The 144,179-nt window shown below is 46.2% G+C and overlaps 3 protein-coding genes and 1 long non-coding RNA gene across 4 annotated transcripts in view; 2 read left to right on the top strand and 2 right to left on the bottom strand.

Annotated features, from left to right (window-relative positions):
- The window catches only part of CABIN1 (calcineurin binding protein 1), a 356,172-nt gene extending 340,805 nt beyond the window's left edge, over window positions 1-15,367 (bottom strand). Inside the window, exon 1 of the mRNA XM_075321598.1 lies at window positions 15,312-15,367. The gene's annotated coding sequence lies outside the window, so the exon portion shown is untranslated. The remainder of the gene's footprint in view (window positions 1-15,311) is intronic.
- An 11,922-nt stretch (window positions 15,368-27,289) lies between these two features.
- On the bottom strand, window positions 27,290-35,510 carry LOC142298994 (D-dopachrome decarboxylase-A-like). The gene is made up of 3 exons (XM_075341803.1): window positions 35,330-35,510; window positions 28,463-28,638; window positions 27,290-27,582 (listed from the first exon to the last, which is right to left on the bottom strand). The coding sequence occupies exons 1-3, from the start codon at window positions 35,429-35,431 to the stop codon at window positions 27,510-27,512; spliced, it is 351 nt and encodes a 116-aa protein (XP_075197918.1). The 5' UTR covers window positions 35,432-35,510; the 3' UTR covers window positions 27,290-27,509.
- Window positions 35,511-39,482: 3,972 nt separating this feature from the next.
- LOC142298978 (glutathione S-transferase theta-3-like) lies at window positions 39,483-121,757 on the top strand. Its single transcript, XM_075341802.1, has 5 exons — window positions 39,483-39,597; window positions 54,607-54,694; window positions 86,939-87,089; window positions 103,973-104,149; window positions 121,549-121,757. The coding sequence occupies exons 1-5, from the start codon at window positions 39,483-39,485 to the stop codon at window positions 121,738-121,740; spliced, it is 723 nt and encodes a 240-aa protein (XP_075197917.1). The 3' UTR covers window positions 121,741-121,757.
- A 5,247-nt stretch (window positions 121,758-127,004) lies between these two features.
- Window positions 127,005-127,534, top strand: LOC142298967 (uncharacterized). The gene is made up of 3 exons (XR_012752645.1): window positions 127,005-127,082; window positions 127,204-127,345; window positions 127,446-127,534. It is a non-coding gene; the product is annotated as an uncharacterized LOC142298967 (long non-coding RNA).
- Window positions 127,535-144,179: the final 16,645 nt, after the last annotated feature.

Here is a 144,179-nt window from a genome sequence, read left to right as displayed (position 1 = left end):
TGAAACCGTTTTAAGATACGGTCCTGGCGTTTGCTGGTCCTTCTTGGGCGCCCTGGAGCCTTTTTGGCAACAATGGAAGCTCTCTCCTTGAAGTTCTTGATGATGCGATAGATTGTTGACTGAGGTGCAATCTTTGTAGCTGCGATACTTTTCCCTGTTAGGCCATTTTTGTGCAGAGCAATGATGGCTGCACGTGTTTCTTTAGAGATAACCATGGTTAACTGAAGAGAAACAATGATACCAAGCACCAGCCTCCTTTTAAAGTGTCCAGTGGTGTCATTCTTACTTAAGCTGGTGTCACACACAGCGACAACGACAACGACGTCGCTGCTACGTCACCATTTTCTGTGACGTTGCAGCGACGTCCCGTCGCTGTCGCTGTGTGTTACATCCAGCAACGACCTGGCCCCTGCTGTGAGGTCGCCGGTCGTTGCTGAATGTCCAGCTTCATTTTTTGGTCGTCACTCTCCCGCTGTGACACACACATCACTGTGTGTGACAACGAGAGAGCGACGAAATGAAGCGAGCAGGAGCCGGCACTGGCAGCTGCGGTAAGCTGTAACCAGCGTAAACATCGGGTAACCAAGGGAAGACCTTTCCCTGGTTACCCGATATTTACCTTCGTTACCAGCCTCCGCTCTTGCTGCCAGTGCCGGCTCCTGCTCTGTGCACATGTGGCTGCAGTACACATCGGGTAATTAACCTGATGTATACTGTAGCTAGGAGAGCAAGGAGCCAGCCCTAAGCAGTGTGCGCGGCTCCCTGCTCTCTGCACTGACATGTAGCTGCAGCACACATCGGGTTAATTAACCCGATGTATACTGTAGCAAGGAGAGCAAGGAGCCAGCGCTAAGCGCGGCTCCCTGCTCTCTGCACATGTAGCGACGTTATGATCGCTGCTGCGTCGCTGTGTTTGACAGCTAAGCAGCGATCATAACAGCGACTTACAAGATCGCTGTTACGCCACCGAAAATGGTGACGTAACAGCGACGTCGTTGTCGCTGTCGCTTAGTGTGAACCCAGCTTTAATCATGACTGACTGATCGCCAGCCCTGTCCTCATCAACACCCACACCTGTGTTAATGGACCAATCACTAAAACAATGTTAGCTGCTCCTTTTAAGGCAGGAATGCAATGATGTTGAAATGTGTTTTGGCGGTTAAAGTTCATTTTCTTAGCCAATATTGACTTTGCAAGTAATTGCTGTTAAGCTGATCACTCTTTATAACATTCTGGAGTATATGCAAATTGCCATTAGAAAAACTTAAGCAGTAGACTTTGTAAAAATTAATATTTGTAGCATTCTCAAAACTTTTGGCCATGACTGTAGAGATTGACCGACATTGTGAGACCTCACTCATTTCCAGTGTTTTGAGAAACATGCGATTAATGTCAGTCGGTCTCTCCCTCTCGGTCTCTATTCTCTCTCTGTCGGTCGGTCTGTCGGTCGGTCTCTTTGTCGGTCGGTCTCTCCCTCTCGGTCTCTCTCTCTGTCGGTCTCTCTCTCTCTCTGTCCATGTCGCACTATCCCTCTCCCCCCCTCTCTCATACTCACCGATCCCCGATCTTCAGCGAGGCGCTGCACGGCGTTCACACTGCTCCGGCGGCATCTCCTCTTTTGAAAAAGCCGGCCGCTCATTATTCAATCTCGTGTTCCCTGCTTTCCCCGCCCACCGGCGCCTATGATTGGTTGCAGTCAGACACGCCCCCACGATGAGTGACAGCTGTCTCACTGCAACCAATCAGCTGCCGGTGGGCGGGTCTATATAATGCAGTTAAAAAAATAAATAATTAAAAAAAACGGCGTGCGGTTCCCCCCAATTTGAATACCAGCCAGGGTAAAGCCACACGGCTGCAGGCTGGTATTCTCAGGATGGGCAGCCCCACATTATAGGGAGCCCCCCACCCTAACAATAACAGCCAGCAGCCGTCCAGAATTGCCGCATCCATTAGATGCGACAGTTCTGGGACTGTACCCAGCTCTTCCCGATTTGCCCTGATGCGTTGGCAAACGGGGTAATAAGGAGTTAATGGCAGCAGCCCATTGCTGCTACTAAGTCCTGGATTAATCATTGCAGGCGTCTATGAGACACCCCCAATGATTAACCGGTAATTTAAAGTGAATAAACACACACAGTGAAAAAATCCTTTATTTGCAATAATAAACACGAACAAATACCCTCGTTCACCACTTTATTAACCCCCAAAAAGCCATCCATGTCCGGCGTAATCCACGGAGGTCCCGCGTCGCTTCCAGCTCTGCTACATGAAGGTGCCGGATTCTTTACATTTACTGGACTTATTTTTTCCGAGCACCTTCAGCTTCTCTTTCTTAGTGAGCCAGGCATCTCTATTATATTGGACTATATTTTGTCCTGGGCTCCTACCCATCATTTTTGTATCAATGTCATTCACTACATTCTCGTATAATACAGAGGAAGTCACGAATATTCTATCTAAGGTTAATATACCTAATACATTCCTATCTGTACCATCTGAGGAGATAAGATCACGTGACTACGAGAAAGAACTCAGAAAACAAAAAGCATTAAGCTTACACTGCACAACACTCGCAGAGTATCACAGAGTCCAAAGAATTCCCAGAGGACTGAGAGTACAATTGCGACCTACCCTGTTTGCAGACAATCAAGAATACTGCCAGAAATATGAAAGCATTCTTAATAAATGCTCCATGGATGTTATCGTGCTGACTATAGAATATCTACATAAAGAAATAGAGGATACCAATCTCAAAATTGTGTCTATAGAAGAACAACTTACTAACACGCTCCCAAGCACAGAGTGGGACAAGATTAGGACCAAAACAAAAGAAATCATTGAGGAGTTTCAAAAAACTCTTCAAACAAGAAAAAGAATAAAATTTATCAGAGATCAAGAGGATTATAACAACAAGCGTGTGTATAGATGGCGCTCTACAGAGGACTCACCCAGATACCATGCCAGAACGAATCGTTTTTCCACTTCATCTGGTTCAGACACAGACCAATATCCGGCCCGCTCGGGTCATTTTTTAGGACCCAGACAAGGCCCAAAAGGAAGACGAGGCGCAGCAAGAGGAGGTACCACGGGGACATCAACACCCTATCAGGTTCAAACACGGTCTCAGGTACGATGAGTCTGGTTTATAACATATCGTCTTGTAATTTGTCACCATTGGAAATTGATGTGTTACAAAAAGGTTTGTCATTTTGCCCAACACCTAGGTTTCATACATTCTCACTAGACCAAGAGTTACAACGGTTTTTTAGGACCTTGCGACTCAAGGCACATTTTCTGAATAAGGAGAATATACCATCCTCCCAAACCACCACCATACAGGGTTTCTCTTTACAGGGTCTGAATTTGAGAATTCCAAGCTCTTTCAACCCACCAAAACTGTATCATCCCATCGAAACATACATCTCCCTTGTTTCCAATGATGTACAAAAAACACTGAAATCCGTAGAACAGGGCGACCTTAGGGTTAAAAATAACATGTCAACAGAAGAAAATAGGGCCTTACAAAATTTTAAAAATAATACAAATATCGTGATTAAACCGGCCGATAAAGGTGGGGCAGTCGTTGTGATGGATAAAACATACTATATGTCTGAGATCCACAGACAATTGGATGATTCATCCACGTACCAACCAATCCCAAGAGACCCCACATCTCGTATTATGTCCCTAATCAGAGAAACAGTTGATTTCCATTCTAAAAAGCAAACAATTGATAGCAAGTTAGCAGAATTCCTGATTAAAACGCATCCCATTATTCCGGTTTTTTACATATTACCAAAAATTCATAAAAATTTAAACACACCTCCTGGCCGCCCAATTGTTGCCTCGACTGACTCGATTCTATCTCCACTTGCTATCACTGTAGAAAAAATCTTGACGCCCCTTATTCCACAGATTCCAGCCTACATTAAGGACACATCCGACTTCTTGACCCACTTACGTGTTTTAGGCACAGTTCCACCCGACACACTTTTGGCAACAATGGATGTGAATAGTCTATACACAAGTATAGAACACCATGATGGACTTTTGGCAACTAATTGGTTACTTGACAAACATAGCTCGTATTCCTCAGCGCAGAAATCTTTATGTATTGACTTACTACGATTGGTGTTGGAGAACAATTTTTTCATGTTCCAAGATGAGTTTTTTCTTCAAAAACGGGGCACAGCTATGGGGTCTAATTTAGCACCACCTTATGCTAACGCATACATGGCTCATTTTGAAGAGTCACACGTGTTCTGTCATCCATTATGGGTTGCTAATATCATTACATGGAAAAGATACATAGATGACGTTTTTATTCTTTGGGGAGGGGATCTAGAGTCCTTTAATCAGTTTTTTAACGATCTTAACACTATCAGACCTGGGTTGACCTTCACAATGCATCACAGTACAGAAAATATCAACTTTCTGGACACGATGGTGTCTGTGTCCTCTGATGGTTATATCAGTACGGACCTATATGTCAAACCTACGGACAGAAATAATCTCCTACATTTCTCAAGCTGTCATCCTCCGCATACCAAAAGGTCGTTACCAATTTCACAACACACACGGGTACATAGAATCGGATCGGATCCTAAACAACGTGAAAAAAGACAACATGACATGGGCCAGAAATTCATTGCCAGGGGATACCCAAGTGATATAGCAAACAATCGCATGGCTCATAAATCAGATAGCAATCAGGACCTTATTCCCAGGGTGACCTGTGTGAACACCTACCATCCGTATTCGCCTCTGATTAGAAATACCATCCTTAAACACTGGCCCCTATTAGAAAAAGCCTACCCTTCTATTCAGGAATTTTCCACACCACCTTTGTTCTGTAATAAAAGGCCAAAAAATTTAAGGGATAACTTGGCACGGGCAGATATGGGATCAGAGAAGATCCTCCCTCGTCAAACTTTCCTTGCAACCCCCAAAAAAGGCAATTTCCCTTGCCTCAGATGCCTACAATGTAATAATTTGACACGTGGTGACTCTTTTACCCACCCCCTTTCTGGAAAGATCTTCCCCATTCATGATTTTTTCACATGCGACTCATCCTTCGTGGTATATCTGATTAAGTGCCCTTGCGGTCTCGGATATGTTGGAGAGACCACCCAGCATGTCCGAGACCGCATCAGCAAACACAAATCGACTATTCGTTGTAAACAAACCCTACTCCCTGTTCCTTACCACTTTGTCACGCACCACCATTCTGTAGCACAGCTCCGATATCAAATCATAGAGCATGTACCCCCCTTAAGACGTGGGGGCAACAGGATACAAAGGCTTAAACATAGGGAATCATATTGGATACATACCTTACAGACCCTTGAACCCAGGGGTCTGAATAGGGAATACGAGACCTTTCATTGAGATACAATTCATTTTTCATCCATGTTTTATCGCGGTTTACTGCTGTCCTCATTTAACCTGTTCCATTTTACAGATATATGACTTCATCCTTTAAACAGATGCTTCTCATGATCAGTAAATATTCTATCATCTGAATTTCTTATGTTATGTAAAGCTGATATATTGCCAAATGCATATCATTTCCATAAGAGCAATATTACGTTTTCTAATTTTGTCTTCTCCTTCCCTCCTCCTCTAGGCCCATCCTACCTGATTTCACCTCTTCACGCTATGAATCACAAGCACCTGGGCATCCCTGTTCCTGATGTCTCACTAGCTGGCTGCACAAGCTCTTATAATGTCTTTTTATAAAGTTCCTTATGCATGTAATGATGGTTTACTTTTGCGCATGCGCTGCCAAGTAATTGGCGACGCATGCATGAGACTTATTCCATCCACCGTTCTACTTCTCTCCCACTCCACGGTTGAGCTGCCTTCTGCGCACGCGCTGCCTGACCACCAGGCTGGGCCTGCGCATGATGCACTCATCCTCCGCTCTATGCTTCCTATCGCACACGCCGTGTGGGGTGCCTGCTGCGCATGCGCGGCCCGACGCAGGCGGCGCGTGCGCGGTATGCGCTCCACGGGGCACACACCTTTCCCCACTGTGACGCTTGGTCCTGGCTCCCGCGCATGCGCCCTCCGGATATCCCGGGAGGCGCCTGCGCGTCATGCGCTCCAAGCCTCACTCCTGCTCCTAACAGGAAATGCACAGGTAACACACAGGCGGCTTCATTAATTTTAGCCCATATAATCCACACGCGGCAGGTCACCGGCCACTTCCAGGCACTCCTAGGCACGGCGTTCACCAGACCAGACCAGGACAGACACAAGGTATGACTTTGACCAGGCCTCCTTAGCATCACGTGTATTTTTATACACTAAACCCAAACTTTATTGTCTTGTATAACAGGCCCCACCTTCATACCCAGGACTTTTCCCATTTATTTCACACTGTGGGTAAGCACCATACCACCTCCGCTTTTTGATATATTGACTAGTTCATGTCATAACAACGAATTTTATCTATATTTAGGTGCCTTACTGTACCTACCATATTGAACCTTTCTCAGGCTCTATTAGGTGCCATATAGACAAGCCATTTACAGGTGATCATGTCAAACTCTTTTATCTCTGCTATTCATGCAGACATCTTTATCACATTGATGTGTTTTTTGGTAATATGACAGCTACTTACTCTGTAATCTCTCTTTATATACGTTCTAGATCATGAGCTACAGAGGTGTTAACCTATGGATTTAATCCAATCTAGTTGCTGTTTTTACTCACGATTGCATTTTTTTGCACATATTATAAAGACGTGAGGAACATTGCTTTCTCCCGTCTTGGATGGTTAGATGACCATGTACGTACATTTCTGAATTTCATATGACAACATTCAGTTTATTACCTATGTTGCTTATAAATACATATACCCTATACCTAACATCCATGTCATTGGTTACACAGCTTCTTAAGCAAATCTAATCTAATAAGAGGACGTTAGTCATTCCACCATCTATGTGAGGATATTAAGGTAATTACACTTATCCCCTATAGTAATATTGTCCTTTGATGACTCACATGACTTCATCTTCGTCTGTACATTTAACTATACTCATGCGATTACTGACTTATCCCTCTTTTGGTCTTAGGCTATAAGAGTGATAGATATAAAAATCCATGCGAGTGAATATCCCATGTGATATGCATCATACCATAACCCTTTGAGGTTTGTGTTATTCAGCAACTTCCTCTGTTATCTTTCTTTTGTTTTTCTTTTCATTGAGAATATGATGTATGAGTACTATTGCAATGAAATATTGTACTTATCTTCACTAAAATTGTGAGTTCTTGTGGAGAATCTTATTGTAATCCCTGTTTTCCCTTTCCCCATTTGGTCATTTATTTATTTATTTTTATTTTTTTCCTTCTACTAATTTGAAATAGTGCCTAATGTAACTGTATGTTTTTATTTTACCTTATGTGATTGCCTTCTTTGACATATTGTTTTTGTCTCACAGTCCTTGAAACAGACCATAAGTTTTGGTCGAAACGTTGGACTTGTACACATATGATTTTTTTGATATCCTCACAAGAACAATAAAATATATTCAAACGAAATATCATCTTTGGAAATCATTTTATTTAGTGTGCCGGATTCTTTACATTTACTGCTACATGAAGGTGACAGGAGCTGCAGAAGAACACCGCCGCTCCTGACAGCTCCACGCAGCAACTGAGGTGAGAAGCGTGATCAGCTGAGCTGTCACTGAGATTACTCGCGGCCACCGCTGGATCCTCCACCTGTGACAGAAAGTCGCCAGAGTGACAGCGATGAAGTCACAGGTGAGTTGCAGTCTCGGGTGGAGGATCCAGCTAGCCACGGGTAGCCTGAGTGATGGCAGCACTAATCGCGCTGCTCACTTCAGTCACTCAGGGGATTAGCGGTCATCGGTGAGTCCTTCACAGGTGACCGCTAATCAGGACGCGACACCCAGACAGAGCCGCGGCATGACAATGAAGTCGAGTGAAGTACATCCGACTTCATTATGATCGTGCGGCTCTATCTGTGTCTGCTGTCTTCAGCTCTCCTGAATGGCAGATGACATACAAAAAAGGGATCCCATACGCATCAAACACGCATTACACACGCTCTGCTAGTCATTAAATAATTAAAAAAAAAGCATCGCACTTGCTTTGCACACTGACCTAACGTGAACTAAAATCGGCCGAGTTTTTTTCTTGCAAGTCGGACCGATTTTACACGCATAGGTGTGTTTCCAAGCTAACTCATTCCTCTTGTAATTGGGGCTGGCATGATAGTTCCACTTCGGCAGTGTGCACACCCTGTGTTTTTTTTGCGGGCTTTTTTTGCGTTTTTAATTTTTTTTTGTGTTTTTTTTCTTCCAGATTTTCATCAATCTGTAAGGGAAAATGCATCCCAGCAAAGTCTATGAGAATCCTGAAGAGCTGTGCCCACGATGCACATTTATTCCTTGCAGATATTGGTGCAGAAAAAATCTGCACCAAACAATTGACATGGCAACTGTTTCTGCATTTTTCCTATCACAATGTATAAAAAAGCTAATCAAAAAAATGCAAATCCTCTGCAAAAAACATGTGTTTTTACTGCCAAGAGATGCAGGTTTTAGTGCAGAAAAACTGGACCCAATCCGTGATGTGTGAACATACCCTTACAGGGCCTCCTCTTTGCTCTGCAAAGCTGAATTGGGTCCACTAAGAACCAGAAGTAGAGTTGCTGTGAATAGATGCTCAGGACCCAGTATATCAGCCATGTCCGTAATCTGTGACTAATAGACGGGAGCACTGAGAACCCCCTCTTACAGAATCCCGGCTCCGATTTTGATAAACAGGCCTGGCACTACATCGTCTTTGTGGCGTAATGTACATGTGATGTCAGTCCAGCTATTTAAAAAAAAAGGTAAGGGGCGGTTTTCAGAAATGAGCCAGAGCATAAGTTGGTATACATGCACTATGTAAAAGACATGTTCACACTGTGGTCATTCAACAGACGAAACCTAACATAAAAACATGTTACCAAGTACCCTATGGACTGCAGGGACCGTGATACACCAGCCCTTTATTTTTGTGGGCTGACTTAAACATCCAACCTTATTAAATAAAAACACTTAAAACCTTTATGGATTCAGTGCGTTGGCCACAGATTTATTAAACTAAATGTCCTCTCGCCTCCTGTACCAGTCGGTGCCTTGTATTGTTCATGATTATAGTATTTGTTTTTATGTATACCCTTTTCACTTGTAAAGTGCCATGGAATAAATGGCGCTATAATAATAATGTGACATACATAACTCCATCTATGTCCATTTCTCTTTACTTACCATCATGCTCTTATTTAAAAACCCCAAAGGCCAACTGCTGCTGTATAGCAGACCTTGCAAATAACCTAATTGGGCATGGGAGAGAACTGCCACTAAGGAAGACGGTGTATACCTATATTGTATTCCAACCAACACCAGCCAAAATATTCAAAGCTTCCTCAAGACCATCCTGTAACCCTGAAAGGAAAATATCAGTCCCAATTTTATTCAGATGCAGTAAGGGCCGTTTCACACATCCGGCACACTCCAGTACAGTGTAATACTGTATAATGGCATCGCCGCAAACTCCAATCACAGCATATGACCGGAGGTTGCCGCGATGCTTTTGTACTGTATTGCACTTTACTGCAGTGTGCCGGATCACGGCTTGTATGTGTTTGCGTACCCGAACATCCAGCAACCATCTTGCTCTTTCTACCTCTGACAAGCTCCTCACGTCACTCCAATTTTTTCTAGGTACAATTTCAAACCAAACCATAGTTTCTTTACCAAAAATTTGCCAAACCTTGATATGTCTTGTTTTATTAACAACAAATTGCCCACCTTCACTTAAAGATTATTTCTACCTGCATGTATCAGCCCTACATTACCTGGGTATTATTTGCTACACTGAACAATCGTCAGGAGAACTTGTGTCCAATGCATGTCTCTCAAGCCCTTCCATATAACAAAAACTTGCTGCTTGCCCAAACTACAAGTGCATCTCAATAAATTACAATATCATCAAAAAGTTAATTTATTTCTGTAAATTAATACAAAAAAGGGGAAACACATATTATGTGGAATCATTACACACAGAGTGAAAAACTGGACTGTTGCTCAGTGATCCAAGTGTCGTTTTCAGATGAAAGTAAATTTTGCATTTCATTTGGAAATGGAGGTCCCAGAGTCTGGAGGAAGAGTGGAGAGGCCACAATCCAAGCTGCTTGAGGTCTAGTGTGAAGTTTACACAATCAGTGATGGTTTGGGTAGACATGTCATCTGCTGGTGTAGGTCCACTGTGTTTTATCAAGACCAAAGTCAGCGCAGCCGTCTACCGGGAATTTTAGAGCACTTCATGCTTCCCTCTGCTGACAAGATTTCTGGAGATGGAAATTTAATTTCCAGCAGGACTTGGCACCTGTCCACACTGCCAACAGTGCCAATACCTGGTTTAATAACCACAGTAGCATTGTGCTTGATTGGCCAGCAAACTCGCCTGATCTAAACCCCATAGAAAATCTAGGGGGCATTGTCAAGAGCAGGGGTGGGCAATTAATTTTCCCATGGGGCCGCATGAGAAATTGGGATTGGTTTAGAGGGCCGGACTAATATAATTACCTCAGTTCTACCCAATATACTACATTACTACACCCCCTCCATATACTACACCTGTAATAAACTACATCACTACACCCCTATATACTACACCTGTATTATACTACACTCCCTCCATATACCTGTAATATACTACACCCCCATATACACCTGTATTATACTGCACCACTATATAATACACCTCCGATATACTACATCATTACACCCCTATATACTACACCTGTAATATACTACATCACTACACCCCATATACTACACCTGTAATATACACCTCCATATAGTACACCTGTAATATACTACACCTCCATATAGCACACCTGTAATATACTACACCTCCATATAGTACACCTGTAATATACTACATCACTACACCCCATATACTACACCTGTAATATAGTATACCCCCATATAGTACACCTGTAATATACTACACCTCCATATAGCACACCTGTAATATACTACAACTCCATATAGTACACCTGTAATATACTACACCTCCATATAGTACACCTGTAATATACTACACCCCTATATATACCTGTAATATACTACATCACTACACCCCATATACTACACCTGTAATATAGTACACCCCCATATAGTACACCTGTAATATACTACACCTCCATATAGCACACCTGTAATATACTACATCACTACACCCCATATACTACACCTGTAATAAAGTACACCCCCATATAGTACACCTGTAATATACTACATCACTACACCCCTATATAGCACACCTGTAATATACACCTCCATATAGCACACCTGTAATATACTACATCACAATACCCCCCATATACTACACCACTATATACACCTCCATATAGCACACCTGTAATATACTACACCCCCATATGTCACACACCCTGCTCCCCATACGGCCTGCACCCCCATATCACACACACTACACCCCATACAGCCTGCACCCCCATATCACACACACTACACCCCCATATGTCACACACCCTGCTCCCCTTACAACCTGCACCCCCATATCACACACACCCTGCTCCCCATACAGCCTGCACCCCCCAGATCACACACACTACACCACGATATGTCACACACCCTGCCCACATATCTCACCCTGCCTGTACACCAACTTACCCCTCTCAAACACTGCCACTCACCCTGCAACTCCATCTTCCCTCATATGCCACTCACCCTGCAACTCCATCTTCCCTCATATGCCACTCACCCTGCAACTCCATCTTCCCTCATATGCCACTCACCCTGCAACTCCATCTTCCCTCATATGCCACTCACCCTGCAACTCCATCTTCCCACATATGCACTCACCCTGCAACTCCATCTTCCCACATATGCCACTCACCCTGCAACTCCATCTTCCCTCATATGCCACTCACCCTGCAACTCCATCTTCCCTCATATGCCACTCACCCTGCAACTCCATCTTCCAACATATGCCACTCACCCTGCAACTCCATCTTCCCACATATGCCACTCACCCTGCAACTCCATCTTCCCTCATATGCCACTCACCCTGCAACTCCATCTTCCCTCATATGCCACTCACCCTGCAACTCCATCTTCCCTCATATGCCACTCACCCTGCAGCTCCATCTTCCCACATATGCCACTCACCCTGCAACTCCATCTTCCCACATATGCCACTCACCCTGCAACTCTATCTTCCCTCATATGCCACTCACCCTGCAACTCCATCTTCCCTCATATGCCACTCACCCTGCAACTCCATCTTCCCACATATGCCACTCACCCTGCAACTCCATCTTCCCTCATATGCCACTCACCCTGCAACTCCATCTTCCCACATATGCCACTCACCCTGCAACTCCATCTTCCCTCATATGCCACTCACCCTGCAGCTCCATCTTCCCACATATGCCACTCACCCTGCAACTCCATCTTCCCACATATGCCACTCACCCTGCAACTCCATCTTCCCTCATATGCCACTCACCCTGCAACTCCATCTTCCAACATATGCCACTCACCCTGCAACTCCATCTTCCCACATATGCCACTCACCCTGCAACTCCATCTTCCCTCATATGCCACTCACCCTGCAACTCCATCTTCCCTCATATGCCACTCACCCTGCAACTCCATCTTCCCTCATATGCCACTCACCCTGCAGCTCCATCTTCCCACATATGCCACTCACCCTGCAACTCCATCTTCCCACATATGCCACTCACCCTGCAACTCTATCTTCCCTCATATGCCACTCACCCTGCAACTCCATCTTCCCTCATATGCCACTCACCCTGCAACTCCATCTTCCCACATATGCCACTCACCCTGCAACTCCATCTTCCCTCATATGCCACTCACCCTGCAACTCCATCTTCCCACATATGCCACTCACCCTGCAACTCCATCTTCCCACATATGCCACTCACCCTGCAACTCCATCTTCCCTCATATGCCACTCACCCTGCAACTCCATCTTCCCACATATGCCACTCACCCTGCAACTCCATCTTCCCACATATGCCACTCACCCTGCAACTCCATCTTCCCACATATGCCACTCACCCTGCAACTCCATCTTCCCTCATATGCTACTCACCCTGCAACTCCATCTTCCCTCATATGCCACTCACCCTGCAACTCCATCTTCCCTCATATGCCACTCACCCTGCAGCTCCATCTTCCCACATATGCCACTCACCCTGCAACTCCATCTTCCCACATATGCCACTCACCCTGCAACTCCATCTTCCCTCATATGCCACTCACCCTGCAACTCCATCTTCCCTCATATGCCACTCACCCTGCAACTCCATCTTCCCACATATGCCACTCACCCTGCAACTCCATCTTCCCTCATATGCCACTCACCCTGCAACTCCATCTTCCCACATATGCCACTCACCCTGCAACTCCATCTTCCCACATATGCCACTCACCCTGAAACTCCATCTTCCCTCATATACAGTTAGGTCCAGAAATATTTGGACAGTGACACAAGTTTTGTTATTTTAGCTGTTTACAAAAACATGTTCAGAAATACAATTATATATATAATATGGGCTGAAAGTGCACACTCCCAGCTGCAATATGAGAGTTTTCACATCCAAATTGGAGAAAGGGTTTAGGAACCATAGCTCTGTAATGCATAGCCTCCTCTTTTTAAAGGGACCAAAAGTAATTGGACAAGGGACTCTAAGGGCTGCAATTAACTCTGAAGGCATCTCCCTCGTTAACCTGTAATCAATGAAGTAGTTAAAAGGTCTGGGGTTGATTACAGGTGTGTGGTTTTGCATTTGGAAGCTATTGCTGTGACCAGACAACATGCGATCTAAGGAACTCTCAATTGAGGTGAAGCAGAACATCCTGAGGCTGAAAAAAAAGAAAAAATCCATCAGAGAGATAGCAGACATGCTTGGAGTAGCAAAATCAAAAGTCGGGTACATTCTGAGAAAAAAGGAATTGACTGGTGAGCTTGGGAACTCAAAAAGGCCTGGGCGTCCACGGATGACAACAGTGGTGGATGATCGCCGCATACTTTCTTTGGTGAAGAAGAACCCGTTCACAACATCAACTGAAGTCCAGAACACTCTCAGTGAAGTAGGTGTATCTGTCTCTCAGTCAACAGTAAAGAGAAGACTCCATGAAAGTAAATACAAAGGGTTCACATCTAGATGCAAACCATTCATCAATTCCAAAAATAGACAGGCCAGAGTTAAATTTGCTGAAAAACACCTCATGAAGCCAGCTCAGTTGTGGAAAAGTATTCTATGGACAGATGAGACAAAGATCAACCTGTACCAGAATGATGGGAAGAAAAATGTTTGGAGAAGAAAGGGAACGGCACATGATCCAAGGCACACCACATCCTCTGTAAAACATGGTGGAGGCAACATGATGGCATGGGCATGCATGGCTTTCAATGGCACTGGGTCACTTGTGTTTATTGATGACATAACAGCAGACAAGAGTAGCCGGATGAATTCTGAAGTGTACCGGGATATACTTTCAGCCCAGATTCAGCCAAATGCCGCAAAGTTGATCGGACGGCGCTTCATAGTACAGATGGACAATGACCCCAAGCATACAGCCAAAGCTACCCAGGAGTTCATGAGTGCAAAAAAGTGGAACCTTCTGCAATGGCCAAGTCAATCACCAGATCTTAACCCAATTGAGCATGCATTTCACTTGCTCAAATACAGACTTAAGACGGAAAGACCCACAAACAAGCAAGACCTGAAGGCTGCGGCTGTAAAGGCCTGGCAAAGCATTAAGAAGGAGGAAACCCAGCGTTTGGTGATGTCCATGGGTTCCAGACTTAAGGCAGTGATTGCCTCCAAAGGATTCGCAACAAAATATTGAAAATAAAAATATTTTGTTTGGGTTTGGTTTATTTGTCCAATTACTTTTGACCTTCTAAAATGTGAAGTGTTTGTAAAGAAATGTGTACAATTCCTAAAATTTCTATCAGATATTTTTGTTCAAACCTTAAAATTAAACGTTACAATCTGCACTTGAATTCTGTTGTAGAGGTTTCATTTCAAATCCAATGTGGTGGCATGCAGAGCCCAACTCGTGAAAATTGTGTCACTGTCCAAATATTTCTGGACCTAACTGTACACTCACCCTGCAGCTCCATCTTCCCTCATATGCACTCACCCTGCAACTCCATCTTCCCACATATGCACTCACCCTGCAGCCCCCTCCCTCTCATGTCCCCTCTTTTCTCATTACCAGTTATCATGTGTCCACATCTCCTTCAGGATTCAGTATCTTTGCTTTCTGCCCGGCATCCCGTGTCTCCTCCCACACAGTCACATGGGCGTGACGTCATCGCAGGTCCTGCAGCATGAATTATTCCATCTGCTGTGCTGCTTCTTCTCCTGCAGGGCGGGCGGGAACTTTTGAAATGACACACGCAGCGCAGTACTGACAACGTCAGAGCGCGCGCGTGTGTCACTGACAATTAGTGCCGGCAGGGAACAGAGGAAAGGAAAGTCCCACGGGACTCTGCATCTGCGGATTTTTCTGCATCAAAATCCGCAGCTTTCCCCCGGAATCCGCACCTTTTCATAGGTGCGGATTTGACTCGGATTTGACGCGGATTTTGTTGCGGATTTTGCGATTTTTTTAAATTCAATTGAATAGGCAAAATCCGCACGAAAATCCGCAACAATAATTGACATGCTGCAGATTTTTCCGCACAAAAATCCGCACGATTTCAGCTGCGGAAAAATCCGCAGCGTGGGCACAGCATTTCCTAAATGCCATAGAAATGGCTGGGGAGTAGCTGTGCTGCAGATTTCTGGAAAATCTGCGGCTTTTCCGCGAGAAATCCGCAGCAAAATCCGCGCATTTTCCGCAGCGTGGGCAAAAGACTCACCATTCTACCTAAAGCAACTTCCTTTAATAGTTTCTCCCTGTCTGTTAGAATCTGATCTCTAGTCGATTTTTACTTTGTAAAAAATACTGAAACTGGAGAAAAAATAAACTGTATAAAGAATCATTTGCTCTATCCCTCCTGAAGCATCTTGAACCTGAAGACCACATATAATTACTAGTGGAACCAAAGGATCAAATATCATCACCAGAGAAACCCGAAGATTGAATACCGAACACTGGCACCAGAAGAGGATCAATCTACGTGTTCAAGCACCAAAGGTTGGACATTGAGAACCAGAGACTGAGAAACTGACATTTCTTCCAGAGCAGCATCCAAGTGAGCCGGACGTTAAGGGGGCTTTACACGCTACAATATCGCTAAAGCGATCTCATTCAGGGTCACGGAATTTGTGACGCACATCCGGCCGCGTTAGCGATGTTGTTGGGTGTGACACCTATTAGCGATTTTGAATCGTTGCAAAAACGTGCAAAATCGCTAATCGGTGACATCCCCCCCTAATCTCAATTATCGTTGCTGCTGCAGTAACGATGTTGTTCCTCGTTTCTGCGGCAGCACTCATCGCTACGTGTGACACCGCAGGAACGAGGAACCTCTCCTTACCTGCATCCCGCCACCAATGAGGAAGGAAGGAGGTGGACGGCATGTTCCGGCCGCTCATCTCCGCCCCTTCACTTTGATTGGACGGCCGCTTAGTGACGTTGCGGTGACGCCGAACGCACCTCCCCTTTGAGGGAGGGATTTTTCGGCAGTCACAGCAACATCGCAGAGCAGGTATGTGAGTGTGACGCTGCCGTAGCGATACTGTTCGCCTTACCTGATTCTTCCAGAGCTGTCTGGGGTGCTGAATGACAGTGTCCGGCGCAGGCCACGCCCCGCTGACGCTGCTTCCGGCCTCCAGTGAAGAAGATGCATTGTTCAAATTCACTGGCGGTCGGATGCAGGTGACAGCAGCGGCAGAGACTGCAAGGCTGGTGGAGGTATGTGTTTTTTTTTTATTTTTACAATGACACGTGTGTTTCTCCGGCGCGTGTCACGTTGGACCGCATCCACACTAAATCCATGTGGTACGGGTGCGGGCCACGTGACACCCGTGCTGCCAGAGAAAAACGGACATGCCGCCATATGGAGAACACGGGCTCATGTCTGCTCCACACGGAGGCACGGGCCAATGGCTGAACACGTGCGTGAACATAAACCCATTGATTTGAATGGGTATACGTGTGCCCGTGTCTCCTATACATGCGGGAAAGGACCTAGCACGTACCGGAGGCAAGTGCGTGTGAAGGGGGAAAAACCACACACATTTTTCACGCACGTGTCAGAGGTCTGTTTTGCCCTCCGTGACCCGTGTTTATGGGCTACGTGTGTTCTCCGTGTGTTATCCATGATAACACACGTAGAACGGGAACTTTCTACTCACCTGTCTCTGGCGTTGCTGTCTGTGGTGCTGATCTGCGGTCTCCGTTCCTGCAGACTCCCCGCTGCTGTCGCTTCCGGCCGCAGTGAAGTGAATATTCAATGAGCATAATGAGCGGTGGTCGGCAGCAAGTGACAGCAGCGGCAGAGACTGCAGGGCTGGAGAAGGTGACTAAAGGTTTGGGTTTTTTTCATGCAGACACATGTCTTTTCTCCGGTGCGTTTGTGTTACGTGTGACACGTTTGCGTTCCTTGTGACACCCGTGGTGCAGGAGAGAAAACGGACATGTCGGCGTGTGGAACACACGGACACACGTAAGCACGGGACGGACACACGTTCCGTGCCAAAATACTTACGTGTGTCCGAAACCATAGGAATACCTTCGTCTACTTGTGTACGTGTCTCCGGTACGTGAGAAAACTGTCAAACACGTACCGGAGGCACGTGCGTGTGAAGGGGGCCCAAGGCTGAGTTTACAAGTTTTTCGAGATTTTATTTCAGCAAAAACTCTTCAAATCCTGTTCCATATCTCAAAAAACTTATAATTTCCAATCAATTTATGTTCTGAAAAAGCTATATGCCACCAGGAAATTATTGGCGCAGCACTGGATCTCTGAACGACCTCCAGGAATGTCAGAATACGTAGATAAATTAATGGGCAATTAATATGGAGAAAAAAATCTATATCAAACAAAATTGTGTCAGTAAAATTTGACAAAATCTAGGCGTTATGGATCGACCACTCCGGACTAGCATCTAGAGAACTTGCCAGATTTAGGCTGGGTCTGTTGTAGAGTCTCTCTCCGGTAGAATGGGATTATTTCTGGAGAACAGATGAGAGCTGAGTGCCTTCATGAATGACTTGCACTCCTGAAAGGTGTTTAATCCAGAATATTTTATTACAAAAAAAAAAAAAAAGAAAAGTCTGGGAAAAAAAAGTGTAGATGAGATTTGTGGACATTTTATGTATAATCTTTCTTTATTGAATAATTCACAACAAAAAGACAAAGAACAGAAAGAGAAAAAGATCATCAGTATCATCAACATGACATCTAGTTACAGACTTGCATTGATTTTCATCCTGTATTCCTCATATTATTGTCACAATTATGCCATATATTAACAAACAACTTATTGTAGCTAAAACTACTATATATTCTTACATTTGAAACCGAAGGAATACTTATACATCAGTTGTTGTAAATCAGTTTTTCACATCATGTGGGGAATCTCTTCTGTGTCCACACCTTGAAAAAATTCTAATACCCCACTGAGGTTATATGCACTTCCAAACTTTAATTTTTTGATCAAAAGAAAAAAGTAAGAATGAGGTAAGAAAGAGTAAGCACTGAAGAAAAGAAGGGTAGTATTAGAAGGGTGCACAAGAAGAGCCAAGGGGAAGGGAAGGAGAGCTAGGAGTGACGGGTGTCAAACAGGGTTCAATAATCATTAGTATCCTTATATAATATCCATGGCGTCCATATTTTCAGGAACCTTTTTGTATTGCCCTCCGCTTCTGCTGACAGATCCTCCATATGATGGATATATGCAAATTCCTGCTGCCACTCCCCCAAGGACGGAACCTCCATTGATCGCCAATGTCTGGGTATCACTGCCCTTGCTGCCGTTAGACAAAACCGTAATAGGCCCCCCCCTTCTGGGCTCTGAAGGACCCAGGAAGCATGAATAATAATGCTATTTGAGGGGACTGTGGCACCACCTCTCCAGTTATTTTCGTGTATGTCTGAAAAACTGCCTCCCAAAATGGTTTGATTTTAGAACAGTCCCACCACACATGTAAAATTGTACCACGTTCAGTTTCACAGCGCCAACACATCTCAGAAACCGATGGAAAAATCCTGTGGAACTTCACCGGGTATTGATACCACCTTGTCAAAATCTTATAGTTTTTCTCCTTTGCGTGTCCAGCAGTAGACATTTTGTGAGTAAATATATATGCTTTCTGTTTTTGTTCGTCTGTGAAGGTCGTCCCCATCTCCTCCTTCCAGTTGGTCATAAAATTAGGATCTGAGTCCGCAGAGGGAACAGCCCGCCCCAACAACTTATATATAATTGATATCAGATGGGGGGGGGGGCAACGATTCCTGCATGAACAATTTCTCAAAGTGTGGACATTTTATGCACTTACCCGGTATTATATTACACTGCAGATTTTATTCATGGAGAATATGCAGCAAATCTGCAAAGTGTGCATTTACTCTTAAGGGGGCTTTACACGCTACGACATCGCTAATGCGAACTCGTTGGGGTCACGGAATTGGTGACGCACATCCGGCCGCATTAGCGATGCCGTTGCGTGTGACACCTATGAGCGATTTTGCATCATTGCAAAATCGCTCATCGGTGACATGGGGATCCATTCTCAAAAATCGTTACTGCAGCAGTAACGAGGTTGTTCCTCGTTCCTGCGGCAGCACACATCGCTCCGTGTGACACCGCAGGAACGAGGAAGCTCTCCTTACCGCTATGCGGAAGGAAGGAGGTGGGCGGGATGTTACGTTCCGCTCATCTCCGCCCCTCCGCTTCTATTGGGCGGCGGTTCAGTGACGCAGCTGTGACGCTGAACGAACCGCCCCCTTAGAAAGGAGGCGGATCGCCGGTCACAGCGACGTCGCCGGGCAGGTAAGTAGTGTGACGGGTCTGGGCGATGTTGTGCGGCACGGGCAGCGATTTGCCCGTGTCGCACAACAGATGGGGGCGGGTACCCACGCTAGCGATATCGGTACTGATATCGCAGCGTGTAAAGCGGCCTTTAGGCTATGTGCCCACGGGACTCTGTACCCACGGAATTTGCCGCAGAAAACCTGTGGATTTTCTAGATAAATCCGCAGGTTTTAGCAAGTACAGACACTCCCCATGTTATCCTATGGGACATGGGGAGTGCTGTGTCCAAGCAGCGGTATGTGCGACTGCTAAAAATGCTGTAGATGTCCCACAGCCCCACATAACTGCATGTCAATTATTCCTGCAGAAATCCCGACTCTCCACTATGGAGATAGAGGCCGGGACTTCCGCAGGTAAGTCGCATGAATGTCCACAGGTTTTCCGCAGATATTTCGCTAGAATCCCGCAGCTATGGATAGCTGCGGATTCCGGAGAGAAGCTGCGGGAAACCTGCGGACGTACCTGCGGATATATCCACGGGTACATAGCCTTAGGGTATGTGCTCACGGGACTATGTGCTCACGGTCCACACAAGCTGCATTCTGGACACAGCATGTCTTCTCCTGCGGACATGCGAGTGTTCTGTGTAGGAGAACGCAGTGTCTGTCCACCGACGGACAGAGAGAGGAACAAACAGAGAGAGAGACCGACGAACAGAGAGAGATAGAGACAGAGCGACCAACTGACAAAGAGACCGACCGATAGACAGAGGGAGAGTGACCGACATCCACAGAGAGACCGAAGACCTGCATTTTGCTTGTCAAAAAAGCATGCGGAAGGCAAGAAAAATGCAGTCCAAGTGCATTTTGGTTGCGTTTTGACCCACATCATTGATTTCAGTGGGTGGAGAACGCAGCTACAACACGCTGCGATTAAAAAAGCAGCGTGCGCATTTAATTTTTTGGACTTCTCATAGACTTTGCTGGAGAAGCAGAACGCATGCAATTTGGCACTGAAACGCTGCAGTTCAAAACGCAGCGTTAATGCAGAAAAAAAATGCAACGTGCGCACATAGCCTTAGTCATTCTCTGATATTTCCTATCCCTTTTGACTCCGCTCCTAACTGCGCCATTCTTTAAATTTTTCCTTCCGATGCCTACAAATAAAGGGAATTTTGTTTACTTACCGTAAATTCCTTTTCTTCTAGCTACTATTGGGAGACCCAGACAATTGGGTGTATAGCTTCTGCCTCCGGAGGCCACACAAAGTATTACACTTTTAAAAAAGTGTAACCCCTCCCCTCTGCCTATACACCCTCCCGTGGATCACGGGCTCCTCAGTTTGGTGCAAAAGCAGGAAGGAGAAAACTTATAAATTGGTCTAGGGTAAATTCAATCCGAAGGATGTTCGGAGAACTGAAGACCATGAACCCAAAGAACAAATCAACATCAACAACATGTGTACACAAAAGAACAACCAGCCCGAAGGGCACAGGGGCGGGTGCTGGGTCTCCCAATAGGAGCTAGAAGAAAAGGAATTTTACGGTAAGTAAACAAAATTCCCTTTTTCTTTGTCGCTCCATTGGGAGACCCAGACAATTGGGACGTCCAAGAGCAGTCCCTGGGTGGGTAAAGCAATACCTCAATAAAAAGAGCCGAAAACGGCCCCCTCTTACAGGTGGGCAACCGCCGCCTGGAGGACTCGCCTACCTAGACTGGCGTCTGCCGAAGCATAGGTATGCACTTGATAGTGCTTCGTGAAAGTGTGCAGACTAGACCACGTAGCTGCCTGACACACCTGCTGAGCCGTCGCCCGGTGCCGCAATGCCCAGGACGCACCTACGGCTCTGGTAGAATGGGCTTTCAACCCTGAAGGGAGCGGAAGCCCAGAAGTACGGTAGGCCTCGAGAATCGGTTCCTTGATCCACCGAGCCAAGGTTGACTTGGAGGCCTGAGATCCCTTACGCTGGCCAGCGACAAGGACAAAGAGCGCGTCTGAACGGCGCAGGGGCGCCGTGCGAGACACGTAGACCCGGAGTGCTCTCACTAGATCCAAAGAGTACAAATCCTTTTCACACTGGTGAATTGGATTAGGGCAAAAGGAAGGCAAGGAGATATCCTGATTTAGATGAAAAGGGGATACCACCTTAGGGAGAAATTCCGGGACAGGACGCAGAACCACCTTATCCTGGTGGAAAACCAGGAAGGGAGCTTTGCATGACAGCGCTGCAAGCTCAGACACTCTGCGAAGTGATGTGACTGCCACCAGGAAGGCCACCTTCTGAGAAAGACGGGAGAGAGAGACATCCCGCAGCGGCTCAAAAGGCGGCTTTTGAAGAGCCGTCAGGACCCTGTTAAGATCCCAAGGTTCCAACGGACGTTTGTAAGGTGGAACCATGTGGCAAACCCCCTGCAGGAACGTGCGGACCTGCGGAAGCCTGGCTAGACGCGTTTGAAAAAACACGGAGAGCGTCGACACTTGGCCCTTGAGAGAGCCGAGGGACAAACCCTTGTCCATTCCAGATTGTAGGAATGAAAGAAATGTGGGTAATGTAAACTGCCATGGAGGAAAACCGTTATCAGAGCACCAGGATAAGAAGATTTGCCAAGTCCTGTGATAGATCTTGGCGGACGTTGGTTTCCTGGCTTGTCTCATGGTGGCAATGACATCCTGAGATAACCCTGAAGACGCTAGGAGCCAGGACTCAATGGCCACGCAGTCAGGTTGAGGGCCACAGAATTCAGATGGAAAAACGGGCCTTGTGACAGCAAGTCTGGGCGGTCTGGAAGTGCCCACGGTTGACCCACCGTGAGATGCCACAGATCCGGATACCACGACGGCCTCGGCCAGTCTGGAGCGACGAGAATGGCGGACCGGATCTTGCGTAGTACCCTGGGCAGCATCGCCAGAGGGGGAAACACGTATGGCAGACGAAACTGCGACCAATCCTGGACCAAAGCGTCCGCTGCCAGAGCTCTGTGATCCTGAGACCGTGCCATGAAGGCCGGGACCTTGTTGTTGTGTCGTGACGCCATGAGATCGACGTCCGGCGTTCCCCAGTGGCGACAGATCTCTCGAAACACGTCTGGGTGAAGAGACCATTCCCCCGCGTCCATGCCCTGACGACTGAGAAAATCTGCTTCCCAGTTTTCTACGCCCGGGATGTGAACTGCGGAGATGGTGGAGTCTGTGTCTTCCACCCACTGCAGAATCCGCCGGACTTCCTGGAAGGCTTGACGACTGCGAGTGCCACCTTGGTGGTTGATGTAGGCGACGGCAGTGGCGTTGTCCGACTGGATTCGGATCTGCCTGCCGTCCAGCCACCGATGGAAAGCCAATAGGGCTAGATATACTGCCCTTATCTCCAGGATATTGATCTGAAGGGACGATTCTATTGGAGTCCAGGTTCCTTGAGCCCTGTGGTGGAGAAAAACCGCTCCCCAACCTGACAGGCTCGCGTCCGTGGTGACAACGGCCCAGGTTGGGGGTAGGAAGGATTTTCCCCGGGCCAGAGATGTGGGTAGGAGCCACCACTGAAGTGCTGTTTTGGTTGCGAGGGAAAGAGAGATGTTCTTGTCGAGGGAAGCAGCACTCTTGTCCCATTTGCGAAGAATATCCCATTGGAGTGGCCGTAGATGGAATTGCGCAAACGGCACTGCCTCCATAGCTGCAACCATCTTCCCCAGGAAGTGCATGAGGCGCCTTAAGGGGTGTGACTGACTCCGAAGAAGTGACTGCACCCCCGCCTGCAGAGAAAGCTGTTTGTCCCGCGGTAGCATGACTAACGCTGGCTGGGTATGAAATTCCATCCCGAGGTAAGTCAGTAATTGGGTCGGCGTCAACTTGGATTTCGGGAAATTGATGATCCACCCGAACTGCTGGAGAGTCGCCAGAGTGACGGTAAGACTTTGTTGACACTCCACCAGAGAAGGGGCCCTGACTAGGAGATCGTCCAAGTAAGGGATTACCGAGTGGCCCTGAGAGTGCAGGACCGCCACGACGGATGCCATGACTTTGGTGAAAACCCGTGGGGCTGTCGCCAAGCCGAAAGGCAGTGCCACGAACTGGAGGTGTTCGTCCCCGATGGCAAAACGCAGGTAACGTTGATGTTCGGGTGCGATCGGCACATGGAGATAAGCATCTTTGATGTCGATCGATGCTAGGAAGTCTCCTTGTGACATCGAGGCGATGACCGAGCGGAGAGATTCCATCCGAAACCGTCTGGTTCTCACATGTCTGTTGAGCAGCTTGAGGTCCAGAACGGGACGGAATGACCCGTCATTTTTTGGCACCACGAACAAGTTGGAGTAAAATCCGCGACCACGTTCCTGAAGGGGAACGGGAATCACAACTCCCTCTATCTTTAGAGCGTCCACTGCCTGAAAAAGTAGGTCGGCCTGTGCGGGGGGTGGGGAGGTTCGGAAGAAACGAGCCGCAGGACGAGAGTTGAACTCTATCCTGTAACCATGAGACAGAATGTCTCTAACCCATCGGTCTTGAACGTGTGGCCACCAGGCGTCGCCAAAGCGGGAGAGCCTGCCACCGACCGAGGATGTGGTTAGATGAGGCCGGGAGTCATGTGGAGGCCGTCTTGGAGGCAGTGCCTCCCACGGCCTTTTGGGGGCGTGACTTGGACCGCCACGCATAGGAGTTCCTCTGGCCTTTCTCCGGCTGGTTGGAAGACGAGGATTGGGTCTTGGCGGAGGGACGAAAGGACCGAAACCTCGATTGGATTTTTCTCTGCTGAGGTCTCTTAGGTTTGGACTGGGGTAAGGAGGAGTCCTTTCCCGAGGATTCCTTAATAATCTCATCCAACCGTTCGCCAAACAAACGGTCGCCAGAAAAAGGCAAACCAGTTAAGAACCTTTTGGAAGCAGAGTCTGCTTTCCATTCGCGCAGCCACATGGCCATGCGGACTGGCACGGAGTTAGCGGATGCCACAGCCGTACGGCTAGCGGAGTCCAGGATGGCGTTCATGGCGTAGGACAAAAATGCTGATGCCTGAGAGGTCAAGGAAGAAATCTGCGGAGCAGAATTCCGCGTGACGGCATTAATCTGAGTCAGACATGCCGAGATTGCTTGGAGAGCCCACACGGCCGCAAAGGCCGGGGCGAAAGACGCGCCCGTGGCCTCAAATAGACTTCACCAAGAGCTCTATTTGTCTGTCAGTGGCATCCTTCAGGGATGCGCCATCGGCAACAGACACAACGGACCTAGCAGCCAATCTAGAGACTGGAGGGTCCACCTTGGGAGAGTGTGCCCAGCCCTTAACGACTTCAGGTGAAAAGGGGTAACGCGTGTCAGTGTGCCGTTTAGCAAAGCGCTTGTCCGGGACCGCTCTGGGCTTCTGGACAGCGTCCCTGAAGTTAGAGTGATCAAAAAACGTATTGCGCATACGTTTGGGGAATCGAAATTGGTGTTTCTCCTGCTGAGAAGCCGGCTCCTCTGCAGGAGGAGGTGGGGGTGAGCGATCCAGCACCTGGTTGATGGACGAGATAAGATCATTTACCAAGACGTCCCCCTCAGGGGCATCAAGGTTAAGGGTGAAGTCAGGGTCAGAGCCCTGAGTTCCCACGTCCGCCTCGTCTTCCTGAGAGTCATCAAGCTGGGATCCAGAGCAGCATGAGGAGGCCGGGGAAGAGTCCCAGCAAGGCCGCTTAGCCGGCCTGGGGCTGCGATCCGGGCAGGAGTCCTCCGCCTGGGACCTAGAGGCTATCCTGGGAGCGCGCTGCGACGCGGACCGAGAGGGGCCTGGAGGAGACAAACTAACAGGGGCCGGGGCCTGTGAAGGGCCCGGTCTGGACTGCAAAGCCTCAAGGAGCTTAGATGACCATTTGTCCATAGACTGTGCAATGGATTGAGAAAGTGACTGGGAGAGTGTCGCAGCGAAAGAGGCCAACGACGGTGACTCTGTCCCTGCAGACTGCTCAGGGGGAGCCGGGGGATCTACATGAGCTGAGGGGCCCACAGGTGCCCGAGGCTCCGGCTGAGCAAACGTGGCAGGAGTCGAGCATTGATCACAGTGGGGGTAGGTGGATCCCGCAGGCAACATAGCCCCACAAGAGGTACAGGCCGCGAAAAAAGTCTGTGCCTTAGTAGCTTTGCTCCTTGTGGACGACATGCGGTTGTCTCCTAGGAGAGTGACCACTGAGGGTATATGGGAAAAGGGTATACAGCCTTTCCGAACAGAGATATATATATATATATATATATATCGGCACCCTATGGGGACCAACACCGGGTGACCGGTGTGGCTTACCAACCACTAACGAGCGGAGTGTGTCCTCCAGATTCCTTGTCGTGGGTCCCCCAGAGCTGCAGAGCTTTGCCGCTGAGTAGCATCCACCGGCAGAATGCTAAAAATGGCTGCCGGAGCTCTCAGGGGGGGTGTGGAGCCGAGGGCGGCGCCAGCAAAGAGCGGGAATCTGGAGTCCCCAAGTGGTCAATGAGGGTGGGGGGAGACATGCAAAGATGCTCCAGCCCTCAGAGCCGACGTCACGTCGGTAATCCCGCCCTAAGCCCTGACAGGCAGGCCCGGGGGCGGGATTTTGCTCGACTAGGCCGCGGCGAAGCCGGGGACTAAATTTAAGGCCGTGCCCGACAAGCAGGCACGGTCGGCGCGGAAGTCCGCCGAAAAAAAACTGCGGACGGAACTACCGCGGCTTCCGGGGAGAAGGAGCGACCTCCCTCCCTGTACAGTCCACACATGGGGACACAGAGTACCTTCAAGTTGCAGGGCCCGGTCCCTGGGGGTGAAGAAGCTCCGGACCAGCAGGTTCCATTAGGGGCTGCAGATGGAGCACGGTCCCAGCACGTGGATGACCGCTTAGGATCCCACTTCTCCCAGAGCCGCATAAGGGATGGTGAAGGAGACGGCATGTGGCTCCAGCCTCTGTACCCGCAATGGGTACCTCAACCTTAACAACACCGCCGACATAGTGGGGTGAGAAGGGAACATGCCGGGGACCCCATCGGGGTCCTCTTTTCTTCCATCCGTCATAACTATGTATGAGAATGCATGAGTGGATGTGTGCCTCCTTCCACACAAAGCATAAAACTGGGGAGCCCGTGATCCACGGGAGGGTGTATAGGCAGAGGGGAGGGGTTACACTTTTTTAAAAGTGTAATACTTTGTGTGGCCTCCAGAGGCAGAAGCTATACACCCAATTGTCTGGGTCTCCCAATGGAGCGACAAATTCATTAATTCCCTCAACTAATAAACTCATGATTTTATATGGGTTGAGCAGATGAAATCCCAACACACTGTATAGTTTGTTTTTTTATTGGACTATTATACAGTCACCAAATCCTTCCAACAACCAGTATTATGATGTATTATTAATTAACAGAATTGCATTTCTTTGAAGTATTCTATGTTGACACGTTTTCTTAGATGACTTCATAGTGATCATTAGATATATTCTTGGACTGATTAACAGGAGGCAGGAATGTGTCTACGAGATGATTCCATTATGGTCTACTGGCATCACAAAAAGGTCATAACTGTTCCATTTTTTCCTATTTGCCAAGGCTCCAGAGGGTGAAAGCGTAGTAAAACCCTGGAGAAAAAGAACATTAAGAATTTAATAAAGCATTATACAGTGAATTGAAATATAAATTCATACCTCGTAAACGTTTACACTGATTACACTCAGATCTACCTCTCTGGCCAAGACATTACCTCTCTGCTATCCAGAATCCCTGAGTGTCTATCAGCCATATATTCCTTTGTCTCATCACGCTTCCTAAAGCTCAATGTAGCAAAATCCAAACTCATCATCTTTAGTCCATCCCCTCCACCTCCCCTACCTTATCTATCCCAATAAATGACATCACGCTTGCAGTGTACCAGAAATCCGCTGCCTTAGAATACTCTTCATGCCTTGTCCTTCAAACCGCACATCCAAGCTCTCGCCACGTCCAACTCAAAAATATTTCCAGAATCTGTCCCTTCCTCAACCCTGAACCTACTAAAGTATTACCGTGCCTTGTATTGTTTATGATTATTGTACTTGTCCCTATTTTGTATACCCCTTTAACATGTAAAGCGCCATGGGATAAATGGCGCTATAATAATAAATAATATTAATAATCCCTACTCGAGTATTCCCTGGACCATGTACTGCCATGTAGGCTACATTGTTCTCCTTCTGAACTAAAGGGTCTTCCCTAAAATGATTGTGCATACATGTCCAATGGAGCATAAAACTTTTTCCCTCAGATACATCCGATTATGAAAATAGGTTTTTATAAGTTATACAGAGGTATAATAGTGGGATTCTGCACTTCCATATCAGCCCTATTGTTGCTCTTGAAAAACAAGTGCCATAAGACTGTTGAATAGGTGAGGCCGAAAGGTCAATATTTGGTTGAATGATTTCTATAGAATATTTTATGACAATTTTCAAAAATTGTAGCTTTCCCACAAACGAACTGTACCTATCTTTTCCCAAGTTTAGTTCTGTTGTTAAAAAGTCAAAGAATTTAGCACTGTGCTCCTTGTTCTGCTCCGCAGTGCCCACAACTCCGATGGAAGAGATTACCAGCTGAGCACAAGGGGCTGATGAGCCACCGATCACCATTGACAAGCCGCTTCTCACAGTTGCATTTACTCTCTGTGGAGACATATAACGGGTTATTTGATAGCACATGCTCTCTGTTACATTAAGTTACAATGTCTATTTCCAGTGCAGCTTTTCATATTTGTTAACTTACATTCTTACAGTGACTTGAAAAAAAATATTCATAGGGTGAACTTCTTCCAATATTTTTTTGTTACAATCACAAATTTAAAATGTGTTTTATTGGGATTTTATGTAATATACCAACATTAATTAGCAACTATTTGTGAAGTGTAAAGGAAATTAAATACTGTTTTCTAAATGCTTGAAAAATATAAATCTGAAAATTGTGACATTCATTTGTATTCAGTCCCCTGGAGTCTGATATCCCTAAATAAATTCCTGAGTGACCAATTGGATCCAGAAGTTATTTAATTAGTAAATTGAGCCCACCTGTCTGTAATTTATTCTCAGTATGACTACAGCTGTTTTGTGAAAGACTCAGAGGTTTCTTTGAGAACATTACAAATCAAACAATAATATGAAAACCAAGGAACACACCAGACAGGTCAGGGAAAAAGTTGTGAAGAAGAGCAGGGTTAGGGTATAAAAAAAATAAAACCCTAACCAGGGTTAGGTTATAACAAAAAAAAACTAAGCTCTGAACTGCTCACGGAGAACTGTTGAATAATCTATTTCACAATCCACAAACACTTCGTACTATATTGCATGAAATACATTTAAGTTTGTGGGTGTAACATGAGCAAAAAAATGTGGGACGTTGTACAGGGTATAAAATACTTTTCCAAGGTACTAGTGTGTGCATATATATACAGTGCCTAAAAGTAGTATTCAACCCCCTGCAGATTTAGCAGGTATACGCATTCGGAATTAACTTGGCATTGTGACATTTGGACTGTAGATCAGCCTGGAAGTGTGAAATGCACTGCAGCAAAAAAGAATGTTATTTCTTTTTTTATTTTTGTTTTAAATTGTGAAAAGTTTATTCAGAGGGTCATTTATTATTCAACCCCTCAATCCACCAGAGATCTGTTTGGTTCCCCTAAAGTATTGAGAAATATTTCAGGCACAAAGAACAATGAGCTTCACTTGTTTGGATTAATTATCTCTTTTTCCAGTCTTTTCTGACTAATTAAGACCCTCCCCAAACTTGTGAACAGCACTCATACTTGGTCAACATGGGAAAGACAAAGGAGCATTCCAAGGCCATCAGAGACAAGATCGTGGAGGGTCACAAGGCTGGCAAGGGGTACAAAACCCTTTCCAAGGAGTTGGGCCTACCTGTCTCCACTGTTGGGAGCATCATCTGGAAGTGGAAGGCTTATGGAACTACTGTTAGCCTTCCACGGCCTGGACAGCCTTTGAAAGTTTCCACCCGTGCCGAGGACAGGCTTGTCCGAAGAGTCAAGGCTAACCCAAGGACAACAAGGAAGGAGCTCCGGGAAGATCTCATGGCAGTGGGGACATTGGTTTCAGTCAATACCATAAGTAACATACTCCACCGCAATGGTCTCCGTTCCAGATGAACCCGTAAGGTACCTTTACTTTCAAAGCGTCATGTCAAGGCTCGTCTACAGTTTGCTTATGATCACTTGGAGGACTCTGAGACAGACTGGTTCAAGGTTCTCTGGTCTGATGAGACCAAGATTGAGATCTTTGGTGCCAACCACACACGTGACGTTTGGAGACTGGATGGCACTGCATACGACCCCAAGAATACCATCCCTACAGTCAAGCATGGTGGTGGCAGCATCATGCTGTGGGGCTGTTTCTCAGCCAAGGGGCCTGGCCATCTGGTCCGCATCCATGGGAAGATGGATAGCACGGCCTACCTGGAGATTTTGGCCAAGAACCTCCGCTCCTCCATCAAGGATCTTAAGATGGGTCGTCATTTCATCTTCCAACAAGACAACGACCCAAAGCACACAGCCAAGAAAACCAAGGCCGGGTTCAAGAGGGAAAAAATCAAGGTGTTGCAGTGGCCTAGTCAGTCTCCTGACCTTAACCCAATTGAAAACTTATGGAAGGAGCTCAAGATTAAAGTCCACATGAGACACCCAAAGAACCTAGATAACTTGGAGAAGATCTGCATGGAGGAGTGGGCCAAGATAACTCCAGAGACCTGTACCGGCCTGATCAGGTCTTATAAAAGACGATTATTAGCTGTAATTGCAAACAAGGGTTATTCCACAAAATATTAAACCTAGGGGTTGAATAATAATTGACCCACACTGTCATGTTGAAAATTTATTAAAATTTAACTGAGCAACATAACTTGTTGGTTTGTAAGATTTATGCATCTGTTAATAAATCCTGCTCTTGTTTGAAGTTTGCAGGCTCTAACTTATTTGCATCTTATCAAACCTGCTAAATCTGCAAGGGGTTGAATACTACTTGTAGGCACTGTATATATTTTAGATATATGCACGCGCACACGCGCAGATATATGAACTTTTCCACATTTTTTCATTGTACAGGTCGTCTTAATAGCGTTAGTTGCAGTAAGTTGTATCCCCTAATAAAAGTTGTTACATAAATCTGTCACACAAGGGAGAGATATCAGTGCACTTCTGGAGATAAAACTTACATGAGAATTCTTATTACGAGACATTCAAAAATGTTCATGCAAGTTTGATCTCCAGGAGTGTTCTATTAATACAAGGCTTCACAAACTTTTTTTCTACTGGGTCCCAACCAGGCAGACCAAAATCATATGTACCTCAGCATAAGGGTGGCTTTACATGCTGCGATATCCGGCCCGATATCTCTAGCATGACACCCGCCCCCATCGTTTGTGCGCGACGGGCATATCGCTGCCTGTCGCGCACGAAATCACGCACCCCCGTCACACATACTTACCTGTCCTTCGACGTCGCTGTGACCGGCAAACTGCCTCCTTTCTAAGGGGGCGGTCCGTTTGGCGTCACAGTGACATCACTAAGCGGCCGCCCAATGTAAGCGGAGGGGCGGAGATGAGCGGGACGTAACATCCTGCCCATCTCCTTCCTTCCGCATTGTGGCCGGAGGCAGGTAAAGAGATGATCCTCGTTCCTGCGGCGTCACACGTAGCGATGTGTGCTGCCGCAGGGACGAGGATCAACTTCGCCCCAGCGACAGCAGCGATAACTGGCAGCAGACCCCCATGTCAACGAGGAGTGATTTTGGACGTTTTTGCAACGATCCAAAATCGCTCCTAGGAGTCACACGCTACGACATCGCTACAGCGGCTGGATGTGCGTCACAAAATCCGTGACCCCAACGAGATCGCTGTAGCGAAATCGTAGCGTGTAAAGCCTGCTTAACTCTCCCAAACTTGCTGTATCAGTATATACAAGTACAGAATGAGTCAATTATGCTGCTGAAGGCTAGGGAAACACGAGCGTATGGCATTGAATGCAATATGGGAATGACCCCCGGCTCCCGTTCTGCTGCGAGTGTGATGCAACTGTGATGCGATCCTGCGATCAGATCACAGCTGCAGAGGAGAGGGAAGGATTAATCTCCCCATCTCCTCCATTATCAGCTGATGCATATATCGCACTGCACTCCGGTGTCATCTGAGTGCAGTGCAATATTTCACTCGCACCCATAGACTTGAATGGGTGCAAGTGACTACAGATCGGATTACACCTGCAGCATGCTGCGTTGGTTTTCTCCTTCCTGACCGGGTCATTTTTTTCAATTATGACCAGTGTTAGTTTATGAAGTAATAACTCTGAAACGCTTCAACGGATCCCAGTGATTCTGACAGTTCTTTTTGTGACACATTGTACTTCATGATAGTGGTAAATTTAGGCTGATATTTTTTACTTTTATTTGTAAAAATATTTTGCAATTTTCATACTTTGACTTTATATACCCTTAAACCAGAGAGTTACTGTATGTCACACAAAACAGTTAATAAATAACATTTCTCACATGTTTACTTTACATCAGCAGAATTTTTTAAATCTCTTTTTTTGTGTTAAGAAGTTAGAAGAGTTCAAAGGTCAATAGCAATTTCTCATTTGTCCAGCAAAATTTACAAAAACATTTTAATTTATTTTTTTCACATTTGAAGTGAATTTGAGAGACCTAAGTGACAGAAAATACCCAAAGGTGACACCATTCTAAAAACTGCACTCTCACACTGCTCAATACCACATCCAAGAAATTAAAGCAATGTGGAGGAAAAAAATTAAAATTGTACTTTTTCCCACAAAAATTATAATTTAGCATTTTCACAAGGGTAATAAGGAAAAAACATACAATTTGTTGTGCAATTTCTCCCCATGTGTAGTGGAAACCTACAGTTTGGGGCACGGCAGGGCTCAGAAGGGAAGGAGCGTTATTTGAATTTTAGAGCGCAACATTAGCTGGAATAGATAGCTGATGCCATGTTGCATTTGGAGACCCCCTGAGGTGCCTAAATAGTGGAGCTCCCCCACAAGTGACCCCATTTTAGAAACTAGACACCTTAAGGAATTTATCTAGATGCTTAGTGAGCATTTTGCGCCCCCAGGTGCTTCATAAAATGTTATAACGTTGAGCCATGAAAATAAAAAAAAAATACATTTTTACCACACTAATGTTACTTTACTAAAATGTTGTTATAGGCATGAAGAGTTGGAGGTTTTATTGGTACCATTTTGGGCCACATTTTTTATTTTGCTTTCTATGAGGCAAAAATCAAGAAGAAACAGCAATTCAGGAATTAAATGTGTTTGCTTTTTTACGCTGTTTGCCAGGTCATAACAATTATAAGACCGCGTTATTCTTCGGGTAAGTGTAATTACAGCGGTACCACATTTCTATAGGCTTTTTTTTGTTTTACCACTTTTACACCGTAAGAACAATTTTCTAGAAAAACAAAGTAGTTTTTGCATTGCTGTATTGTGAGAGCTATAGCTTTTTTATTTTTTTGCTGATGGAGCTGTATGGGGGCTTGTTTTTTTGCGGGATGAGGTGACGCTTTCAGTGGTACCATGTTTATCTACATGTTACCTTTTTGATTGCGATTCATTCCACTTTTTTGTCAGCTGTATGATGAAAATACATAGTTTTGGCAAGTTTGTTGTTTTTCATTATGGTATTCACTGCAGGGGTTAATCCTATCATATCCTTGATCTCTGTACGGGTCCAGAGGGCTAAACTATTCAGTGATCTTCCCTGTATGACGGTGTATGGAGCGATCATCACTGACTAGGGCCGCCCCCTGGACTCATGGATACATCATGGATTTTAACAAATAGAATAGAATCAAATGGCCCCATAGACTAATGTTAGCCGCATTGGCTGATATTGGACATGTCCACTTTCAGACTGTGGAGATGAGTGGCCGGCAGTGATACCTGGGGACAGCTTTCTTACTCTCCTATGTATGGGAGAATCAGCTAAGTTAGCCTCTTTGGCCATCAGCCATATAATGTATATGTGCCGCCCCTGCAGCGGTCCAAACCGCTTGGATCCGGGGGCGATTATTCGTGACTCGAGGGACTCCGGACCCGGGGGCTAGGGGCCACACTCGAATGAAGAAGGGGGGGGGTATTTACAGGGGAGAGAGAGTTTGTGACGCCACCCATGGTGTACGGTAATTGGCAGTACCGCCGCGGCCGTTGGGAGTACCCAGGATGATTGAGTGGGGAAGCAAGGTATCGTGGCCCTCCACGGGTAGAAAATCTCAGGGCTCACGCTTGGGATTTTCTGGACCGTTTTGGTTGGAAGGCCCTATCCCCCTTCGTTGTGCTAATGCCCCGATTCTGGAGCCGGTGGAAACAGATCATAAAGGCTCCGTTCTCCTCAGGTGAATTGTAGGGTTGCCTGAAGCTTGTCCCCAACCTAGGGTCCGTTTACCCGCCGTGTCTTCAGTCCCGGACCGGTGACAGTGCAAGGCTGCTGACCGTCCTCCTTGACAGGTCCAGGCACCTAGCTGCAATCCCCTGCGACCGGGGGTCTCACTCCTCTAGACCCAGATCACCGTCTGCAACCTAGACAGCTTCTCTTGGGAGCCACCACTCCCGACCTCCTCTGAGCTCCTCACAGCTTGATGGCTACTTCCCAACTCTCCACTCACTGACTGACTACACTCCTCACCTCCCCTCCCTGACTCCCCAGGTGGGCGACTCTATTCCACTCAAGCCGTCCACTGGTGTGTCTGATGGGTGTATCTAGGATTTGATTTGCTGTTGGAGGCAACACCATTAGATAGGGACCCAGAACCAAGAGGGAGGGGGATATTGCATGGAAGGGCAGTTTGTGCAGTACCGTGACGACCTGATAGTCCAGCAGGGGCGTCACATATAGATATAATGCCACTGTATATGTCATCCTGCTCAGCGTCTCGCCTATACCATAGTGTGCACAGACCAGACTGCATATACAGTGCCAGGTTCCCTATAGTGAACTATTGCTACATAGACAGGCCTATATAAAACATGATATCCGGAAGCTGGATTTTTCTTTCTTCTACTGGACCCTTGCACTGCCAGAGTGTTATCCCTGCATGCCGGACTTTGCCCCAGTTGAGCTGGATCACTTGTTTTTGCTGTCCCATACAGCCTCACAGTGTGACAAGTATATAAAGCATTATAGGAAACAAAATAAATGGCTAACACGGTACCACAATATTACCCTGTATTGCACATTGTAGGAAATAAAATACTAACAAACAAGGCCTAAATCAGCGTTTTCCAATCAAAGCACAGAGAGCCATAAGAAGCATGGTCTACAATAGCCCAGCGCTCACCTCCTTGGGTTTGCCCAGGATTGCTGCCGCTGCCGCACACAGCTTGTCAGTAAACTCCCCGGGTATACTGGGCAGGTTAGTGTCAAAATCCAAGAAAGGCATGATAGAGTCTGCAGAGAGAAGACGCCGCTGACCCAGGCTGCAGCAAGGACGGAGTGCAGGCACCTGATTAGTCCAGCCCTGATACGCCTCCCAGTGACTGCAGGCTTCCCCTTAAAGGCACAGGCACAGTACAAGGGACAGAAATATACAACACAACATATAGGCGCTAGGTCCGCTCACACTCACTTCATAGAACGCTCCCGGCCTCGCACATCCCACAGCCCCTATACACCCGACAGAGGCCAGACCGTCCGTTTTGTGTCAATATGTAGGGAGGTTTTCTAATGTATGGTATAGCGCCGACTGGTGCATCATTCTATACAGCGGCATATGATAAAAACATGCTAGAAAATCCTACTGACATATACGTCTGAAAGACAGCTGTAATATGCTGTAATAGCAGCCGCTTCTTCTGATACAGTGTAAATGAATGTATTTAGGATCTGTTCAGACTGGAACAACACACAGCGCTTTTATCTAAGACTAGAAGGTGGCCCGATTCTAAAGCATCGGGTATTCTAGAATTTATTGTGTAGTTAATGTATAATTTTTGTTATATATATTAGATGTTGTTGTGTGTAGTTACCAAGTGTTTGTGTAAGCGCTGTACATGTTCTGGGTGTTGTCTGGGTGTGACGGGGGGTGAGAGCGGTGTTGTATGTGTGTTGCGTGTGTTGCGTTGTTTGTGGAGCGTTGTGTGTGTGTTGCGCGGTTTGTGTGTGTGTGGTGTGTTTTGGGGTGAGGTATGTTTTGTGCAATGTGTGTGTTGTGCGGTATGTGCGTATATTTATGTATGCCGCGGTGTTTGTGTGTTGAGTGTTGTGTGTGTGGGGCGTTGTCTGTGTGTGTGGGTGTCTGTGTAGGGCGGTGTTTGTGGTTCCCAGTGTGTGTGTGTGTGTGTGTGTGTGTGTGTGTGTTGGGGGGAGGTGTGCACCTCCCATCGTGCTCCATCCCCCATGCTGCGCACCCCCCATCGTGCTCCATCCCCATGCTGCGCACTCCCCATCGTGCTCCATCCCCCATGCTGCGCACCCCCCATCGTGCTCCATCCCCATGCTGCGCATTCCCCATCGTGCTCCATCTCCCATGCTGCGCACTCCCAAACGTGCTCCATCCGCCATGCTGCGCACCCCCCATCGTGCTCCATCCGCCATGCTGCAAACTCCCAAACGTGCTCCATCCCCTATGCTGCGCACCCCCCATCGTGCTCCATCCGCCATGCTGCGCACTCCCAAACGTGCTCCATCCGCCATACTGCGCACTCCCCATCGTGCTGCATCCCCCATGCTGCGCACTCCGAAACGTGCTCCATCCGCCATGCTGCGCACTCCTAAACGTGCTCCATCCGCCATGCTGCGCACTCCCAAACGTGCTCCATCCGCCATGCTGCGCACTTCCAAACATGGTCCATCCGCCATGCTGCGCACTCCCAAACGTGCTCCATCCGCCATGCTGCGCACTCCCAAACGTGCTCCATCCGCCATGCTGCGCACTCCCAAACGTGCTCCATCCGCCATGCTGCGCACTCCCAAACGTGCTCCATCCGCCAGCTGCGCACTCCCAAACGTGCTCCATCTGCCATGCTGCGCACTCCCAAACGTGCTCCATCCGCCATGCTGCGCACTCCCAAACGTACTCCATCCGCCATGCTGCGCACTCCCAAACGTGGTCCATCCGCTATGCTGCGCACTCCCAAACGTGCTCCATCTGCCATGCTGCGCACTCCCAAACGTGCTCCATCCGCCATGCTGCGCACTCCCAAACGTGCTCCATCCGCCATGCTGCGCACTCCCAAACGTGCTCCATCCGCCAGCTGCGCACTCCCAAACGTGCTCCATCTGCCATGCTGCGCACTCCCAAACGTGCTCCATCCGCCATGCTGCGCACTCCCAAACGTACTCCATCCGCCATGCTGCGCACTCCCAAACGTGGTCCATCCGCTATGCTGCGCACTCCCAAACGTGCTCCAGCCGCCATGCTGCGCACTCCCAAACGTGGTCCATCCGCCATGCTGCGCACTCCCAAACGTACTCCATCCGCCATGCTGCGCACTCCCAAACGTGGTTCATCCGCCATGCTGCGCACTCCCAAATGTGCTCCATCCCCCATGCTGCGCACTCCCAAACGTGGTCCATCTGCCATGCTGCGCAGTCCCAAATGTGCTCCATGCCCCATGCTGCGCACTCCCAAACGTGCTCCATCCCCCATGCTGCGCACTCCCCATCGTGCTCCATCCCCCATGCTGCGCACCCCCCATCGTGCTCCATCCCCCATGCTGTGCACCCCCCATCGTGCTCCATCCCCCATGCTGTGCACCCATCGTGCTCCATCCCCCATGCTGCGTACCCCCCATCGTGCTCCATCACCCATGCTGCACCAGCATCAGCCTCTCTGCCCGCAGCATCAGCCTCTCTCCTCCCAGCATCAGCCTCTCTCCTCCCAGCATCAGCCTCTCTCCTCCCAGCATCAGCCTCTCTCCTCCCAGCATCAGCCTTTTCTGTCCCCAGCATCAGCCTCTCTCCTTCCAGCCTACCCCAGCCTCAGCCTCCCCCAGCCTCTCTTCTCTCAGCCTCCCCCTCCCAGCCTTCCCCAGTATCAGCCTAGCCTACCCCAGCATCAGCCTCTCTTCTCTCAGCCTCCCCCCTCCCCCTCCCAGCCTTCCCCAGGATCAGCCTCTCTCCTCCCAGCATCAGCCTTTTCTGTCCCCAGCATCAGCCTCTCTCCTTTCAGCCTACCCCAGCCTCAGCCTCCCCCAGCCTCTCTTCTCTCATCCTCCCCCCTCCCAGCCTTCCCCAGGATCAGCCTAGCCTACCCCAGCCTCAGCCTCCCCCAGCATCAGCCTCTCTTCTCTCAAACTCCCCCCTCCCCATCCCAGCCTTCCCCAGGATCAGCCTCTCTCCTCCCAGTCTCCTCCAGCACGCCGTGCTCCTCTGCCGACACTCACAGATCCGATCGCATACACTCACACACACACCCGATCGCATACACTCACACACACCCGATCGCATACACACCCGATCGCATACACTCACACACACCCGATCGCATACACGCACACACACGATCGCATACACTCACGCACACACACATTGACGATATTGCACATACGCGCTCACACTCACAACATCCGGAGATACCACATGCTTCTGGCCATGTGATCCTCCGGCAGGTCCTGGAAGCTCACAGCACAGTATCGGCGCCGAGAAGCAAGCGATATCCCAGGATGTTGTGAGTGTGTGGATGCGATGTGATGTATGTGTGAGGTGTGTGTGAGAGTGAGTGTGATCTGATGTGTGTGTATGTGTGTGTGCTGTTATGTGTGTGCGTGTGTGTATGTTCCGCTGCTGCAGGACCTTGATGCGCTGGTAACTATGCTACCATGGTTACCAGCGTATCCCGTCCCCCGCTCGCACGGGAGCCCACACCAGCATACGCCGGCCAGCCCCAGCAATGCGAGGGTATGTGTCGGCTGGGTTTGCGGCGTACGCTGATGTGGGCTCCCGGGGGTACAGTACTCACCTGTGAGTCGTGGCCCCGTGACGTGTCGCTTCGGGGAATGCGTGGGGGGGCGGGGCCAGAGCTAGCGTGCATTGCGTGAGGGGGGCGGGGCGTGGCGTGGCCGAGTTGCCAATGCCTGCAGGGTGCCGGGGCGAGAGGCCAATCTGTGGGGGGGCGGAGCCTGGGCGAGCGGCCGCCAATCTGTGTGGGGGCGCAGCCTGGGCGAGCGGCCAATCCGTGGGGGGGGCGGGGCCATGGCGAGCCCAGCGGCCAATCAGCTTTGTGTCACCGTAAGGACACAATTTTGGAGCAAGACAGACAGACAGACAGAATAAGGCAATTATATATATAGATTATATTAACGCCCCCGAAACCCCGCCCTCCTGCCGCTAAACCCCGCCCACTCACAATGGGCCCATTATATTGTTGAGTAGGCGGGGTTTCGTTCAGGTAGGCGGGATTTTGCCCACTAGACATCGGACTTTTCCGCCCAGCGGCTCTCCCTGCGGTGTCGGCTCCGGTCAGTCACAGCGGGGAGGTGGAGCTGTGTGTCATGTCGGACCTGACGCTGTACCTGGACCTGGCCTCCCAGCCCTGCCGCTCTGTGTATATCTTCGCCAAGGCTAATAACATCCCCTTTAAATATGAGGAGGTGCTGCTGTCTAGAGGTCAGTCTGGTGCTGGCTGCACTTGCAGGAAACTTGGAAACTTGCAGCTTTCTGCAACCAAATGTGAATCCTGCCTTCCTCACAATTTTATTACATTTATTTTTTTCCTGTTCAGTTTTAAATGCGGTTTTTGGCTGAGGTCAGTCTGTTCTGCACTTGTGCTGTGATCGGGGGGGCATGACCCCGGCCCCAGTGTAGGCTGCTCCTGGAAGTGCTCGGATCTGCAGAGTGGCCGCCATTGGGAGCTGCACATCTGCCTCCATCTGCATCAGTAATGCGCGGATGTGCAGCCCATGGCCACTATATACTGTACAGAGCCGTGCAGCTTCCAACCGAGCACTTCAGGTGCCTCCAGGACCCAGAAACAGCTGATCACTGGGGTGTCCGGTGTTGCAGCCCCACTATAGATCAGGGGTGGGAAACCTCCGTTCCATGGGTCGTTTGTGGCTCACAATGACCTTTTCTCCAGCCCTTGGGCAAGTTTTTTGGAACTGTAGTATTCGGGCCAGCGGTCGTGTTTTGAGGGCCATCAGCACATTAATTCCTTCTTGCAGCATATGCATTAAAGCATTCTGTTCTGATGCTGCAAGAGTCTGACTATTTTGTGGGTGGAGTTAGCTCGTGATGCGCTCTGTCCCACAAATGAAGACCACATGGACTGCCCCGGCGTCTCCTGTGGGATGTGTGCGCCGCGGCGTCTCCTGTGTGAAGTGTGCGCCGCGGCGTCTCCTGTGTGAAGTGTGCGCCGCGGCGTCTCCTGTGTAAAGTGTGCGCCGCGGCGTCTCCTGTGTGAAGTGTGCGCCGCGGCGTCTCCTGTGTGAAGTGTGCGCCGCGGCGTCTCCTGTGTGAAGTGTGCGCCGCGGCGTCTCCTGTGTGAAGTGTGCGCCCCGGCGTCTCCTGTGTGAAGTGTGCGCCCCGGCGTCTCCTGTGTGAAGTGTGCGCCCCGGCGTCTCCTGTGTGAAGTGTGCGCCCCGGCGTCTCCTGTGTGAAGTGTGCGCCCCGGCGTCTCCTGTGTGAAGTGTGCGCCCCGGCGTCTCCTGTGTGAAGTGTGCGCCGCGGCGTCTCCTGTGTGAAGTGTGCGCCGCGGCGTCTCCTGTGTGAAGTGTGCGCCGCGGCGTCTCCTGTGTGAAGTGTGCGCCGCGGCGTCTCCTGTGTGAAGTGTGCGCCCCGGCGTCTCCTGTGTGAAGTGTGCGCCCCGGCGTCTCCTGTGTGAAGTGTGCGCCCCGGCGTCTCCTGTGTGATGTGTGCGCCCCGTAGATCTGTGTCCAGACTGAGGCGTACCTGGAAGAGCAGCAGCACAATCAATATCACCTGACATCACAGCCTCACAAAGTAGAGGATTCTCCAGCCATCACATTAGGGGTGAATTAATTGTTTGAACAAATATATCAGGATAACTTTTAAGTTGACAATTTTGTGCGATCCCCAAATGATGGCATAAATATCCAAATGACCCTTCTCAGAAAAAAAGTCCCCCCCCCCCTTGGTTTAGATATTGATGACCTATACTAGGGATAAGTGTGGCGCCCCTGAGGCTTCAGTCGCCACAGGGTATTGCATCTGACTAAGGGTACTTTCACACTTGCGTTCAGCGCAGTCCATCACTATGGAGAATAGGTCAGTCCATTAACGCACTGCGCTATTCTCCATAGACTTGTATGGACAACGCAATGTAACGCAAGTGTCAGCGTTGCATCCGCTGGACGACGCAGCGTCATTATTTTGACGCTGCGTCGGGCGGAGGGAACGCAGCATGTAACTTTTTTTGAGCAGCAGAAACCTTTTATTTTTCACTGCGCATGCTCATATTATTTATTTATTTTTTTTAAATCACAGAAACTTTTGTTTCTCGGTGGCCGAACGTTCAGCTGAGCGCCCGGCCGCCGGCTTGTGAGAGCGCTCAGCTGATCGCTCGGCCGCTGGGTGATCAGCTGATCGTTCACAATAGTCTGCTGCTGGTAAAACTGTAAAGAAGAAGAAGAAAAAAAAAAAAAGCTATCCGTTGTGCCATTATATGCAACGCATCCATTGCATCCGTCACACAATGCAATGGATGCTGTTCAACGCAAGTGTAAAACTAGCCTTAAGGTGCAATGCTCATCCTGGGTAAGGAAAAGGTTAACCACTGGTTTTCGCTTTCACAACACACACACAGCTTAGCAGCTCCTGCTGAAACTGGGCTAAAGGTGTTTACCATAACAATGGATTTTTCCCAGCCACCAGTGAATCATCAGGAAGGTGGGGGCAGCACAGGGAAGTGAAAGAGCACACAATTTTTACATCAGAATAGTCTGAGACTCAGAAGAACTTGGACACTATAGAGAGTGCTTCAGAGCCTCTATAGTTAGGACCGGGCTGACTGGTAGGAGCAGGAGACTACAGTGGAGGAACTGGCTGACCGGTAGCTCCTGCGGGACGAAGGAGAAACACGGTTGCCAAGGGGAGAGCTTCATTGCTCCCTTGGAACCAGCGCTAATCAGGGTGAAGAGCCCTAGGGTGGAACATACTTCACGTTGGATCACCAGAATCTGCAGGACAGGGGGATTGCATATCCCTCTAGCCACCACAGTTCCCGGAGCACAGTGCTACATAGAGTCAGGGTTCATGATCTAAGTCAGGCCCCACCAACGACCCGTGGCACCTGCAGACGGGACAGGAACTTTAACACTACATCGGGGTCCCCAAGAACTTCACGTCACGGGGATCCACACTAAAAATCACAAGGAGGAAGAGCCCACAGACTACCACACCAGTTCTGACCTTTGACTTAGCCTGGATCAGCTGGAGCTTGACTTAGGAAAGTCTGACTGACGGCTCTATCTTGCCGTACTGACCCAAACCAGTTATCCACCTTTTACCGCTTCTTAACCAAAATAAGACACAGACTGCGTGACATTGGATGTAAAAGGCCATAGCAGCCTCGTTTATTATCATCAAAATAATCAATAACATTTTATTCATAAATATAATCACTCCATAAAACATAATCACCAGCAAAGGAGGTGGGGTAAGTGAAGAGTCCCGTTGTACATGATTGCAACACCAGCTCCACCATGTGCCCTCAGCCGCACCACACCGGCTCGAGGACACCCAGCCGAGTGTTGCTCCACCATGTGCCCTCAGCCGCACCACACCGGCTCGAGGACACCCAGCACATTAACATGCCCTGCTGTGACCCAGCACAGCAGGGTCCCACGTTAACATGTCCCGCTGTGACCGAGCACAGCAGGAACCCACCAACCATACCATTGCACCACCAGGGGTAACCCGTTCCTGCACTGGGTTCGCCCCCGCTCTTTGTGCAATCCACCGACTTCAAATACCCCCCTCCTTTACGCCACAGCGAGCACGTATGACACCTTGTACGTGCGAGCCCCACCACCAAAACCAACCAGAGCCACCTCAAAGGCTTTAGTTACCAACGCTCTGACATCGATACCAATCAAGCGAAAACAAACCCCCATTAGCCTCGCAGCTCACCTGCACCAAAACCACCTTCACCACACAGCCAGCAGCACATAAAAGCTGTACCTAGCCGACTCCACCTTCCGATCCAATGCACCGCCTGCGCGACTAGTCCCCAACGAGCCGCCTGAATTGCCGCCCCCCGAAGGGATGGCATGCGACTCGTTAGGACCGCAACACTGCAGGCGCCTCCGAAAATTATACCAACTGTTAATTCAACAAATCAACCATTCTAATTGTAAGCAAAGACCTGCACCGGCTCCCCTAACCTGTGACACTTACCTGCAAACGTGCCCTGACGATCTAGTTATGCCTCCAAAACACCGGAGCCCCTATAACCGATCGCACGACACACATCAGGGCACCACTCGAGCACCACAACTGGGCAGAAAGACAAGGGCCCAAAGCATCCAGGCCAGATGTCACGGATCAAGCCTCTGGATGCCCCAGCGACCACGCCTTCTCCACCCGTGTGCAGTACCAAAACCTCTGGTGGTCCCGTCATCTTGCATAATAGCACCAATCTTCATCAGACCCAAACTAAGATTTTACCACATCCCAACGACACCAAACTACAATCATCAAGCTGACCACTGGCCTGCAGACCAAAACCGCACCATTCAAAATGTATCAAAATGTATCAAAATGTGTTCCAGCCACCCCGCCAAAGGCAGTCCCAACCATCCAGGTAGGAGTACACCCCTCGAACCGCATCCTAACCCGTGGCCCATATAAGGGTTGAACTCACCGTAGTAAGTGGCCAAACGAGCACCATTAACAGTGCCCCTCTCCCGTGCACAACCCAGAATCAACCACCACTGTTTATGTGACACACTTAACAAAATGCACTCCCCACACAATCCGCTGAAATGGGTCCACCAAACACTCAGACTGAAATAGAGGCAATGCCCCCCCCCATCCCAAAGTCTAGAAAGAACTCAGACACACAGTGTTGGCGCCATGACCCAGCCTACTGTCAAAACTGCACACCACTTAGGTGCCCATTGCCCACTACATGTCTACCCCTCGGCCTGAAAACACCACCAGCAACATAAGACCCTATTAACCTAAAATGTTGCCTGCCGTGTTATAACCCCGAGATCAGCCTGGGCCACTGCCACAATCTTAGAGGTCCGCTACTGGATGGAGGAGGGGCCACGGCCGATGCTACCTTGGGCATATACCAATATCAAGCAGTCCCCACACGACAAAATAACTCTTCCGACACCCCAAAACGGGGCCCAACCCCACGTCAATTACCGTGTGCCTAAGCACCACTCAGCCAACAAACTTTCAGCGCACAGCGCCTAAAGTCCAGTTCCATGGCATACCACCCGCCACCTGTCGGATTCTCATGCGCCACTGCAAATTGTTCCTCTACCATTCTGCGCCGTGAACAGTTATGTTCACGCAATCCCGGGCAGGACTCACAGATACGTGGGAACAGTTGGCCCTCAAGGCTCTATGGTGCCACAGGGGCTACCACCAAGTAAGACCGAAACACGCGTACAACTAGACAAACGACACCCCCACACTCTAAATAACAGTCCCAACAAATGGAACTTGCCTTAAAATCCACATTGGTCAGTCAGGCAAAACCATACACCAACAGCAGCGGCCACCCGATCCCAATTGTCAACACAAAAGGCCGCTTGCCCCAAACTGTCCCCCCATTCCTTAACCAACACATACCTCGGGCCCGGGTAGTCTAGGAGGCCAAAAGAGGAAATCCAGCTAACCAAACCTACCGAGATAACCAAGGCCAATAAAACCTCTTGGGAAGCAGAACAAGCTGACCCCCCCCCCTAAAACCCTCTGTCCGTCGTGACCGCAAAACCACCTCCACACTGTACCAACCCCCTGCAGGGCCCAGGACCAACTGCCAGGGATGAATACCACCCAATACAGTCCTCCGATTGCACTGACTGCAACCATACTAAATGCTGTGGGGAGAACATACCCATCCCCGCGTGCAAACCATTGAAAATAGCGTGGTATAGGTACTCCCCGCAGCCTCTAGAACCCCCCCCCCAAAGTAACTACCCATCCAACAGCTTGATTTAGCAAATGCCCCAAGCAACATATGACCCCAGACCGATCAATCAACTGGATCACTAAAACACCCGTCTGATATAATGCTGAAATCAAACATTCACCCTTGACCGTACCCAGACATCGAGCCCCCCAGATCAATAAGGGCCGTCGGACTGTCAGAACACACGCGGGCCAACAAAACACGCTGGACATTAAGAAAACCTCTTAGCACCCTTCGCTGGCCCATGTACTGGAAACTAAGCATGAGACCCCTCCCGGTACCGAACTGTCGATCGCTTCCTAATAGTACCTCAAACGGCCGCCCCGACGGCCACAAACAGCCAACCAAAAACCACCCCGTCAATGGAGCTACTACAAAGTGCCCAGCCCCGCAGGCTGCATATGCGCACACCCGACAACCTGTCATTAAAATGTAATCTTCCGCTACGAAAAGAATGGCCCTCAATCTCCAACAAAGGGACTACCGTACCACCTTGAAAACCACCAACAACATCCCTCTCAAGAAAACCGACCTGGACCCCAAATCCGGTAAATGTCTTAATCCAAGGCCCAAAGGGAGGTATCCTCTCACTGCAATGCAGGAAGGAGCCCACAAAAACCTGCTGTCCAAAGCAGCTTGACCTCGTCTGACCTCATCAAACCACGCCGTACCTGCCAAGCGGACCTGAAATACCCATGACTCTTGCAGCCCCCTTTTTGGAAGCTCCTGTCATGGACATAAGCATAAAATCCGCACCCTCATAAAACGACAGCAACAATCACGATGAAGCTGACCAAATGCACCCCCCAGAACCGATCTTCATGTCACTGAACTACCATCGAAATCCTTATCCAATCCAAGGAAGCAGTGGAAACCCCCCACCGACAGCCCCCAGTACCACCAAAACAAACCCCAAAACTCCGTCTTCACGGCTATCCTCCGCCGCGTCGCCTATGTCCCTCACCCCGCCTCAGGCTCCACCTCCACCGCTAACGTCCACATGAGCGACTCGCGAAACGCCGTTAACACTACCACCAAGTATGCATAATCCTCTAAAGAGCCTGAGGAACATTACGCTGACCAAAACAACTCGTTCCCCTTATAAACATGCGCAACAGTATGAAAAACGAAACACCCATGAAACGCATATCGCGCAAAACAATAGTACCTGCAATCCTGTCTGGACTCCCTGCCAGCTGCCCAAAATGCCGCTAAATTCAAATGTCCGCCACAGGGCCACCACCCTCCTGACCAGCCAGCTGCCGGTCCCAGATCCCCTGACAAGACACACCACCACCTTAGCGCACCCAAAAGCCATCCATAATAACACCCCTACCAACCCCTTATAACCAAAGCATTACATGAGGTATAAGTGAACCTTTATCTTACCAGGCTGACTCCGAGGTATCCCACGGAACAGCCGTCACGTGTCCTCCGCGACGAGCACTGCCATCTTCTTCGTGGACGACCCAAGCTGCAGTCCTTCTGAGCCATAGAGTAGTCACCCCAGACCCGCTGGTGAGCCTGGGACACTGCCCGCGATGATCACTGACCCGGAGCCACCACTGGGGGGGAAGCACTCCGGTCGCACAGCCGCCAACAGGAATCCTCACATAGCGCCAAGGGCACGTAACGCAGCGCCGGACCGCGTGACCGCGCCACGGGTCACGTGGCCGCACCACTTGTGTCGTCACGCCAAACCCACGCGCCGCTATCCAACCGAGGCAGGGATGATTCACGTCGCCGCTGATGCCCAACCGTTGCCTAGGCCCTGCGGCTGCGCAGGCCGCACTGTCTGGCAGATGTAGCCGCTCACCTCGTGTGACCGTGACTGCAATGCCGGACCCCATAACCTGCGCCTCCAGCCACAGGGCCGCGCCGCCCACGTTGTTACACTGACCCCCGCGCCGCACTGGATGGAAGGGGCGGAGATGTCACTCACCCCTGACCACGGTGCTGAACGACTGCTGCGATCCCAGTCCGTTGCCCAGGCCCTACATGGATATGCCGGCCGCTCCTCCTGGTCACTGCAGGAAGGTCACGTGACCGCGATGCCGGACCATGCGACCGCGCACCAGGTCACATGGCCGTGCCGTCCTCACCCCTATCCGGTAATGTCCGCCGCTACCCGGGATCCCGTACAGGCCCTGCACGGCTGCACAGGCCGCACTTCCGGATTCAACGCCCGGTCACATGACCGCACCGCAGGGCCATGTGACCATGACGTCAGGACGCCGGGGCCATGTGACCGCGACGCCGGACCACGTGACCGCGCCCCGGGTCACGTGATCGCGCCACCCACATCACTATGCCGACCCCGCGCCGCAACACCATAGAAGAAGGAGGCCGGTGACGTCACTCACCGCCCCGCTGCTGCTGAATCTCCGTCGCTTCCCCCGATGTCCTACGATGCTGCTGCCAGCGACGAAGGGGTCCCGGGGCCCATCTGGATCCAACTCCTGCGAGGGCCTTGACCCCCTCCCAGAGGCACCGGGAGCTCGGCCACCTCTGCCGCCTGATTATTCACCGTCCACTGCCGCTACGTCCCCTGGAGCCAGCGCTACCCACGCTGCTCCGCCATAGACGACCTCTTTTGGGACAGGAACTTCTTCTCCGGACCGTCCTGGGCACAACGACAATTCCGCACGTCTTGCAGGTAGTGAATGAGTCTCCCACCTCATAATTAGGCCCTATATATACTCCCCTATAACTGACCTCACCCTGACCAATTACATGGCCCTACAGCCCTCATAACTCCACCTTCCACTTTTCCCGCACAAAATGCCCTACACCTTAACCCCTTGCTAACCCTCAGGCCTAGCATCCCTCCTCAGTCATGTTGCCCTCCTTTGAGCCCCTTCAGGGCAGGCGTCCGGGCTTTTCTTTATCACAGCGGAGACCGCTGCCTCCAGGCAATCTGCGAACTTTGAGTAAAAGACCTGGATCTGCAATTGCCGTGTCACTCCTTTATTGCCGGTGCCATGCGCTTTGGCGCCAACGGTCACAGTCTTCCTTATCACCTCCCCGATGCCCGTTCCACCAGTGGGGAGCAGAACCACCCTTGCTGCGACACCTTCAGCCCTGGAGGATATCACCCATAGCAGCGGCTAATCCCTGGCCGCGTACCACAGGTGGCAACACGAGAAAAACTTTCATCCCATCACTATCTTCCCCCCCCCTCCATTTTATTGTACACCTTGGGGCCACGAAGCTGGGCAGGGCCACCCGTGACATCCCCAGACCCGACATCACTGGCTCAGCGACAAGTAAGGTTAACTCCTTGCCCTGTGGGTGTTACATAAGCCATTAATGTAAAAATCCTGGACAACTCCTTTTAAAGGGAACCTGTCACCGTTTTTTTGGCATATAAGCTGCGGCCAACACCACTGAGCTCTTATATACAGCATGTTAGAATGCTGTATATAAGAGCCCAGGCCGCTGTGTAGAACATAAAAAACACTTTATAATACTTGCCTATACGGTCACTGCGGTGGATTTGAGTCAGATGGGCGTCTCCGTTGTCCGAAGCTGGCGCCACCTCTTTCGGCCATCTTTGTTCTCCTTCTTTTGTAGCCGGGGTGCATAACGCGTCTACGTCATCCACACTTGCCAGCATTGAGGTCCTGCGCAGGCGCACTTTGATCTGCCCTGAGCAGAGCAGATCAAAGTATTGTAGTGCGCCTGGGCAGGATCGGTGAGTGTGTGTGATGTAGGATGCGTCATTCACATAGGCTTCAGAAGGAGGATGAAGATGGCCGAAACAGGAGGCACCGGACAACGGAGGCGCCCATATGGCTTAACTCCACTATAGCGCCACCGTTAGGTGAGTGTTTTTTATGTTCTACACAGCAGCTTGGGCTCTTATATACAGCATTCTAACATGCTGTATATAAAAGCCCACTGATGGTGGCCGCAGCTTATATGCCGAAAAACCGGTGATAGGCTCCCTTTAAGGGTATTCTACAACAGTCACATATTGAATTGGAGCAGAGGTACATAGGCTTGACTTCCAGTTTATGGGGTTGATGTTAGGGCTCTGTGCATTCAGTCATGTTTTTCCTCACCAACTGCTCCTAATTGTGCCTTTATGGACCTTACTTGGTGCACTGGCACAGTCATGCTGGAACACTACATTGCCAACCCTTGGAAAATAACATTATCCCTCATCCACTAAACTTTACAATTGGTGCAGTGCCATAGAGAGAAGTGGAATTTGTCACTCCACAAAATGTTTCCACTGCTCCAGAGTCCAGTGTTTGCTTCATGTACCTCATCTTGCCATTGTGCTTGGTAATCTGAGGCTTCCATGCAGCGGCTCAGACCAGGACATCCATGTGAGTCAGCAGAGTTTGTAGTGGAGTTAGGGTGTCATACATTAAAGGGAACCTGTCACCACTTTTTCGGCCTATAAGCTGTGGCCACCACCACTGGGCTCTTATATACAGCATTCTAACATGCTGTATATAAGAGCCCAGGCCGCTGTGTAGAACGTAAAAAACACTTTATAATACTCACCTAGAAGGTCGCTTCGGTGCACAACAGTCGGATGGGTGGTGCCGTTCTCCGGGACCGGCGCCTCCCCTTTCGGCCATCTTGGTCTTCCTTATTCTGAAGCCGCGGTGGCATGACGAGTCTACGTGGAAAAATCTTATCTATTATGTCATGGAAAGCAATAAAAATCAGATGGCGAGAGTACAGGCAAACAGCAGTCGCCTTTCATGTCTACTGACGCCTCTACAGGCCTATTTACACAGTGGAAACAGCACACTCTTTAACCTCTTCACCACTGAGCCTGTTTACATCTTCCTGACCAGGGCAAAACTTATAATTCTGACCAGTGTCAGTGACAGAGGCAATGTTTCATTTCTGACCAGTGTCACTTTGACAGGTTATAATTCTGGAACGCTTCAACGGATCCCAGTGATTTTGACATATTTTTCGTGACTCATTGTAGTTCATGATAGGGGTAAATTTAAGATCACATTTTTTAAATTTCTTTGTTAAAATTATTGCAAATTTCGCAAAAAATGATTAAAATTTTGCAATTTTTAAACTTTGAATTTTTCTGCCTTTCAACCATGAAGTTACTGTATGTCGCACAACATAGTTAGTAAATAACATTTCCCACATGTCTACTTTACATCAGCACAATTTATGAAATAATAATGCAGTAGTTACAGTAAAGGTATTTGGGTATAAGCAGTAAGTCAGTGCTGCAGCAAAAACCCTCAGTGACCCTGTATTTACCCTACAATCACACCCTACATTACAGCAGAGGGTTTGACACCCTTATAATGAAAATTGCGCCCGTTGCCAGCATCGTCTAACCGTATTTCCACCCTAACAACATCCCTTTATGAAGCACAAGTGTTGTGATTCAGTGACCGAGGAGGATCAGAAAAAAGGACAAAAACTGGGAATCCCAGAGTGTCACCAGAGTGGTTGGAATCTTAGCAGACTGCAGACCTCACACTGACACACAACTAGAAGTAGCCGTGGGACGTGCGTACGATGACCTGGTCGCCTCGACACAGCCAGAAAATGAATTATTCCTACAGAGAGAAATACAAGAAAAGCTAATCTGCCTCGGAGCAGTCCCCCAAAGATATAGATAGCCACCCACATATAAAGATTACAGTGCTGTAGGAAAACACAATACACAAGAAGAAAACAGATTCAGCAAAGATGAGGTCCAAACTATCTGTATAGGAAAGAGCAATGTCTGCAGCCGTGTAAAACACTAGAAAATACCAACACGCCTGATATTGAAAAATACTGAGTCCACATGGACTCTGCCCCCACTATATCAGTACTCTGGTGTTACTGGGATCCAAGCAAAACACTAATGTAGAGGGGGGACTGAAATCTATGGAATGTTATATCTATAGTAAATCCGGTAACCAGTGTTTGATTTAGCCATTCTTTCATATTCATGAATTTAACATTTTGGCCAGTAATTTCCCTTGAAAAATCACTATACTTTGTACCAATATAGTCGGTGATGAAAAGTGTATCTACACGTGCGGTGTATAATCGACTGCTTACTGACGTTTTGCACTGATATATGAATAGAATATTGACATTGTGGTATCGAATTTTGGTTGGGCATGATAACTATACGGCGTGATACAGCATTATACATAGATTGTATCATTGGAGCAAACTATTTGGCTTAATGTACCGCCATATGGGTCACTTGCTTAAAAGGCCCCATTTTTCCTGTATTCGTGTATTTTACCACTGAATGATTAATTTTAAAAAATCCTTCTGTTTTTTAATGCACTTGACACTTTAATAAAGTTTTTTTGTATGCCCTTTGCTTAAAAAACATTTGGTGAAATTAGTCATTTTTTTCTGAGCAAAAATGCCTTTGGTCGAGTCTAGCCGGTTTTGTAAAACATTAGTCTGGAGTTCTTTAATAAAGACTGTGGCCATAAGCTTTCTGTGCTGGGTATCACAATTTGAGGGGACCCTACCACAATTTTTTTTTCATGTATTCTTACTGTACGATATAGACCCACGGACTGGGTTTGTGATTGGACACGTCAGACACTGTCACTCAGCGTGGGGGAGCGTCTGACTGAAACCAATCGGACGCTGCAGGTAATACAGTGCATATGCAGTAAAGGTAATGAGCGGCCGCTGGAGCAATTACAGCCACACCGGAGCCTTGGTCAGTATAGCGCACTTGCTTTATTTTTATTTTTTTTTCCTTTTATTTGTATTACCAGAGTGCCGGAGCCCGATCATAAGCAGGCATTCCCTGAGAATTACGGGCCTGGGTCTGGCAGTCGGGTACATTTGAAACCGCGGGGATCTGGACTTCTAGAATCCAGGTACGCCCACTAGTTCGTCCACTAGTCATCATGTCTTCCTAGATCTGCTAGTTTAGTATATTTAAAAGGCAGCACAAAGGAGCTAAGAACACACTTGTAGCATGAGCTGCCTCTGAAGACTCCCATGGGTGTGAATATATTTTTAGAACAGCTGCTACATTTAATAGAACCTATCTGTAAATTTTCTGCCATTGGGCATTAATTTAAAGAAAATCTGTCTGCAGGATTTCCCCCCCTCAAACTATTTATATAGTGTAGCTTTCCCAGACAAGTCTATCAATACCTTTACATGACCAGTCTGTTCCTCCGTTATTGCGAAATCTGCATTTTAATTGATACACAAATAACGCTGTACACACGTAGTCAAAATTGTTGGTACCCCGCATTTCATGAAAGAAAAACCCACAATGGTCACATAAATGACTTTAATCTGACAAAAGTAATAATAAATAAGCTATGAAAATGAACAAATGAAAATCTGACATTGCTTTTCAACCATGTTTCCATAAATTTTTATTAAAAAATAAAACTCTTGAAACAGGCCTGGACAGAAATGATGGTAGCCCTGAAAATAATGTGACAAAAGGGACATGTTAAATCAAGGTGTGTCCACTAATTAGCATCACAGATGTCTACAATATTGTAATCAGTCAGTGGACTTGTATATAGGGCTACAGATACTCACTGTGTTGTTTGGTGACCATGTGTACCACACTCAACATGGACCAGAGGAAGCGAAGGAAAGAGTTGTCTCAGGAGATTAGAAAGAAAATTTATAGACAAGCATGTTAAAGGCAAAGGTTATAAGATCTTCTTCAAGCAGCTTGATGTTCCTGTGACTACAGTTGCATATATTATTCAGAAATTTAAGATCCATGGGACTGTAGCCAACCTCCCTGGACATGGCCGCTGAAGGAAAAATTGATGACAAATCAAAGAGACGGATAATACAAATGGTAACAAAAGAGCCCAGAAAATCTTCTAAAGAGATTAAAGGTGAACTTCAAGCTCAAAGAACATTAGTGTCAGATCGCACCATCCGTCGTTGTTTGAGCCAAAGTGGAGTTCATGGGAGATGACCAAGGAGGACACCAATGTTGAAAAAAAAATCTGAAAAAAGCCAGACTGGGATTTCCAAACTACATGTTGACAAGCCACAAAGCTTCTGGGAGAATGTCCTATGGACAGATGAAACAAAAATGGAACTTTATGGCAAGGCACATCAGCTCTATATTCAGACAGAAAAATGAAGCATATCAAGAAAAGAACACTGTCCCTACTGTGAAACATGGAGGAGGCTCTCTTATGTTGTGGGGCTGCTTTGCTGCATCTGGCACAGGGTGTCTTAATTCTGTGCAAGGTATAATGAAATCTGGATTCTAGAGACAAATTTGCTGCCCAGTGTCAGAAAGCTTGGTCTCAGTCGCAGGTCAAGGGTCTTGTAACAGGATAATGACCCAAAACACACAGCTAAAAAATACCCAAGAATGGCTAAGATATTCTGAAGTGGCCTTCTATGAACCCTGACCTAAATCCTATTGAGCATCTTTGGAAAGAGCTGAAACATGCCGTCTAGAAAAGCCTACCTTCAAGCACAAGACAACTAGAGCAGTTTGCTCTTGAGGAGTGGACCAAAATACCTGTCAAGAGGTGCAGAAGTCTCATTGACAGTTACAGGAATTGTTTGATTGCAGTGATTGCCTCAAAAGGTTGTGCAACAAAATATTAAGTTAAAGGACCATCATTTCTGTCCAGGTCTATTTCATGAGTTTTATTTTTTATTTATTTTTTTTTAAATTTGTGTGGAAGCATGGTTGAAAAGCTATCATTTGTTCATTTTCTTAGCTTATTTATTACTTTTGGCAGATTAAAGTTATTTCTGTGGCCATTGTGGGTTTTTCTTTCATTAAACGAAGGGTGCCAACAATTTAGATCTGAAACCTCTGTCACTCCAGCTCTATTTTTTACCCAACCCCTCTTCCTGCTTGACGGACAGTTTCCATGATGTGTAACTTTAGGCAACGCAAAGGAGGTATAAGTCCAGAGGAGACGATTGCGCTGTGCTGAGAAGAGAGCTGGAATCTATAAATGATTCCTCAGACTCCCTTGCATAACAATTGAAACGCTGATTTCTTAGAAATGGAGGAACAGACTGGCCATGTAAAGGTATGGTTGGACTTGAGCTACATGTACATATACAGCATGTATAGTTTGGGGTGGGAAATCCAGCTGACCGATTCCCTATGTTTGCTGGTTTGGTGCTACAAGTTACCTCCTTGTATCTTCTATATCAACTGCGTAGTTGATCATTATTGCTAGATTTAATTGTCTTTTTGTCAGGGCACTGAATTGTTTTTGTTTCTGGCCCATTGTGACATTGATCATGGAGAGAAGCTGCTGCACTTTGAACTGGAGGGTTTTTTTTCGGTTACAATCTGTTTCGAAAAAAAAAAGTGCCTATGGCATTAGACGTATTGTATCTAGGTTAGAATATCTTCATAATGCTATTAATATAATTAATATTATTATTATTATTATTATTATTATTATTAATATAATGCTATCCGTGCCCAGATTGTGAAAATGATCAGGTCTAGTGACAAATCAGGGTGGTATACTGCTAGTAATGTTCTGATCTGGATACAGACTACAATATTTGGATCCTTTCTTTAGGAGATCAGATGACTGAAGACTTCGGCAAGGTGAATCCACTTCGTAAAGTGCCGGCTCTCAAGGATGGAGACTTCACAATGGCTGAGAGGTAAAGAATCCTATTTGCTATGTTAGAATAAATTTATATTCTTCATTTTTTTTTCATTGTAAAGATTTATTTATTTTTTTTAAATATAATTGTATTTTTTTTTCTTTGTCAAAAATTGATGCAATAAGGTGTGTAAAAGCTGACTTGTGAACCAAAAATGGGTCCAGGTCACTCAACAAAAATACAAACCATTTTAATTCATGAGTAGAGATGAGTGGACTTGAACCGTAAAGTTCGGGGTTCGTACTGAATAGAAATGAGCGGATTTGCAGATAACTGTGACTGGCGGATCCCTGCTAAAAAATGTAAAAATACGGGTCCGGTCCGGAATCCAGTAGCCAAATAGGTCTAAGGGGCCAAAATTCCGCAATTAAAAATGGTGTTGGAAGGGGAAAATAGGCATGCACCTGGTTTACTCACCGAAGCTCCGACATGGCTGTATATACTCCTCCCAGGTCACGCATTTACTTCCGGGCCGATAATTGAATATGCACTGCTTTCCTCACCCACCGGCGCCTGTGATTTGGTTGCAGTCAGACACGCCCCACACTGAGTGATTGCGTGTCTGACGCTTCCACTCACAGGCGCTGTGTGAATCTATAGTGTACAGTAAAAATAAATAAAACCAGCAACTGGCATATTACGGATATGGAATGATACAAAATTTTCCTCCTCACTCAGAAGTCATTGGTAAATACTCTATCACAGGAGGGGTGCTATAAGATAGTCTCCAGGTGGTACAGCTGCCCCTCCAAGATTCACGCTATGTTGCCCACTGCCCCGACTTGCTGGAGGTGTGAGCAGGGAACTGGGTCATACCTACCTATTTGGTGGGAGTGTCCGGTGCTGAGAGCTTCTGGGACGCTGCATTTCAAATGAGAAACAAACTTTCCTCTTAGGAAATCTGCCCCACACTGGAGCTGGTGCTACTTTCACTTGGGGGGCGGGGGGGGGCTTTATCTTGGGATATAAAAAAGGTATGGCACGGCACGTTCTAACAGCGACGGGAAGCCTAATCCTCAGGTACTGAAAACGGAAGGCGATCCCCTCGCGAGCAAAACTTGTATCGGAACTCAACATGATATTTAGAATGGAGGAGTGTTTTGGGGGTTAATAAAGTGGTGAAAGAGAGTGGGTATTTTTTTAATTTTATTCCAAGTAAAGGATTTTTCTTGGTGTTTGTGTTAATTTCTTTTTAATTATAGGATTAGTGGTGGGGGGGTCTGATAGACCCCTTCCCCTCATTAATTTTGGTCTTGATGACAGTTGTGCGCTGTTACTAGCCCCTCATTAGCCCAATTGCCACCGCACCAGGTAGCTACAGGTTGCTATTTTTAGGTTGGGGGCAGGGCCGGCGTCAGCACCCGGCAAACCCGGGCAAATGCCGGGGCCCTGGAGAGCCGGGGGGGCCCACTCGGCCTCGTCAGTTCTCCTGTCCCTTGGCCGGGGCCCACTCGCCTTTACAGTTCTGCGGTCCCCGGCCGAGTTCCGGGGACCGCAGTCCTCGGCAGCAATCTGCGGCGCCGTCACTTTAAGGCGCGCAGACATCCTCGTTTGAATTTCATCTGTGGGCGGAGCTACCGCCTTCTCAGTCCCACAGATGAAGGAGGCGAGCTTCTGTCCGGCGCTGTGTGGGCCCCCTCTCCACCGTGACCTAATCGGGTAAGTGCCCTCCCCGCCTCCCCATTATAGGCCCCGGTGAACTGCTTCTACCCCCTGGATGTATGCCCTGGCCCCTGCCAATGCCCCCACCCGCCGATTCCGCGGGTGTGGGCCCCGCCGAGCCGCGGGTGCTGGCCCCGCCGAGCCGCGGGTGTGGGCCCTGCCGAGCCGCGGGTGTGGGCCCTGCCGAGCCGCGGGTGCTGCCAGTGCCGCGGGTGCTGGCCCCGCCGAGCCGCGGGTGTGGGCCCTGCCGAGCCGCGGGTGCTGCCAGTGCCGCTGGTGCTGTCCCCGCCAAGTCGCGGGTGTGGGCCCCACAGAGCAGCAGAGTTGTGTGCATTTGTCTGAATGTAGCAGAGTTGTATGTGTTTGTCTGTATGTAGCAGAGTTGTATGTGTTTGTCTGTATGTAGCAGAGTTGTGTGTGTTTGTCTGTATGTAGCAGAGTTGTATGTGTTTGTATGTAGCAGAGTTGTGTGTGTTTGTCTGTATGTAGCAGAGTTGTATGTGTTTGTCTGTATGTAGCAGAGTTGTATGTGTTTGTCTGTATGTAGCAGAGTTGTATGTGTTTGTCTGTATGTAGCAGAGTTGTGTGTTTGTCTGTATGTAGCAGAGTTGTATGTGTTTGTCTGTATGTAGCAGAGTTGTATGTGTTTGTCTGTATGTAGCAGAGTTGTATGTGTTTGTCTGTATGTAGCAGAGTTGTATGTGTTTGTCTGTATGTAGCAGAGTTGTATGTGTTTGTCTGTATGTAGCAGAGTTGTATGTGTTTGTCTGTATGTAGCAGAGTTTGTGTGTGTGTTTGTCTGTATGTAGCAGAGTTGTGTGTGTGTCTGTCTGTATGCAGCAGACTTGTGTGTGTGTGTGTGTGTCTGTAAGTGTATATGACTGTATATATTTGTCTGTTTATATGTATTTTTGTGAGTTTGTCTTTAAATATGTATATGTTCGTATCGGTGTCTGTGTGTGGATGGGGCCCACTGGGACTCTTCCGCCCGGGGCCCACAAAAACCTGGAGCCGGCCCTGGTTGGGGGGCCTAATAACCATAGTGCTAACCAGTCCGAAAATACCAGACCCCCAGCTGTCTGGCTTTATCACGCAGTTTGTTTGTTTTTTCTTAATTTATGTTAATGGTTAAAAAAAGCCGCATGCGGTTCCTCTTACTTTCATACACTGTCTAGATAAGTGCAGGACTGGGAACTGCACCCTGTAACCATATGCTTTATCTGTGCTGGGTATCATAATATGGGGGGGGACCCTATGCCAATTGTTTTGTTTATTTTTATACCATGATACTGACCCGCAGTGAGCACCTGCTGTGAGTGGTTGCAGGCAGACGCTGTCACACAGGCTGGGGGCGTGTCTGACTGCAACCAATCACAGACACCAGGACGGCCGGTGGCGGTGAAAGCAGTGCATGTGGATGAGCAATGATGAGCGGCCCAGGAAGTGGAGAGGCCGCGAGAGCAGTGTACTGCCACGACGGGGCCTCAGTAAGTATGAAGTGCTCGCTTCATTCTTATTTTTCTTTCCTTTTTTTTTTAACTTCCTCCAGTGTCAGATCCGGATGAAACACCTGGAATCCCAGGCCTTGGTCCGGCACCCAGGTATCTTTGAAACCATGTGGATCTGGACATTTACAGTCCGGGTCCACTCATCACTAGTACGGAACACAGCATGTACGAAAAAAAAAATCAGTGCTTTACGTATGCTGACCGCTCGGGTACAGGTCAAGTCGGGGTCCGAACAGAACTTTATCTATAGTCCGGTTGAGCTAAAACTTCCACTGGTTTGCTCATCTCTATTCATGGGGGGAGGGAAGGATGCAAGAACTACCCTAATAGCAGCTACACAGACCATAGGAAGCAATAGACTTGAGATGTTCATTAACTTCTATGGGAGAGTTTTCTGGGCATGTCCTATAATCTGTGCTGCAGTAACTATGAAGAAAGAGAGAGGAGGTGGTCATTGAATATATGTAGAGGTGTATATATATTATAATGTTGCAATCTTTAACTTCTTTCAGTTAGGAGAGCTTTTTTGCTATTTATTTTTTTTTCCTAGGGCCGCTGTCAGGGCATTCCAACCAATCTGGTGTATGGGGCTGGTGAAGAGGGGGTCCCAGGGTAATTACTTAGCTTTATTGAGCCCCGGCCAGACACCCTTTTTCACCGAGCCCCAGTCGGAGCCGCTGCACACGGGCCTGGCCGTATCTCTTCAGCCACTGCACACACGGCTAAATTGCATGCAAACTAGCTATGTGGCCAGAAGCAAGGTCAGTGGAGCAGACCAGGGTGCGGAGCGTCACCCCGCGGTCAAGCATGCAGCAGCGTGATGAGATCATCCCTCCGCGACCTCATGACACTGCTGATGCTACAGGCAACGCGGAGGTGGCGATGACAAGGCATCCAGCGAGGAAAGGTAAGCGCTCCACTATATGAAGACCGCCGAGGGTGGTGAGGTAGTCCACCGTGCCCAGTCCCTGCCTTGCTTTAGCTGAATGTGCTTCGGAGGGCGTACATCCAGCTGAAATGCATCGCAGCTCATAGAGGATGCCGCGAGACGGGGGAGCCGAGCAGAGTGAGTACATTTTTTTTTTTATTTTTGCGACTGACAAATATGCGAGTAAACACCCAGGAAGGGGACATATACAAAAAAGGGAACATATATACCAGGAAGTGGACAAAAACTGGCAAGGGGACAGTATACCACAGTGTGCTCAGGAGAGGGATATATACACCAGGAGGGCCTCTGGAAGGGGACATATATACAAGAATGAGGACATATATATCTGGAAGGGGACAAAAGCAGGATGGAGACATTATACCAGAATGTGCCCAGGAGAAGGATATATATACACCAGGAGTGGCCCTAGAAGGGCACATAAATACAAAAAGGAAGAATATATATATCAGGAAGGGGAAAAAAACCAGGATGGGGACATATACAGTCATATGAAAACGTTTGGGCACCCATATTAATGTTAACCTTTTTTTTCTTCATTACAATTTGGGTTTTTACAACAGCTATTTCAGTTTCATATATCTAATAACTGATGGAATTAGTAATATTTCTGGATTGAAATGAGGTTTATTGTACTAACAGAAAATGTGCAATCCGCATTTAAACAAAATTTGACCGGTGTAAAAGTATGGGCACCTCAACATAAAAGTGACATTAATATTTTGTAGATCCTCCTTTTGCAAAAATCACAGCCTCTAGTCACTTCCTGTAGCTTTTAATGAGTTCCTGGATCCTGGATGAAGGCATATTTGACCATTCCTGTTTACAAAACAATTCCAGTTCAGTTAAGTTTGATGGTCGCCGAGCATGGACAGCCCGCTTCAAATCATCCCACAGATGTTCAATGATATTCAGGTCTGGGGACTGGGATGGCCATTCCAGAACATTGTAATTGTTCCTCTGCATGAATGCCTGAGTAGATTTGGAGCGGTGTTTTGGATCATTGTCTTGCTGAAATATCCATCCCCTGCGTAACTTCAACTTCGTCACTGATTCTTGCACATTATTGTCAAGAATCTGCTGATACTGAGTTGAATCCATGCGACCCTTAACTTTGACAAGATTCCCGGTGGCGGCATTGGCCACACAGCCCCAAAGCATGATGGAACCTCCACCAAATTTTACTGTGGGTAGCAAGTGCTTTTCTTGGAATGTCTTGTTTTTTTGCCTCCATGCATAACGCCTTTATGTATGACCAAACAACTCAATCTTTGTTTCATCAGTCCACAGGACCTTCTTCCAAAATGTAACTGGCTTGTCCAAATGTGCTTTTGCATGCCTCAGGCGACTGTTTGTGGCGTGCTTGCAGAAACGCCTTCTTTCGCATCACTCTCCCATACAGCTTCTCCTTGTGCAAAGTGCGCTGTATTGTTGACCGATGCACATTGACACCATCTGCAGCAAGATGATGCTGCAGGTCTTTGGAGGTGGTCTGTGGATTGTCCTTGACTGTTCTCACCATTCTTCTTCTCTGCCTTTCTGATATTTTTCTTGGCCTACCACTTCTGGGCATAACAAGAACTGTACCTGTGTTCTTCCATTTCCTTACCATGTTCCTCTCAGTGGAAACTGACAGTTTAAATCTCTGAGACAACTTTTTGTATCCTTCCCCTGAACAACTATGTTGAGTACTCTGTTTTCAGATCATTTTAGAGTTGCTTTGAGGAGCCCATGATGCCACACTTCATAGGAGATTCAAATAGGAGAACAACTTGCAAGTGGCCACCTAAAATACCTTTTCTCATGATTGGATACACCTGCCTATGAAGTTCAAAGCTCAATGAGGTTACAAAACCAATTTAGTGCTTTTGTAAGTCAGTAAAAAGTAGTTAGGAGTGTTCAAATCAAGAAATTGATAAGGGTGCCCATACTTTTGCACCAATCAAATTTTGTTTAAATGCTGATTGCACATTTTCTGTTAGTACAATAAACCTCATTTCAATCCAGAAATATTACTGAGTCCATCAGTTATTAGATATATGAAACTGAAATAGCTGTTACAAAAACCCAAATTGTTATAAAGAAAAAAGGTTAACACATTAATAGGGGTGCCCAAACTTTTTCATTTGACTGTATAAAGAGTGTGACCAGGAGGGGAATATATATATATAATATAAATATACCATGAGGGGCTCAGGATGGGTTATGTATACCAGGATGGGTACATATATACCAGGAGGGTCCCAAAAATAAGGAAATACACTACAGTTCAAAAGTTTAGGGTCACTTAGCTATTACCTTATTTTTAAAAGAAAGCACATTGGGTTTTTTCCCTCAATGAAGCTAACATTAAATTAAGCAGAAATACACTCTATACCTTGTTAATGTGGTAAATGACTATTCTAGCTGCAAACCTCTGGTTTTTAATGCAATATCTACATAGATGTATAGAGGCCTATTTCTAACAACCACCACTCCAGTGTTCTAATGGTACATTGTGTTTGCTCACAATTTAGAAGGCTAATGGATGTTTAGAAATCCATTGAAAACCCTTTTGCAAGCATGTTAGCACAGCTGAAAACAGTTTTGCTGATTAGAGAAGCTATAAAACTGATCTTCCTTTGTGCTAGTTGAGAATCTGGAGCATTACATTTGTTGGTTCCATTAAACTCTCAAAATGGCTAATAAAAGAGAACTTTCATGTGAAACTCGACAGACTATTCTTGTTCTTAAAAATGAAGGATATTCCATGCGAGAAAATGCCAAGAAACTTAAGATGATGTGTACTACTCCCTTCAGAGGAGAGCACAAACAGGCTCTAACCAGAGTAGAAAGAGAAGTGGGAGGTCCCGCTGCACAACTGAGCAACAAGACAAGTACATTAGTCTCTAGTTTGAGAAATCGATGCCTCACAGGTCCTCAACTGGCAGCTTCATTAAATAGTACCCGCAAAACACCAGTGTCAACGTCTACAGTGAAGAGGTGACTCCGGGATGCTGACCTTCAGGGCAGTGTGGCAAAAAAAAAGCCATATCTGAGACTGGCTAATAAAAGGAAAAAATTAATATGGGTAAAAGAACACAGACATTGGACAGAGGAAAATTGGAAAAAAGTGTTATGGACAGACGAATCGAAGTTTGAGGTGTTTGGATCACACAGAAGAACATTTGTGAGATGCAGAACAACTGTAAAGATGCTGGAAGAGTGCCTGACGCCATCTGTCAAACATGGCGGAAGTAATGTGATGGTCTGGGGTTGCTTTGGTGCTGGTAAAGTGGGAGATTTGTACAAGGTAAAAGGGATTTTGAATAAGGAAGGCTATCACTCTCTTGTGCAATGCCATGCCATATCCCTGTGGACAGCGCTTGATTGGAGCCAATTTCATCCTACAATAGGACAAGGACTCAAAGCACACCTCCAAATTATGCATTAACTATTTACGGAAGAAGCAGGGAGCTGGTATTCTATCTGTAATAGAGTGGCCAGCCCAATCACCAGATTTCAACCCTATTGAGCTGTTGTAGGAGCAGCTTGACTGTATGGCAGGGTGGATAAAAATCAATGTTTTTTTTAAAAAAATCAATTCGGATTTTTTTGATTTAAATCGGATTTTTTTCAATAAACTGCTTTTTGAGGAAAATATTTTACCATCCAAAGGTTCTTCCATCATGAGATAAAGCTGAGTTGTTTAACTCAGTAGAATAAAGGCTGTATATGTGTAACATTCACAATGCCATGCTCTTCCAGAGGTTTCTGTAGGATTAGTGGGCAGTTTCTCTCCTATATTATCACAGACGCTCGCTTTACTTACGCAGTTCTCAAAACTGAATTTGACTCCGCAGAGGTCCCAGCCTCTTCTTCACGGCAAAAATATTACAACATGAACAGAGTTGAGAAAAAGACCTTAATCCTATTGTTCTACAAACCTATGAATACAGAATCAACCCCTTCAGTGCCAAGTCCAAGAAGTTAGACAATATGTTTCTGATTGTTTGGAGTGGAATAGATCTGCGCAACACAAGAAGAATGTAAATCTAAGTGTGAGGAGGAGGAAGGGCAAGCAGACAAGAAAATGAAAGTGAAACTTTGAGCACAATACTGCAGCATAGCCACAGACAGACAAGTCTGGATCTGTTTGTGTGTACGATCTGAAGTTTATTACATTCTTTCCTTATAATGGCAGCAGGCCGTAAAAGAGACCCAGTTTGGGAATATTTTAATGAAGCTCCTTCGCCTATCGGTAAGGCAGGCATGCGTGCAAAATGCAAACGATGCAACAAAGAGATGCAAGGCCTGGTGGCGCGAATGAGGCAACATCATGAGAAGTGCGGTGATGAAGATGACCAAAGAAACACTTCTGAACAGGCAGGATCTTCAGGTTGGTAAACATTTTTATTGAATCCTATTTCTAAAGACTGAACTGTCATGTGTGAGAAAAATTATATTTCTTATTATTACTGCATGTTACTGTCATTTGGTACAGTTATGAAGAAAAACAAATATTCCTTTTGGGGCAGGGGCAGTGATGTGTTGTGTACAATAAGCAGAAATTGTATAATAAACAATAAAATAACAGCATTGACTTTTTTTGTTTAGGGGAATTCATGGATTCTGGAAACTATCCACCTCCAAGATCACCATCATCCTGTTCTACAGTTTCAGAGTTATCCATCCAGGATAGTGCTTCATTAGCAGCAGCAGCATCATCATCAGACACCCACAGCCACATATCACCATCACCCAAAAGGAAGAAAAAAACCTTTACCTCCTGGAACCACCATAGATAGGTTTGTGATAAGAACTAGCAGATTAGAAAAAGAGTTGATTGATGCAAAAATTGCCCAGTTTATTTATGCAACGAACTCTTCTTTCCGTCTGACTGAGAACCTACATTTCATTAATATGGTTCAGTCACTGAGACCAGGATACAGTCCACCCAGCAGAGCTGATGTTGCAGGGAAACTGCTGGATCAAGTGTATGACAGAGAAATTGAGCAATGTGCAACAGCTCTGGAGGGTAAAATTGTTAACCTAAGTATTGATGGGTGGAGTAATGTCCACAATGATCCTATTGTATGTGCTTGTATAACAACAGAAGAAGGTAAAGTCTTCCTTGCACAAACAACTGATACGTCAGGAAATGCACACACAGCAGAATACTTACAAGAAGTGGCAGTAAAAGCTATAACGACATGTGAACAAAAATTCAAATGTCTAGTACGCAGTTTGGTCACTGACAATGCTGCAAACGTATCCAAGATGAGAAGAGATTTAGAAGAGCAGGGAGGGAATACAAAGCTGCTAATAACATATGGTTGCAGTGCTCATTTGCTGCACCTCTTAGCCAAAGACTTAAGTATTCCAGAAATAAAGGCTAATGTTGTTGAAATTGCTAAATACTTCCGTAATAATCATTTTGCTGCAGCAGCTCTGAAAAGGATGGGTGGAACCAAGCTAACGCTCCCACAAGATGTTAGATGGAACTCTGTGGTGGACTGTTTTGAGCAGTATATCAAAAACTGGCCTATTCTGATGACACTTTGTGAAGAAAATCGAGATAAAATAGATGGCACTGTCACGGCCAAAATCCTCAACATTGGGCTTAAGAGAAATGTTGAACATATGCTGAGCTTCCTGAAACCCATCTCTCAAGCTTTAAATAAAATACAGAAAAATAGCTGTTTTATTGCGGATGCTGTTGAAATTTGGAAGGAACTGAGTGAACACTTAAAAACAGAACTACACATGGACAGAATTAAATTACAAGCAGTAAACAAACGAATGGGACAAGCACTGACTCCAGCTCATTTTTTGGCAAATATTGTCAATATCCAATATCAGGGTCAAAACCTAAGTGCTGAGGAAGAGGAGTTAGCTATGACATGGGTATCCAGCAATCATCCATCTTTAATGCCAACTATAATAAACTTCAGAGCTAAGGGGGAACCATTCAAGAAATATATGTTTGCTGAAGATATTTTAAGGAAGGTCACACCAGTAAACTGGTGGAATTCACTTAAGCGCTTGGATTTAGAGACTGTTCAAGTAATGATTTCACTTTTAACAGCAGTAGCTTGTTCTGCAGGCGTTGAAAAAATATTCTCTTCCTTTGGACTCATTCATTCTAAATTGAGAAATCGGTTGGGACCCAATAAAGCAGGAAAGCTTGTTTTATCTTTTACAGATTATGAATAGGAACAAAGAAGAAGATGACGACAAGTGAGCTACAGAGGACAGCAGGGACAGTAGTATTTAAGTTTTTCATGTGTCGGCTGGGCTGACAGTCTAAGTTTCTTAAAATATATATATATATATATATTTTGTTTAGCCAAATTAGTTAACAAACATGGATGTTTGTTTAAGCAAATAACTTATGCTGTAATGTTATTGTTTCAGTTGAATAAATCTATTTAAATTGTTATTAAGGTCAGGATTATTTTTCTCCTTCCTAAGTACAACAGAACAGTGGTGTCCAAATATGAATGATTAACCCATTAAACTGGGGAGAAAAAAGTAATATAAAAAGTGATTCTAAAAATCTTCATCTACTTGCATGTTAAAGTAGCAAGAACTAATTTAGGTAGAAACTTTGATTTAAATCACTGATTTAAATCAAGCCTTACTGACTAGTGATTTAAATTGTGATTTAAATCGTAATTTAAATCAGTTAGATTTAAATCAAATCCACCCTGCTGTATGGTATGCAAAAGTGCCCATCAAGCCAATTCTACTTGTGGGAGGAGCTTCTGGAAGCATGGGGTGAAATATCTCCCAGATTACCTCCGCAAATTAACAGCTAGAATGCCAAAGGTCTGCAAAGCTGTAATTGCTGCAAAGGAAGCATTTTTTGACAAAAGCAAAGTTTGAAGGAGAAAATTATTTAAAGTAAAAATGATTATTTCTAACCTCGTCAATGTCTGGACTATATTTTCTATTAATTATGCAACTCATTTGATAAATGTATGATTTTTCATGGAAAAGACAAAATTGTCTGGGTGACCCCAAACCTTTGAACTGTGTAGTGTACATACCAAGAAGGGCCCAGGAGGAGGGCCTACATATATACCAGGAGGAGGACATATATACCAGGAAGATAATATACAGAGGGCTATAACGCTCATCGCAGCATGGCGAGCGTGGATGTGTGAACCCACTAGACCGCAGCGGAGCTGCGGTATCTGACCACAAGCAGGACACGGGAGATCGTAGTGGGTGAGCAATAGACTAGGTTTATTGACAATCCTTAAATAGGAAAGGAGTGCGAAGGTGACCGGGGGATGCTCTTCTGGACCATGCACCGGACTCCCCTGGAGGAGCAACTGGGAGCAAACCCCTATACAGGGGCTGTCCAACCCAACCCCAGGGGGACTAAATGCACAATCTCCAAGACAGTGGTTATGACTCACCGCGTCACAGGGAAAGAGCAAAGTCTCTGGTTAGTGTACCCAGACAGTGGCACAGCACAACGTGCGAAGACACGGCAAACTTGAAGGAAGTGGAAGTGGCTCCTCCAGATGCGGCACGGCTGTTACAGCAAAGCTCTGTGGACGTGGAACCAAAAGTGGAGCTTGAGACCAGGAAGGAGGCACAGCTTACGGGTCCTTTTGGCAACAGAGCAGCAGCAGTTCAGGAGGCTCAGCAAACAAGAATATATCTAAGGATAGAAAATTACACATTAGTAAGAGGCACAGGAAGAGGTACGCAGCACGACCCCTACACTGGCAACATACCTAAGGATAGAAAATGTTGCCCAAGCACTTCCCATAAGGGGAGGGTGCTTTATATACACAGAGCTGCTCAGCAATAGGCTAGGAGGGAATTGCCCTCAAAACAGCTTTGTACTAACAGGATCTGCAATGATGTCAGAGGGAGGGGAGGAGTCAGATCACGTGATCCTTAGTGCATGCAGGACTCTGCAGTGTTACTGTGGATGCAGGAGAGCAGGGTGCGCATGTGGGCTGTGTCAGCTTGCTGGAAATGGTAAGTACAGAACGTACAGAAGTCGTTCCAGCCCTGGTGACGCTGCGGAGATGCCCCCAGTCCACATGGCCAGCGGGAACCGGAGTCACAGCGCTTGGGGATGGCACAGGATGGAGCATGACAAGGGGCAATGTGTGTGGGGGATATTATTTAAAGGAGGAGTGTGTGTGGTGTGGTGTGCGGGGGATATTCTACAGAGGAGCAGTGTGTTTGTGTGTGGGGATATTATACAGAGGAGCTGTGTGTAGAAGGGATATTCTACAGAGAGGCAGTGTGTGGGGATGTCATACACAGAGGCATTATTTGTGGGTATATTATACAGAAGGGTTGTGTGTGTGTGTGTGTGTGTGAGGGGATATTATACATGGGGCAGTGTGGAAGAGATATTATGGAGAGGGGCAGTGTAGAGGGTGTACCATGGAAAGGGGCGATGTTGGGGGATTATTATTAATTGTCTGAGGGAATTAATTAATTCTCTGGAACAACTTTAAGGGCGCTAAGACTTTTGGCCATTACTATGTATGTGTAATATAAATGGGGAAAAAAAATCTATGCATGTACATTTTACAAGAATGGTGGTGACCATGTGGAAAGTGTGAGGAGCTGGAGCTGTGGTGGAGCCTTGGCGGAGTCTCAAGTGGGCCCAACAATTTTGCCAGTATGGGGCCCTGAAATTCCTAGTGGTGGCCCTGCCTACATCGCCATGTATATCACGTTTTACTTTATTTATTGTGTTGATTATAAGAAATTAAATATAAAAGCGAGCAAAAAAACCCCAAACCTTTAAATTTAAAGATGTTGATTTTCTGATGACCTGTTCCTTGGTCATACAGTTAAAACCAGAAGTTTATATACACTATCTAAAAAGACACATATGCATGTTTTTCTCACTATCTGACATGAAATCAGAAGAAACTTTTCCCGTTTTTAAGTCCATTATTATTACCAAAATTATTTATAGTTAACAAATGCCAAAATAATGAGAGAGTGAGAGAATGTTTTAAGGCATTTTTATTACGTTTTTCAAAGTCAAAAGTTTACATACACTAAGAGAACTATGCCTTAAAACAATATGGGACAGCCCATATGATGCTGTCATGTCTTTGGAAGCATATGATAGGTTTACTGGCAACATTTGAGTTAATTAGAGAGACATCTCTTAATGTATTTTAATGCACACCTGAAACGCACTGCTTCTTTGTGTAGTATCGTGGGAAAATCAAAAGAAATCAGCCAAGATTTAAGGAAGAGAATTGTGGACTTGCACAAGTCTGGTTCATCGTTGGGTGCAATTTCCAGATACCTGAAGGTGCCTCGTTCATCAGTACAAACAATTATACGCAAGTACAAACAAGATGGGAAATTCCAGCCATCATACCACTCAAGAAAAAGACGGTTTCTGTACCAGAGATGAACGTGCTTCTGTCAGACATGTGCATATCAACCCAAGAACAAAATTAAAAGACCTTGTGAAGATCCTGGCGGAAACTGGTAAGATTGTGACATTATCCACAGTGAAATGAGTACTGTATCCACACAGGCTGAAATGTCACTCTGTCAGGAAGAAGCCATTACTCAAAAATTCAAAAATAAAAATCTTAATTACTTACCGGTAATGGGATTTTCAGAAGCCCATGACAGCACCACGTGAGAGAGAGGTTCCGCCCACATCAGAACAGGAAACCCACTGAATAAAAAGGCGGTACCTCTCCTCCACATCAGTAGGTTTACAGAGCCAGAGAGGACCAACACTCCCCGAAGGGTGCCCACAACCAGTGAATAGGGGGGGGACTAAGGATGCTGTCATGAGCTTCTGAAAATCTCATTACCGGTAAGTAATTAAGATTTTTCCCTTCCACCCTTGACTGCACCACCTGAGAGATTTATAGAGAACTACCACCTTAGGGAGGGACCACTGCTTGTAATACCCGTCTCCCAAAGGATAGGTCAGTTGTGGAGGATAAGTCCGGCCTATAGTGTCGAAAGAAGGTACAAGGTTGACGGCCAAGTAGCTGCACGGCAGATCTGGTCAATAGAGGCATCTGCCCTTTCTGCCCATGATGTAGATATCACTCTAGTGGAGTGTGCCTTAATGCCCTGAGGAGGTGTGTCGCCTTTAGCTGAGTATGCTAGAGTTATAGCATCCCTGATCCATCAGATCCATCTGGCCAAGGTCACCTTAGTAGCCCCACTACCCCTAGATTTTCCTTGAAATGTGACAAATAGCACCTGCGACTTTCTCCATTCCTTTGTCATATCTAGGTATGTGAGCATCTAATGTGTGTAACCTAGCCTCTTTCTCGTTATGAGGGTGATTGGAAAGGAAAGGGAGCACGATTTCTTGAGAGCGATGAAAGGTTTTAGCTACTTTCTGGAGATAGAAGGGATCAGTCCTCAACACTACCCTATCCTCCATGATTTAGGTGTAAGGCTGAACTATGGACAATGCTTGGAGATCCCCCATCTGTCTGGCCGAGGTAAGTGCGACCAGAAGTAAAACCTTAAGCGACAGCAATTTAAGTGGAACATCCCCCAAGGGTTCAAATGGCGGCTCTGTAAGGGCGTCCAACACTAGATTGAGGTCCCACGGGGGAACACTGGGAGTATGAACTGGCACGGACATAGACTTTGATCTAATAAACCGGCTAACCCATTAATTCTGCGCAAGACCACATTAAATAGTGCTCCCAAGGCTGAGACCTTTACCTTGAGTGTGCTGGTTGAGAGACCCAACCCCTTTTGGAGAAATTCCAATATAGCCGAATTAGGTGGGGGGCCCTCAGCCTGAGCCCATGACTGAAGGAGAAAACGCTTCTAGACCCTCCCATAAATGGCCTCGATGACCGACTTCCTACTCCTAAGAAGGGTATCTACCAACCCTGGTGAAAAGCCTTGTTTGGTTAATAGTTGCCGTTCAAACGCCATGCCGTCAAATGGAGGGCTGGATCGTGGGGGTGATGAACTGGTCCCTGGGAGAGGAGATGTTGGTCGTCTGGGAGAATCCAAGGATCCACCAGACACATCCTCCGAAGCCAGTAAAACCATGCTCTTTTCAGCCAGAGGGGGGCAATGAGAATGACATTGGCTCGGTCGTCCCTTATTTTCCTGAGCACCGAAGATAGCAATATCAGGGGAGGAAATGCATAAAGGAGACCCGTCAACCAGGATATCTGGAAAGCATCGATTGCAAATGGACTGTCTCTGGGGTTGAGTGAGCAGAACTTGTCCACCTTCTGATTCGCTTTGATTGCGAACAGGTGCTGCACAGGAACTGTTAAGGAGGAGAGATGTTGTTCGGCTAGCTGAAAAATCCAAAGAGACAGAGTCAGAAGCGTCTGTGACCTGGTGCCTTCCTGATGATTGATATATGCCACTGTCACCTTGTTGTCCGAAAAAATGCGTACATGGCGTCCCCCGTAAGTATGGGAAGAACCCTTCTAGTGCTTTTAGTACTGCCATAAGTTCTCTGTAGTTGGAGGACCTCGGTGATTATCTGATCGTCTCAGGGTCCTTGGAGCACCTGTTGTCGCAGATGGGCCCCCCATCCCCAACGACTGGCATCTGTGACTATTGTGTCCATGACTTGGGAAAGCCAAGGAACCCCTGTCTGCAGATGAGAAGTGTCCTGCCACCAGCCGAGGGAGTGAAAGTATCTTCTGACAGGGTCATTTTCTGTTCCAAACAACTTCCGAACTGTCTTTGAAACCTCAGGACTTCCATCTGTAGGACTCTTGAATGTAGTTGGGCCCACCATTTTCCCGGAATGCAAGAGGTTAGAGTTCCGACTAGGGACATAGCTTGTCACAAGGTCATGGATGGGTGATCCCTTACTGAAGAGAGTAAAGTCAGTACCTGGTGATTTTTTTTTCCTCGGGCAGGTGGCTCAACTTACTGGTTGAATCCAGGATCAGACCTAGGAAGACTTGACACTGGAGAGGTTGAAGTCTGGACTTCTCCCAATTCACAATCCATCCCAGGCTCTCCAGGATGGAGATGACCCTGGACACCTGATCTGTACATTGCTTCTCTGACTGACCCACTATTAGGAAGTCGTCTAGGTACGGGATTATTAAAACGTCCTGTTCCCTGACATGCGCCATGACCTCTGCAATTACCTTGGTGAAGTTCTCGGGGCCATAGAAAGCCCAAATGGCAGTGCTGTGAACTGGATGTGTCTTAACCTCCCTGACATGGGCAGTGCGAATCTTAGAAACTGCCGGTGAGTCGGGTAAATAGGGATGTGATAGTAGGCGTCCTTTAGGTCGAGAACAACCATAAAACACTCTGGATATAAGAGTCGGATAGTCGACTTCATGGTCTCCATTTTGAAGGCTCGCTGCATCAGATGGCAATTCAACTTCTTTAAAGGGTGCTTTACACGCTGCGACATCGCTAGCGATAGCACCGGCCCAAGTCGCTGTTTCGTCATGGGGGTGATCGCTGCCGTAGCAAACAATATCGCTACGGCAGCATCACACGCACATACCTGCTTAGCAACGTCGCTGGAGATACGAACAATCTCTCCTTTTGGGGGCGGTTCGTTCGGCGTCACAGCGGCGTCACTAAGCGGCCGCCCAATAGCAGAGGAGGGGCGGAGATGAGCGGTCGGAACATGCCGCCCACCTCCTTCCTTCCTCATTGCCGGTGGACGCAGGTAAGGAGATGTTCGTTGTTCCTGCGGTGTCACACATAGCGATGTGTGATGCCACAGGAACGACTAACAACCAGCGGCATGCACCACCAACGATATTATGAAAAGGAGCGACGTGTCAATGATCAACGATTTTTTACGTTTTTGCGATCGTTGATCATCGCTCCTTTTAGTCACAAACAATGATATCGCTAATGGCGCCGGATGTGCGTCACTAACACCGTGACCCTGACGATATATCATTAGCGATAACGTTGTGTGTAAAGTACCCTTAAGTTTATGATTGTGCAGAAGGAGGAGTCTGGTTTCTGAATAAGGAACAAAGGAGTAAAAATCTTCCCCCTCCTGTCCCTTGGGGACTTCTTGGATGACCTTCTTTGAGAAAAGAATCATCACTTCTGTATCCAAGGCTTGCTGCCTCACTGTTGACCGTAGAGATGTTATAATTAGAGACCGCCGAGGGGGCGAATTGAACTCCAACTTTAAACCTTCGGCCACTATCTGAAGGATCCATTTGTTAGATGAAATTGTTTTTCAGACATTTAGGAAGTGGGACGGCCTTGCCCCCCACCTGATGCCTGGCGTCATTGTGCTGGTTTGCTCTTATTATCGGAGTGCTTGCAAAAGAGAAAACCTGATGTACCCTTTCTACGGTCTTTCCAATGGTCCTATGTTTTATGGGGCTTTCTACTTAAAAACAGACATCTCCGAAAGGGCCGGCTTCGGGAGGATGGCACAGGGAAAACCGGAAACTTTCTTTTTGTCGGACGCCTTCGTGAGGAGGTTACCCAGGATGGATCCAAAGAGATATGTACCCTCACACGGCATGCTACACAGCTGTCTTTTGGACTGGACATCTCCTTTCCAATTCTTCAGCCTAAGAGCCCTCCTTGCGGAATTGGATAATGCTGCTGATCTTGCGAAGAGTCTCAAAAAATCCACTAATGCATCCGCCATAAATGCTGCAGGGCCTTGTACCAATGGCAGTGACGAGATGAGATCCTTCCTCAGTGTGTCAGTTTTTAACTGGTCTTCCAATTGTTGCAGCCATACCATCAGTGACCGGGCTACGCAGGCACCTGTCACTGCAGGTCGTAATCCACCCGCTGCCGACTCCCAAGTCCCTCTCAGAAAACCATCCACTTTTCTGTCTAGCTGCTCCTTAAGGGATCCCATGTCTTCAAACACCAACGTAGTGCAGCGTGAGGCCTTAGCAATGGCGACATCAATCTTTGGGGTTCTATCCCAAGACGTTGATGCGTCTCCATCCACTTGGTATTTCCTTTTAAGGGATGAAGAAAGATTCATCCTCCTATCCACCTTTCCCCATTGATCATCAATTAGACCTTGTACTTTCTGGGGAATTGAAAAACCTTTTACGTTTTTTTTTTAATCCAATCCTCCAAACATAACATCCTGTGTCGATTCAGATCCCTTGGGGTCCACCATTCCCATAGTTGATCTCACCGCTTTTATTAAAGGGCCCACATCAGCAGTAGGGAAACAGGGTCTACCTCCTTCGTCCGTAGAAGAGGAGGAGTCTGAGTCAGACGAGGAGGAGCCCGATGAGACAGACTACCTAGAGTCGTGTGCAGAACACGCCGATTTATCAGCAGTGGATGGTTTTAGGTAATGAGACTTTTTGTGTCTCTTGCCCCCCTTGAGGGATTTCAAGGAGTCCTGCACTTCTGCTCGGATAATGTTCCTTAATTCCGAGGAAAAACCTGGGCCTTCTTTGATCAGGGTCTGCTGAATACAGTCCACACAGAGGACTTTAGTGTGGTCAGGTGACAGAGTGGAGTGGCATATTGCACATTCTTTATGACGCTGCTTGGAGGTACATTTCTTCGGCTGCACCTAACAAGAAAGGGGAACATGGAATTGGGCCTTAGTAATCATACTGACCACAAAGCTCACTCACCACCCTTGACTCCTGGATCAATACCGGATCTGGAGGTGGAACTTTTTCCCCCGACCTGTTCCTCCTGGAACCAAACGACCGACTGCTCCCCAGACTGGAAACAGTGGTCTTGACCTGCTCAGCCGAGCCCCGTCGTGAGCCACGTTGCGGCGACTCCTTACGCTGCTCCTTGCTGTGGGGTGAATCTCCTGCCATACTGAATGGTAGAAGGAATACTCACATGTCCCGCTTGTCGGCCACGGCTTTTAAAGAAAAAGCTCCGGTTTCCATGGGCCCGCCATCTTGGATCCGTGTGCGCATGCGTCCCCCAGTCACTTCCTGGTCGGTCTGCGCACGTCACCAGGGTCCTTGCGTCACTTCCGGTCTTCACTCCGGCGTGCTACACAGCAGGGACAAGCCTTCTAGCGGCTGCCGTGAGTGCGCACAATTCCGGAGCGACGCTGGGCCGAGCTCCAGCTCCAGGCCCGCGCCTCACCACCGCAAAGGCCTGAGACCGTGAGGGGTGCATCCAGGCCCGAACACCGGCTTCTGGTGAGTACCAGGCTTCCACATCGGGTCGGATCTGGGACAACAATGGGTTATCCATACCAGGACAGGAAACCAAACTGATGCCGAGGAGAGATACCGCCTTTTTATTCAGTGGGTTTCCTGTCCTGATCTGAACGGAACCTCTCTCTCAGGTGGTGCTGTCATGGGCAGAAGGGAAAAAAAAGCCATATTAATGTTTGCAAATGCACACAGTAACAAAGACCTTTAATTTATCGAGACATGTTCTGTGGTCTGACGAAACTAAAATTGAACTATTTGGCCATAATGAGCATCGTTACATTTGGAGGAAAAAGAGAGAAGCTTTGAAGAATAAGAACAGTATCCCAACTGTGAAACACAGAGGTGGCAGCATCATGTTGTGCGGTTGTTTGGCTGCAGGAGGGACTGGTGCACTTCACAAATACATGGCATCATGAGGAAAGAAATCATGTGGCAATACTAAAGCAACATCTCAAGACATCAGCCAGGAACTTAAAGGGAACCTGTCACCAGTTTTTTGCCCTATAAGCTGCGGCCACCACCACTGGGCTCTTATATACAGCATTCTAACATGTTGTTTATAAAAGCCCAGGCCGCTGGGTGTAACATAAAAAAAACACTTTACAATACTCACCTAGAAGGTCGCTCTGGTGCACAACGATCGGAGGGGTGGCGCCGTTCTCCGGGACCGGCGCCTACCCTTTTCATCAGGATGAAAACAAAAAATCTTCCATGTATGTTTACCCCCAACAGGTTTTTTTTTGCATAAATTTCTGCACCTTTCCCATATTTCTGAATGGTGCTTGTAGAAATCCATGCACCTGCTGCGGAACCTCACCATTCACATGTATGGAATGGATTTTCAGTTGTAACAATAATACGGTGTGTTAATATACTATACACTTAGTTAGGGTCAGTATGGAGAGCGTGCATGTAGACCGAAACACATTCACGCTCCTGTCAGAAATGTGCGCGGCTGTGCCGGTGATGTGTGTCGCCCTGGGCAAGCCAGGGGACACAGGTCACAACACCACCACACCCCACACTCCAGGTAGGCACATCTGCTAACCAGAAATCCTTGTTGCCTTCCTCCAGAGGTTGATGATGCACACCAGGGGGTGGGCCAGGCGGTTGGCTCCGCCCACCAAGGAGCTCACAACACTGGAGGCAGGAAGTAACCAGGCAGTTAGAGTCCAGCTAGGGACATGAAAGAGTGAACAGCAGATAAGCCCAGGCAGGGCAAGTGTGAGGAGCTGAAGTGAGAGAGTAAACAGAGAAGTGGAAGTGTGAAAGTAGAGAAGTGTAAAGGAGAAGAGTAAGCAAAGTGACAGAAGGAAAGAAAGCCTGAGAGCCCAGCTTTGTGTAGGGCCAGAACAGCAAGGTCAGCGACGGCGGTGACTGTTTGGAGGGGGACCGTTTGGAAGTTCCTGGAAGGACCCCGTTGGCTGTGTGCCCGGTGGTCTGGAGCAGTGTTCCGAAGGACAGTCAGCACCAGGGCAGGGGCCTCTCGGACCCCGGCAAGGCTAGGAGTCGCCAAATTTGCCAAATCCGTCAGTGACGGGGACGCAGATCCCCCAGCAACCAAGTCCCGATTGACGGCAACAGCCCGACCATTACCGGGGAGACACCGCCACCGCCAGGGCACCAGTTTCCCCAGGGCCAGCGCCTGCGGGCAAAGTGTAGAGCTCCTCCGGCCCAGATTGCAGTCGAGGAGCGGGTAACCGGAGGGAATCCACCGCTACCATCAGACAACATAGGTGCAAGGAAGAGAAACGTCACCGTCACCTACCGGGAGTGCAGGTGCAGCCGTCTGTGGGACCGTCCTACCAGCCGTTGGTTTACCGTACAAACTGTGTCCGTGTGTCAGGCTGAGTGAGTACCATAGTGCCGCAAGGCACAGCGCTGCCCCCGCGTCCCTGCGCCCTCTAGGCCCTACACTTTACATCTCATCACTGGGCCCCGGGATCACCAGCCCCTACCCACGGAGGGGCAACACAACACCTGGCTGCTCCGCATCACCATCCCCGGGACCCCCACACTGAGCAGCGGTGGTGCAATCACCACAACCGTGGGTGGCGTCACGAACTATAACAATCCCCACACCCAACAAACACCCCCCTTTCACTCACGGGCGAGGAGTGTCGCTCGAGACACCCTGGGATCCGGCCCACGGCTCGAGCCACCAGGAGCAACTGCCGGACCCGAGCAGAAGGGGTGAACGTGGTGTGCTGACACCCTCCTCCCCGCCCGCGACAACTTGGCGTCACGAACAGGATCTTACCGCTCTGCCGTCAGGTAGAGGTGCGCCTTGTTACCGCCGGAGGCATCCGGCAGAAAAATTTCAGAAGCCGCCATCTTTGGCGCGAAAAGTTCCCGCTCGAGCGTCTTCTCGAGCAGTAGAGGCGCGAAGGCCAAAACCCCGCCCCGAGAGAGGAGGGGCCGGAAAGAGCTAAGGGGGATGGAAACAAGATGTCTGCGCCCGACGGAGCCGCTGGAGGAGCGGTGGTCGCAGCCGCAGCGGCACCCGCGGAAGGGAATGGGCCTGCCCAGGTCCTGGCCGCACCGGCGGGAGGTGCCGCGGCTCCCGCGCTTGCTCAGGTCATGCCGTTTTCCTTGCCCTATGCACCCGGAGCTGCCTGGCTACCGCAGTATGACGGGAAACCGGATGCCCTACAGGCCTTCCGGAAAAAGCTTAACCCGTTGCTAGAGCTGTACCCCCTGACTGATAAGCAACGTGCTGCGATAGTGCTAGGCCAGTTAACCGGTGCGGCGGAGCAGGAAGCGGAGACCTGGGCCGAGGGGGACCGGCTCTCTGTAGCCACCATCTTCGAGAAGCTACAGACTGCCTTCGAGACCCGGACTGAAGCTGAGCTGAGGATGCAGTTTTACCAGTGCCGGCAACGAGCTGGGGATAGCATTCGGGACTATGCTCTACATCTGCAGACCGCCCTCCGCACGCTGAAGCGGGTGAACTCTATTAATGAGGCGGATAGCAACAAGATGTTAGTGGAGCAATTTGCGCAGGGGATGAGGTCCCCTGAGGATCGTAAACAACTCCGGCTGTGGGCCCTAGAACACCCTGATGTGGACTTTGCTGTGTTAAAGGAGCGGGCTATTAAAGCACTACAGCCCCCAGCTGCTGAAGTTCTGGAACCCGTCCCGTGGCCCGTCGAGACAGCTCCTGTTATGGCAGCCTCAGCCAAACCAACCTCTGTAATGCCTGCAGCCCCGAGCAGCACCGTCGAAGAGCTGGCAGCCCAGGTCCGTCGCCTGGACGGAGACCTTGCCAAAATCCTTGGTGCACTGCAACCTCTGACCAGATCCCAGCCTCCAGCGCAGATACAGCTTGCTGACAGTCCCGAAGATGTTCCCTGGATGCAGCGGAGAAGCGTTAACAACCCGCGGAACAGACCTCCAATCTGCTACAAGTGCCGTAAGCCGGGCCATTATTACAGACAGTGCCCGTTAAACGAGCAACCCCTGGGGCCCCGGGCCAATCCTCAGGAGTAGAACACCGTGGCCCCCCGGACTGGCGAGACCGATATGTCGGGGCCCGCCCTATCATCCCCGTGGCTGTGGACGGCATACCAGTGATGGCTCTCTTGGACACTGGATCACAGGTAACTACCATACCGTACACGTTGTATCAGCAGTATTGGGCCACAGACGAGCTGGCGCCTCCAGACACTAGTATAAATTTGATTGCCGCTAATGGACTTCCATTGACCCAGGTGGGGTATAAAGAAGTGGCTATGACAGTGGGGCAAGCTGAACTGCAACATCAGGGCATGATTGTGATTATGAATGAACCCAGTGATCATAACCCGAAAATAGTGCTGGGAACCAATGTGATGGAACACTGCATGGCTGATGTGTTGAACCTTTTGCAACAGCTAGCCGCCACGGCGGCGGGGAGCCGGCAGAGGGCTGTGCAGCGTGAGATCCGCGCCCTGATGTACCGCCAGCATGTAAGCTCAACCGGAGGGGAGATTGGTGGAGTGCGAGTGATGGATGTTGCTCCATTGACTGTGCCCCCTAGGAGTGAGATGATGACCTGGTGTAGGGCAGCAGTAGGGCCTCAGGGGCGTGACTACCCTGCGATGATGGAGCCCATACCTTCCGAGCACTGGCCCACTGTAGTGGCCGCCCGAGGGGTGGTAGATGTGAAGAAAGGGAGAGTGCCTGTGAGAGTGTTGAACTGTGGGGAGGAAGAAGTCAGGCTCCCCCGGTATGCCACCATTGCCAAGCTGCTCACCCTGGACCCTCACACTATCCAGGAAGCCCGTCCATCCACACTCCCACCTACCACCAGCACTTCCCCACCCCAGGGGGACACCAAGGAGTGGCACCAACAGCTACATGTAGGCACTGATGACACCCCTACACATCACAGGGCAGGGGTACACAGGGTAGTGCAGGAGTACGAACAGGTTTTCAGTAAGCACCCCCTAGACTTTGGGCAGATCAAGGGGGTCCAACACCACATTCCCACGGGTGAACATCCCCCTATCAAAGAGAGGTATAGACCTATTCCCCCTGCACATTACCAGTGTGCCAAAGATATGTTGAAGAATATGAAGGAGGCAGGGGTTATTCGGGACAGTTGTAGTCCCTGGGCCGCTCCGTTGGTACTGGTCAAGAAGAAGGATGGTACCATGCGGATGTGTGTGGACTACCGGAAGATCAACCAGATAACCCATAAAGATGCCTATCCATTGCCTCGTATTGAAGAATCTTTGGCTGCACTGAGAACTGCAAACTACTTCTCGACCCTTGACCTCACCAGCGGATACTGGCAAGTGGCCGTGGCCCCCGAGGACCGGGAGAAGACCGCCTTCACCACCCCGATGGGGCTCTGCGAATTCAATAGCATGCCGTTTGGGCTGTGCAATGCCCCCGGGACCTTCCAACGGTTGATGGAGTGCTGTTTGGGACATTTAAACTTCGAGACCGTCCTGCTGTATTTGGATGATGTGATTGTTTATTCCCAGACGTATGAAGCCCATCTGGAGCACCTGGCCGAGGTGTTCGCGTCCATTGGCAAGTTCGGGATGAAGTTGAAGCCCTCGAAGTGCCATCTGCTGAAACCCAGGGTGCAGTATCTAGGACATGTGGTGAGTGCGGATGGTGTTGCCCCCGACCCTGAGAAGATCACTGCCATCCAGAGCTGGCCGAGACCAACCACAGTGAGGGAAGTAAGGCAGTTCCTGGGTCTGGTAGGGTACTATCGGCGTTTTATCAAGGGGTACACGAAGATGGCTGCCCCCATGCAAGATCTCCTCGTGGGACAGACCAAAGGTGGTAGACCCATTGGAGCCCCACTGTTGTGGGAGGACAAGCATGAGGAGTCCTTTGGCCAGTTGAAGGCGGCCTTGACCGGAGAAGAGGTCTTGGCGTACCCTGACTATGGGCGCCCGTTCATCCTCCACACGGACGCCAGTAACGTGGGGCTAGGAGCGGTCTTGTCCCAGGTCCAGGATGGAAAGGAGAAGGTGATTGCCTACGCCAGCCGAAAACTCCGGCCGACCGAAAGGAACCCTGAGAACTATAGCTCCTTCAAGCTCGAGCTATTGGCGTTGGTGTGGGCTATCACAGAGCGGTTCCGCCACTACCTGGCGGCAGCAAAATTCACCGCGTTTACGGACAACAATCCGCTAACTCACCTGAACACGGCCAAGTTGGGCGCGCTGGAGCAGCGGTGGGTAGCCCGGTTAGCTAACTATGATTTCACCATAAAGTACCGAGCTGGTCGTGTCAACATCAATGCAGATGCACTCTCCCGGATGCCCCATTTGTCAGAAGAGGGGTGTGAGGATGACGACCTCGAGGAGATTGAGTTGCCTGCGTTTCACCAGCCGCCTACTGAAAGAGTACAAGTATGTCAGCAACGGGTGGATCTGGACCCGCGGCCCAGTCAAGAGTGGCAGGACGCCCAGGACCAAGCGCCGGCTGTCCGCCTTGTCAAGACCCTGGTGGAACAAGGTGCTATGGGAATAGACCCTGCCGCTCCAGCCGAAGCCCAACGCTTGTGGAAAGAACGAAAACGGCTCTACCTACACCAAGGGCGGCTGTACCGTGAGCTGATCAACCCAAAGACCCATGAGAAAATATGCCAGTTGATCGTTCCTCAAGCTGAGGTTGCTACTGTCCTGCGGGCATACCATGATGGTGCTGGCCACTTCGGGTGGAAGAAGCTGGAGATGCTGTTGAGGGAGCGGTTCTATTGGAGTGGGATGCGTGAATCGGTGGAAGCCTGGTGCCGAGAGTGCGGTCCTTGTACACTGAGGAGAAAGGACGAGACAAGCCAGAGGGCACCGTTACATCCCATCGTCACCCATCAGCCACTGGAGCTGGTCGCCCTGGACCATGTCAAACTCACCCCTAGCCGAAGTGGGTACACCTACGCATTGACCATGGTAGACCACTACTCAAGATTTATGGTGGTAGTCCCCGTTAAGGACTTGACTGGTCGAACCGCTGCTCGAGCGTTCCAGGCCTATTTTTGCCGACCCCATGGGTATCCCGAGAAGGTGCTGACCGACCAAGGCCCGGCTTTTGAAGCAGAAGTGTTTCACGAATTCTGCCAGTTGTACGGCTGCAAGAAGATCCGGACCACTCCGTACCACGCCCAAACCAACGGCATGTGCGAGAAAATGAACCACTTGGTCCTGGGGCTCCTCAAGACGCTACCGCTGGAAGAACGGAACATGTGGCCGGAAAAGTTACCCGACTTGGTCGACATGTACAATAATATCCCATCCAGCTCGACGAAGTGCACCCCAGCGTATCTGATGAGGGCTCAGCCTGGCCGCCTGCCGGTGGATCTGGAGATGGGGTTGGAGGCTCCGGAAGCACTCCCTTCAACGGCAGAGTGGGAAAGCCGGAGGAGGGCCCAGTATCGGCAAATCCAGGAGTATGTGGAGAAAAACCTCAGTCGAAGTCGAGAACAGCAAGAGCACCGGTTCAACCAGAAGGCGCCTGCAGGTCCTTTCCAGCCAGGGGATGTGGTGCTGAAACGGAAGAGAAAAGCCCACAAACTGGATGACCAGTGGGAGCAAGTCCCTTACGTCGTACAACCCACCGAGTGGGACAATGGGAAGACCTACCAGATCAGTCGTGACCAAGGGGGCACCCTGGCCACAGTTTCTCGGGACCATCTAAAAAAATGCCCCCCAGCGTTGAAAGCAGAGGCTGAAATACCGGTTCCTCCACCAGTGGAAAAGGCAGCAGAGGTAATCCACACTGTAATGGGTGACTTCCCAGCAAACTGGCCTACACAGAACGGCGCGGTGATACTTCCAGTGATACTGTTCCCACAACCCGTGGATGAAGAAGTAGTGGAAGCGGTTAACCGTGAGCCAGAACCAGTGCCAGTGCCCAGGGATGAACCTGTACCCAGCCCCCCTGCACCTCCGCCTGCTCCACACTATAGCAGGGAGGAGGAACCGATTGTTCCCTCTACCCCACTGCCTAGCACCACTGACACCTGGCCCCGAAGGTCCACCCGTTCCAACCTAGGTAGACCCCCACTTAGGTACAGGGAGACCGTTCTATGAGTAAGAGGGGCCCGCAAATGTAAAAGGTTGTTGTGTGTTTGTTTGAAAAAGTTGAAAGTTTTGAAAAATGGAAAAACACTGATTGAACCGAGTTTTCACCTGATTCACCGTGTGATTTGCAACCGGCTGGAGCCGGCACCGTTGTCCCCGTGGGGACCGTTTAAAGTTTAGTTGCATGGGAACTATCCATGGACAAGCCCGTGAACTCTGCAGGGCAACCACAAACGTTAGTGGCATGTAAATATGTTGGGTACCGTTACCGTTTCCGCAATGCCGCCTCCGGAGAGGCAGGTTGGAGGGAGGGCCCTGAGCAGAGCAGGCCAGGGCCCAGCCACCAAAGGAACCGGTGGCCACCCTCTGGAGGGCAAGGACAGATCCCGCTCGGGTAACTTGTGCTGGACTGTGGGTCAAGGGGTGCTGCCTGGGTTTTAGGGGCAGCATCAGGGCCAGGTTGCTTGGGTGGGAGAGAGCGGAAACCGTGACCGTATACCGTTGAAACGTTTAAGTAAATGTGCCTCCCGTTTGGGAAGAGTTTTTGATTAAAAATGTTATTGATGTTTGATTAACCCTTGTTACCCCCTTTTACAGAAAAATAAAACCGGTGTAGGACGGCAGCCCGCGGACGGTCTGCATTTTGCTAAGGGGGAATGTGTCGCCCTGGGCAAGCCAGGGGACACAGGTCACAACACCACCACACCCCACACTCCAGGTAGGCACATCTGCTAACCAGAAATCCTTGTTGCCTTCCTCCAGAGGTTGATGATGCACACCAGGGGGTGGGCCAGGCGGTTGGCTCCGCCCACCAAGGAGCTCACAACACTGGAGGCAGGAAGTAACCAGGCAGTTAGAGTCCAGCTAGGGACATGAAAGAGTGAACAGCAGATAAGCCCAGGCAGGGCAAGTGTGAGGAGCTGAAGTGAGAGAGTAAACAGAGAAGTGGAAGTGTGAAAGTAGAGAAGTGTAAAGGAGAAGAGTAAGCAAAGTGACAGAAGGAAAGAAAGCCTGAGAGCCCAGCTTTGTGTAGGGCCAGAACAGCAAGGTCAGCGACGGCGGTGACTGTTTGGAGGGGGACCGTTTGGAAGTTCCTGGAAGGACCCCGTTGGCTGTGTGCCCGGTGGTCTGGAGCAGTGTTCCGAAGGACAGTCAGTACCAGGACAGGGGCCTCTCGGACCCCGGCAAGGCTAGGAGTCGCCAAATTTGCCAAATCCGTCAGTGACGGGGACGCAGATCCCCCAGCAACCAAGTCCCGATTGACGGCAACAGCCCGACCATTACCGGGGAGACACCGCCACCGCCAGGGCACCAGTTTCCCCAGGGCCAGCGCCTGCGGGCAAAGTGTAGAGCTCCTCCGGCCCAGATTGCAGTCGAGGAGCGGGTAACCGGAGGGAATCCACCGCTACCATCAGACAACATAGGTGCAAGGAAGAGAAACGTCACCGTCACCTACCGGGAGTGCAGGTGCAGCCGTCTGTGGGACCGTCCTACCAGCCGTTGGTTTACCGTACAAACTGTGTCCGTGTGTCAGGCTGAGTGAGTACCATAGTGCCGCAAGGCACAGCGCTGCCCCCGCGTCCCTGCGCCCTCCAGGCCCTACACTTTACATCTCATCACCGGGCCCCGGGATCACCAGCCCCTACCCACGGAGGGGCAACACAACACCTGGCTGCTCCGCATCACCATCCCCGGGACCCCCACACTGAGCAGCGGTGGTGCAATCACCACAACCGTGGGTGGCGTCACGAACTATAACAATCCCCACACCCAACAAACACCCCCCTTTCACTCACGGGCGAGGAGTGTCGCTCGAGACACCCCGGGATCCGGCCCACGGCTCGAGCCACCAGGAGCAACTGCCGGACCCGAGCAGAAGGGGTGAGCGCGGTGTGCTGACACCCTCCTCCCCGCCCGCGACAGATGCAATGTCAGACTCGCGGGAGTCCCTCGCAAGTGTGACTCCGGCCTACGAGAAACCGCATGCAGCTTTTTGTTTTATTAAAATAAATAATTAAAAAAAAAAAAAAAACGACGTGCGGTCCCCCCTGATTTTCATCCCCAGCCAAGATAAAGCCGGCTGGGGGCTGGTATTTTCAACCCGCAGCAGCCCGGTATTGCTGCATCTATTAGATTTGACAATCCCAGTGCTATACCGGCTCTTCCCATTGCTCTGGTGTGGCGGCAATCGGGGTAATAAGGGGTTAATAACAGCGCACAGCTGCTTCTAAACCCTAGGTTAGTTAATTCACAGGCGTCTATGAGATACCTGCATCACTAATCTATAAGTGACAGTAAATAAACACAAACACAGAGAAAAAATCCTTTATTTGGAATAAAATACAAAAAGCACCCTCCTTCACCACTTTATTAACCCCCAATACCCTCCAGGTCAGGCGTAATCCACACGAGGTCCCACGAAGACACATCCAGCTCTGCTACATCTCACAGCTAGCAGCCATAGAGAACGACTGCCAGCTGTGAGTGTAGCCTATGACTGAGCCGCGAAGAGCGACGACTGCGGGCAGACACTGTCACAGGCTGGGGGCGCGTCTGCCTGCAACCAATCACAGACGACAGGACTGCTGGTGGGCAGGGAAAGCACGGAAAGCTGTGTGTATGCAATGAGCCTATTGTGCATTACAGGAAGTGAATGTGCGACCCGGAAGCAGTGTGCCGCCATGACACTGAGTCTCGGTAAGTATGAAACGCTGTTTTAATTCTGTTTTTTCTTTATTTTTCAATTATTTTCCTCAGTGACCGTTCCGGATCGTGCACCCAGAATCCTGGGCCCGGGTCCAGCACCCGGGCGTCTTTAAAACCGTGCGGAGTCGGACTTTTACAGTCCGGATCCGCTCAGCCCTACCTATAACACATACCAAGAGGAGTGAGGACCCTGCTCACAAGCTTACAGTCTATAAGGAAATAGAGGGGGGGATAAATAGGTAAAAATATAGTGCCTGTTGTGTAAGGTGCCTTATCACATCATACTTGATACACATTGTTCTTTTGTTCTAACCTTGTGAGATTGATGCATAGTGTTAAGATAAAGCTACATGGTAACAAATCTTCTCCGAATTTAATATTTCTTACCTAATATTTAATATTAACATTTCATTCTTGTTGGCCTATTTTTTTTTTTTTTTTTCCCCTGACTGACTAGTAATCCAGAACATGTGATAATTTGGCACCTGTCAGGCTTCATTACTGCTGTGATTGTACATCATCATATATTTAAAGGGGTTGCCACTACTAGGACAACCCCTTCTCATTCCCTATGTTTGGCTCTATTAAGATAAAAACACTTATTTTCATCTCCCATGCCGGGACCGTTTCAGCGGTGTCTGCACTCACTCTCCCAGGGCTCAGCTCCAGTTTCACTGTTCCCGCCTTCGGACAAATTAATAATTAAAGGGAACCTGTCATCAAAAATTTTGCACTAAACCTAAAAGATTCCCCCTTTGCAGCTCCTGGGCTGCATTCTAGCAATGTTCCTGTTGTTCTTGTGCCCCCTTTCTGACCAAAACAAAGACTTTATAAAGTGGTACCTTTTTGTATTCAGATACTGTAAATGGTACATGGGGGAGGGCTGCCTGGTGTCCGTTATTCTGCCTCCTGACGCTTTAGGCCATCCCCCATCGCTCATTTCTATAGCTGTGGACGCTGCCCAGTGCTCCAGAGGTCCCCGCGCATGCCCAGTGCCTATCTCTCGTGGATGAGCACTTTGCCCAGTGTCACCACTGGTGACGTGTGCGCAGGCTTTAGATTATGGGCGGCGCTTTGATTTTCATTACCAAGTAACCGCCCATAATCGCGTGACCGCGCTTTCCCCCCTCTGCCTCCTGCGTCTAATCCTGATCGGTGGTGTCCTGCTCCGCGCTCCTCCCATCTATTTCCTGCCTCAGAGCAAGATGGGAAAGAGGTAACGTGGGGTCAGCAGGCCCACGCTTGCACAGAACGAAGCAGGCAGAGGGGGAAAGCGCAGTCACGCGATTACGGGCGGTTACTTGGTAATGAAAATCATTTCACTATTGGGCTACATAGGGGCTGGTAAGTAGATAGCAACTACTTACTTGCACTGCTGTCAGCCCATCTCCCCCGGCTCAGAGTGGTCATGTGAACACTCCTGCTGGGATTTTGCTGCTTCTTGTGACGTCACGTCTACAGGGGCAGGCCCATTTTGACAGGCATCACAGCCGACGTCATGTTGCCTCCCCTGCTGGGCGAGTACAGTGCATCGTTGTCCCCTCCCTCCTTTTCCCCGCACCTTTCCACACATCCCGTAGGCCACATGCGGCCCCTGTTGCTTCTTGTAGCCCACAGGCCCATGGCCCCCTTGATGATCGCTGCCTGAGCTGGGGGCCCGTGCAGTCAGCGCTTTATATCAGGTAACAGATTTCCGGAAGCTGCGCAGATGCGAGCTCTCTATACAGTTACTGGAGTGATCAGCTGCCGGCCAATCAGAGGCAGCAGCGGATCTCTGGAGAAGCTGTATAGAGAGCTCGTCCTGCACAACGCCCGGGAAACTGTCCTCTGATAAAAAGCGCTGTCAGCGGCAGCCCCAGCATAGGCAGTAATCTGCAAGGGGGCTGTGGGCTGCAAGAAGCAGAATACTGAGAGAACCATGAAAGGTGAGGAGACTTTGTCTTTGTTTTTTTTGCGTGTATGAAGAATGGCACAATATGGGACACTACTACAGGATGGAACATTACTACAAGAAGAGGACCAGGAAAGGGGATATTACTATAAAAAGAGCACTCGAAAAGGGGACATTACTATAAGAAGGGGACCAGAAAAGGGGACATTACTATGGGATGAGCAACATGGGCAAAATACTACAGGTTGGGCACATTATTTCAAGATGGGCACAAGGATGGGACACATTATTACAGGAGGGGGGCATTACTATAGGATGGGCACATTACTACATTATATGAGTCCATTTTGTCCTCTGCTAGAGGTCAGTGCTGAGCAGAATACTGACAACCAATGAGTGAGCAGACGGCGGGGCTGGACAGTGAGGCCGGGCTCTGACTGTGAGGTTTGGCAACCAAGGACAGGAAAAAGTCAAGTTTGCTTGAGCTGCAGGTAAATAAAGTGGCTGCAGAGAATAAAGTGATAAATCAAGAACAAAAGTCAGGAACAAAAAAAAAAATGTAGTAATGTTTTAGATGACAATACAGCACAGATTATCTTAAACAAAATGTTGGAGTTTATGTTGGACAACAACAACAACAAGGAAGTCAGAGCTGTGGCTGGTCTCTCACTTGTTATTGACGTTTGACGTACGAAGGAGGGGACAGTGAGTCACATGCTGAACCCCGGGAGAGCAAGTGCCGACACTGCTGAAACGGCACCAGCTTAGGAAGAGAATTTGTTTTCATTTTAACAGGGGCAGACACTCAGATGAAGAAAGGGTTGTCCTAGCATTGGACAACCCCCTTAAGTTATGAAAAACAACCCTTGTTTACTCACCTTTTTAATTCTTTTTCCAGCACTGCAATCCTCCAATATCTGGCTAACAAGTATAAGACCCCTGATCACTGGTACCCATCAGACCTGCAGAAACGTGCTCATGTAGATGAGTACCTGGCTTGGCAGCATACAAATACCCGTCTACATAGTTACAGACTGTTTTGGATCAAGGTAAACGTGTCTTGAAAATAATTACATTTCGGTGGTACAGTTTTTGGAATATGAATAATCATGGGTGGTTGGGTGGCCGATGTACAGTCTCTTCTGGAGGATTGTTTGCATTTTGTGGCATATGAAAAAAAAATTGAGGCTCACACTATTCATGAGCTAAGCAACTTAGGATGGAGTCACACTTGCGTGAGGATCGGATCACCTGGACTGGCTGGCATCTCTCCTGATAGGAGCGTGTCATCCGCATAAAAATACAAGAAGCTGACATGCTCCTGTCAGGAGAGTCGCGGCCGGTACGGATGACACTATTCTCACTCAAGTCGCACAGAATTGTGACTCCAGACTTAGGTCTGGGTCAACAGCGTGGCCTAGAGGCAATAATGCAGTGGAGTGGGTTTTGTTAAACAACATGAGGCTCAGCAAAGATTAATGCCTGCTTTACACGAGTCGACCTCGCTGTGGGCGGCGAACATCCTCTTCCTGAAGGGGGAGGGATGTTCGGCGTCACAGCGACATCAAACAGCCGCCGGCCAATAACAGCGGAGGGGCGGAGATGAGCGGGACGTAAACATCCCGCCCACCTCCTTCCTTCCACATAGCCGCCGGGAGCCGTGGGACGCAGGTAAGCTGTGTTCATCGTTCCCGGGGTGTCACACGGACCGATGTGTGCTGCCCCAGGTACGATGAACAACCGGCGCCATTTTGATTAAACAATTTTTTAAAACTGAGCGACGAGTACATGACTCGCGATTTGTGAGCGATACTGCGTTGTTCGGAGGTGTCACACGAGACGACGTCGTGAATGATGCCGGATGTGCGTCACGAAAACCGTGACCCCCGACAATGCATCACACGATAGCTCGTCTCATGTAAAACCCGCATAAGCCTGCAGGATGGCAGACAAACAAGCTGGACATGTAGCTCAGATGAAGAATAAGGTGTGGGAATACACACAGGAACAATATTAGCAAAGGAAAATGGTGCCTTCCGTCAGGAAGTTTAAGCACAGAATATAGTCTATTTTTACAGCAAGCTAATGGATAATGGCAATGCAACAAAAGTTAAATGCAGTCTGGTATCTTAATGCAAGGCAATGTTAGTGCAGAAATGCAATGAAGGATAGGCAAATTGGAGAATAGCTTGAAGAGACCTGTTATCTAGATTGTAGAGGCTAGATGAGAACAGGAGCGAGAACAGTTGTATACTCAACCTTTCAGCAGGGGCGTACATAGAAATCATGAGGCCCCTCCAACAGATTAAAAAAAAAATGCAATAAAATATTAACATAATAAACCGCATATAAGTTAGATACTACGCGTGTATATCGACACACGTAGTGGCTGTTAGTAAGCAATACATTTTACAAAACTAATTTTACACTGTGGCCTACTTAGCGCTCTATTAGACCGTGCTTTTATTCATTATTGCTGATTTTCTCCTTTGTGGGTTCACGGCAAGAGCTGCTTGGTACAGAGGTCAGTTCACAACTATCCCCAGTGACCTGTCACATGACCGGTTTCCAAGGAATTCGTTCCCTTGGCTGGACATCACGGGCTAACATCCTGGCAGCGTACTAACATCGTTCTCTCGTCCTACACCGTGGTTGTGCAAGAGCTGCACAACCACATCAAGTGAGTAGCTTTCAATACCGTTCCTCATCGCTATCTCCCAGACTCTTCACATGCGCTCCTTTGTTTTTAACTCTTTATTTTGGCTGGGAATCAGGAGCTAGCTGGCAAATTTTGGCCTGGGGTCAAGCACAAAGCAGAGGCACCTGATGAGAGACCTATACTTATTGGCTCCGATTCATTAAAGAGGTGGTCCAAAACGAAATTTTACTTTACTCCTAAATCTCTGTTACAATCCAATCATTTTTTTAATATACGTTAATGAAAATTCCCTCTCCTTCCCTCACTACTGTGCTTTATTTTTTTTACTACTTCCTTTCTGATGACACTTTGTTTGAAATCCCCAATGCACCGTCGGATACTGAAACGCCCCCGTTGCTCGTGCAACATTTGGTGATCGTTGCCGTAGCAAACATTATCGCTACAGCAGCGTCACACGCACATACCTTGTCAGCGACGTCATTGTGACCGCCGAACAATCCCTTCTTCAAGGGGGAGGTGCGTCACTAAGCGGCCGGCCAATAGAAGCAGAGGGGCAGAGATGAGCGGGACGTAACATCCCGCCCACCTCCTTCCTTCCTCATTCCCGGTGGATGCAGGTAAGGAGATGTTCGTCATTCCTGCGGTGTCACACATAGCGATGTGTGCTGCCGCAGGAACGACGAACAACATCGTACCTGTGGCAGCAGCGATATTAAGGAAAGGAGCGATGTTTCAACGATCACCATTTTTGAACGATTTTGCGATCGTTGATGGTCGCTCCTTGGTGTCACACGCTGCGATGTCGCTACCAGCGCCAGATGTGCGTCACTAACGACGTGACCCAGACGATATATCGGTAGCGATGTCGCAGCGTGTAAAGCACCCTTAAGAGGCAGAGACTGTGGTCAATGTGCAGCCTCTTCCCTCTTGCTGAAACAAAGCATCATCAGTGACCTCCATTTCAGGGGCCGGGCTAATCCCTGTACTACTTAGCATGCACCAGCTGTCTATTCCAGCAGATGTTTAGTAGAATCTTGTCACTGTGCACTATTCTTTCTCAGTGCACAATGAAACTCCTTCGCCTGCTCTGATCAGAAGTGACATCACTTGCTGGGATGGCGCTGGTCTCTGCTTGGTCTTTATTTATTTACCACGTGCATTGACAGTGCGGTCTGCTGCCAACTTGTCACTTCTAATCAGAGCTGGCAAGGGAGTGCGCTGCCATTATGCACTGAGAAGAATTCTGCACAGTTACAAGATTCTACTGAGCATCTGTGCTAATTGACAGCCGGCGTATTCTCAATAGAGCAGGGACAAGTCCAGCCCCTGAAATGGATGTCACTGATGACAATTTATTTCAGGACCCCTTCACACGTCCGTGAAAAATACGTGCGTGTGTTACGCTCCGTTTTTCGGGTCCGTGTTCTGTTTTTATGTCCATTTTTATGGTACGCGTGGCATCCGTGTGAATGGTGTATGCTAGCCGTGTGTGCATGTGGAATGTCCGTGTGTGCGTGAGATACGTAAGTGACATGTCCGTGTGTTTCCCGTGTGGAATGTCCGTGTGTGATGCACAATGACGTTGCTACATGCCCACTGACAGCAGACAGCGACGTGCGATGAGAATGAGCTCGGGTGAGCTTCACCCGACTTCATTGTCATCCCGCGGCTCTGTCTGTGTTGCGTACTGACTAGCGGTCACCCGTGAAGGACTCACGGGTGACCGCTAATCCCCTGAGTGACTGAAGTGAGCAGTGCGATTAGCGCTGCTGTCACTCAGGTTACCCGCGGCTAGCTGGATCCTCCACCCGAGACCGCAACTCACGTGTGACTTCATCGCTGTCACTAGGGCGACTTGCTGTCACAGTTGGAGGATCCAGCGGTGGCCGCGAGTGACCTGAGTGACATCATCGCTGATCGCGCTACTCACCTCAGTTGCTGCGTGGAGCTGACAGGAGTGGCGGTGTTCTACTGCAGCTCCTGTCACCTTCATGTAGCAGAGCTGAGAGCATTGCGGGACCTCCGTGGATTACGCCAGAGCTGGAGGGGTTTTTGGGGCTTAATAAAGTGGTGAACGAGGATGGTTTTTTTTTGTTTATTATTTCAAATAAAGTATTTTATTGTTGTGTGTGCTTATTTTCTTTAATTTACAGGTTAATCATGGAAGGTATCTCGGGGAGACGCCTGTCATGATTAATCTTGGACTTAGTGGCAGCTATGGGCTGCTGCCATTAACTCCTTATTACCCCGATTGCCACCGCACCAGGGGTAATTGGGATGAGCCGGGTACAGTCCCGGAACTGTCGCATCTAATGGATGCGGCCATTCCGGGCGGCTGCTGGCTGATATTGTTAGGCTGGGGAACTCCCCATAACGTGGAGCTCCCCATCCTGAGAATACCAGCCTTCAGCCGTTTGGCTTTACCCTGGCTGGTATCAAAATTGGGGGAAACCGCACGTCGTTTTTTATTAATTATTTATTTATTTTTATAGCTTGATATAGACATGCCCACCGGCGGCTGTGATTGGTTGCAGTGAGACAGCTGTCACTGATCATGGGGGCGTGTCTCACTGAAACCAATCACAGGCGCCTGTGTGCGGGGAAAGCAGGGAATACAAGATTGATTAATGAGCGGCCAGCTTTTTCAAAATAGTGAAAGCCGCCGGAGCTTTTTTAACAGCTGTGCAGCGCCGTGGCAGTGATCGGGGAATGGTGAGTATGAGAGAGAGGGACAGACAAGACAGAGAGACCGACCGACAGACTGAGGGAGATGGACCGACATACACAGAAAATAAAAAAATGACCGACATCGCTTCAAAAAAGCACACAACGTACACTGACCATACAGAGATGTATCCGTGTCACGTACGTGTGCTCACGGACCCATAGACTTTCATTGGGTGCGTGTGTGCGTGTTCCATGCAGAAAACGGACATGCATCCGTGCAATACAGATACACATACGTATCACGCACACGGACACACGGACCTAATGGAAAAACGCACGTGTAACTACAAACATTGAATAACATTGGAGCACGTGTGTCCGTGTCTCCGGTACATACGGAAACGGACCAAACACGCACGTGTTTCACGGACGTGTGAAGGGGGCCTCAGGGAGGGGGCAGAGACTGCAGCAGTGACCGCAGCCTCTGCCCCTTGATGATGATTCGTTTGAGCCTCCCAGCATGCACTTGGATTTTCAAAGGTAGTGACATCAAAGAGAAAATATAAATAAAGCATTTAGAGTAGGGAGGGAAGGATTAGGAATTTCTAATTACAGTACTGTATATTAGAAAAATATTAAATTGCGAAGATTGACATTTAGGAGTAAAATAAAATTTAATTTCGGATTAATCCACTGCACAACATCAAGTGCATTTTCCAACCTTTACAGATTCAGGTCTTATCCTTGGAACAGGCCATTATCACATCTGGAGATCCATCTATTGGCCCACTATATAGCAGTATTACAGCATTCATGTGACTAGAACAATGGTGGAATACCTTCAAGAACCTCTTAAAAAAGCACAAACCAGCAGCAGCCAAAGTAAAGCGCCGCTCACATCAGCTGTATTTTGCCACAGGGCCGGATCCGGTACAAATGCGTTTCAGCTCAATTCACCTCCAATGAAGTCGCGGTGGAATGCGGTCACATGCGCCGCATGTGAGCACATGTTGCCGCAATTCCATAGGAAATGAATGCAACTGAAAGGGCATTTGTACTGGATCCAACCCTGCAGCAAAATACCACTGATGTGAGCGTGGCCTAAGGCCCTGTGCGCACTAGAAAATGGAATTTTCTTAAGAAAATTCCGCAGGCTCTTACAGATTTCTGCACCTGCGGGAAAAAAACACAAAGTCTGCACCGAAATCCGCATGCGGTATGTTGCGTATTGTTGCGGATCTGGTGCGGAATTGCCGCAGGTTTTTCCCTGCGGGATTTCACAGTTCTCCCCGCTTCTGCTGTCCGTGGTGCTGAAGACTCCGGGCCGTGCTTTTGTCCCACGCGGCTGCCTCCAGCGCTCTGCTGTTTGCGGGTCAGCTGTGCACTGCATAACTGCATATGCATGGGCCGGCCTGGAAGCAGGAGAGCAGTGTCCGGAGGCAGCCTCACAGGAGAAGGTGAGTATAAGATCAGCGGTGACTTCAGTCAGCTGATGTGCAGTGACCGCTGGAGTCCTCCACCTGGAGTCCGCCACCTGTCACTGCAAAGCACATCAGTGAAGTCACCGCTGATCCCGGCGGCTCACTTCACTTGCGTCCTGACCCTCACAGTGAGCAGTCATGGTCTATGGCGCTCACTGTGAGTGCCAGGTGTAGCAGAGCTGGAAGCGTCGTGGGACATCTTGTGGATTACATCGGACCTGGAGGGCTGTTATTAGGGGTTAATAAAGTGGTGAAAGAGGGGGCTTTTTTGTCTTTTATTTCAAATAAAGGATTTTTGGGGTGTTTGTGCTTATTTACTTTCACCTACAGTTTAGTGATGAGAGGGTGTCATATAGACGCTGCCATCACTAAACTAGGAGTTAGTGGCAGCTATGGGCTGCTGCCATTAACTCCTTCATTACCCCGATTGCCACCGCATCACGGCAATGGGAAGAGCCGGGAAAAGTTCGGGACTTTTGCATCTAATGGATGCGGCAATTCTGGGCGGCTGCTGGCTGATATTTTTAGGCTGGTTGGCTCCCCATAACGTGGGGCTCCCCATCCTGAGAATACCAGCCCCCAGCGACTTTATCCTGGCTGGTTATCAAAATTGGGGGGGACAGCATGCCATTTTTTTTATTTTTTAATTATTTATTTATTTATTTATTTTACTTTACGCTACAGACCCGCCCACCGGCGGCTGTGATTGGTTGCACTGAGACAGCTGTCACACAGTGTGGGGGTTTGTCTGCCTGCAAGCAATCACAGCCACCGGTGAGCAGGGAAGGAGTGAATACGAGATGGAATAATGAGCCGGCTCTGGAAGATGAAAGAGCTGCCGCGGGAGCAGTGTGACAGCCACCCAGTCATCGGTGAGTATGAAGCGCTTGCTCCTACCCCTTTGGGCCAGATTCTGTTCCCCATAAACTTTATATGGGGAGCAGCGTCTTGCCAGATACCGGGGATCAATCCTCCGCCAACCCAGAGTCAGCAGGTGATTGATCTGCCAGCCCTCGAAACCGCAGGGACCTGCGGAAAAGAAGTGACATGAAATTGTTTTTGCTACGGGAATCCCGCAGCAAAACATGCAGCTGTCAAAATCCGCATAGTGCGCACAGCATTTTTTTTTCCATAGGATTTTCTGGTGAATCACTGCAGAGATGTTATGAACAATTTCTGCAGCGAAACATGCAGCAAATCCACGGATAATCCGCAGGAAATTCCGTCTAGTGCGCACAGGGCCTAACAGCTGCTTGGTGACTGGTCCGGGCAGCCTGCCCATGCTGGTCATGATGATAGTGAAAGCCCACATACAGTGGGCAGCCACCGCGGGGCCCCCTCAGTTCACGGGCCCCATAGCAGTGGAGTGGCCTACCTCTATTGACTCGTCACCACTGCTTTTCAGGAATCCCTTCTAAGGCCTGCGCCACACATCCGTGTCTCCGGTACGTTTTTGGCATTTTTTACACGTACCGGAGACACGTGCTGATGTTGACACAGTATTTTTAATATAAAAAGCCTCACGTCAGTGTTTGCGCACGGAGCGTGTGTCCGTTCCGTGCGTACGTTTGAGCGTGCCGAAAAAGCGCTGACATGTCCGTTTTCCACCGGCATAACGTCCTCACGGATCCATTAAATCCTATGGGTCCGTGTTTACACGTACGTGATACGGATGGCCTCCGTATGCTATCCGTGTGGTCCGTGTCCGTGTTTTAATTAGAAAGGTTGTTACAATCTCAAATACTTTCAGGTGGCATAGCTAACATATTTTTTTGCACAAAACTAACTATGCATTTGCAGAAGGAGTGAGCAAGCAAGCAGTTGTAGTTCTGTGTATTGAAAGATATATTTTGAGCAAAATTTCGGCTTCGAAATATAATAATGGCACCACGGGTGGACACGGAGAAACTGATAACAGCTGTCGAGACTCACCCACCATTATGGGATACACGTGTTGATGGTTACCATGACCGACTGACAGTTGACCGCCATTGGAATCAAGTAGCTGAGGAAGTGTACCCCAATAATGCATGGGCTAGATGTTCGCCTGCAAAGCGTGCTAAATATGGTAAGTTGTTGTATGTTTTTATATTTATTTATTTAATATATATATTTGGATTTTTCAAATAATTACAAACTGTGAATGTTTTGTTATAGTTATGTTGTCTTTTAGTTAAAAAATCTTTGTGAAGAATTGGTATATGTACTACTCTATATATTGAGTTCATGTTAAATTTTTTAAAAGTTAACCAAACATTTCATAACTTACAAAAATCAAAGTATACTTATTTTTGTAATCTGACTTTAAATTCTTCATGAAGTTAATTAATTAAATGATTAAACTGTCATGTGTTTTTAAATTCCCTGTTTTATTAGTCTAATTTTAGTATCACAATTTCAATTCATGTTTTTTTTTTTAATATTTTTTTTTAATTTAGTTAAATAACATTTCAATATCATGACCTACATGATTTAAATAATATTTCTATTAATTTATTGCCAAATGATATTGTTAAAAAAAAAAAAAGGAAAATTTAAATATATATGACAATTACTTCAAAGATAATTTATCAGAAATATTATTTTGTTATGTGTGAATGTCTAAAAATGCTTTTGAATGAAGAATATATAAAAAAATGTTTTTTCCTCAAAAGTATTTGGCCAACATTATTTTGTTAAATTGTATATTACATTTAGCAAACATTATTTTAATTAATGTGTGCAGATTTATGGTGAATGTTGCAAGTGACATATTTTTTAAAATTACACAGTTGACTTGGTCAAAAGGCGTTGGCGTTCAGCACGTGATCAGTACCGAAGGGAGTACAACCCTATACCATCCTCATCCAGCCAAGGCCGCAAACGCAGATATGTTTATTATGAACAAATAAGCTTCCTAGCACCCATCTTAGAAGTAACACAGTAAGTTGTTTTTTTTTTTTACAAGAAAAAAAAAAAATTCAACATTCATTTACTTCATGAAGATAATTGTACAAATATAAATGTTAAGATTGTAATATGTTGTCTCATTTCGTATAGAACGGAGGATAATCTAGACGATTCAGATGATCAACCAACAGCAGGTCCCTCTGCTACAGCCACCTCAGCATCAGAACAAGAACCTGGCAGAGAAGACAGTGACAATCCAGAGATTCAACAAGATGCAGCAACTGAATCACATGAGGGTGGGACAGAGAGTGCACAAACCAACACCCAAGGCTCATCCACACAACAAACAACCACACCAGCTACACAATCAACACAAACAAATGTACTTCCACGTTTTGCACCACAACCTCTACGTGCAAGAAGAATCCGCAGACCTGAGGAAATGAGATCCTTACCGGAAATAATTGACACACGCATTATTCACATAATGAACACTCTAATTCCAGAAACAGATGCCGAGCGCTTTTGTCGGTCTTTATCTTCTAGCTTAACCAAAATTCCATCCGATAGGCAGGAACGTGTACGTGCTGCTATGCTGACCCTACTTTCAGCTAGTCAGGCAGAACAGGAACCAGTGAGAGTATATGAGGCCATAGAAAATTGGCGTACCATTATGCAACAACATACAGTCCCAAACACAACAGACAATCAAAATACAATTTCAACACAAACAACAATGGCAACTGTAATAGTCAATAATCCAGTATTACAACAATCTGGTCAACCTTCTATTGCTTCAAGTACGTTATTCCCAACACCAATTAGACAAGGGTATGTTGCAACCAATACTGGTGCCTTAAGCACTGTACAAAGTGCTACCTCACAGCAACCCATAAACTATTTGAATTTACAACCCACTCCAAGTACTAGTTACTTTACTCAACCCACAAATATTGGTGGTTTACCTAACTTGTTTCCTGGTTCAACATACCCACAATCATTCATGATGCCTCATTATCCAATCTCAACTATGTTACCTACACCACACTTACAAACATCAGTCAACTATCCTCAAGGTCAACAACATACACACACACAATACCCAATTACCCATGTAGATCCACAGGTGTACTCAACAACAGGCAATGTGTTGGGACAAACAAGCATGCAACAGACTGTTCCACACACTACTGTAGTTAGTAATAGGAATGTTGTTCAGCAAACAACTGCTTCCATTCCTGAAAATACCATTTCTGAGGCCACACAAAACAACATACTCAGCAACACTCAGGTTACTTCACTAGAAGATCTTGTTGACTTATGATACACATTTTTGGTAATCTTTACATTCAAACAACAAATATGATGAATGTGTCAAAATTTAAAAAAAGAGGGATTTCCAAAAATGTGTAAACTCTGAGTTTAAAAAAAAAAAAAAAAACATGTGTGATTATATTTAGTGACGGATCACATATATGTTTGATGGCATGGTTTTTTTTTTTATTTTAGGAACACATTTGTACCCAACCAATTTGATGGTTAGATTACTTCTTATATACTCAAAACACAGTTTACATTTATTATGTCTATGTCAATGTCCAACATGAGACCAACTTAATTGGTTGACAATTTTACAACATTGTAAGCAATGCACACATTTTTGAAAATGTACTCTTGTAAGTAAAGTATATTTTTTAATTTTAGAAAGAATACCATAAAAATTTACATTTTGTAAAATTTTACAGAAGATGAACAATATGTTCATTTTTTATTTTGATGTGAAAAAATAACAGCATTACTTTATGGATTAATATGCTTATTATTAATAAAAAAATATGTTTGTGAAAAAAACTATCATGTTTATTATTTAAATATATAAATAATATTGCATTTTTTCAATAGACGTTTAACATTATTAATGTTGTAAGTTTAAAATAACAAAACAAACATGATAGTAACACAGAAATTTACAAAAACATACATACAACATTCAGAAATCCATGTTGTTAACAGAAATGTCAGTTGATGATTAACGCATTTTCACTTTAATACAAGTAAGATTTAAGCTCTTAGATGTTTTGAAAAAATTACACATTTTCGTATAAGAAAAAATAATAAATTTTTATCGAAATCAATCCATGCCAATCTTAACAAACATCACTATTATTATTATCATCAGAACAATTAAAGTAATCAGTAAATAAATTTCTAATTTGTAAACCAGATGTCACGGAATTATGAGACATAGGTTCACCTGTTGGATTAACAACATGGTTTATCTGAAATTCATCATCCACATAAGTTCCTCCTTCATGTATCCGACAGAAATTGTGAAGCACTATGGTAGCCTTGAGGACAGATGTGACAAAGTTTGGCTGCAACTGAATAGTTGTCTGATAAATGCGCCATTTGTTAGCTAAAATACCAAATGCACACTCCACATAACGTCTTGCTTTAGTTAGCCGATTATTAAAGTACTGTTTCCTGTCATCAATGGATCTCCTTGGATATGGTCGCATAACATGTTTGGATAATGCAAATCCTGCATCTGCTACCATCACATATGGTGCCAACGGTCCAGATGTACCAGGTAGGGCAACTGGTGGGGGGATCAATAATGCATTTTCTTGCAGGCGTTGGGCTAATCTTGATGAACGGAAAATACGGGCATCTGAGGCACTACCATAGGCCCCAATGTCAGCATAAATAAAACGGTATTCGGTGTCAACCAATGCCAAAATAACAACGGAAAAAAACTTATGAAAATTGAAATAACGTGACCCAGAGTTTGGTGGCTTTTTTACTCTGAAATGCTTGCCATCCAAAGCTCCTATGCAGTTAGGAAAGTCAACAGAGTCCTTGAAGCCCTTAGAGATTTTCAACCAATCTTCTCTGTCTGGCTGAGGCATCATTTGTTCTTTTAAATGTTGCCATATCATGTCGCATGTGTGACGTACTATAACGGCAATGGTTGATCTCCCCAACAAAAAATCAAAATGTAAAGCACTAAAAGATTGACCAGTCGCCAAGAATCTATGAAAACAAGACAAACAATGATTTACAATTAACAATATGTTATTTTAAATTAAAGCAATCAAAAGAAAACACAAACATTGATTCAAAACAGATATTACATCAATAAAGATCAATTACACATTTCAATGTGAAAAATAACACATTTACAAAAACTTATAAAAAAAAAAAATACCTGAGAGTCACCATAAATCTCTCCTCTGGGGAAATGGAAAGCCGCATCCAAGTGTCCTGATGTTGCAAATGAGGTCATAAAATATTTAGTAAGTAATCAAAACTCTCAACTGACAAACGGCAGTATGAAAAAAACTTATCTGGGAAATTCCGTAACTCAAAAAATAAAGTATGGAAATGACCATGCATAGGCCGCATCATCATTAGTGGATGCACCCACAATCTGGTTCTTCTTACATTATCATATTGCAACATGTGCCGTCTAACGCCAAAACGACGAGATATAATCCAGCATAAAAACACTAAGGCCTCCGTGGATAATGGCATTGCGAAAATTTTGTCACAACACATAGGTGCTCCAAGGCAAAATACAAGCAGGAAACAGTTTATAGTTAACTTATATTTATGTCCTAATCACATACACCTATGTGTCATTTAATTCCAACTGATCACCATTATCTCAATGTGTGAAACATGTTAAACACGCACAAAAAACGGACTGCACACGGAACACACACTGACGTATTTCACGCACAGGAAAACGCACACACGTACACACGTATGACACACGATATGCATACGGACACTACACGGAGGGGAAAAACGGACTGCAAATACGGAACACGGATACAAAAAACGGACTACAGCAAACGTACGTTTTTTACACGTGAGTGTGGCAGAGGCCTAAGGCTGTATGCCCATGCTGCGTTTTTTCATGCGTTGTTTCTTAGATAATTAATACTGCAAGGAAAAACGCATCCCAGCAAAGTGTATGAGACTTGCTGTGCACATGTTGCAGATTTTTTTTCTTGCAGATTTTGGTGCAGAAAAAATCTGCAGCATGTCAATTCTTTCTCTGTTTTTCCCTGCGTCTGATCACTGATATAATCCACTGCAGAGCTCGATCACTGCCATGGATTATATCTGTCAGTGCTGCACTTCTAGAGTAAGCTCTAGAACCTGGAATTAAATTGCACATCACGGTCAGGCACTTTATGAGCTGAAAGGCCGTGGAACTGGAATATTTATTTTAAGAACATTTGTTCCAGATTTCTGAGTCAAATGACAGTTATACTTGTTGGATAATAAGTCCACAATGACCCAGATATAGTGGTAAATTATTGCGCCTCAAAAACATCTGAAACAAATTCCAAAGAAACTTTCCTCTGAAAGCTCTTGTGGTATAGAATGAGGCTGAAGAGGACTAAGGGGCACTTTGCACACTACGACATCGCAGGTGCGATGTCGGTGGGGTCAAATCGAAAGTGACGCACATCCAGCGTCGCTCTCGACATCGTAGTGTGTAAAGCATTTTTGATACGATTAACGAGCACAAAAGCGTCGTAATCGTATCATCGGTGTAGGGTCCGACATTTCCATGAATTGGAAAAGACCGATGTTACGATGTTGTTCCTCGTTCCTGCGGCAGCACACATCGCTGTGTATGAAGCCGCAGGAGCGAGGAACATCTCCAACCTGCGTCCCGGCCGGCTATGCGGAAGGAAGGAGGTGGGCGGGATGTTTACGTCCCGCTCATCTCCGCCCCTCCGCTTCTATTGGCCGCCCGCCGTGTGACGTCGCTATGACGCCGCACGACCCGCCCCCTTAGGAAGGAGGTGGTTCGCCGGCCAGAGCGACGTCGCAGGGCAGGTGAGTGCATGTGAAGCTGCCGTAGCGATAATGTTCGCTACGGCAGCTATCACCATGATATCGCAGCTGCGACGGGGGAGGGGACTATCGCGCTCGGCATCGCAGCATCGGCTTGCGATGTCGTAGTGTGCAAAGTGCCCCTAAGAAGTGTTTGACATGAGAATTTGTACTGCACACCCAGAACATGGATGTTGCAATTTGTTTTAATTCTTACTTTTATTTAAGGAAATCTATCATCAGCTTTTTGCCACCTAATCTGAGGGAAGCATAATTTAGAGACAGACCCTGATTCCAGCAATGTGTCACTTACTGGGCTGCTTAGTGTAGTTTTGATAAAATCACTGTTTAATCAGCAGTAGATTATCATTAGAGGACTACTTTGTGTGCTGCCAGGTAGTCCAGCATATTCATGAGCTCTGTATAACTGCTAGATCTGCAGCAGAGAAAACATTGGTTTTAGGCCCCTTTCACACGTCAGTGATTCTGGTACGTTTGTGCTTTTTTTTTAAACGTACCAGAATCACTGACATACGCAGACCCATTATAATGAATGGGTCTGCTCACACGTCAGTGATTTTTCACTGCACGTGTCTCCGTGCGGCGTACCCGCGTGTGCGTGATTGGCGCACGGAGAGATGTCCATTTTTTTCTGGCATCACTGATGTTCCACGGACCACGCACTGGTGTGGTCCGTGAAACACGTGCCAGAAAAAAACGTGCTTTTAAAATAAAAATCATTTTTACTCACCCGGCGTCCAGCGATGTCCTCTGCAGCCCGTTCTCCCTGCTGCTTCTGAGCCGGCTCATTATTGTCGCGCATATTCATTATGCGCGACACAGCCGACCCGGAAGCAGCTGCTGCGGGGGTCACCGCCGGCCGGATGCTGCACCGCGCGAGCGATCAGCACCATGGAGAGCGGGAGCGCGCACAGGTGAGTTGTTTTCTAAGTGCAATCACGGGCCACGGATAACGGAGCCCGGATTGCACTTAGACAACCCACGTGTGCCGTGAATCACGGCACACGCAGGGACATGTGCGTGTTTTACACGCCAGTGAAAAACGTCACTGTTTTTCACTGACGTGTGAAACGGGCCTTAACAAAATGACAGCAAACAGCTCAGTAAGTGACACATTGCTGGAATCAGGGTCTCTGTCTCTACATTATGCTGCTCTCAGATGGGGTAGCAAAGACCTGGTGTCAGATTCCCTTTAACACTAGAACTACTGGACTCGTGACACCTATATAGAAATACATAGTGCAAAGTAGTCAAAATGACTACCTCAGTAGTTCTAGTGTTAAGGACAAGAGAACATCATTTTAGGTGGTGAACTGGAAGAAGAATAAATGAAGGTTATAATACGTTCACGTTCAGTCATATGTGAGGGAAGTGTCTACCGAGACATCACATGGATTAAAGGACAAGCATAGGGAGTCAGCTCTGCTGTTTTCCCAGCAGGATGCTAGGTGTGATTAAAGACAAACCATTGAGAACAAAAGTGAGTATCAGGTTTGACATGGATTTGGCCTACTGACGGACTAAAGATATTCCAGATTGTTACGGTTCGTATTTGGTCACTGGAGACTTCACTCCTTCAAATAGATGATACCATTCCTCCAGACATAACTTTGACTAAAAGTTCAGTCACCAAGAGAGTAGTTTGCTCTCCTGAAGAGCATTTTGTAGAGAAGAAACCTCAGGGAGAATTTGTAGCTTCTGAAGATTTTTGTGATATAATTGCTCCTACAGGAAAATGGCCCATCACCGTCAGGGCGATGTACAACTGGAGCCATGGAGAAACAAGATTTAAGGTGCTTGAAATGCATATTGTAAGAAATGGCGTCCTTCTAAGTAAACCCGGTGTGGATTTCAGCAATGGGAGGCGTCCATAGGAGAAGAGAGAAGGGGACAGATGAGTAACAAACTGATGCCCACATCCATGTTTTGTGCTATGAGTACACACAAACCGGTCGTGGATTTCTGACTCAAATTCAACAACCTCGTAGGCCTGTATGAAGCTGTACAGATGGGTCAGAATCCCCTGTGCCAGTTTGTGCTTTTCAGTCTGTACTTGGACAGTGAAACATGGATTTATGAATCCGGCCTTAATGATGTTATACTGACCAAAAAATTCACTAATGACGAAGGCATAAATCTGTCAACATGCCGTCTGACTTACAGACTGAGGAGATAATGATGCTAAAACAAATGGGGTTTTTTTGTTGGGACTCTTGGTCAATCATGAAAAATAGTACATGAAGGATTATCCCCAGGATAGCTGATAACTTTCTGATCGTCGGGAGGCCTACTCCTTGACCAATCCCAAGAACTGGCTCCGATGTGCACTACTGGAGTGATAGGTGCAACCGTTCAGCTTCCACGTATCTGCCAGATACGGCCAAATCCTGTACTCTCCTCTGGCAGTACCAAAAGTGTGACTAGAGCGGTGCATATGTATAGACATCATGGTAGCACAAGACCCATTTACTAAAATAACTACCTACCAAAAAGACACGGATACAAGTTTCTGATGCATAAAAATGGGCCGTAATGTTTTATCATGAGTTACTATTTAATTACAAACACAACCAATAGTTAATCAATAAAAAATGTAATAAATATAATAAATAATCACCAATTAATGAAACAATCCACCCAACACATGCTGGGTGATTTTACCCACTAATAAAACAGCACGACAAAAGAACAATGTTTTTTTTTATTATTTTTTTTTTTATAAAAAAAAGGCATACATTTCAACAATAAAGAGGGTGGGCGGGGATCTTCACTTCTTCAAAGCGCCGACTGCCAGCTGATCAGCGAAATCCAGCTTTAAATAGCTGATTCTTTCCCGCCCTTTCTGCAATTCACCAATCCCAGAGCAGGAAAAAGAGCGCCAAGAAAACCAGCTGAGACCGGTTCCAGCTGGTTTTACCTCACAGCTGACCAGCAGATGACCTTTGCCCTGGTAACCACTGCTGACCGAAAAATAAGAAAAACACAGCCAGAGAGCGAAGATGCAGGGAAAAGCAAGGGGGGAAAAAACATAAAATTGCCCGAAACTGACCAGGAAAAATATTGTGGGGTCTGTGCGACCATGGGTCCCACATTTTATTCAAACTGGGTCCCTGATATTCCATTTAAACAGGGCACTTGAATGCCTCATTCTCAGGATACTGGGGTCCCATGCAGCAAGTTATAGTGGTGCAAGTCTGGTTCAATAATTCTATGGAGGTCCTGGCTTTAAATATAAAACTCATACTGTGAAATTGTGATTAATTATTGTAAATTGTGTTAATGTACATTAATATTTGGTACAGTATAAAGTATTGACTTGTGTTGTAATAAATTCCAAGTCCTCTTCCCTTCTATTATTTAGGGCATGACCCCTTATCTCCTCGGTCATGAAGCCACACCGGAGCGCTTAAACCCTGCTCTTTCTGAGTTAAATGCCACTTTGAAAGCCATCGAAACTAAATTCCTGCAGGACAAACCATTCTTTGCTGGGGATGAGGTCTCCATTGCTGATTTGGTAGCTATTGTAGAGATTATGCAGGTGAGTTAAGTGTGTGTGTGTGTGTGTGTGTGTGTGTGTGTGTGTGTGTGTGTGTGTGTGTGTGTGTGTGTGTGTGTGTGTGTGTGTGTGTGTGTGTGTGTGTGTGTATAAAAATCTCCACTGCACAACCCCTGCTGCTTACTCATTTTGCACAATATACCTTGCTGCAGTCATGTAGCCAGGTTCTGATTCATGCTGCCTGTGGTTTGTGCCTTATGAATTGACTGACAGATTCCTTTTGAATGCCTGTTTGATCTTTGACTCCCATAACTTCAGTAGTTGTCATTTGTGTTTGCAGAATGGCTTAAGGGGAACCTGTCTCCTGTTTTTTGTTACCTAATCTGAAAGCAGCATAATGTAGAAAGAGATCTTGATTCAAGTGATGTCACTTACTGAGCTGCTTAAGGCCCAGTCACGCGCAACGACTTACCAGCGATCCTGACAACGATACGACCTGATAAGGATCGCTGGTAAGTCGCTGGGAGGTCGCTGGTGAGATGTCACAAAGTCAGATCTTACCAACGACGCAGTAACGATCAGCGACCTGTATAACAATCTCGGCAGGCGTTGGAACCATGTTAGGAGGTCGTTGGTAGGCGTCAAACACAGCGATGCGTCCTGCCCAGCAGGACATCGCTGTTGAAGAATATGGTCCGGACTATTCGGCAAAGACTAGTGATCTCACAGCAGGGGCCTGATAATAACGAGATCGCTGGCGAGATCGTTACTGCGTCACAGAAACTGTCACTCGGCAACGATCTCGTTAGTGATCTTGTTGTGTGTGACTGGGCCTTAAGTGTAGGGGTTTTTTTTTATTTTTTATAAAATCAGTGTTTTATGTGCAAGAGATTATCATTAGAGGACTAGTAAACCTGCTGCCAGCTAGTCAAGCGTATTCATGAGCTCTGTATAACTCCGCCCACACCACTGATTGCCAGCTTTTTGTGTACTCTGTTCATGGACAGAATACTGCCAACCAGTGGTGGTGGCGGAATTATACAGAGCTCAACATTCTCTACTAGATCTCAACAGATTAAAACAGTGACTGTATCAAAATGATATCAAGCAGCTCAGTGAGTGACACAACTCTGGAATCTGGGTCTCTTCCCCTACAATATGATGCTCAAAGAATGGGCAGCAAAAATTTGGTGACAGATTTCCTTTAATGGAAACTTGTCATGTAATAAAAACAACAAAACTCTATTAAGCTGCAGATATGGGATTAATCTGCAGGTTAATAGCATTCTTACATTATATGTCCACAGCACTGAGAGCCCTGCTGCTGGGAGGAAATAGTCTGAATTCATCCCGGCAGCTCTGGTTTTCAGTTGTAGGGGCGCGGTTTCAGTCACCTTTATGTGCATAGTGAGCAGTTGTAACCACACTCCCGACACTGACAGCCAACTCAGCATTGAATGGGGCATCAGAATGCTATTAACCTGCAGATTAACCCCATATGGTTAAGGCTATGTTCGCACACTGCAATTTTGTTTCTCCAGTGAAAAATGCACCCTCTGGGGGGCGTGGCTTGCTGATGGCCGAGTGAGCTGCACTTGCTGGGAGCTCTGTCCTGAACTTCCCCCATTAGCCTCCATTAGAGCACATTAACATCTCCCTGCTTATGGGCAGATCCAGGAAAGTCACCAGACACCGAGGTGAGATAAAGGAGACAGTGAGCAGCATGGATCGTTTCCTCAGCCAGAGCACCTCAGCAGCCGTCAGGAACACTAGATCAATGATGGCGTCTGCCTGCCTCATGGAAAACTCACAGCCCTGGGAAAGTCAAACACAGACACAGCAGGAGCTGGGGAAATCACAGCAGGACTTCTCCAGCGAGGAGGACAATGAGGGAGATCTGCCTAATCTACATGAGATAAGTAAATCTATCAAGGCTTTGCCTACAAAAAAAGATTTGGACAGATTTGCTAGCAGGCTTGAGAATACTTATAAGAAAGAGCTGCAGGCACTGAAATCTGAATTCACATACAGGGTAGAGGAGGTGGAGAAGTCCCAGGAAGCCATCACTGCTGAGTTGTCCCTACAAAGGAAAATATTACTTAGCCACTCAGCAAAGATTGATGAGATTGATGAGCTCACTTCAGGGCAAGAGGACTTAGAGAACCGCAATCGACGAAATAATGTCCGTATCCGTGGCATCCCTGAAAGTATTGGCACGCCTGAACTGGAGGCCATGGCACAGAAGCTCTTTGCTCAAATTCTGGGAGAACAAAGCTCTGGGCCGAATGAGTTAGACCGCATACATAGGGCCCTGGGTCCCAAATCCCCTCCAGATTCCCGTCCAAGGGACATAATATGTAGAGTCCACTTTTATAAGGTAAAGGACTCCATCATGTCCGTGGTGCGGCAGGCAGGATCCATCAACTACCAGGGGTCCCAGGTCCAGATATTACCGGATCTGGCTAGACGCACTCTGCAGCTGCGAAGAGCATTAAAACCCCTGCTCCAACACCTCCAGGACAGAAACATTCCATATAGATGGGGTTTCCCCTTCCAGCTGACAGCGCATAAGGATGGGAAATCAGCAATCTTTCGCAAACTCGGAGATCTGGCTAAGTTCTTAGGGACTTTCGAGCTTCCTATGGTAGCACTGCCGGATTGGCCCTCAGGCCCCCAACTCCCTGTGGAACCCCAAGTATGGCAGCCAGTCCGTCGCCATGGGAGACAAAGAGGTCCTGACAAGAGCAATCCGACAGGGTAGCGGTCCTGTGTAGCACCCCTGTTTCCTACTGGGGATAACCTTCATGGGCCCTTCCGGCATGATAGCCAATTATCCCTGGAGCCGCAGGGGAGGGCCTTTCCATGAAACTGCATCAAAGGCATCGTTGCAAGTTACTGTGATTTGTTGAAAGTCTTTCTCCTGTCACCTTAATATTGCTTCTTTCCAGACTAGCATTGTTATTTCACAGGTGTTATCAGAGGTTCTGACATTGGGTCAAGTACTACTTAAACCTCATAGGAGGAAGCAGTAAACTGTTTGTGTTATAGATCCACTTGGACCCTCCACCTGGTGGACCTGGTTGGGAGTGTCTTCCCCTAGCCTTTACTGACTGGACCCTGTGGGGCTGGACCGTCTAGAGGCGAAGATCTGGGCCTTTTGAGAAATAAGTCCGGGAGACTCATGTGATTTTCTTGTTTTTTACAATTACTAGAATCTTGTCCCTGATCTGAACACTTTGCTTACCTACCGGGAATGCTGATTGGGGTCAATGCCTAGAATAATAGCTTGTTATGATGTTTACTTTTCTTTAGATGATAAAGCATATAGTTAGTGCGCTTTATAATGATTAGAGTTGAGCGCGGTTCGTGGTTCGTGGTTCTCCAGTTCTAGGCTCGAGTGATTTTTGGGCTGTTCGAGATCGAACTAGAACTCGAGCTTTTTGCTAAAAGCTCGATAGTTCTAGATACGTTCGAGAACGGTTCTAGCAGCAAAAAGCAGGGCTTTTTACAGCTACAGTGAGCAGGAGCCATCGCTGGCAGCCTGCCACAAGCTGGTAACCAAGATAAACATCGGGTATCCAAGCAAAGCGCTTTGGTTAGTAACCCGATGTTTATCTTAGTTACGTGCAGGAAGCCCACACTTTCCCGCTCAGCTCACTCCTCCCCCTCCTGCCCGCGGCATGTACACATACATACACATACACAAACACACACACACACACACACATCCCCCCCCCCCCCCGCCCGCCCGCCCGCTCGCTCGCTCGTTCGGCTTACCTGCGGTGATGAAGTCCCGCCATCCCGACCTCAGCGCTGTCACTGTCCTCCATGGCCGCCGCTTGTCACATCACCTATCGCTTCCGACCCGAGACTGACACTGGCGGTGACGTCACGGACCTCTCGCGATACTTGATGTGAAGGCGCCGGTCATTGACCTCAGTGACAGGGGCTGTCAGTGTGCTGGAGATCAGCGCAGGTAATGTACCTCACTGACAGCAGCACTTGTCACCCCCCTGCAGTGACCTGGGCTGACCCATTGATGTTAGCTCAGGTCACTGCACTGCTCTCCCAGCCAATGGGGAACATCCTGCTCTTCATTGACTGGGACAGTGTGCATCGTCATGGCAACCCCTTGGATTACACCAGACCTGGATTTGTTTTTCAATCTAATAAATTGGTTAAAGAGGGAATGTTTTGGGGAGTGTTTTTTCAAATAAAAATGTGTTTGTCGTGTATTTTTTTTTTATTACTGACTCGGTTGGTGATGTCGGGTATCTGATAGACGCCTGACCTCACCAACCCCAGGGCTTGATGCCAGGTGACATTACACATCTGGTATTAACCCCAAATATTACCCCGTTTGCCACCGCACCAGGGCGCGGGATGAGCTGGGGCGAAGCACCAGGATTGGCGCATCTAATGGATGCGCCACTTCTGGGGCGGCTGCGGCCTGCTATTTTTAGGCTGGGGAGATTCCAATAACCATGGACCTCCCTAGTCTGAGAATATCAGGCCCCAGCTGTCTGCTTTACCTTGGCTGGTGATCCAATTTTGGGGGACCCCTACGTGTTTTTTTTTTTTTAATTATTTATTTAATTTAAAATAACAGCGTGGGGTGCCCTCAGTTTTGGATTACCAGCCAAGGTGAGGTTGCCAGCTGTGGTCTGCAGGCTGCAGCCGTCTGCTTTACCCTAGCTGGCTACAAAACTAGGGGGAACCCTATGTCATTTTTTTTTCATTTTTTTGGCTAAATACAAAGCTAAGCACCCCTTAGTGCCACATGAAAGGTACCAAAGGGTGTTCCACTTTTTCTCCATTTTTTTCTCCACTTTCTCTCCACTTTTTCTCCACTTTTTCTCCATTTTTTTCTCCACTTATTCTCCACTTTTTCTCCTCTTATTCTCCACTTTTTCTCCACTTTTTCTCCACTTTTTCTCCTCTTATTCTCCACTTTTTCTCCACTTTTTCTCCACTTTTTCTCCATTTTTTTCTCCACTTTCTCCACTTTTTCTCCACTTTTTTCTCCACTTTTTCTCCTCTTATGCTCCACTTTTTCTCCTCTTAATCTCCACTTTTTCTCCACTTTTTCTCCACTTTTTTCTCCACTTTTTCTCCTCTTATGCTCCACTTTTTCTCCACTTTTTCTCCTCTTAATCTCCACTTTTTCTCCTCTTATGCTCCACTTTTTCTCCACTTTTTCTCCACGTTTTCTCCACTTTTTTCTCCACTTTTTCTCCTCTTATGCTCCACTTTTTCTCCACTTTTTCTCCACTTTTTTCTCCACTTTTTCTCCTCTTATGCTCCACTTTTTCTCCTCTTAATCTCCACTTTTTCTCCACTTTTTCTCCACTTTTTTCTCCACTTTTTCTCCTCTTATGCTCCACTTTTTCTCCACTTTTTCTCCTCTTAATCTCCACTTTTTCTCCTCTTATGCTCCACTTTTTCTCCACTTTTTCTCCACTTTTTCTCCACGTTTTCTCCACTTTTTTCTCCACTTTTTCTCCTCTTATGCTCCACTTTTTCTCCACTTTTTATCCACTTTTTCTCCACTTTTTCTCCACTTTTTCTCCACTTTTTCTCCACGTTTTCTCCACTTTTTTCTCCACTTTTTCTCCTCTTATGCTCCACTTTTTCTCCACTTTTTCTCCACTTTTTCTCCTCTTAATCTCCACTTTTTCTCCACTTTTTCTCCACTTTTTCTCCACTTTTTTCTCCACTTTTTCTCCACTTTTTCTCCTCTTTTTCTCCACTTTTTCTCCACTTTTTCTCCACTTTTTCTCCTCTTATGCTCCACTTTTTCTCCACTTTTTCTCCACTTTTTCTCCTCTTATGCTCCACTTTTTCTCCACTTTTTTCTCCACTTTTTCTCCTCTTATGCTCCACTTTTTCTCCACTTTTTCTCCACTTTTTCTCCACTTTTTCTCCACTTTTTCTCCTCTTATGCTCCACTTTTTCTCCACTTTTTCTCCACTTTTTCTCCATTTTTTTCTCCACTTATTCTCCACTTTTTCTCCTCTTATTCTCCACTTTTTCTCCACTTTTTCTCCTCTTATTCTCCACTTTTTCTCCACTTTTTCTCCATTTTTTTCTCCACTTTCTCCACTTTTTCTCCACTTTTTTCTCCACTTTTTCTCCTCTTATGCTCCACTTTTTCTCCACTTTTTTCTCCACTTTTTCTCCTCTTATGCTCCACTTTTTCTCCACTTTTTCTCCACTTTTTCTCCACTTTTTCTCCTCTTATGCTCCACTTTTTCTCCACTTTTTCTCCACTTTTTCTCCTCTTATGCTCCACTTTTTCTCCACTTTTTCTCCACTTTTTTCTCCACTTTTTTCTCCACTTTTTCTCCTCTTATGCTCCACTTTTTCTCCACTTTTTCTCCACTTTTTCTCCACTTTTTCTCCACGTTTTCTCCACGTTTTCTCCACTTTTTTCTCCACTTTTTCTCATCTTATGCTCCACTTTTTCTCCACTTTTTCTCCACTTTTTCTCCTCTTATGCTCCACTTTTTCTCCACTTTTTTCTCCACTTTTTCTCCTCTTATGCTCCACTTTTTCTCCACTTTTTTCTCCACTTTTTCTCCTCTTATGCTCCACTTTTTCTCCACTTTTTCTCCATTTTTTTTCTCCACTTATTCTCCACTTTTTCTCCTCTTATTCTCCACTTTTTCTCCACTTTTTCTCCTCTTATTCTCCACTTTTTCTCCACTTTTTCTCCATTTTTTTCTCCACTTTCTCCACTTTTTCTCCACTTTTTTCTCCACTTTTTCTCCTCTTATGCTCCACTTTTTCTCCTCTTAATCTCCACTTTTTCTCCACTTTTTCTCCACTTTTTCTCCACTTTTTTCTCCACTTTTTCTCCTCTTATGCTCCACTTTTTCTCCACTTTTTCTCCACTTTTTCTCCACTTTTTCTCCACTTTTTCTCCACTTTTTCTCCACTTTTTCTCCTCTTAATCTCCACTTTTTCTCCTCTTATGCTCCACTTTTTCTCCACTTTTTCTCCACTTTTTCTCCACTTTTTCTCCACTTTTTCTCCTCTTATGCTCCACTTTTTCTCCACTTTTTCTCCACTTTTTCTCCACTTTTTCTCCTCTTAATCTCCACTTTTTCTCCACTTTTTCTCCACTTTTTCTCCACTTTTTCTCCACTTTTTCTCCACTTTTTCTCCACTTTTTCTCCTCTTATGCTCCACTTTTTCTCCACTTTTTCTCCTCTTAATCTCCACTTTTTCTCCTCTTATGCTCCACTTTTTCTCCACTTTTTCTCCACTTTTTCTCCACTTTTTCTCCTCTTATGCTCCACTTTTTCTCCACTTTTTCTCCTCTTATGCTCCACTTTTTCTCCACTTTTTCTCCACTTTTTTCTCCACTTTTTCTCCTCTTATGCTCCACTTTTTCTCCACTTTTTCTCCACTTTTTCTCCACTTATGCTCCACTTTTTCTCCACTTTTTCTCCACTTTTTTCTCCACTTTTTCTCCTCTTAATCTCCACTTTTTCTCCACTTTTTCTCCACTTTTTCTCCACTTTTTCTCCACTTTTTTCTCCACTTTTTTCTCCACTTTTTCTCCACTTTTTCTCCTCTTATGTTCCACTTATTCTCCACTTTTTCTCCACTTTTTCTCTACTTTTTCTATGGTCGGTCTACCCATTAGCTCTGCCATGCATAGTGTAGCTCTACACCTACTGCACATGTTACTTTATGATTGACATCTCTTTCGTACCAGAGCTGTCTAAGTCTACTCTGACCCCATATTTGTCATTACTATATTGTCCTTGTACTGTATTATGACATTTGTATCATGTGTTTCATTTCTTGCTGTGTTGCAATTTTTTTGCTGCATCCCAATTGTACCTCTACATTGTTCGAGTTTATGTTATTGTTCTCTCACTCTTATGTGATACTGATTATTGTCATTTTTCATGATTACATGCAGATAAGTCCAATCTGACGAAGGCTCAGGCCGAAACGTCATTTGTAACTTGTTTTGGACAAAAACATATATGCTTATGAAAAAAAAATTTTCTTAATACGGACCAATAAAGAGTGATTTTGCATTACTATCCATTGTGACTTACTGACTTAGTCTGGGAGATATAGAGTGCCGAGGTTACTCACTAATTTTATCTATTATTACCTCTGAGCACCTATATACCAGTGAGCAGAGCTTCCTCTACAGTAGTTCTCCTGATTAGGCATGCCCTTACCTCATGAGCAGGGCATCGCAGCTTTGGTAGCAACCATTACGACATGGACTCTGCTGCTGTGGACCCGGGGAGAGTGAGTGCAGATTCATTGCACCCACACTCCTCACATGAAGGGTCCGCACTCCTAGAAAATGGGGGATACGTTCCCTGAGTGTCTCCCCCCCATATTCTAGACGGTCCAGAGTCGTCGTGGGACCCCTTTATTTTTTTTCTTACAATAAATTGGTGAAAGAGGAAATGTTTTGGGGACTGTTTTTTCAAATAAATTTCTTTTGTCGATTTTTTGTTTTTGTTAGTACTGACAGTTTATGATGTTGGGTATCTAATAGACGCCATGACATCACAAACTGCTGGGCTTGATCTCAGGTGACTTTACAGCTAGTATCAACCCGATTTATTACCCCGTTTGCCACTGCACCAGGGCACGGGATGAGCTGGGGTGAAGCGCCAGGATTGGCGCATCTAGTGGATGCGCCACGTCTGGGGTGCCTGCGGCCTGCTATTTTTAGGCTGTGAAGGCCCAATAACTATGGACCTTCCCACCCTGAGAATACCAGACCACAGCTGTCCGCTTTACCTTGGCTGGTGATCCAATTTGGGGGGTCCCCTACTTTTATTGTGTAATTATTAATATTTATAAAATAATTATAAAAAAGAGCCTGAGGGGACCTCCACATTGGATCCCCAACCACGGTAAAGCTGCCAGCTGTGGTTTTCAGGCTACAGCCGTCTGCTTTACCCTAGCTGGCTATCAAAAATGGGGGGACCCAACGTAATTTTTTTTTTTTAACTATTTTTTAAATAGAAAAAATTAATGGGCTTCCCTGTATTTTGATTGCCAACCAAGGTAACGGCAGGCAGATGGGGGTGGCAACCCATAGCTGTCTGCTTTATCTGCGCTGAGAATCAAAAATACCGCGGAGCGCTACGTCATTTTTTTAAAGATTTATTTTTACAGCACTGTGATGTCCAGCAATCAAAATACAGGGAAGCCCATTTTATTTTTAGTTATTTAAATAAATAATTAAAAAAAATATATGTTAGCTCCCACTGCATTTTTTGTATTGCTAGCTAAGGGTAATCCAAGCAGCTACTGGCTGCTAACCCCCACTGCTTGGTGTTACCTTCACTGGCAATGGAAAATCCAGGGAAGCATTTTTTTTTTTTTTTGCCAAAAAGCTACAAAAAAAGGACGTGAGCTTCGCCATATTTTTGTATGCTAGCCAGGTATAGCAGGCAGGTGCTGGAAGAGTTGGATACAGCGCCAGAAGATGGCGCTTCTATGAAAATGCCATTTTCTGAGGTGGCTGCAGACTGCAATTCGCAGCAGTGGGGCCCAGAAAGCTCAGGCCAACCGGTGGTGCGGATTCCAATCCCAGCTGCCTAGTTGTACCTGGCTGGACACAAAAATGGAGCAAAGCCTACGTCATTTGTTTTCTAATTATTTCATGAAATTCATGAAATAATAAAAAAAGGGCTTCCCTTTATTTTTGGTTCCCAGCCGGGTACAAATAGGCAACTGGGGGTTGGGGGCAGCCGTACCTGCCTGCTGTACCTGGCTAGCATACAAAAATATGGCGAAGCCACATAATTTTTTCAGGGGGCAAAAAACTTCTGCATACAGTCCTGGATGGAGTATGCTGAGCCTTGTAGTTCTGCAGCTGCTGTCTGTCTGTATGGAGAAGAGCAGACAGCAGCTGCAGAACTACAAGGCTCAGCATACTCCATCCAGGACTGTATGCAGAAGTTTTTTGCCCACCAAAAAAATGACGTGGGCTTCGCCATATTTTTGTATGCTAGCCAGGTACAGCTGGCAGCCACGGGCTGCCTCCAACCCCCAGTTGCCTATTTGTACCCGGCTGGGAACCAAAAATATAGGGAAGCCCGTTTTTTTTAATTATTTCACTTATTTCATGAAATAATTAAAAAACAAATGACGTGGGCTTCGCCCTATTTTTGTGTCCAGCCGGGTACAACTAGGCAGCTGGGGATTGGAATCCGCAGCACAGGTTAGCCCGAGGTTTGTGGGCGCCTCTGCTGCGGATTTCAGTCCGCAGCCGTCCCAGAAAATGGCGCTCTCATAGAAGCGCCATCATCTGGCGCTGTATCCAACTCTTCCAACAGCCCTGGAGCCGGGTGGCTTGTTGGGTAATCATGAGTTAATACTGGCTTTGTTTTACCAGCCAGTATTAAGCCAGAGATTCTTAATGTCAGGCACGTTTGACCCGGCCATTAAGAATCTCCAATAAAGGGTTAAAAAAAGACACCACACAGAGAAAAAATACTTTAATAGAAATAAATACACAGACACATTAGAGACTCCATCTTTATTACCCCTGTCAGCCCTCCACGATCCTGCTCTTCTGTCTTCTTTCTTTCTAGTGTAGTAGTAGTGACGATTGTAGTGAGGGGCATCACTTGGGCCTGGGGAACCTCCATCCTAACTACAATGCTCACTACAATCGGGAAGCAGCGTGCATCCTTCACTCCGTGAGTGATCACTGCTGGCTGCTAGCGGTAACGCTGACAGACGCGTTACCATAGCAACGGTGCTCCCGGAGCCGCGGTTAGCGGTGACGTCACCGCTAACTGCGTTGCTATGGCAACGGTGATCTCCGTTAATGACCGGCTGTGTCAGCCGGTCCCTAACGGAACGGGGAGTCGACCGTGTGCTAGAGCATGTCGCCGGTACACGGCGATACACATATGTGCACCGTGTACCGGAGAGATGCACTCGCAGGTCCTACATGACGTGTTATAGTCATGTGACCAGTCTGTAGCCAATGAGATAATAGCCACGTGACTGGTCACATGGCTATTTTGACGTCACGATAGGTCCTGCTTCTCTGCTGGCAGTGCAGGTCACCGGGAGGATTCAGCGATCATCGGATGGAATAGCGGCAGAGACAGAGTGCAGAAGGGATCGCGAGGACCGGTAAGTGTTATGGCAATGTTTATTAACTGTTTGTGTACATTTATAATGCATTTTTATGTGTTTGTGATTGCCTCCCATTATAGCCTATACGTTCGAGTTCGGTTCGTCGAACGTTCGACGAACCGAACTCGAACGGGACCCCCGTTCGGCGAACCGGCCTCGAGCCGAACCGGGACCGGTTCGCTCATCTCTAATAATGATATATCATATTGTATTAGAGGCGGGGGGTAAGGAACGGACTCGCTGCCGTTCTTGGCTTCCTCTAACCCCCCTTAGTGCAAATGGCAATCCATTGCCATGGAAATTTTGCACCACTTAATACTAGGGTTCCTTACCCACCTTTTAGGTCCTTTGACCTAAACCTTGCTCTTTCTTTTCTCTGTCTTTCTTTCTTCTCTATCCTTCCCTCTCACCTGACTGGACCAGCCTCCAGATACCACATCATGCTTCCAGCTGACCTGCATTATGGATAGTGTCAAGTTTTGCTCCTTCAACGTTAAAGGTTTGAATGTCCCTGAAAAAAGAAAACAGATAGCATATTCCTGTCATAAGCAACGGGTGGCCATCTTGATGCTTCAGGAAACTCACTTTAGGTCAGATGCAATTCCTAAGTGTTCCTCGGCTTACTACCCAATTTGGCACCATAGCTCGAATCCTGATGCTAAGTCTAAGGGGGTTTCCGTGGCATTTCATAGGTCCTTCATACCAGAGGTGTTAGACTCCTGTATCGACCCCAAGGGAAGATATATTTTCTTAAAGCTTTCTTGGAAAACCAATATCTTTGTTATTGCTAACATGTACTTTCCTAACCAGGGGCAGGACAGATTCTGTGCAGACGGGAGGAAAATTCTGGAAGATTTTGCGGACTCCTCTCCGGTGATATTAGGAGGCGATTTTAATCTACCAATGAACCCGGCCCTCGATGTGTCATCGGGTAAGTCGTCCTATCCGGCCTCAGTCATACAAAGGGTCAAAAAGCACATGCATGGTCTGAGATTGGTGGACATATGGAGGATTCTTCATCCGGACACCAAAGATTACAGCTTCTATTCCTCGGTCCATTCTGTCTATAGCAGAATTGACTCCTTCCACATTTCTCATGCCCTCCTAGACATGACAGTAGAAGCGACCATAGGTAATATAATATGGTCAGACCACGCTCCCATTTACTTATCGATTCAGTTAGGGCCTCGTGTCAAATCAAATTTCACCTGGCGACTGAATGAAAACCTATTACAGGATCAGTTATGCAAAGCGGACCTTACCCAGTCAATTCATAACTTTATTAGAGATCATGAATGTGATACCACTTCTCCTGCAATCCAGTGGGAATCACTGAAATGTGTATTAAGGGGCATTTTGATCTCACATGGTACCCGCCTGAAAAAAGAAAGAGCCATTGAAATAACGCAGTTATCTAACCAGATTGCCTCACTAGAAAGCAAACACAAACGGGACTCATCTCCTACAACCTACGCACAACTCTCTACAACCAGACATAAATTACTAGAGGTATTAGACCAGAAATCCAGGGGCTTATGAGAACGTCTCAAAAGCCGCTTTTATCAACTGGGAAATAGAAGTGGGAAGCTTCTTGCAAGGGCCCTCCATCCCCGCTCCATGAATACTTACATCCCTTTCATAAAAGACCCAGGAAGTGATGGTCATTTGCATAGCAACCAGGACATTTTAGCAGGCTTCCGCACATACTACAAGGCGCTTTATGATATTAGGGGACAATCGGGACACATAGCGCCATATGGGACTCAAGATGATGTTAAAGCTTACCTGAAATCCCATAATCTCCCTTCCATCTCAAATGATACCTTACTGGAGCTGGAAGAGGACTTCTCCCTGGAGGAGGTCAATGCGGTAGTCTCAGATTTGAAGTCAGGGAAAAGCCCAGGTCCAGACGGGTTCTCAGCGGGTTTCTATAAACAATTTTCAGAACTTCTAAATCCTCTGTTGCTATCGGTCTGTAGATATATATCTGCAGGGGGTGCGTTCCCTCCCCAGGCGTTGATGGCCCACATCACAGTTATACCAAAACCAGGGAAGGACGCATCTCTTTGCTGCAACTATAGACCGATCTCGCTCATAAATCTAGATATCAAGCTTTATTCTAAAATGATATCAAATAGGTTACGAGACCTTCTTCCCAGACTGGTAAATCCAGACCAGGTGGGTTTCGTGCCCAGAAGAGAAGCCAGGGACAACACCCTGAGGACCATCTCCCTGATTGACGCCGCAAGACGTCACGGGATCCCCATGTGCATCCTGTCGGTAGATGCAGAGAAGGCGTTTGACAGGGTGCACTGGGGTTTCATGTTTCAGGTCCTTAAAAACATAGGGTTGGGAGAGCACATGATGAACAGAGTTACAGCACTCTACTCTTCGCCCACAGCACAAATCAAAATAAATGGCTCCCTCTCAGATTCCTTTACAATATGTAATGGAACAAGACAAGGGTGCCCCCTTTCCCCATTATTATATATTCTGACCATGGAACATCTGGCGGTGGCATTGAGGAGCAATATATCAATTAAAGGGGTTACATTTCACAAACAGGACCATAAATTAGCTTTATTCGCCGATGATCTGCTCCTGTACGTTACCTCTCCACTCATTAGTCTACCCAACATAATGGCTGAATTGCGGAGGTTCAGATCTCTGAGTAATTTTAAAATAAATACTCATAAATCCGAAATACTGAATATATCTCTTCCTCCAATGCTGGTGACTCAGCTCAAAGCCTCTCTCCCCTTCAAATGGCAGGTGGATTCATTGACATACCTAGGAATTAAACTGACGGCAGATCCCCTTGACCTCTTTAAATCAAATCACCGCCACATTTCCAGGAAGTTAGAATTAGACCTCAATAACTGGAACAAACTCCAGCTTTCATGGTTTGGGAGGATAAATGCGATCAAAATGGACCTGTTACCGAAGCTGCTTTATTACTTCCAAACCATCCCCTTAGTATTGCCGGCCTCTTTTTTCTCACGTCTGAAATCTAGCATAACCAAATTTGTCTGGGCACATAAACGCCCACGTATTTCCCACAAAATATTGAGTAGATCAAGGGATATGGGAGGAACTGGACTCCCTAATCTCCTTTTGTATAGCTACGCCTCTTTAGGGACGTGCGTTCTGGATCTATTTAACTCAGGTGAAACGAAAAGATGGGTGGAAGCCGAAAGCGCGCAATCTGATGTTGATCCGAAGGTAGTTATTTGGACCAGAGCACCACCCAGCTCCAGCTCTATCACAGTACCCTTTATCACAAAGCAATTGCGGAATTTTATGTCCCGAGGTAATAAATATCTTGACTTGTCCTCCATTCCAGGCCCATTGACACCGGTCCATAGTAATTCAGATTTTCAGGCGGGTTTCCATAGATCAACATTCCTCCATAAAAGGAAGAGTGACCATCCTATTATTCGTGACTTTATCTCAGACACAGGTATTAAACCCCTAGATAATTACTCTTCAGATATCAACAAATCTCAAGATATGTGGTTCTTCTTCGAACAGCTGAAAAGTTTTATAGTGTCTATGGCTAGGAGGGTAGACATCTATAGGGCACTCACACCCTTTGAGGCCCTTTGCCTAGCGAAGGATCCTCCAGGCCATACCATTTCGACCTTGTATGACTTGTTTCTCAGATGCAGAGGTGCGAGGGACGGCTTGCCTGGGTACTTTGGGAAATGGGAGAGAGAGTGGGGGAGGTCATTCTCGGCTGAGGAGCGGACCAAAATCCTTCTCTTTATTGGTAAAACTTCGCTGAATGTGATATCACAGGAAAGGTGCTACAAGATCCTATCTAGGTGGTATAGGTGTCCTGTGAGTATCCATGCTGCCTTTCCATCAGCCTCTGAGGTGTGCTGGAGATGCCAAAAGGAGAGGGGAACCCTCACTCATATCTGGTGGTCATGTCCCCCGGTGAGATCATTCTGGGAGAGCATTTTCCAGTTACTCAATAAACTTTCCTTGAGGCAGATCCGGCCCACAAAAGAGTTAGCTCTCCTGTCCCTCGGGAATGTTTCTGCTTAAGGGTTTAGGAAAGGTTTATTAAGACATTTTTTAACAGCTGCCAGAAACCTAATTCCAAGATATTGGAAGCAAACTAGAATCCCATCACGGGATGAATTCATAGCAGAGTGCAACGCGATCTTCAGGATGGAGACCTTGATAGGTCAGACACTCGGCAACAAGGACAAAGTTGATGCTACGTGGGCCCCGTGGATCATGTTCAGGGACTCACCGGATATGGGTCTATGGATTCACGGGGGGGCAGGTATGTAGGTAATTTTCCATTCTCTTATTTCTGTACCTAGAAGGTTAGCCTTGAAAATGTGGTTTTGATGTAGGAGGGCGCGTCCACTCTGGTGGGAACTCTTTGTACCCTTCCCCTTTCATCTTACTTTCCCACGTTTCTGTTGTCTTTACTGTCTCTAAATTCTTCTTCCACCTCCTCTTCTTTATCTCTTTTTTTTCAACTTGTTCTTCCTATTTCAAACACATACGAATTGTACTTGTTATTTTTGGTCGCCAGTGGTGCAGGTGTAGTCAAAGAACTGTTGTGTTTTTAGCAGCTAGCTTGGATATATACCCTCTGCCTGCGCGCTGTGCAATTGTTTGATTATCTTCTTCTATTCTAATAAACTTTGATTTGAACAAAAATGCACCCTCTGGCAGAAAAACGCACCTCTGGTCGGAAAAACGCATCAAAAAACGTATGCGTTTTTGCCGCATTTCTCTGCGTTTTTTGGGTGCATTTTTGTTAATGTGTTTCTTAAAGGAAGAACAAAATATGATAGGATAGGATAATTGATAGATAGCTTAGAAAGACTAGATAGAAAGTACATATAGAATAGATAATTAGAAAGAAATAACAGAATAGTTTGATAGAGGGATTGCTAGCTTGGCCAGCTGTTGTTTTTTTAATTGTTTTTTTGTAAAAAAAAACAAATGACGTTGAGTCCACCCATTTTTAATATCCAGCAAAGAAACAGTAGCAAATGCAAACCTGCAACCCTCAGCTGTCTGCTGTATCTTGGCTGGTTATGAAAAATTGGAGGGGTCCCACGCATTTTATTTTTAATTATTTGATTTAAAAAAAGACGTGGAGTCTCTCCCCTCCTTAGTACCCCGATTGCCATCGCACCAGGGCAATCAGGAAGACCTGGGGAAAGTGCTGGGACTGACACATCTAATGAATTCTGGGCGGCTGCTGGCTGATAATTTTAGACTGGGGAGAGCCTAATAACCATAGGTCTCTCCAGTTTGAGAATACCAGCCCTCAGCTGTTGGGCTTTATCTTGGCTGGGTATTAAAATTGAGGGGACCGCATGCCGTTTTTTTTTTTTTTTAATCCTTTATTTTACTGTATGATATAGACCCGCCCACCAGCGTCTGTAATTGGTTGCAGTCAGACGCTCCCCCACGCTGTGTGACAGCTGTCTGACTGCAACCAATCAGTCACCGATGGTTGGGAGAAGCAGTGAATATGTATGAGCCTAATGAGCCATCAGCTCGAGAAGAAGATGAGGCTGCGGGAGCAGAGTGACAGCTGCCCCAGTGATCAGTGAGTATGAAGCACTTGCTCCTACCCCTTTGCACGTGATTCTGATCCCCATGAATTTTATATGGGAACCTGCATCTGGCCAGATACTGTGGATCAATCCCCCGCCAACCCAAAGTCAGAGGGGATTGATCTGTCAGTCCTCTGAAACGTAGGGAAAAACGCAATGATACGCAAAGAATTAACTACCTTCGTTTTTTTTCATACGTTTTTTTTCACGACTTCCTTGAAAAACGCAAGAATAATTGACAGGCTGCTTCTTTGCTTCTTTTTTCTGCACCCAAAACTGCAGGCAAAAAAGAAGCAACGTGCGCAAAGCCTTTCTGAATTCTTATAGACTTTGCTAGGGAAGGACTGCATACAGTTTAGGACAACAATCTGCACCCAAAAACGCGGCATGCTCATAAGGCCTAATAGCGTTTTTTTCACATGACAGGTTCCCTTGGAGCAGGCCCGGACTGGTGATTTTTCTAAATATAAGTTATTGTCATAAGTGTGCAGAACAGACAGTAATGTCCCAGGGTTCAATTATTGTAACAAAAGTTTGGATTGAGCATATGGGGTGTGGGATGTGTGATCCTGGCATGCAGATTGGGAGCCATGGCCACTCTTTCACATTGAAAGTGTGAGATCAGAATGGTTCATGCACCAGAAATCAGATCTTCCCAAAAATATCTAGTATATTATACATAATTCCTTTTTTTTTTTTTTTTTACAGCCAGTTTTGGTCGGGGCTGATGTTTTTGAGGACAAGCCCAAGCTGTCAGCCTGGAAGCAAAGCGTGGAAGAAGCAATCGGAGCAGATCTGTTCAAAGAAGCACATGAGTCAATAATGCGTTTCAAGAGTCGACCAATCTCTCCTGAGCTCAAGGAGCAATTTAAAGCCAGATTAGCAAATTTTACTCGCTGATAAGGCTTTCCAAGGGATCCAGCTACTCTACGACTCAATCTCCTGTAAAAATGCTGCATATATAGAAATAAAGGAAGTGCTGATTTAAATTTCCTAACCATCCACCATTATTAAATACATTTTTAAAAAAGTATGTTTAAGGCCTGCAGCACACATCCGTGCCGCCGGTACGTGTTTGTCATTTTTTACACGTACCGGAGACACGTGCTTATGTTGACACAGTCCTTTTAATGTAAATAGCCTCACGTCAGTGTTTTGGCACGGAGCGTGTGTCCGTTCCGTGCCTACGTATGACCGTGCAGAAAAAGCGCTGACATGTCCGTTTTCCTCCGGCATAACGTCCTCACGGATCCATTAAATCCTATGGGTCCGTGTTTACACGTACGTGATACGGATGGCCTCCGTATGCTATCCGTGCGGTCCGTGTCCGTGTTTGAAAAATCAAGGTTGTTACAATTTTAAATACTTGCAGGTGGCATAGCTAACATATTTTTTTTGCTCAAAACTTACTTTGCATTTGCAGAAAGAGTGAGCAAGCAAGCAGTTGTTGTTCTGTGTAGTTAAAGAACGTTTTTGACCACAATTTCTGCTTCCAAATATAATAATGGCTCCACGGGTGGACACGGAGAAACTGATAGCAGCTGTGGAGTCTCACCCACCATTATGGGATACACGTGTTGATGGTTACCATGACAGACTGACAGTTGACCGCCATTGGCTTCAAGTTGCTGAGGAAGTGTACCCCAATAATGCATGGCATAGATGTTCGACTTCAAAGCGTGCTAAATATGGTAAGTGTTGTATAATTTTTTTTGCTTTGCTTTTGTATGTTATATATGGGTTTTTTTAAAACTGTGAATGTTTTGTTATTGTAGTCTTAATTTTGTTTTTATTTAACTTTGTGAAGAATTGTCATATGTAATAATCTATTTATTTTGTTAATGTTAAATTTTAAACATTTTTCCATAACTTTGCAAAATTACAAAAATTAAAACTAAAATTTAATTTGTAATATTATTTAGAATTCTTCATGAAGTTAATTAATCAACAGATAAAAATGTCATGTGAATTTGAATTCCATGTTTTATTAGTAAAATTTTTGGATCCCAATTTCTAATCATGTTTTCTAAATTATGGGGGTTTTTTTGTAATTTTTAAAAAACATTTAAATTTTAAGAGCAAATTTTTTAACATAAAATTGGTAAATATTGGCAAAAAATAGCAACCTTTTTAAAAGCTAGATCACAATTACTTCCAATATAATTGAAGAGAAATATTATATTGGTATTTGTGAATGATTGTAAATGTTTTTTAGTGACTAATATCTTCAATAATGTATTTTCCTATAATGTATTAGTCCTTTTTTTTTTTATATTAAATTTATACAAATTTATTATCATTAATGTGTGCAAAATTATGCAGAATGTTGCAATTGACATAATTTTTTAAAATCAACAGTTGACTTGGTAAAAAGGCGTTGGCGTTCGGCACGTGATCAGTACCGAAGGGAGTACAACCCTATACCATCCTCATCCAGCCAAGGCCGCAAACGCAGATATGTTTATTATGAACAAATAAGCTTCCTAGCACCCATCTTAGAAGTAACACAGTAAGTTTAATTTTTTTTAAAAATGTAACTTATTTTTTTTTTCTTTATTTGAAAAAGATAATTTGTAAAATATAATTTTAATGATTGTAATCTTTTATCTAATTTTAACAAAAAAAAATAGAACGGAGGATAATCTAGACGATTCTGATGAACAACCAACAGCTGGTCCCTCTGCTACAGCCACCTCAGCATCAGAACAAGAACCCGGCAGAGAAGACAGTGAAAATCAAGAGATACAACATGATGCAGCAGCAGCAACTGAGTTACATGAGGGTGGAACAGAGAGTGCCCAAACCAACACCCAAGGCTCATCAACACAACAAACCACCACACCAGCAACCCAATCAACACAAACAAATGTACTTCCACGTTTTGCACCACAACCTCTCCGTGCAAGAAGAATTCGCAGACCTGAGGAAATGAGATCCTTACCGGAAATTATTGACACACGCATTATTCACATAATGAACACTTTAATTCCAGAAACAGATGCCGAGCGTTTTTGTCAGTCTTTATCTACTAGCTTAACCAAAATTGCATCCGATAGGCAGGAACGTGTACGTGCTGCTATGCTGACACTCCTTTCAGCTAGTCAGGCAGAACAGGAACCAGTGAGAGTTTATGAAGCCATAGAAAATTGGCGGACCATTATGCAACAACATACAGTCCCAAACACAACAGACAATCAAAATACCATTTCTACACAAACAACAATGGCAACAGTAATTGTCACTAATCCAGTATTACAACAATCTGCTCAACCTTCTATTGCTTAAAGTACGGTATTCCCAACACCAATTAGACAAGGGTATGTTTCAACCAATCCTGGCGCCTTAAGCACTGTACAAAGTGCAACTTCACAGCAACCCATAAACTATATGAATTTGCAACCAACTCCAAGTACTAGTTACTTTACACAACCCACAAATATTGGGGCTTTACCTAACTTGTTTCCTGGTTCAACATACCCACAATCATTCATGATGCCTCATTATCCAATCTCAACTATGTTACCTACACCACACTTACAAACATCAGTCAACTATCCTCAAGGTCAACAACATACACACACACAATACCCACTTACCCATGTAGACCCACAGGTGTACTCAACAACAGGCAATGTGTTGGGCCAAACAAGCATGCAACAGACTGTTCCACACACTACTGTAGTTAGTAATAGGAATGTTGTTCAGCAAACAACTGCTTCCATCCCTGAAAATACTATTTCTGAGGCCACCCAAAACAACATACTCAGCAACACTCAGGTTACTTCCCTAGAAGATCTTGTAGACTTATGATACACATATTTGATAATCTTTACATTTATCATAAAAATAAGATGAATGGGAAAAAAAAACAAACATTTTCACAAAAATTTTTAAAGACAGAGTCTTTACACAACAAAAAAAGGCATGTGTGTTTATATTTTGTGCCGGTTGACATATATGTTGTTTGACATGTATATGTTTAATTTTGTAGGAACACATTTGTAACAAACAAATTTGATGGTTAGATGATTTCTTATATTCTCAACCCAAAGTTTACAATTATTATGTCTATTTAAATGTCCAACATGAGACCAACATAATTATTTCAGGTCGCAAATTTTTCAACATAATTATAAATGCAAAAATGATTGGAAGTGTACTATTTTATGTAAAGTATATGAACAATTTTATTAGAAAGAAACAATATTACTATTTTGTTAAAGATTCATGAAGAGTAGCAAGAATCCTTTTTTTTTTATAAAAAAAATAACAACATTACTTTTTTCAATAATAGGCATATTATTAATAAAAAAAATGTTTTAAAAAAAAATTTCAGTTTCTTGTTTTAATGTATATATAATATTGCATTCTTTGCATAGATGATTAACATTATTGATTTAGTAATGTTAAAAAAAAAACAACATGATACTATCACATAAAATTACAAACATACATACAACATTCAGAAATCCATGTTGTTAACAGAAATGTAAGTTGGTGATTAACGGATTTTAACTTTAATACAATTAATCTTTAAGCTCTTGGATTTTTTACTCAAAGTAAACATTTTCGTCTAGGTGAAAATGACTACATTGTCAATCCAAAATTGCCATGAAAAAATTAACAAACATTATTATTATTATTATTATTAGCATCAAAAAAATTAAAGTAATCAGTAAATAAATTTCTAATTTGTAAACCAGATGTCACCGAATTATGAGACATAGGTTCACCTGTTGGATTAACAACATGGTTTATCTGAGATTCATCATCAACATAAGTTCCTCCTTCATGTATCCGACAGAAATTGTGAAGCACTATGGTAGCCTTGATGACAGATTTGACAGAGTTTGGCTGCAACTGAATAGTTGTCTGATAAATGCGCCATTTGTTAGATAATATACCAAATGCACACTCCACATAACGTCTTGCTTTAGTTAGCCGATAATTAAAGTACTGTTTCCTGTCATCAATTGATCTCCTTGGATATGGTCGCATAACATGTTTGGATAATGCAAATCCTGCATCTGCTACCATGACATATGGTGCCAACGGTCCAGATGTACCAGGTAGGGCAACTGGTGGGGGGATCAATAATGAATTTTCTTGCAGCCGTTGGGCTAATCTTGATGAACGGAAAATACGGGCATCTGAGGCACTACCATAGGCCCCAATGTCAGCATAAATAAAACGGTATTCTGTGTCAACCAATGCCAAAATAACAAGCGAAAAAAACTTATGAAAATTGAAATAACGTGAACCAGAGTTTGGTGGCTTTTTTACTCTGAAATGCTTGCCATCCAAAGCTCCTATGCAGTTAGGAAAGTCCACAGAGTCCTTGAAGCCCTTAGAGATTTTCAACCAATCTTGTCTGTTTGGCTGAGGCATCATTTGTTCTTTTAAATGTTGCCATATCATGTCACATGTGTGACGTACTATAACGGCAATGGTTGATCTCCCCAACAAAAAATCAAAATGTAACGCACTAAAAGATTGACCAGTCGCCAAGAATCTATGAAAAAAACACAAACAATGATTTTAAAGTATCAATATGTTGTTTTAAGAAAGGCAAACAAAAATAAAAAAAAAAAAAATTTAGGCTAAAGAGAGATTATATCATGAAATCTCAATTACACATTTAAATGTGAAACCTAACACATTTAAAACAAAACAAAAATAAATTATACCTCAGAGTCACCATAAGGCTATGTTCGCACGTTGCGTTTTTTACCGCGTTTCTGCAGCGTTTTTGGCAGCAGCGTTTTTGGGCAAAAAGGCATGCGTTTTTGATTTCCAGCAAAGTCTATGGTAAAAGCAGAAATCCTGTCTGCACTTTGCTTTTTTTTCAGCAGCGTTTAATTTGCATATTTGTGGTCAAAAACCATGCTGAAAAAGAAGCAGCATGTCAGTTGTTTTTGCCATTTCTGCAGCGTTTCCTTAACATTGAAGTCAATGAGAAATGGGAAAACGCATGTTGAAGTGAATAATCTGCGTTTAATGTGCGTTTTACATGCTTTTTACCAGCGTTTTCCAAACCAAAAACGCAGGTGCAGTAGGCAAATAAACCAGGCACAAACGTCATTACCTACATCACTTCCTTTGTACTATAAATACAGAGCTGAGTATGTTTCAGTGCCTGCTACTATTGTGATTTCTCATAATAGATAAACTTTGATCTACTGAAATTTATAATGGCTTGGTTCCAGCGAATGAAGATCGATGTTGCAAAATTAATTGCTATGGTAAGTACCTGATTTATTTTCCATTATTTTGCTTAAAAAATGTTATAATGATAATGCCAAGCTTTATAATCTTATAAATTTAGTAATCACTTCTTTACAAATTTGTAAAATTATGTTACAGGTTGAATCCATGCCATGCCTTTGGGATCCCACATGCCCTGAATACATGCAAAAAAACAAGAGGATGGACTGTTGGGGAACAATCTGTGCTGAACTGTTCCCACAATGGCATGAGGCTGATGCAGCCTTACAACATAAAATTGGTATATTTCTTGTTTAAATTAGTTGTTTTTATACTGTTACTATACTTATTAAAATTAATTTAAATTTTTTTTTTTTTGTTTCATTGCACAATTAAAATAGAGCTTGATGTGCGGAAAAGGTGGCGTTCAGTTAAGGACAGATTTCACAAGATAAGGAATGAGGGCATGAAAAGTGGCAGTTCCCCTAAAAAACCAAATTTCATCTATTATGATGAGCTGTCATTTCTATGCACAAGTCGGAAAAATAGAGAGTAGGTATTCATGTAACAGTATGTTAAAATTGTTTTATGACAATAATGTTATCATCACAATAAATTACATTGTATTTAATTGTTTTCTATTTTTTCTTTCACCTCAACAGAACTTCAGGAAATGTAGCAGCACAAACACCTGTTGATGATGAAGAGGGGCAAGAGAGCCTTCATCAACCACACCAGGAAGGGCCATCAGCCAATATAGATCAATTTTCATCTGAACATGAAGGGGATATAGAAATTGGTACTGTTCAAGATAAATCACCACCTAGACCTACAATAATTACCTCAGGTCCCACAAAATATATTAAGCCAAAAAACAAAAAAAAAAACACCAAAAATAGCCAATTAGAGGAGGACGTTATTTGTAACGAAACCTTAAAATTATTGAATACTAGTGCCAAAGAAGATGACATTGATCATTTTGGCATTAGTATTGCAGGTAGAATCAGAAAAATTAAAGATGAGAAGAAAAAAAATACATGCATGACAGCCATATGTGGGATGCTGACTTGCTATGAGGAAGAGGGTAGTTTCCCTTCCTCTGGCGCAATTATTTCTAAAATTGAACAAATTTTTGATGAAGTCAAAAACCCACCATCACAAAAGAATACAGCTACTATTGCCCAAAACCCAATCTACATACAAAAACCTTATTCTCTAAATACAAATACATATAATCAAAATGTGCCCCAACAATATTTGCATCCAGCCATACAAACTCAAAAACCACAATCTAGCCAAATGAATATACAACCCCCGTTAAATGTTAATTTGCATTCCCAACAACCACCACAAGGATATTTCAGCAGGCAATTATTTTCTGAACCTTAATTTCATAATGATCTATTCTTATGTTTCTGTTTTATAAAAAATTATGTATTTTTCCTAAATATCAATTATATGTTGCACATATGTTGAAATGTGCATAAAAATGGCTTTATGACGTAAATAAAGCTTTGAAAATAAATTATTTTATTTGTGACATCAAAATCTGTGTTTGTATACTTTAATTTTGCAACATATCAAGTGTTTTCATGTTCAATCTTGATGATTTTAGAGTTATCATTGCTTCAGGAAGTGACATCATAACAAATTAACATAAACAAGACAGGAAAGGCAGACATTTTTGTATTTGAATCATTTAACTTTATTTTTGAGTTCAATGACATGACAAACGCATATGCGTTTTTAAGAGGACAAACGCATATGCGTTTTTAAGAGGAAAAACGCATGTAAAAAGCGCTAAAAACGCAATAAAAACGCTAAAAAAACGCATGCGTTTTTAGCGCTAAAAAATGGTCAGAAGCCATTTGGTCAAAAACCAAGGGAAGGAAAACGTGCAGAATAAACTGCAGGTACACCGACGCAACGTGCGAACATAGCCTTAATCTCTCCTCTGAGGAAATGGAAAGCCGCATCCAAGTGTCCTGGTGTTGCAAATGAGGTCGTAAAATATTTAGTAGGTAATCAAAACTCTCCACACTCAAACGGCAGTATGAAAAAAACTTATCAGGGAAATTACGTAACTCAAAAAATAACGTATGGAAATGACCATGCATAGGCCGCATCATGATTAGTGGATGCACCCACAATCTGTTTCTTCTTAAATTTTCATATTGCAACATGTGCCGTCTAACGCCAAAACGACGAGATATAATCCAACATAAAAAACCCAAGGCCTCCGTGGATAATGGCATTGCCAAAAAATTGTCAAAACACATAGGTGCTCCAAGGCAGAATACAAGCAGGAAACAGTTTATAGGTAACTTATATTTATGTCCTAATCACATACACCTATGTGTCATTTAATTCCAAATAATCACCATTATCTCAATATGTGAAACATGTTAAACACGCACAAAATACGGACTGCTCACGGAACATACACTGACGTATTTCACGCACAGGAAAACGCACACACGTACACACGTATGACACACGATATGCATACGGACACTACACGGAGGGGAAAAACGGACACAAAATACGGAACACGGACACAAAAAACGGACTACATCACACGTACGTTTTTTAAACGTGAGTGTGGCAGAGGCCTAAAGGAATTTTTCTTCTAGTAGTGAATGTGCTAGGATACCAGATATATAGTGTAGTCCTCGACCCACCCCCGCACAGTATAGACACGGGGGGGGGGGCAATGTGGTGTATGGAGTGGGTGTGTAGGGTGATACCTGCCCTGGAGCTGCTCATCTGAGTCTTCACATGACTTCTCTGGATCCCGTTCACTACAACTGGCATCGCACGCCGCAGTCTCAGTAACGAGTCCACCACCAGTTAAAACTGTAACAACTTTACTGAACATTTGTTTAGCACACAGTTGTCACTTCTTAACCCCTTCACCCCCGGGCGATTTTTTTTTTTTTTTCCCTCCCCTTCTTCCGAGAAGCATTCCTTTTTTATTTTTCCATCAATCTTGCCATATAAGAGCTTATTTTTTTGTGGGCCGAGTTGTACTTTTGAATGAAACCATTAGTTTTACCATATAGTGTACTGGAAAACGGCAAAAATTCCAAGTGTGAAAAAAAAAAATGCAAAAAAAGTGCAACTGCCTGATTTTGTTTTTGGGATATTTTATTCACAATGTTTACTATATGGTAAAACTGATGTGTCAGTGTGATGCCTCAGGTCGGTAAGAGTTCGTAGACACCAAACATGTATATATTTTCCTTTTATCTAAAGGGTTACAAAAAATCACACGTTTGTCCACAAAAATGGCTCACTTTTTGCACCATTTTCCACCATCCATGGCGTTTTCATTTTTCAGGATCTATAGCTCAGTGACAGCTTATTTTTTGAGTCTCAAGCTAACGTTTTTAACAATACCATTTTTGCGCAGATGCTACATTTTGATCGTCTGTTATGGCATCTTGCACAAAATACGCGGCAACTAAAAAACTTAATTTTGGCGTTTGAAATTTTTTTGCCACTACGCCATTTACCGATCAGATTAATTGATTTTTATATTTTGAACTTTAATTTTCAATGGGGCAAATTGGGGGTGATTTGAACTTTTATTTTTTTTTTTTATTCCTTTAAAACCTTTTTTTTTTATTTTACTAGTCCCCCTAGGAGACTATAAGGATCAGCTGTCTCATCGCTATTCCATTTCTCCAAATCACAGCTGCACAGCTGAGATCTGCAGAAAAGCAGCTCTCCTCTCACACACGGCGGTTTTCCCGGTGTAAGAGGAACTGACGCATGATAGATACAGGAGTCATGACATGACCCTGTGCTACCATGACAGCCATCAGATCCACGTGATCACGTCACGGGACTTCCGATGGCACCGGGTAACTGAATGCTTACCGTGGCATGTTGTTTCATCTCACTGACATTTTCACAGTGAGATGCAAGGGGTTAACAGGCACGAGTGGGTCCAGGACTCTTTAGCAACGAGAGGACTCCTGATGATGCTCACACTTTGCTAGTGACCCCACAGGTCATCTGTCTGTACTACTTACAGCTGCCGGCCTAAGAAAGTGACGCTCCTCCTTCTTAGGCTGAAGTCACACTTGGGCGTGACTCACGTCTAATACATGCGCTTCTCGCATCACATCACCTGGCATGGCCGCGCACTCTCCTGACAGGAACGTCTCGGCTGCAGAGAAATAAATGCAGCCGACCTGCTCCTGTCAGGAGAGTGCGCGGCTGTGCCGGGTGATGCGAGACTCGTGCGAGTCACTCGCAAGTGTGACTCCGGCATTACTGGAATTACGCTCTGTAGCTGAGGGGGCTCACACTTCACTTCAGTCTCCTTGACTTTCATTTCTATCTTCTGTCTCTTTATGCCAGACGCCTCCACACCACCCGACTCCACTCTGCTACATCTGACCCTGCAGGTCCTTTATCTACTTGTCACTTCTCCCTAAAGGTACCGTCACACATAGCGAGATCGCTGCTAAGTCACAGTTTCTGTGACGCAGTAGCGAACCCGTTAGCGATCTTGTTATGTGTGACACCTACCAGCCATCAGGCCCCTGCTGTGAGATCGCTAGTCGTTGCAGAATGGTCCAGGCCATTTTCTTCAAAGGCGATGTCCTGCTGGGCAGGACGCATCGCTGTGTTTGACACTGTGTGACAGGGTCACAGCGACTGCTGAGATCGTTATACAGGTCGCTACTGCGACCTGTATCGTTACTGCATCGTTGGTAAGGTCTGACTGTGTGAGATCTCACCTGCGACCTCCCAGCGACTTACTAGCGATCCCTATCAGGTCGCATCGTTTTCGGGATCGCTGGTAAGTCGTTGAGTGTGACTGGGCCTTAACTGCCTTAAAACAGGAAGCTCCTTTCCTATGTCCTCCTGTGCTGGGGACTCCCCCTTTTAACCCATGCTGTCCTGTCACTTCCTCACATGCCCTTACACTGGGACCAGAGACCCAGTAACACCTAGTGGCAGCCTGCCAAATTACACACAGAAAACATAATGCAGCACATCACTAACATATTTCACTAAAATACACCAATTTATCATTGCATTCTATAATGGTCTTCAGGGGCAGCAGGACACTGGACACCCTCTTACAACATCCTCCCTGTATATCTTTCTTCATTTCACCTAAGTGCTACTACTGGGGCTTTATCGCATTTGCTGACCTAATTCTACAGGAGAAGGTGCTCGCTGTGTCTTCTCACAGACTTTCAAACTTACTTTTTACTCTTCTCGTTTGACTCTTTGTTTCTCTGCTCTGTGGGACTTTTCTTGAATCCATCTTCTCTGACTATTCCTATTGTATTGAATGCTAACTGGAGTGGGGAAAATACTCTCCTCTTCCCACAAATCTAGAATTGACACGAGTCATGTAACATATCTTGTCATTTAGGCTAGTTTCACACTTGCGTTTTTTTCCTTCAGTCGCAATCCGCCGTTTTGGAAAACAGCGGAATCCATTAACAGATTCCGCTGCTTCCCATAGACTTGTATGGACGACAGCTTGCGACTGATGGACTTGCGTTGCTTCCGCTGGCCGACACTGCGTTGCTTCCGCCGGGCGGAAGAAACGCAGCATGTAACGTTTTTTCGTACGTTAAAATGACGCAGAGCGGCGGATTCCATCAGCGTCCGTTGTTTTTATAATGGACGTCTATGGTGGCGGATTCCGTTAGAATCCGCCATTTGACGGATTCCGTTAACGCATCCGTCTTTACATAACTGTGCATGCCCGAATGTGTAAAGTCAAGAAAAAAAACTATAACGGATTCTGTTGTTTTGTACGATCAGGATGCCGTTCAACGCAAGTGTGAAACTAGCCTTATAGGGCTTCCTTTCTACTGGCAATCCACTGTTTCAGATATGCGCAGGTTGTGTAGGGTTACCATGTCACATATATGACATAGCTGCCCCCATGTATTGGTTCTAGACCAGGTCCATAAACTAACCACCGTCACCTACCTGAAACCCTTCTTCTGTGTTACCCACTGTTTTTCTTCTATAAAATAAACTCGTTCCTAAAACTGTGTGCATGCCTCCCCATTTTAACTTGCAAAATCAATAAAACATTTTAAACCCAAAACGTGTGTCCATTGTAGGCCAAGTCCCTGCAATGATATTTGGTACTTTTGATGCTGCGGCATTTCTGCACTAATTAGTACATTTGTTACTTGCTTTTTTTTATCTCTTTGGGGTGTCACACTTTTTAAATCTGCTTTATTTGAGAAACTTCATGTTACTTGGAAATAATTAAACTTTGGTAGTCATGTGGATTACATGTGGTAGTTATTGCGTTTCTGCTGCAGAACCCCAATATAACGCACATGCTTTTCTTCTAGCATAATTAGCGCAAGAGAAATTGATTTTAAATTTTCTGAATCGCCCCGCAGGTCAATGCTGTGGTGCTACAAGTTTTGCCTGTGATCTGCCTGCTGAGACTTGTAGTTCTACCACAAGAATCATCCTTCTCTCTTTGTGCTGCTGTTCTGTATTGTTTCGTAGCTGAAGACAGAAGATCTGGGCCCTGAACCCTAGTTTTCCCCTTTCCTTCCCCCCGTGTGCTTCCTGCTGCCTCTGCACACTGATCAGTGACGCAAGTCGTTGATCAGCATTTGAGCATCATTTTTGGCACAAGGTGGTTTTTCTTCGTCCACATATATATTTTTTTTTAATTTCTACCATTCCCATCCTGCGACTGCTGACTGCTGATCCGTGAGCGACACATCACTGATTGGCAACTGTGCTCATTTTTTGGGCAGAACCTTTTTCTTTCCTGTTAGATGTTTTGTACCACCTCTCTGTGCTACCTGTGGCTGCTGCACTCTGATCAGTGTGCTGCAGAGGTCAAATTTTTTTTTTTTTTAAAACTGTGGGAGACCTGGTGGCTATGTGTCTGTGCGTACACACCTCATTCTGGCCTTTAGAATTACCTGGAAGTACTGCCCCAGCATGGGTGCAGTACTCAGTAGTGCCTGACCAGGTCAGGGGCACCACACAGAGTTAGCAGTTAGGCTGGACTCGTACGAACGTATGTAAAAACGGTCCCATTCTTGTCCAGAACATTTTTTTTCTCACTTGTCATCCGTGTGCTCTGTGTGTGCAATCCATTTTTTTCTCAGCAGCTATTAGTCATTTACAGTCATGTACAGGAGCATTTACAGTGTTCTGTGCTACATGATAAAATTGCTTCCATAAAAACAGACGTCACTAGGATGGCCTGTGTGCTGTCCGTGTGACGACCGTTTTTTTTTTCGCACCCCTAGACTTATATTGGTGAGACTCGGACGCTTTCAGGATACAATCGCAGCATAGTGCGAGTTGTCTCGCATCCAGAATTTGGATGCGAGAAAAGCTGACCACCTGCTCTGCCTCATTGACTAACATTGGTCAGAGTGCAATGCGAGATTTTCTCGCATTACACTCGTCCGATTTATACACTCGTGTGAGCGTGCTCTTATATAGAGTTCATGAATATGCTGGACTACCATGCAGCAGGCCAAGTAGTCCTCTAAGGCTGGACTCACACGAGCGTATGGCATCCGATGCGAGAGCATCGGATGCGATATGCTAATATCCCCCGGCTCAGGCTCTGCTGCGAGCCTGAGCCGGGTGTCATGTGACTGTAACCCGATCTTGCGATCGGGTCACAGCTGTGAGGCTGAGTGCGGGCTCTGCGGAGGAGAGGGAGGGGTTAATTCTCCCATCTCCTCCACTGTCAGCCTGTGCGTAGATCGCACTGCACTGGGATAACATCCGAGTGCAGTCCGATGTATCTCTCGCATCCTCTCACTTGAATGGGTGCGAGGGATACGGCTCTCGCAGACAATCGCAGCATGCTGCCGCTTTTCTCGCATCCAGAATCTGGATGCGAGAAAAGCTGACCAACAGCTCAACCTCATTGCCTAACATTGGTCAGAGTGCAATGCGAGAATTTCTCGCATTGCATTCGTCCGATTTTCACGCTCGTGTGAGCGTACCCTAATGGTAATCTACTGCTGATTAGAGTGGTCAAGACTACACTAAGCAGCACACCCAGTAAGTGACATCACTGGAATCAGGATCTCTGCTCCTACATTATGCTGCTCTCAGATTAGGTAGCAAAAGCACTGCAACAGATTTCCTTAACCCCTCCCTCTCCCCCCCACACTCTCAGTTCACATTTATACTGTGCTATACGCTAAGCACTTACATCGGGGTTTCCATCGAAAACCCTGAAATACATGATTCAGATAAACCCCCTGACAGTTCCATTCAGGATAATGAGGCAGCTGAGTTACTCTGGACTCTCTCTGGCATCTCTTCGGCTGTGTTCATCTTTTCAGAGGTGCACAAAACTGTGGTTGACTGCGCTTTTGTGCATGACTAAAAAAATGGCTAAAAAGACATATACCGCCATCTGCGTCATTTTAGTGAAAGAACTAATCCAGTTGGGATTTTTTTCAGTATTGGAGTGGTGCTTTAAGGCCAAATTAGCGCATAGCATCCGATGCAATAGATATACCAATGACACTCGGCTAAAACTCTTCATTGCTTGTCTCTGCATATATTGGACTGCACTCGGATGACCTCTGAGCGCAGTCCAATGTTTCACTAGCACCCATAGACTTGTATGGATCCGAGTGAACCAAGATATGCTGCAATATATTTATTTCTCCTGCCAAATAGACATAAAAAATTGCAGATCTCTCTTGCCTCATGAGCTAACATTGGTAACATAAGATTTTTTTTTCCATTGCACTTATCCGATTTAAATGTTAATGAGTGAGCCCTTAATGTAAGCCCCCTGCCCTCTGTCATATACTCACCTTCCAGTGACTTCACCTTTGCCAACGCCTCTCCGGCCCCGTGGCACCATCTTGGGACAGTATCTTTTCACTGGCTGAAGGTCAGAAGTTATGTCACACCTTCAATCTCAGATTTAGGATGTAAGAAGAATGGAGTACCTATCAGCCTAATTTAAGATGACTGATGGATTAGTGACTTGTGCTCCTAGTCTAATATATAAATCTCAGTGTATGTATGTGTGTATGTATGTATGTCCGCTAAAGGAACCGCACCGTCGCATTTACAATCACGAAATTTTGCACAGACACTCCATGTGACTCAGGGAATGTCACAGAGCAGTCATGGCGAACCTTTTACAGGCCGAGTGCCCAAACTGTAGCCCTAAATCCATTTTTTTTTCCCGAAGTGCCAACCAATCCTATTATGTAAATAATTGATTGTAACCTTACCTTTGCCGTCTTCTCTTCAGCAGGGGGCATCACGCTCATGCATGCTTACCACACATTGAAGCTGAGCCCCTGCCCTTTCCAGACACAGCAGTTGGATTGATCTTTCTGGAAAAAATTGCAGCATATTAGACAGAGATTTTAGCATGGAATGCAATCAGATGTCACCCTGTAATCCACATCTAGATTTCAAAGTCTGAACATCTTGAAATCCCATAAAGACGTACGAGTTTCTCCCCTCCCCTTTCATTGTGTAGTTCTGTCCCCCTTCCTGGACCACTTCCTGGTAAACATGTCCCCCATCCTGATATATATTTCCTACATTCTGGTATATTTGTCCACATCATGGCCCCATCCTGGTAAATGTACCCCATCCCAGCATATTCCCCATCCTGGTATATGTACCCCATTCCTGGTAAATGTACCCCATCATTGTAAATGTATCCCATCCTGGCATGTTCCCCCATACTGTTAAATGACCCCAACCTGGTAAATGTACCTCATCCAGGCATGTTCCCTTTTCCTGGTAAATGTACCCCATCCTTATAAATGTCACCCTTCCTGCTAAATGTTCCCCATCCTGGCATGTTTTCCCCCATTCTTGCATGTTTCCCCCATCCTTGCATGCTTCCCCCCATCCTTGCAGTCATGTTTCCCCCATCCTTGCAGCCATGTTTCCCCCATCTTTGCACGTTTCTCTCCATCTTTGCACGTTCCCCCCATCCTTGCAGCCATGTTTGCCCCGTGCTGTTTGTTTGCCCCGTGCTCTGTTTGTTGTTTGCTCCGTGCTCAGTTTTTTTTCCCCCCTTGCTCTGTTTGTATGCCCCGTGCTCTGTATACCCCGTGCTCTGTTTACACCTGTGCTTTGTATGCCCTGTTTGCCCCGTGCTCTGTTTGTTTGCCCCGTGCTCTTTTTGCCCCGTGCTCTGTATGCCCCGTGCTCCCATGTTTGCTGGCTCTGTCCCCCCACACCTTGGCACAGCCGCACACATCTTAAAAAAAAAAAAAAAAACCTCACCTTCTAGCACTCGCTCCACCGCGCGGCCACAAGATGCCGACGCCGCCTACTGAGTGATGCTGCTCCGTCTCCTAGGCAACAGGCCTGCGGCCCAGGAGAGGGATAGTGTCAGAGGGAGGAGATATGTCTCCTCTGCTAAACACCACTTTGAACTGCCGGCGCGATCACATCGGCAGTTCAAAGTGGCTCAGTGTGGCGACAGCGTGCGTGCCAGCACAAAGGGCTCTGCGTGCCCAGTCTGGCACGTGTGCCATAGGTTCGCCATCACTGTCATAGACTGTTTGGGCGGGAAAATTTAACCCGCACTTTCCAGTTACTCTACAAAAATCCTGCAGCCATTAAACTGAATGGTGCTGGGAGCTGCAGGCTATAAATAGCAACTGTCACTGCTTGCTATAGGAACAAAATAAACTGTTAGTATACGAAGCTTATGTGTGAGGTAAAAAGATGTCGGTGGTGAGACGGATAGAGAAAGACAGAGACACAGACAGAGACAGACGGTGAAAGAGACAGCCCTAGAAAGAGACAGTCGGGCAAAGAGACAGAGAGGGCAAAGAAACAAATGCCTAAAGAGACAGACCTGGAAAGAGACAGCCCGGGAAAGAGACAGAGTGGGAAAGAGACAGATGGGGAAAGACACAGTCCTGGAAAGACAGCCCTGCAAAGAGACAGACGGGCAAAGATACAGCCCTGGAAAGAGACAGCCAGGGAAAGAGACAGCCGGACAAAGAGACAGCCGGGCAAATAGAGAGAGACAGATAGACTGATGCAAATACAGACAAAGAGATAGAAACAGACAGACAAGGAAAGAGACAGACAGCGAGACAGACAGACAGACATCGAGACACAGACAGAGACTGGGAGAGAGAAAGAGAGACAGTTACTATCCCGGGCAATGCCCGGGTACTACAGCTAGTAACCTAATAAAATAGAACACACACACTGCGTGACATGGATTAAATTTGGCCACAGCAGTCTTTATATTACAAGAAAAACATCAACAAAAATATTCAAAACAAGATAATCAGTCCAGAGATGTGGTCGTTATATTCCCCTCCGCTGTGTACACGTAGCTCAAGGGGAAATCGGGGTATAACCGCTTGATCATTTTTCCTTTCTGTTAACTGAGCTCCGCCCCAGGGACCCATATTCCACTGTCCACTGAGTCTGCCCCAGGGACCCATATTCCACTGTCCACTGAGCTCCGACCCAGGGACCCCATTAAAACATAATTCTCCAACACAAAAAAAAAGGGATTAAACAACCACAACTGCTGCTGTAACATACAATACTGATAATGTTGATACAATACTGATAAGGGTACTTTTCCACTTGTGTACCGCTTCTGGTGCGAGAGCATCGGAAGCGATATGCTAATGACCCTCTGCTGCGGGTGTCAGCCGAGGGTCATGCGACTGTGATGTAATCTTCCGATCACATCACAGGTGCGAAGAAGATGGAAGGAGCACTTTCTCCCCATCTCCTCCGCTGTCTGTCTCTGCGTGCACCACACTGCAGTCACATAACATGCGAGTGCAGTACGATGTTTCACACGTTCCCATAGACTTGTATGAGCCGAGACTCGCTGCCAAATACAGCATGCAGCGATTGCACCAAGAGCGCGATTTGAATCGAGAAATAAAAGGCAAGAGGACACTGCCTTATTGATTAACACTGATGCGAGTGCAATCCTATGTTTTGTCGGATCGAACTTGCACATGAAAATCGCAGGTGGAATAGAGCCTCAATGCTGATATACTGATAATGTTGATACAATACTGATAATGCTGATAAAATACTGATAATGTTCATACTATTAATGCTGGTACAATATTGATAATGTTAGTAACTAATGATAGTGATAATTTTTTCCCTTTATTATAGGATGGGTGGGCAGGAACAACTTGTAGTTCTGTCCTGGAGTCCAGCAACAAAGAGAAAGCTGTTCACATGGGACCCTTCCTTTCTACCACCCCCGCCCCACCTTTCCCTGCTGCTAGCTGCACCCCCCCCTCCACCTTCCCTAGGTAAAGCCAACTCTTAAGGCCCCTTTCCACACTGAGACTTTCAGCGATCCCACCAGCGATTCCAACCTGGCCGGGATCGCTACAAAGTCTCTGGTGAGTCTCTGGTGAGCTGTCAAACAGGCAAACCTGGCCAACGACTCAACAGCGATCCGGACCTGCAGAACGACCTAGCTAGTCAAACACTGGAAACGAGTGATGTGTCACAATATCTGTCAATCACTATTCTCTGTCAGTCGGTCTCTCCCTCTCGGTCTCTATTCTGTCTCTGTCGGTCCGTCACTATCTCTGTCCCTCTCTCACAGTCTGTCGGTCATTTTCCCCTCCTCTCTCATACTCACCGATCCCCGATCCCCGGCGCGGCGCTGCACGGCATTCACACTGAAAAAGCCGGCCGCTCATTAAACAATTTCGTATTCCCTACTTTCCCCGCCCACAGGCGCCTATGATTGGTTGCAGTGAGACACGCCCCACGCTGAGTGACAGGTGTCTCACTGCACCCAATCACAGCAGCCGGTGGGCGGGTCTATACTGTGCAGTGAAATAAATAATTAAATAATTAAAACAAACGGCGTGCGGTCCCCCCCAATTTTAATACCAGCCAGATAAAGCCATACGGCTGAAGGCTGGTATTCTCAGGATGGGGAGCTCCACGTTATGGGGAGCCCCCCAGCCTAACAATATCAGTTAGCAGCCGCCCAGAATTGCCGCATACATTATATGCGACAGTTCTGGGACTGTACCCGGCTCTTCCCGATTTGCCCTGGTGCGTTGGCAAATCGGGGTAATAAGGAGTTATTGGCAGCCCATAGCTGCCAATAAGTCCTAGATTAATCATGTCAGGCGTCTCCCCGAGATTCCTTTCATGATTAATCTGTAAATTACAGTAAATAAACACACACAACTGAAAAAATCATTTATTAGAAATAAAAAACACAAACACATTCCCTCATCACCAATTTAATCAGCCCCAAAAAGCCCTCCTTGTCCGGCATAATCCACGGACCTCCAGCGTCGCATCCAGCTCTGCTGCATGCAGGTGACAGGAGCAGGAGAATACACTGCCGCTCCTGTCACCTCCACGCAGCTAATAAAGGCAATAGCGCGATCAGCTGAGCTGTCACTGAGGTTACCTGGATCCAGCGGTGGATGCAGCGGTGGCCGCGGGTAACCTCAGTGACAGCTCAGCTGATCGCGCTACTCACCTCAGTTGCTGCGTGGAGCTGACCGGAGCGGCGGTGAGTGGTGCGGTCAGCTGAGCTGTCACTGAGGTTACCCGCGGCCACCGCTGCATCCACCGCTGGTTCCAGTGACAGCGGGTAACCTCAGTGACAGCTCAGCTGATCGCGCGGCTGTCTTCATTAGCTGCGTGGAGGTGACAGGAGTGGCGGTGTATTCTGCTGCTCCTGTCACCTGCATGCAGCACAGATGGAAGCGACGCTGGAGGTCCGTGGATTACGCCGGACAAGGAGGGCTTTTTGGGGCTTATTAAATTGGTGATGAGGGAATGTGTTTGTGTTTTTTATTCCTAATAAAGGATTTTTTCGTGTGTGTGTGTTTATTTACTGTAATTTACAGATTAATCATGGAAGGAATCTCGGGGAGACGCCCGACATGATTAATCCAAGACTTATTGGCAGCTATGGGCTGCCAATAACTCCTTATTACCCCATTTTGCCAACGCACCAGGGCAAATCGGGAAGAGCCGGGTACAGTCCCAGAACTGTCGCATCTAATGTATGCGGCAATTCTGGGCGGCTGCTGACTGATATTGTTAGGCTGGGGGGCTCCCCATAACGTGGAGCTCCCCATCCTGAGAATACCAGCCTTCAGCCGTATGGCTTTATCTGGCTGGTATTAAAATTGGGGGGGACCGCACGCCGTTTTTTAAAATTATTTAATTATTTATTTCACTGCACAGTATAGACCCGCCCACCGGCTGCTGTGATTGGGTGCAGTGAGACACCTTTCACTCAGCGTGGGGCGTGTCTCACTGCAACCAATCATAGGCGCCTGTGGGCGGGGAAAGTAGGGAATACGAAATTGTTTAATGAGTGGCCGGCTTTTTCAAAATAGTAAAAGCCGCCGCAGCAGTGTGAATTCAGTGCAGTGCCGCGCCGGGGATCGGTGAGTATGAGAGAGGAGGGGAAAATGACCGACAGACTGTGAGAGAGGGACAGGGATAGTGACGGACCGACAGCGAGAGAATAGAGACCGAGAGGGAGAGACCGACTGACAGAGAATAGTGATTGACAGATATTGTGACACATCACTCGTTTCCAGTGTTTTAAGTCCCCTTTACACACTGAGACTTTGCTGCACAGCAGGAAACAAAGGACCAAAGAATGGTCCTGAACGATTTGTAGCGATCAGCAACTTCACAGCAGGGGCCAGGTCGCTGATGTGTTTCACACACTGCAATGTCGCTGGGGAGGTCGCTATTACGTCACAAAACCGGTGACGTTACAGCAATGTCGTTTGAGATGTTGCAGTGTGTAAAGCCACCTTTAAGGCACCTTCACACATAGCGAGACCACAGATTCAGAGAGTCACAGATTGTTTAACGCAACAACAACCTCGCCAGCAATCTGTAAAATGATTGAAATTAATACATCAAGTTATCAAATATTTCATAGTAAGACATATACGTTCATAGTTCTGTCCATGTTGGAGGGCATAGGTTATTAATAAAGTTTATAAGGGATAAATATGCCCATATGGAATATACTTGAGTGATGAGCATGGAGGGATATATTTGAATCCTTCCCGAAGCTTTCCGAAGTTTCCAGAAGGTTACGTAATATGGAACTATATTCAACTGTGTTACACTAGAATGCCCTATATGGTCTGAACAGCTGGTATATAATGCACGATGGAGGGGGCTACTGGTCGCTCTCCACATTGCCTGCTGTGAGAAGACTCGAGGCTGCAAAGATGAAGACACACTAAGAGATGACATACCCAGCATTGCCGTTCAGGAATCAAAGAAAGATGGGTAAAGACTTCCCATTGATCAGTATGGACTAAATGAACTCTTATTTTTGCGTAAGCTATCAAAGTATATTATTTTTTTTCCTTTCTGTAACTGAACCCTGGCAACCATTTTTAAATAGATAAAATACATTTATTTTTTACATTTTTGAGGTCTTTTCATTCATGCGCCTTTACGTATTTGAAGAAAAATATATTTAAGAGTATATTTTTTTAACATTTTGGCGAGTCAGCTATTCGTGATTTTTTTACATTTTTTTGTTGTTCCTTCACTTTGCATAAGGGGGGTCGAAGTTATCAAAGTCATAAGTATTTTAAGTATCTCCTGCAAAGGATCAGGAATCGACAATTTATAAAAATCACGCAGAACCTAGGAAATACGTATAAGTCAAGTAGCATGAATGTTTTTTTTTTTAAATGAACTTTAAAGACTTTATAAAGCCACAGAAGTTAACTTTTGACGTATTTTTGAGCAAGAAAGATAGAGTCAGTCCATAAGAAGTATTGGACGGGTTGAACAAGGTGAATCAAGTCTTACAGGATCATCCATCAGATCATCTGATCATTTCAGGTAAGAAAATGGATTTTATCTCTTCATATGTTAAACAAAGTAAACTTCAGTTCACTTATCCAGATATTTCTAATGTAGAAGAGATTTGGTTACGCTTTTATGAGGAGTGTGAACTTGAGAATTCACGTATAGAATGTGCAAGGTCTTTTAATAGAGAGAAACAGAAAATCAGAAATGTCTGTCATTTAGTCTATGATTTTCACAAGTTAATCGTAGAAAAGTGTAAAAATGGTGGAAATAGACAACCTGAATTGTCAGGAGAGTCAGAGACAGAGAAATCCAAAGACTGCTTAGACCCTGGAATGTCAGTCAGTGATATTGTGAATTCTGACTGTAATGTTGTAAATGATCAGTCAGATGATTTAGACTGTAATTCAAATCAGAATTTTGATAATGGCGGTAGACATGTGCTACGTAATCAAGGTCATTTTCAGCATACTGGGAAAGAAGCAGGAAATGACGTAGAGAAGCCAGAAGGGGGAGGAGCCAGAATGGGACACAGGCAGAAAGCTGTCAGGGAAGGACAAGTGGAGAGAGAAAATGGCGACGATCAGTTTCTAAAAATAGAACAGGCTAAGTTAGGGATTACACTTAGAAAAAATTTATTGGACATATGCAAATTAATTCCCGCATATAATCCTAAAATACATGTTTGCAGGAATTCAGAGATATTTGAAAGTTCCATCGAGAAGTTAAGTTTAACCAATAGTGAGACGAATCAGTTATTCCGTATGTGGTTACCTCAGCATTTCTTTAGACAATTGGCTTTGAAAAAGTTTTCTGACAATGAGACATTTGATTGTTCAAATGATAACGATATCATAAGGCTGAAAAATCTCATATTCTGTACAAGGAATGAATCTGATCCAAACTATGAGATGTTGAAGGAATTACAAATTGAACAAAATGAGAGTACGTTCTCATTTATGTCCGTTTTTGAACGTTTGTATAGGGCGGTTATTCCAAATGTCGGATTGGATGGAATGATACGTTTATTCATCAAGAAATTTAATTTCCTTGACAATGCCGCCTGTGCAGTGGCATTAAATAAAAAGTCCCTATTCGAATGTACGACATTTATCGATTTTGTTAGAAATCGCCAAAGTCAATCAAAACAGAAATTAATTAATTCTGAAAAACCAACACAAAAAAGGGAGAGTTTCCGTGAAAAACCAACAGTGTCTCCCAGATCCAAATATTTTTGTGACAAGATGTATGAAATTCGCAGGAACCTTCATGTGAATTATAAGTCATACACCCCCCCTCTTTCCTTGTCACCTTCAATGAAAGAGAAA

Source organism: Anomaloglossus baeobatrachus, chromosome 1, assembly GCF_048569485.1.
Source record: "Anomaloglossus baeobatrachus isolate aAnoBae1 chromosome 1, aAnoBae1.hap1, whole genome shotgun sequence".
Taxonomy (NCBI): domain Eukaryota; kingdom Metazoa; phylum Chordata; class Amphibia; order Anura; family Aromobatidae; genus Anomaloglossus; species Anomaloglossus baeobatrachus.
This window is presented reverse-complemented; position numbering and strand designations above follow the sequence as displayed.

Excerpts from the sequence above, each read along its gene's own strand:
- LOC142298994 (XM_075341803.1), bottom strand. The coding sequence starts at position 35,431 with ATGCCTTTCTTGGATTTTGACACTAACCTGCCCAGTATACCCGGGGAG. Across the intron at positions 28,639-35,329 it reads TCCTGGGCAAACCCAAGGAG|AGAGTAAATGCAACTGTGAG; the intron begins GTGAGCGCTGGG and ends ATGTCTCCACAG. Across the intron at positions 27,583-28,462 it reads CTAAACTTGGGAAAAGATAG|GGTTTTACTACGCTTTCACC; the intron begins GTACAGTTCGTT and ends CTTTTTCTCCAG.
- LOC142298978 (XM_075341802.1), top strand. The coding sequence starts at position 39,483 with ATGTCGGACCTGACGCTGTACCTGGACCTGGCCTCCCAGCCCTGCCGC. Across the intron at positions 54,695-86,938 it reads GACTTCACAATGGCTGAGAG|CACTGCAATCCTCCAATATC; the intron begins GTAAAGAATCCT and ends TTCTTTTTCCAG. Across the intron at positions 104,150-121,548 it reads CTATTGTAGAGATTATGCAG|CCAGTTTTGGTCGGGGCTGA; the intron begins GTGAGTTAAGTG and ends TTTTTTTTACAG.